At 42.8% G+C, this 144,179-nt stretch overlaps 2 protein-coding genes and 1 pseudogene across 3 annotated transcripts; 2 read left to right on the top strand and 1 right to left on the bottom strand.

The window, feature by feature from the left end:
- The first annotated feature begins 4,294 nt into the window (after positions 1-4,294).
- Positions 4,295-8,593, top strand: LOC308088678 (uncharacterized protein). The gene is made up of 6 exons (XM_080433230.1): positions 4,295-4,397; positions 4,968-5,007; positions 5,937-6,065; positions 6,538-6,620; positions 7,161-7,365; positions 8,511-8,593. Exons 3-5 carry the CDS (start codon positions 5,996-5,998, stop codon positions 7,341-7,343), a joined length of 336 nt encoding a protein of 111 aa, XP_080289356.1. The 5' UTR covers positions 4,295-4,397; positions 4,968-5,007; positions 5,937-5,995; the 3' UTR covers positions 7,344-7,365; positions 8,511-8,593.
- A 47,894-nt stretch (positions 8,594-56,487) lies between these two features.
- LOC308089105 (uncharacterized protein) lies at positions 56,488-100,957 on the top strand (the record flags this gene model as incomplete). The annotated part of the gene is made up of 9 exons (XM_080433675.1): positions 56,488-56,719; positions 63,568-63,660; positions 66,520-66,657; positions 68,736-68,851; positions 84,827-84,959; positions 90,889-90,981; positions 92,487-92,624; positions 93,628-93,816; positions 100,896-100,957. 9 exons carry the CDS (start codon positions 56,488-56,490, stop codon positions 100,955-100,957), a joined length of 1,194 nt encoding a protein of 397 aa, XP_080289801.1.
- Positions 100,958-136,700: 35,743 nt separating this feature from the next.
- Positions 136,701-143,863, bottom strand: LOC308089104 (endosomal/lysosomal proton channel TMEM175-like; annotated as a pseudogene). Its single transcript has 10 exons — positions 143,720-143,863; positions 142,360-142,398; positions 142,159-142,256; positions 141,988-142,039; positions 140,989-141,024; positions 140,518-140,601; positions 139,422-139,587; positions 138,117-138,195; positions 137,609-137,744; positions 136,701-137,382 (listed from the first exon to the last, which is right to left on the bottom strand). The product of its transcript is annotated as an endosomal/lysosomal proton channel TMEM175-like (transcript).
- Between the last annotated feature and the right edge of the window lie 316 nt (positions 143,864-144,179).

Here is a 144,179-nt window from a genome sequence, read left to right as displayed (position 1 = left end):
AAACCTGGTCGGGCGCACATCATGTCCACTCAACGAACGAGGAGAGCACACAGACGCACACAGACAAGAAGCAAACGAGACAGATAGGTATGTGTGGTAGTGAAAAAGTACTTATTTTTTTTACTTGAGTAAAAGTGTCAATAGCCTACTGCAATGTAGAAATACTCTGTTACAAGTAAAAGTCCGGAATTCAAAATTTCCATGAGCAAAAGTACAAAAGTATTGGTATCAAAATGTACTTAAAGTACCAAAAGTAGAAAGTACTCATTATGCAGAATGTCCCATTTCGCAAGTTTTCAAGGGCATAACATGTATAAGACTTGATAGAGTTATTTGATCTCTTATCTTATCTTAATTATCATAATGTGTCTAGGGTCCTTAACCTGGTTAAAATGTCCTATTAATAATGTCATATGGGCCTGTAATACTGTCATGTTAAAAGTACTCAGTACTCTGTACTCTCAGTCTCTCTGTCTGCCAACCAAGGTCAAATCCATGCTACAGGCTTTCTGTGACAATCTTATGTTTTGGGAACACGGTATCTGGGTGTTCTCTTCTCTACAGCTGTCTTCCTTAGTGTCACCAAACCACCACTGACCAGTGACAGGTCAGCCTATGTCAAACGTGTTGACCCAGACATGGGGACGCTGTTGTCCAGAGATAAACTGTCACCACCATCATCATCTACCATCATCTACCATCATCAGACGACGACGTAACCATCGCTCTCATCCAATCCGAGAAGTCCACCTTCGCCCGGAACCTCATCGATGTCACATCCTATGATGTCATATGTTTATGTTACTGGACTCTGTTAAAGCCTCGTGCTTTCTCTGTTACACTTCAGAGAGATGGACGGCCGATGATGCGTTAATACCTGGGATACTGTAACCTTCTATGTCTCTCTGATCTGAATACAAACATGTTTCGTTGCACCCTTGGCTGCCTGTCTGAGTCTGGTTTTTCCTTATTTGCCTCGTTATACAATGTATGTGGTACTTTGTGTGGGTCATAAGGTTAAATCAACTCCATCAAGACTCTTTTGAAAATAGCAGATCTACAAGCTCACAACACGGGGCATGATGACATCGCGACGCATTGTGAGCTTGTAGATCTGCTATTTTCAAATGGCCGAAATGTGAAGTGGGCAATGTATGTTTTGTAATAATAATCCCAATCTACAAAGTAACTAGCAACTAAAGTTGTCAAATAATTGTAGTTGAGTACAATATTTGCCTCTGAGACGTAGTGGAGTAAAAGTATTGAAAATCGGAAATACTCCAGTAAAGTAAAAGTACTTCAAAAGTAAACTTAAGTACAGTACTTGAGAAAATGTACTTAATTTTTGTCCACACATACCCAGTGGTGGAAAGTAACTACGTATTATAGCCTACTGTTCATTTTTTATTATTTGTCAAGCAGGGTGAGGACCTCTTTCTTTCTCTCTCTCTCTCTCTCTCTCTCTCTCCCCCTCTCTCTCTCGTGTAATTTCACATATTAAATTGTATTTTGATCGATCAAAAAATGTCTGACTGACAGGCACGTCTAGACAATCAAGCAAATGCTAAATACTAAATAACAGCAACACATGGTGTGTGTGTGTGTGTGTGTGTGTGTGTGTGTGTGTGTGTGTGTGTGTGTGTGTGTGTGTCTGAGAGAGGTATTAAAAGAGGCAATAACCCATGCAGTTCTAAATAATAATAATAATAATAGTCATTATTATTACAGTAGATTAGTGTTTCTGCCTGTGTTGCTATGCCATCTGTGTCTTGGAGTGAAAAACATGGAGTGAGATGAAAGTAAGAGAGTAAAGGAGCAAATATCATATAACAATTGTAACTTTTGTATGACAGACAGTTGTTCCATATTTATGGCACAACTAGGGAGAGTAGCGCCCAGGCAATTGGCACTGGGTGAATAAATGGGTTGCAAAATCGTGGGATAAAAATGTAAGGAAAAAAAAAGTTACTCATTTATACTAAATTAAGTCTGCTGTTTAACTTGATCCACAGTAACCCCCAAAACATTGACTGATGAAATGAGCCGCCAGATGCAGCCAATGGAAACAGACGTGGGCGGTGTTTGGGTTGCAGAGGCTCTCCCAACCAATGTGCAGCCCCATAGTTGGCTAAAATGAAGGTTACAACGCAGCACTAGCCTATATATTATAACTCTATAATTATAACACTGTGGTCTCGGTGAAAAACCTGTCAAATGGAGTCTGTACGGCTGAAGATAAATGAACACATGACGTCGGTGGGAGAGGAGATATTGTGTGTTTTGGACGAACAGCAGCAGGGCGCAGATGTTTGTTGTGTGAAGCTTGTCAGAGAGCTTGTGTTGGAGCGCCTCAGTGCGGCTGCAGAGTTCATGTGCAACCTCTTCCAGAGAGAGATAGAGACACTAGAAACTCTGCTGGAGAAACAAAACAAACTGCTGGACATTGATTTTGATATGGACATCGATCTACACACTGCGGGTATGTCTTTACACACACACAACACCAAACTACACTCTACAGGTATGACGCAGCGTTTGCATGGTGAGGTGTTGTTGTTAGGTTGTAGATCAATAGACCGGCCAGTAGGCTCTGTTTTGATAAACTCGTCCCACCCCCCTGCTGAAAAAAACAGCACAAACCAGCTTAAGATGGTTGCTGGTTTTAGCTGGCTTTAGCTGGTATTAGCTGGTCTTGGCTGGTCTTAAGCTGGTTTAGATGGCATACCAGGCTGGACAAGCTGGTCAGGCTGGTCGGGCTGGTTTGTCAGTGTAGTTGGTTAGCTGGTCACTAAGCTGGATTCTGCTGGTCTTTGCTGGTCAGCCAGCTGGCTGGCTGGACTGACCAGCAAAGCCAAGCTGGTAGCTGGTCTTTGCTGGTCAAATGGGTGGACTGACCTGCAAATACCAGCTTACCAGCTGGACTTAGCTGGTCAGATGGCTGGACAGACCAGCAAAGACCAGCTGGTCAAGTTGGTTAGATCAGTGGTTCTCAACATGTGGGTCGGGACCCACACGGGGGTCCCCACATGATTTGGGGTGGTCCCCAGATGACAGTGAAGTGACAATTTAAGGACCTTTAAGACCTTTTTAATGCTTATTTGCATGTCATGTAAATGTATATTTTTTGTAAACCCTGAATAATTCCAGTAAAGTATATCTTTAAAAGAAAAGAAAAGAAAAGTGTTGAGAACCACTGGGTTAGATCACTGTTTCCCAAACAGTTGGTCGGGACCCATTTGTCCCAGGAAAGGTCCCTTTTTCTCCGTTTCCTACAAAAATATATTATATTATTCTTTCAAAAGATTTCCCACCCACAAATCTAAAATCTTCATCAATAAAAAAACTAAGATTTAAGATTTCTCAAAATAATTTAATTAATAAATAAAAAAGAAGAAATTCCATCAATTAATAAATAAAAAAAACACACAGTGAAAATAGCAGATCTACAAGCCCGGGACGCGTTGTGAGCTTTCAGATCTGCTATTTTAACTGTTTGGATCCGGGGAGACATCATACCTGCCAACATTAGACTTTGAAGATTTTCTTCAGTTACAATTGCCCCCAACCAATTATATACAGCATATTATTATTATTATTATTATTATTATTATTATTATTATTATTATTATTATTATTGTTTTATTGTCCTTTTCTTGTGATGTGACATAAATAATATATGTAATAATAATAATAATAATAATAATAATAATAATAATAATAATACATTATTATTATTACCCTTATTATTATTATTGTTATTATTATTATTACAATTATTATTATTATTATTATGACAGCATGCATCCAACAACATATTTACTTAATAAGGCAAATGGCAAATAATATGCTAGATTGATTCTAAATAACACTTGGTGACTCAAATGAACAGATCTAAAGATCTACATCTTGTCGCAATTCGATGCATTGTGAGCTTGTAGATCTGTTTGTTTGTTTTTTTTACAAGCAATGCATTCTGGGCCATGAGCAGTGTTGCCATATCTGCTTATTATAAGCGACTTTGGGCTTGTTTTTCTGTAAAGTTGCTTGTAAATATTGGTAGTTGCGGGTTGCTTTTTTGGGGGGGCTTGTTTCTAAAGTGTAGTTATTTGGGCTTGCTTCCATTTAAAAAATGTGTTTAAACCAGTTCTCAAACATTTTTGAGAGCCAATGTGTGGTTTAAAGTGCAGGCTTGTTTTCATAGACCTGGTTCCTTATTTCTCTCACACAATCTGGCAACACTGGCTGAGCGCTCGAGACACTGGCTCGCGACGCAGCGGGAAGGGAAGACTTTGTTTAAAGAAAGTTAGACAAATTGTGTTGCTTTGGATTCATCAAAAGAATTATAAACCGGCTTCAGAGAAGATAAAAGAAAGAAGAAGAAGCGGCGGACATTTTAGGTGAGTGTTGACACACAAATACTATTTATGTAGGCTTTTTAGCCTAAATAAGTGGTAGGCTGCATGTCTGGATGTTTTTGAAGTCAATCTAAAGTCATCATGACCCAACTCTATGGTCACGACACATTGTTTAGTTATTTAATTTGTCTTGATAAAGGTATTAAGACAATAATTTCAAGAAATGATACTGGGATTTACAATATAATTTATAATATAGGCTACTGTCTGTCTGTACTGCTTGCCTATGTGCTGCTCAAAACTAAATTCAGAATCCGACGAGAGAGAGAGAGAGAGAGAGTGAGAGGACACACGCTTTCAGTGATGAAGCTACAGAGTGTTTTAATAGCCTATCCCGTGAACTCTGAACAATAATGATTCGCTTATCTCTCTCTGTGTGTGTGTGTGTGTGTGTGTGTGTGTGTGTGTGTGTGTGTGTGTGTGTGTGTGTGTGTGTGTGTGTGTGTGTGTGTGTGTGTGTGTGTGTGTGTGTGTGTGTGTGTGTGTGTGTGTGTGTGTGTGTGTGTATGTGCGCGCGCGCGTGCGTGTGTGGCCAAAACGAATGGTTTGCAGCCCTACTACCCTCCCACAAAGAGAAGAAAACAGTTTGAAGGTAAAGTGATATTGTTTTGTTAAATATTAAAGTAATCATTGCTTGTTCAGTAACAGGGGTCTCCCAGACTCTCCACCTCTTTAGTAAGCCGAAAATGCATTTCCAGGAATACCAAATTTAACCAATCAGAACTCATACAGGATACAGGATAAATAAGTGCAATTGGAAGTGATGACACAAAGAAGTGGGCATACAAAATTTGAAACTGAATTGTCTACTTATTAAAGAGATGGAGAGACCCCTGCTTTAACCCATTTAGACCAGGAACGCATCTGTGTAATTTTTTTGATTTCTTTGGCTAGACCTTTGGTTTCAAAAATAGCAGATCTACAAGCTCATAGCGCGACACCGAGTGGCGCGCTATGAGCTTGTAGATCTGCTATTTTTGAAAATCTTTGAATATATATTTTTTAAAGTGAACATTTGTACCTCAAATCTTTTTCCTTTTATGTTCAAAAAACTTTTAGGATTTAGAGAACATTTTTAGAATCGGCCCCAGGTCTTAATGGGTTAAAGCTGCACTATGTAACTTTCCTCTTCTACCCCGGATTTGAACCCGGTTTCCTGAGCAAGTGCTGTAACCTTTTACCATTGAGCTAATAGAGCCTGCCTGCTTGCTCAGGTGATACAGTGAATCTTGACCATCAGATCAAAATTCATGTCAGATCCTGTGTCTAGGTGAGACATGACCTTTGACACTATCTAAATGTGTCAATAGAAGAGTAGGGAGACGAAATACAACCACCCCAGTTGTATAAGTTATATAGTATTATTTGTATTAATATACTCTAACATACAGATTGTATAAGTTATATTGTATTAATATACTCTATGATACAGGTTGCATAAAATTACATTTTATTCCACTTTAACTTTCTAACAAAAAACATCTTGTTTTATCCAAAATATATTACTTGCACTACCTTTAGACTCTGACTCGTCTGAATACGGTGGAGATGCTGTTGTTCCCCAAGCTATCCACGACGAAATGTCAAGTACAGTCATACCCAGAAGAAGGCCAAAGAGTTGGAGCTGGACCTACAGCATCTTAAAACTAAGTAAGCAATGACTAATTTTAACGAAACAGTTGCATGAGTTTGCTCTTCTCTTTTTGTATATCGATATGTTGGTTATTTGTTCTCATGTTCTTTTCTACTTAGATCTTGACCACAAATGTTAAAAAACATTATATAGAAAGCATGTTAAATGGAGTGGACAGATGCTAGGCTCATTATTAAACTGGTATCCTACTAAGGCATACATCAATTCAGTTTTTATTTTTTATTTTTCCGTACCCTGTTCATGCTTTAAGATGCAACAAATTAGAGGTTGCAAAACAGAAACTGGAGGAAGGGCCCCAATATAGCTCTGCAGCCAAGCCTGACATCCCTGCTGCAGAGAAGCAAACCAGTGACAGCATAGGTGTGTTTAGACAGTGATACTGTTCTACGGAAAATGGTGACAATGTGTACAATATAAGTACTGTGATACTGCCAAAAGGAGCTTAAATATGATTCTCTACATTTTCAGTTGCAACTTCCTCCGTTTCCTCTTCCCCCGAGTCAGACGATTTGGCATCGACACCTGGGATGTTTGACACCAACGGTGACAAGGTATTGAAGAAACATACTGTGTAGGACAGTGGTTCTTAAAAGTGGGGTTCCACAGTGTCCCCAGCTAAATAAGAAACAGTTATAATTTCAAAAATAGGCAACGTGTCATGATGCATCGTGAGCTTGTAGATCAGCTATGTTTTGCTATTTTTGAACTATTTTTGAACAGTTTTGCCTATGGCATGCACAAAATAGGGATGCCGGGTGGAAAAGGTTAATTTCACTACTATTTTACCAGCTAGAATGTAATCCAATGACAATGTACTGTATAAGAATTACTTTAACTCTCCCCACCTACAGCATAGACAGTTGTAGAATTCTGTACTAAATCTAATCCAACAATTAACATCTTCTCTATTGGAGGTCCATGGCACCAAATCTTTTCTAAATGGGTCCACATTTGGGGGTCCTTGAAAATGTAATTTCTTTACAGTAAATTCTGTTTGAAGTGGGCCTGCTTTTGTCAAAAATGAGTCTGGGAAATGTCATGGTAAAATGTTTTTTAATTTCTAAAACATGTGTTGTTTTCTTCTGTTTCAGGTCCACATTGGCTCTGGTGTGTGGCTCGAAAAGGAGATCTGGAAGATGGTGGCAGCAAACACCAAGGACTCCCTGTTCATGAAGGAGCTTGCTGTTGCCATTTGGGGGACAACAACCCTGAAGACCATGCAGGAGCCTTACAAAGAATGCCCCACTAGCAAGGGGGAGGCCAAACCCCCCTGACCGCAGGGCTCGATCAGAAGAGGTATGTTTACTGAGGGGTGGGGGGGTTCATTATGACTTGATCTCATAATTCAATCTGCTCTGTGCATGACTGTAGTTCTCTTTTCCAGAAGGTGGAATTCCCGTTAGCGTTACCTGTTCAGTTTTTCATACCTTCATTTGGTTGTCTCAGCAGCATACTGTTTCAACCAGAAACACATGGAGATGTTGGGTGTTTCCAATTTATATCTGCTGCCGAGCCAATCAAATGAAGCTATGAAAAACTGAACGGGAAACGGGAATGTCACCTTCTGGAAAAGAGATTATATTAAGCTTATTAATCAATCATAAAATAAAATACTCTATTGTAATAAAATAATCGATTTTATGGCTGAAAGAAATGCCGATCTACAAGCTTGCAACTCGTTGGACGTGTTGTGAGCTTGTAGATCAAAAAAGTAATCAATAGAATAATCGCAAGTAGAATAATTGGTAGTGGCAGCCCTACATGCATGTGTGGCAGGGTTAGCTTTTTTCCCCAAATTGTTGTTGTCCATTGTAGCCATCTGGCTTATTGCCTGCCCACTGTCCACCCACCCTTTTCATTCAAATGCATGTTTTCTAACTGAACTGAAACACAGGGTTAAAAAACCACTTCACCCCATTTTCAACTCATCTTCATATAATTGGTCCTCACTAATACACATTTTAAGCACCATTTATGTCTACTCACTCTGTGTTTCGTTGATAGGTTGTGGACAGTTTAGAAACCTGCCTACCTTTGACATCATCGGTAGGCAGGTTTGGTCATTTAGAACAACTTTATTTGTTCATTATTAATGCAAGAACAATGGCTTCTACTTCTGCATGCAAACTTTCCAGGTAGAGACACACTGTAGTTTCTATTAGCTTGGAATCTCCATTGGTGATGTCACTGGTAGGCAGGTTTCTGAACTGTCCACATTCCACCAATGAGTGGCAGAACGAGTAGACAGAAATGGTGCCATTGTATAATGAACATTAGCGAGGATCAGTTAGTTATATGAAGATAAGGTTGAAAATGGGTGAAGTTTAAGTTAGTTAGTTTAAGTTTTTCTCAAAACATCACAATTCATACAACTCACCCCATGCAGTATAAGCTAATTATATTTGTTTTATTGTTGGGGGTTCTTGTTTGTTTTCTTTCAGACTGTTTCCATTGGTGGCTGCAGGGGCAGAACATTCTCACAAAGAGGAAGGCCATGGACCATGGCCAGGACATCAATAGAAAGGACAAGAAATTGTGTGTCTGTGTAGGGGGGGGGTTGATATGGGGGTAATGCTTTATAGCGCCACCAGCAGGCCGATTTTTGCAAGACACATTTTTGGCTGCAACTTTACAGATGTTTTCCAAACATCACACAAATCGGTATACAGTATCTCCATAGTCATGTAATCAAGACGGATCTGTCCGATTTTTCATATTCTCTCACTCTTTTCCAGTCATTTGAACACTGTGTGTGTGTGTGTGTTAGTGTGTTCCTCAGGTTGAAGTTCATGTATTTATGTGTTTATTTATACATTTATTTGTTATTTAAATGTTGTTTTTGAGGTTTTTTTACAAGTGTTTAATAAATTATTGTTATGTATGAAATTGATACATGATTATTTATGACTGTGGATTTTGCTCACTTTTATATAGGCTACTGTAGGCTACTGTTTTTTAAATATACCACGTGCTGTGGGCACCTGGCTGAAATTCACCATGATCATGCATCCTCTCCAGCAAAGTTGGTCACTGCATATCAGAATACACTTGAATACACATAAATACCAGCAAGACCAGCTTAAGGTGTGTTTTGGACTGTCCAAAACACACCTTAAGGTGGTCAACCACTAAGACCAGCTGGTCCAGCTTAGGCTGGTCTAAGCTGTTTTTTTCAGCAGGGCCTGCAGTGATCATTTCAATCCCCCCTACACACGCATGAATGCGCACGCACGCACGCACACGCACACACACACACACACACACACACACACACACACACACACACACACACACACACACACAGTTAAGGAATCCAATCTCTCCTCCACAGCAAAAGTTTCTGGTGTTGCCTGATAAGCGACCGTTTTAATTTGTTTATTTTCAAACGGCAGTGGTGGAAAGTAACTAAGTACATTTACTTAAGTACTTTAAGTAACATTTTTAGGTATTTGTACTTTACTTGAGTGTTATATCGTCACTGTGAATAACCACACGGGTGTTGTGCAATAATCCTTTTACTCCAAGATAACTTCAGCATGATACAATAACAACATTCCGCTGGTAGCATGCAACTGAACTGAACATCGCATCCGGGTTCTGGTCTACGTCATTCCCCAAGACATCCCCCAGCCCCCAGACAGTGTGTGCATGCCAAGCCCCCAGAGTTGCTGAGAAACATTGAAGCTGCCACCCCAGTGGCCAAAGCTGGAACTGCAGGCGGGGAGAAATACATGCACGCGCAAAACATACTGAGAGATATTTATACATATACATATAAATATGTAAACATATTATACATACATATGCATTTACATATAAATAGGCATCTCGAGTGTATTTAATAAATATCTCGCGTTCAATCCTTGACACACGGGCTGCCGTAGAACGCAAAAAGGACACTAGTGCGCATGCTCATAACTCTATGGGGGTACAAAATCAAACCAATAATTCTACTTCCGGCAGGTTTCCGGGTGCTTCAAAACGCCACTGAGCACATTCATTGAAATTATAGCTGGGGGCGGGGCAATCCGCCCTCTAGTTATATTATACCTCTATGGTGCATGCCCCCTGCTGGACTGACTGCTTTCCCAAGTTAGCAGTATTAATAGTAACTTCACTATATCACATGAGTATTTCCAATTTCCAATACTTTTACTTCTACTCCACTACATCTCAGAGGCAAACTTTAGTTACTAGTTACTTTACAGATATAAATTATTACATTATAAAGTACATTAGCCACTTTTGCCCTATTTTATACCTAGGCTATTTGAAAATAGCCGATTTACAAGCTCACATCGCGACGTTGTGAGCTCATAGATCTGCTTTTTTCAAATATTTTTGTACTTTTACTTTTGGAACTTTAACTATATTTTGATGCCAATACTTTTGTACTTTTACTCAAGTAAATTTTTAATTCTAGACTTTTACTTAGAACAGAGTATTTCTAAATTGCAGTATTGGTACTGTACTTTTACTTAAGTAAAACATTTGAGTACTTTTTCCACCACTGTCTAACGGTAGTACTTTAATATACTTACGCGAGAGGTGACTGTAAGCTCTTGAGACTGTAACTTTAACCCATCGAAAGAACGGAGGATAAGTGAACCGTTTTCTCTTTTCTTTTCTCTCTCTCTCTCCCAATCATTCATTATCACAGGGCCACAGGGGTTAATGGAGTAGTTTACCCAAAAATAAATCTTATTTTTTATCAATTACACACCCCATGAAGCCTTGAATTCATGTTTTTGTTGCTTACCTAAATCAATAATTTGATGTCCATGAATTCAAGATTTCTTGGGGTGTGTAATTGATATAAAATGCATAGTTTTTTGGGTGAACTACTCCTTTTAATGTCTGACTTCAAATCATATTAAAAACACCTGTGCGCTGCCTGCAATGTGTTGCGACTTGCAAGCACTCTCTCTCTTTTCTCTCTCTGAGAGAGTGAGACTCTCTCACCCACCCTCTCCCTATAACGGAGAGCTCTAATTTGACTTACATCGTAGTTGGACAAGCCATCCCCATGCAAAATATGTATTCTCAGAGTTATGTCAACATTGCTTTGAAGCATTATTGTCACCTAACAGTTTTGACTACTACAGATATGTAGGCTACAGGCTCGCTCTCTTGTTGACACCAATGCTCGCTCGACCACGATGACCGTTAGAACACTATCCCAGTAGTTTTCAGACTACAGGGAACATGTTATTCCGCCAGTATTTAACGGAAAAATTACTAGGATTCTTGCCGTAATGAGATAGATTAAAACATTTTTCACTGTACTTCCTGCAATTTGCCTATGTGAAAACGAACTACAAGCTTTTGGTCTGCTATTTTTTCAACTTTTTTATTTGAATTCTGAAAAGTAGCAGTTTTGGACATAAAGTTTCCACCTGACAATATTAATTATATTCATATTCAGTGATGTTGCTAGTTTTTCAATGTAATGGGTCCTGGGACCCAAGGGTGGTCTTTTAGATGGGTCCCAGGGACATTTTATCAGTCCCACAAAAATTCACACCCTACGTGGTGCCCGGTGCTTGGACCCATTCGGTGCCCCCCGGGACGGGTTCAGTGTGGACCCGTTCCTGCTTTTCAAGACCGATACCGATAACCGATAATACAAATATATATACATATATTTAAAAAATAATCACACCCAGTGTGAAGTGGGCGGTGTGGTCACAGTGGTCATCACAGTGATGGAAGTTCACTTAAAGAAAAGTAATATTGTGGACCAACCATTGTACACCCCTAACTTAAAAAAAAACATAAATGTGTTTTTTTTAAGTGCATAGTCCTATTTATAGGGCTATGCACATGTGTCATGTTTCACTAGCCAATCACAGTCCTGAATAGACTGATTGGCCAATCACGGTGCAGGGTTAGGGGGGTACACTGGTGGCCAATCACAGCGCAGGGTTGGGGGGGTGAAATGGGTGTCGATGTCCAAACCTCACATATAGGGGCGGTTTCACCGCCCAAAAATCATAAATATATTTTTTCAAATGTATATGAATCTGTAGTATTAGCACACCTTATGGTAAGAAAGATGGTACTAGTAGTAGGCAACGGTGGATTTAACATAGCTTTGACCAATAGAATACATTTAATCATAGAACCTTTTAATCATTATTATTATTTTATTTTGTATTATTTATGAATGTAGAATGTCTTTTTACTGTTTATTGTGTAGCAATAAAAGACTGAAACCACTGGCTTACAGTGGAATTATTGGCAACTAAAGAAATAGGAATTCAAGAAATAATGAAGACAAATACTGACAATGCCTATGAACATTGGCTTTCAGTTATTGCACATAGCCAAAATGCAATAATATTAGGCTTGTCATTGAGAAAGGAAAATAAAGTTGTCTTATTGAGGAGAAGTGGAACTTTATAAGTCACTTTAAGGGCATGTACACACTGCAGGACCTTAAAGTGGTCGGGGGGTCATCTGATCGTTAAGAATAACACACTGCAGGAGTTTATTTCTTGAAATCGGCTGTCATATATCGTTGTGGTTTACACACTATAGATTGATCCCCGACCAGGGCTGACACACTGTAGGATAGTTCACTAGGATGCTATCTCCAGAGTCAGACCCAATACATACATTTGTGTTTATTCCAATTCATTTTAATCGACGTATCCCGTGATATGCCTCTCTCCCTCTCCCCCCCCCCTCTGGCCCTCTCTCTCTCGCACGTAAGTGCGCTGAAGCAGTCAGTGACAGTGCTGCCATGTCCGCTTATTATAAGCGACTTTGGGATTGTTTTTCTGTAAAGTTGCTTGCAAGTGTAGTTGCTTTTTTGGCCTTGTTTCCTAATGTTGTTTGAACCAGTTGTTCTCAAACATTTTCATGGCAAGGAAATTAATAATAATAATTAATTGTCCGCAGAGGCGCAGACCTCCCCCTTCTGAAAATATGTTGTGCCATAGACCCCCATACAAGATCTGTGTGGATTTGGAAAATATTCCACAATCCCCGCCCCCCCCCCCCCCCCCAAAAAAAAATGTCTTCTTTAAAAATAGCCTATCTACAACGTGAGCTTGTAGATCGTCTATTTTCAAGTATCCAATGTATTTGTATATAGGCTTAAAGTGCTCATTTTCACAAACCTGGTTGCTTATTTCTCTTGCAAAATCTGGCAACACTCACAGACAAGGACACACACACACACACACACGCACACACACACACACACACACACACACACACACACACACACACACACACACACACACACACACACACACACACACACACACACACACACACACACACACACACACACACACACACACACACACATCGCTCGCTCTTTGTGTATTTCTCTCTCTCTCTATGTCTGTGCAATAGTCTCAAATAAACATCCCCCCTTCGAGCACGCTCGCTCACTCTCATTCTGTTTTATAATAATGTTTAACTTAATACAGGACTGGACGGTAACTATGCGAGGGATCTGTTTGTTGTGGTCAGGTCCACCGACCTTCCATAGCCACGGTGGCTGTAATGTGCTCTCATTGGCTGTAGCGTGCATCTCCTGGCAAGGTGGTCGCAGCTCCTTTCATACTGTACGACAGGGGTGTCAAACTCATTTTGGTGTCCGGGCAAGATTGGTCAAATGGTGACTTGAGGTGGGCAGACTGGGCACGCAGACACGGAGACACGCATGCACGCTCATGCACATTCAGTTATACATCATTGTTTTTCAGTCTGTTGTCTCAGTCACTGCTATAACTACAGCATATCACTTTAAAAAATGTTATGAAGATTATATACAAATTAATTATGAATTAATTAATTGCACGTCCCACTGGAAGGAGACCCCGGGGCAGACCAAGGACCAGATGGGGGGATTACATCTCCACACTGGCCTGGGAACGCCCGGATAAGCGTTTGAAGAATCGATGGATGGATTATAAAAAAATGATAAATATTTTCAGTAAATAGCTACAGTACACAACATTAATTTTTTTTTGAGGCCTACTATCAGCAATGCAACTCAGACAATTAACTCAGTTCAGTCGTTTTTATTGAACAATAACGAAAATTCAGAAAATGTCAATGAATCAAAATAATGACACTCAATGCTTTTTTTTCGGTTTTAGAATAGAAAAGAAATAACCCTAACAGTAAAAGCTCAGGTCAAAACAACATCATTTTATTTTTTTTACAAAAAAATGATGTACCTGACATCTCTTTGCTTTAACTGACCTGTCAACATCAGGGACCAGGTTCTGAGCAGTAGCTTTCATAATGTAATAATTACTATAAAATCTCCATGTCTTTTCAGCTCTTTATAAACAAAAAATGCATATTTATTTTTTCTATTCTTTTGTCTTTGTTTTAGCCAAAATGTATCACTTGCACTACATTTTAAGTGACCTTTTTACTTTTGGAAAATAATATTGAAGAAACTGTTAACTGGTTAATGTGTGTACTGTCACTTTAAAAGCGCAATTTATACTTCATCGTACAACAGTGTCACGCACCAAACATGGCCGATCTCCAAGCTCACACCGCGTCGTGAGCTTGCAGATCAGCCATTTTCGGCAACGATAGACTGAGAAGACAGCGCACATTGAATATGTCACACTAGGCGACACTAGTCATTCATTCGCGTTTTTAAGAGTTTCCTAAACAGATTATCATTTGGATTATTAAAATTGTCAACGGAGACAGAGGACGAGTGAAACTTTTGAGCGTTTCACTCGTAACGGCCGTTATTCCACCGCACATGTAAACACAACGACGCAACCACCCGTACAAATGGAACCAAATGGACCTTTACGTTCCCCTTAAAGAAGCGATGTTACGATGTGAGCCAATAAAATTCCTCGTCCTTGTTTCCCTGGGCAGCGCTGGTTAGCAGGGATCTATGCACTTTTAGACTGACATGTTTGTGCCAGCGTGGGTGATTAGATGTATTTCTTGATCTCCTCTTGTCTTGATTGTTTAGACATGACTTGGCCATTGTTCTCACAAAACAAGTTTGGCCACTATTAGACCTTCGCAGTCAGAGGCAAGGGGGGTTGGGGGGGATAACTGCCTGCCGGCTCCGGCGTTTTTTTCTTTCTTTTTTTTCTCTCTCGTTTTTTTTCCATTAGAGCTAGTATGAAAAGGTGTTTTTTCAAATCACTTCGCGGGCCGCAATGGACCTTTCCGCGGGCCGCAAAATGCCCGCGGGCCGCGAGTTTGACAAGCCTGCTGTACGATATTGTCTGCTGTCCTGTCTGGGACACATCTGAATATCTAACATGGTAGTTATCTGAAAACGGTCGGAAAGCCGTCGCAGAGCGGATAATCGCGGCCACATCGTCTCGCGGAACCTTTCACACACAGCGAGCATTAGCTCGCCGATCAAAGGCCGATCTGTGTCAGATCGGGAGGTTTTGTCGGCGAGCGCCAAAAAAGGTCGGCGACAGCAATATCGTACCAAATATCCTGCAGTGTGTACCTGCCTTACGTTTAGCATGAGGGAGAGGGTCTACCCTCTTCAGGGAATTACTTGATATGATATCTCTAGGCTACAGAAAACATTCAGTTGACTATTAAACATACACAAGACACAGACTATAGACAACCGGTTACTTACAGCTGTCATTAATTAGTGCTTTTGATTGCCTTTGTGGTCAAATTAGGGTCAAATGCATAGGCTCAACGAGCCATCGTTAACCTGCTAATGAGTTGTTGGTGACAACTCTAGTGCGTCCCATGGACGCCACAACGGTGTCATGAATGCGTCCTTTCACAATATTGTGCGTCAGAGACGCAGGACGCAGGCCTATGAGCATCTCTGCATATTATATCTACTTGTTTAAAATATGCAATAAAAAATACTGCTTGCTAGATGTTCTTCTTTCATTTTGAGATTAGATTCATAATTGTTAAAACAAACAAAAAACATTCTGGTTAATAATATGAATACATTTAGTCTGGTTCCCTTTTATACAGGAGTGTTAGGCTGTTTATACATTTTAATATGATAAATATTTTATAGTCTATATAGTCTATAGTCTATTCATGTCACATCAAAGTCATTATTATTTAAGTCTTATTCATGTTACACCATGTCCTTATCATTAAAGTGCGTATTGTATTCCTTCATTCCAGATCAGTGTGTGGAGTCCAGTCTGCAGGTGAAGATCAGTTCTCCAGCCAGGACTGTTTCTATTAAGCAGGAACCTGAAGACCACCTTAAACAGGAACCTGAAGACCACCTTAAACAGGAACCTGAAGACCACCTAGATCTTAGTAAGTTTCAAGCACTCTCTTTATTTATTTTATTGGTGAAACTGAGGGTGTAAAGATGAACCGATAGGCATCAGTTATCGATTTAAGCATTAACAATGTAACTACATCAAATGTACGGACCCCTGCATCGATCTAAATGTACAAAGAATCGGACAATGGTTCGGTTGTAAAAGTATTAATGGGTTCACTGAAGCTTTGCAGTTCATTCTACTTCAGTATTAAGACTCACTGATCTAACATTTACAAGTCATTACATAATAGGGACCGCCTCTCATTCGCCTCTCTTTCAGCTTGCCTCGCATTGATCTTTTATGATAGCAATGTGAACTAACAACGGCCTCACTATTTACAGCACAGAGCGCAGTCAGCGCACTGTCATGCTTGCACTGCTATGCAAGGTCTAATATCTGATTGTATACTTGTGTGTTGGTATCAAGCTGCTACAGCGCAGGTACAAGATATCAAGTAGACACTGGACAGCGTTTCACCGTCAGTGTTGTATACAGGCACCCATGTTTTGTTGTTCTGAATGAAGCCAATGCGGAAGTATTGTGAAAACACAGTTCTCTTAATGGCAGGTGGTGCTAATTCCCACAATTTCCCCTCCAGCGGTTGCATAAAATAATTAATTCCATTGAAGTCAATAGGAATAACTCTACTCTTGGTTTTATTACTGGAAAACCTTTTCATGAAGACTTTGTTTTCAATTGCTAGTTTCAAGTCTTCTTTCAAACAACATGATATCCATTTCTGTAAATTATGCTCCCGTTCATTTCGAAATGTATTTTAAAGAAGGGTCGCTCGCTCCCTTTCCCAAGTAATACCATTAGATTCCTGGAACTGGAAATCCAAGATGGTGGATTTGAATTTGCTGAACTACAGGGTCTGTAGAAACCAATGGGTGACGCCATGCTCCCTTTGTCCATATTGTTTTTGTACAGTTTGTGCTTGTATGTCAAGTCAAAGACAATAATAATCCGTCTTTAATGCTGAGTGCAAGTGCAAAAAGCATCATGAAGAAAAGAAGAGGGCCCGCAACTCACTTATAATGCTCCAACTCCTTCTTCCTAGAATGGTTGCTGCCAATAACAAGTGTCTTTGATACATGAGGATTGACTCATGGTTTGGAAATGGATAATTTATTTACAGCTGAAGTTCTTCCAAATACCAAAGACATAAAACAGGAAACAAAGGAAAATAAAGCAATTAAAACAACTGAGCATTCTTTTTTTGAAGTCTGTGTGCAGACTTTATTTTATTTTGTTGAACTTTTGTTTGTCCTGCACTTGGGCACCAAAGACCAGAAGAGGTTGGTGGGTCAACGTGGACATTAATAGCAGTGAAAAGTGATTCGGCGGTTGTGTTTCCTTTATTTATTTTTTACATATTATTGCTGTCGGGCAGAAACCTTCTATCTCGATATGTTAACCTTTTACGTTTTTTTATTTTTATTAATGCCCTAATTCGTCATACTACAGTGTCCCACAAAAGTAGTCAAAATAGCCGTTCTACAAGCTTTTGATCTGCATTTTTGCTACTTTTTGAATTAGAATTCTGAAAAGTGACAGCTTTGGACTTAAGAGGTTTCCAACAACAATAATATTATAACTACTTGTGTTATCTATTTTAGGATCATACATCTGTTATCGAACTGATTGGCTGTTTCAAGTATGCAATTAAAAAATACTGTTTATAAAGTTTAATATGATAAAAAAAAAATTGGTTGTTTTTTTTACCCCCTTTTCTCCCCAATTTAGTCGTTATGCCAATTGATTCCTCCCCCCACACACACATTGTGATGTAACCTACTGACTCACCTGCCAGTGAGGAGCCCCCACCGGGAGGACGTAGAGCCTCCGTCCTACTCCTCCCGCCCAACACTCCCTGCTGACTCCCTGCAGTTGCCACTCCAGTCCTTAACTCATTGGCTGCCAATCACGCATACATGCAATCTAATAAATAGCGCGCTTGGCCGCCAAGATCGCATGAATGCGATCTATGGTCTTTTTTGTGGTTTAAGATATATTGTGGGCTTATGCAACCTGTGTCTTCATATCTTACTGCTACATGAAAAGAAAAGTCACGTGATCAGACCAAAAAAGTACAAAAACAAGTTGTAGTACCAAGTGCTGCCTACAGTGCCTAGAGCATGCAACAAACAAACACAAGACAGAGACAGAGCGATCGAGAGAGAAAGAGAGAGAAAGTGAGTTATTTTGAGTTGAGTTTAGTTATAGTGAATTTAGTTTCTTTATTTTAGTTGTACAAATTGTAAAAAATAGTTGAGGGAGAGGAGAGGTGGTAGACCCGGGGTGTCGGAAGGTTTAGGTGAGGGAGAGGGGGGGAGGAGGTGGTGGTCTGGTGGACCGGAGGACTGCATGTCCTTTACAGCGCCAGCGCCCCAGCGACCACTCCAACTACGGCGAGCACCCTAGTAGGGGGTACTAAGTGAAAAATCGTTACGCGGCGGATAAAAGCATGAAATTTGATACAGATGTCCCTTGGGTCATCCTAAAACATCCTAGAAGGGGTGCCCAAAAAAATCTTAAACAGGAAGTGAGTTATGGACAAAATCCAAAATGGCCACCTAAACTGTTGACCGTTGACTCAAAAGACACCAAAATAATCTCCAAAAAGCATAAAATGTGGCACACATGTCCCTTGGGTCATCCTAAGACATCCTAGAAGGGGTGCCCAAAAAAGTCTTCAACAGGAAGTGAGTTATTGACCTAATTGAAAATGGCCGCCTACAGTGCTGGCGATTGACTCAAAAAGCCTATAGAATCTCCAAAAAGCATACAATTTGGCACATATGTCCCTTGGGTCATCCTAACACATCCTAGAAGGGGTGCCCAAAATAATCTGAAACAGGAAGTGAGTTATTGACTAAATTGAAAATGGCCGCCTACAGTGTTGAAAGATGATGCAAGATACCTAAAGAATCTCATAAAAGCATGAAATGTGGTACAAATGTCCCTTGGGTGATCTGAACGCATCCTACAAGGGGTGCCCAAAAAGGTTTTAAACAGGAAGTGACCGCCTAAAGCAGTTGACACAAAAGAAAACATAAAGGGACGTCATAAAAGTGTATAATTTGGTACGTACATTGAGTGCTTCTTAATATATCCTAGAAGAGGTTATTTATTTGCTTGTTTATTAAACTTTTTAGGAAGGGACCATGTTGAAGAAATTCTAAATGGCTGTTTAAACAGTTGACCATGGAAGTCTGCATATTATGCAGACTCAATACGACAGGTTATGCAGTGCATAACCTGCCGTATTTTGTAGTCTACCTTCTGTTTTCATTTCTACATCACTTATTCATTTTACTTTCTGCATTATTTTTTTATTGTACTCTTTGAATCTTCTTTATTTATCTAACTCTCTGCATATTCTTATTTATTTTACTCTGCATCTTATCTTACTCTGCATATTCTTATTTTACTCTCTGCATCTTATTTATTTTGCACTCTACATCTTCTTGCTTGTTTTACATTCTTCTCATGTATTTTCTTCTTGATCATTACTGTTTTTTTGTGATTAGTAACTACATGTATTCATGTGTGCCATTTCGCAATTACCAGCACATTGGCATAATGCTCTGCAAGGTAACCCAGCATCCCGGCATCTACACTTTCTCGAACAGAAGGGCTCAGCTTTGCAGCCACACTTGAGTTCTCTACAAACTTAAGTAGCCTCTGGCAAGAGTGTCCATAAAGGTGTCCACGAATCAGCGACTTTAATCCATCCATATTTGTCAGGAGATGGTAGAGATTACATAGCTTTCAGGCTTCTGGACCAAATGCCAGATTGGCTGCTCGATTTGAATATTGTAGCAGTGCAGCCCGTGTGGGAGGAGTGTTTTCCATTGAGAGACTATTAAAACTTTTTTTGGCACCCCTTAGGATGCATTCAGATCACCCAAGGGACATTTGTACCAAATTTCATGCTTTTATATGAGATTATTTTTTATGAGTGTCTTTTGCATCATCTGTCAACACTGTACACGGGCACGGCCATTTTCAATTTAGTCAATAACTCACTTCCTGTTTCAGATAATTTCAGGCACCCCTTCTAGGATGTCTTAGGATGACCCAAGGGACATGTATGCCAAATTGTATGCTTTTATGAGATTCTTTAGTTGTCTTTTGAGTCAATCGACAACACTGTATACGGTCATTTTCAATTTTGTCAATGACTCACTTCCTGTTTAAGATTTTTCTGGGCATCCCTTCTGGGATGTCTTGGGATGACCCAAGGGACATGTATGCCAAATTGTATGCTTTTATGAGATTCTTTAGTTGTCTTTTGAGTCAATGGATAACACTGTAGGCGGCCATTTTCAATTTTGTCAATAACTCAGTTCCTGCTTAAGATTTTTTTGGGCACCCCTTCTAGGATGTCTTAGGATGACCAAAAGGACATGTGTGCCAAATTGTATGCTTTTATGAGATTCTTTAGTTGTCTTTTGAGTCAATCGACAATACTAGGCGGCCATTTTCAATTTAGTCCATAACTCACTTCCTGTTTCAGATTCCTTTGGGCACCCCTTCTAGGATGTCTTAGGATGACCCAAGGGACATATGTGCCAAATGTTATGCTTTTTGGAGATTCTTTTGGTGTCTTTTGAGTCAACGGTCAACAGTTTAGGTGTCCATTTTGAATTTTGTCCATAACTCACTTCCTGTTTAAGATTTTTTTGGGCACCCCTTCTAGGATGTTTTAGGATGACCCAAGGGACATCTGTATAAAATGTTATGCTTTTATCCGCCGCGTAACGATTTGGCCATTTTTTGTGCTTAGTACCCCCTACTACCCCTGCCATTACCCCCGGGACCTAAGCTCGTACCGGAGGACTTGAAGGTACAGCGGTCATCATCACCCGCAGCCCCGCCATTAGAGCCGCGACCTAAGCTCGTACCGGAGGACTTGAAGGTACAGCGGTCATCATCACCCGCAGCCCCGCCATTAGAGCCGCGACCTAAGCTTGTACCGGAGGACTTGAAGGTACAGCGGTCATCATCACCCGCAGCCCCGACATTAGAGCCGCGACCTGAAGCTCCTCCGCATATATCGGAGTACTTGAAGGTACCAGAGGACTTGAAAAAAAAGGTACTGGACATACCGGAGGATGTACCCGTACCACCGGTACCGGAGGATGTACCACCAGTACCCGAGATCGATACCCCGGCCGGGGTGCGACGGAGCGGGAGACCGAAGGCAGCGTGGGTTCGCCCAGCCGAGACCTCCGATGGGGAAGAGAGAAGTTTTAGCGACGACGATGTCGGGTCTCTTGGCTGGCAGCCAATCCCAACGAAGCGTCGGATATCGTTTACCAGTGGTAAGACTTTGTTTTTATCATCACAACAGTTTTTATATTGATATGGCACTATTTCATATTTTGATGAAGTGAATATAGCCGATCTACAAGCTCACAATGCATGGCGATGTGTGTGTGTAAAAAAAAAGACAAGTCTTTTTTTATATGATGTTTTACTTATGTAGAAAGTATTTTATGAATGAATATTACGTATTCTGAATCTATGCATGTGATATATTTTATTATGATGAAGCTTATGAATTTACTATGGGGCAGTAGACTTGTAGATCTGGCTCATTTAACAACAAATCCTTTGTTTTGGGTCATCATAAGGGTATGTCAACAATGATTTTCAAGTCCCTTTGATGTTATTTTCAAATGAGTGAAGAATATATATTTGTAGATCTAGTTTCCATGTGGACACTGTGTGTGTGTGTGTGTGTGTGTGTGTGTGTGTGTGTGTGTGTGTGTGTGTGTGTGTGTGTGTGTGTGTGTGTGTCACAGACACAGACTGTCTCTCACACACACACACACACACACACACACACACACACACACACACACACACACACACACACACACACACACACACACACACACACACACACACACACACACACACACACACACAGTGTAGGTGGTATTGCACTCTTATCAGCCAATGATAATTATGAATGAATGAATATTATGTATTTTGTAATGGGTCTATGCATGTGCTATATTTGATTATGATGAAGCTTATGAATTTACTATGGGGCAGTAGACATGTAGATCTGGCAAAAAAAATTGGGGGGGGGGTGTGGGAGCATACTTCAAAGGGAAGAGAGGCTAGGTCGTGTAAATAACAACAAATCATTTGATGGGGTCATCATGAGGCTATGTCAACAATGATTTTCAAGTCCCTTTGATGTTATATTCAAATTACTGAAGATTATATACTTTTAGATCTGGTTTTGGGGTGGCCAGGTGCACTAGAACACAATTTGTCTCCATACATCCAGTCTGCACTGTAATGATGTATAGACATGCTTCCATATCTAGGAGACTGTGTGCGTGTGTCCTTTTGTGTGTGACCTTTTAGTGTTTGGGACGTATATTTACCACATGATTTTATGTTTTACTGTGATCTCAGACAGTAGGGGGGAGGAGGAGGAGGAGGAAGCATCGTATGCAACCGCACAAATGAAAAAATATGTATTTTATGATAATTATATATTTCTATAATTTACAGGTGGTGGTGGGAGGCCCCCAGCTGCAGCCACTGTGTGGCAGGACTCCAACTGGCAACCTCCGGTGGACATTCCCTTCACTGCCGTTCCCGGTCCTCGCCACGCTGCAGCTGAGATTCTCTTGTGCCACTCTCTCTCTGTGATGTTTCTGTTTCACCATGGAGGTTTCCATCTCATCCTTGTGGATGGTTGTGATCATTCGGACGATTCGCTTGTCCCTCCATGTCAGTAAAATGACTTTGCCATTGTGACGCATCATTCTGTCTCCGATCTTCAGGCTGGAATTCGTCACCTCTCTCAGCACTAGTGGTTCGCCTCTTTTTTTCCTCCAGGTACCACAGGCAAGAGTTTTCAGGCCAAGAAGAAGTTCGAACAGCTTGACAGAATTGTAAAAAAATTCCATATACAATCTAAAACCAAAACCTTTCAAGTCAGAGATGAGGAAAACAACAGTGTATTCTAGGGAGTCGCCTAGTCTACAATATGGCTTCATGTTATAACAGTACCCTGATTCCGAATCACATAAAATATAGGACTTGATGCCATATTTGATTGGCTTCTGTGGGTTGTACACCTTGAAGGATAAGCGCCCTCGCCACAGAAGCATCCCTTCATCGATGCTGATGTTTTGACTGGGGCAATACAGCTCTTGGAATCTGGCGAGTAGGTACTCCAACAGTGAGCGCACTTTGTAGATCTTGTCATCAGCATCAATACAGTTATTGTCACTGAAGTGCAGAAACCTCCATATTATTTGGTACCTGTTTCGAGACATGGTCTTACTGAAGTATGGAGTAGCTAGTGGCTCCTCAGTGGACCAATAAAGTTCGATCTCAGGTTTATGCAGAAGGCCAGTGAGGAACAACAGGCCGAGGACGTTTTTTAGTTCTCCCACATTGACAGGTTTCCATGCCTGTGTTCTGCCATGTGGATACTCCCTCAGTTCATCTCTGATGTACTGCTCTGCGTAGAGATTTGTTTGCACGCATATACTCTCTAGCATTTCGTCAGTGAGGATAAGAGCCAGGAAGTCAGAAATGTGTGAATACATGGAAAGTGAACTGGTGACTGGTGTCATCACTAGGACAATGTTATAGCGTAATACATTTCTGTGTAAAAACAATGCACTTTGCATCTATTTTATAGATGTCTGATGTACAGATGTGTCACTGAAGGCTAAAATAAACGGGTCGAATCACTTTAGTGCTTGAGAGTCTGTTTTTTGTGAAATTTCTATATATGACATTTTGAAGTTGCACTTTGAACTTTGATTTATTATTTATTGTTATTTGATGTATATAACTTGAGTTTGAATGAGCTGAAATAATCTTGCACTTTGGAGTGAAATGGTAAAGGGCATAGGTATAAACAGCACCATAAAAGGTAATTCAAACGCATATACTGTATATTTTTTTAAACTACTACTTTTGAGATGACTGATGCACTGAAGGTGCAAATACATTTCAGATCACTTTTGAAATGATTTTTCTGCCTGCATGTGTCCATTTCACTAAAATGGCCATAATCTCTTTCTAGAGAAAAAGAGCAGTTTTTGGTGAAAACGAGCTGTATTCAACTACCTCTAGCTAAAAAACGGAACATGCTATCAACTTTCTTTCTTTTCATGATTAAAGCAGAGATTCTATTCTTCGATTTGAGATATTCCATGTGTTCATAGTCCTAGCACAAAATCTTCTGTTCTTCTGCGAAGATTGGTCAGAATGCTCAAAATAGCTTGCAAGGGCAGCTATGAACGAGGTTTTAACTCTGGCAGTCAATGAGTTAATCACCCTCCCTGCCCGTCTTCCCTCCCCGGAACACGGGCCGATTGTGTTCGTAAAGACGCTCGACATAGCCGGATGCACCGCGGTGGATTCGAACTCACAACCTACGCGGTGGTGGGCAGGCTCGTAACCACTGTACCAACCGAGCGCCTTAAAATGTTATAATGTAGCTCATCGATATTGCAAGACAAAAAAAATAACCTCATGCATTCTTTTGTTGAACCTTTGTTTGTCCTGCACCTGGGCATTGATGTGGATGAAGCTTTTCATTTAACAGAGGGAACAGTGCATGAAATAATGTTAATAATGTCAAACCTTTTATAGAGTCTCATTGTATCTTTTTCCTAGACATCTTACACACCCCTGTGTGTAAAGAGGAGGTTTCCCCTGAAGAGGAGCGGACTTCCAGTCTGGTCCAGGAGGAATCAAAGTCTCCAAAACATGAGGGGTGGAGCCCCAGTCTGGTCCAGGAGGATCCACAACCTCAACAGATTAAAGAGGAACAGGAGGAGCTACTCCAAAGACCAGAAGAGGCTGGTCTGTCAACGTTGACATTACTAGCAGTGAAAAGTGAAGATGATGATGAAAACAGAGAGACAGGGCCTGTAGCCAGCACCTCAACTGAACACATAAACACACACGCTGATGTAGGGGACTGTGGAACATCACAACCAACTAGTGATGACCAGCTCCTCTCTTCACACTGTTCTGAATCAGACACTGAAGACAGTGCTGACTGGGAGACTAGGGGAGATCAGACAGCTTTTAACACACTGAAATCACACAAGACACAAAATGTGGGAGGACAGCACAAACGCATGAGGACTGATACAGGCGAAAAGCCCTTTTCTTGCACAGTTTGTGGCAGCAGCTTTTCTAAGAAATGGACTCTAAAAACACACATGATGACTCATACAGATGAAAAGCCCTTTGCTTGCACAGTATGTGGTAAAGGCTGTGCTCAAAAGAGTGCTCTAAAAAGACACATGAGGACTCATGCAGGCGAAAAGCCCTTTTCTTGTAAAAGATGTGGTAAAAGCTGTGCTCAAAAGAGTGATCTAAAAAGACACATGATGACTCATACAGGCGAAAAGCCCTTTTCTTGTAAAGTATGTGGTAAAGACTGTGCTCAAAAGAGTAATCTAGAAACACACATGACGACACATACAGGCGAAAAGCCCTTTTCTTGTAAAGTATGTGGTAAAGGCTGTGCTCAAAAGAGGGATCTAAAAAGACACATGATGACTCATACAGATACAGCCGAAAAGCCCTTTGTTTGTCCAGTTTGTGGTAAAGGCTGTGCTCAAAAGGTTCATCTAAAATCACACATGATGACTCATACAGGCGAAAAGCCCTTTTCTTGTGAAGTATGTGGTAAAGGCTGTGCTTTCAAGAGTAATCTAGAAACACACATGAGGACTCATACAGGCGAAAAGCCCTTTTCTTGTAAAGAATGTGGTAAAGGCTGTGTTAGCACAAGTCATCTAAAAACACACATGAGGACTCATACAGGTGAAAAGCCCTTTTCTTGTAAAGTATGTGGTAAAGGCTGTGTTAGCACAAGTCATCTAAAAACACACATGAGGACTCATACAGGCGAAAAGCCCTTTTCTTGTAAAGTATGTGGTAAAGGCTATGTTACCACAAGTCATCTAAAAATACACATGATGACTCATACAGGCGAAAAGCCCTTTGCTTGCACAATTTGTGGTAAAGGCTGTGCTCAAACGATTGATCTAAAAACACACATGAGGACTCATACAGGCGAAAAGCCCTTTTCTTGTGAAGTTTGTGGTAAAGGCTGTGCTCAAATGGGTACTCTAAAAAGACACATGAGGACTCATACAGATAAAAAAAAGAGGGTGGAGCCCGGAGTCAGCAAAACCATCTAACTCCACCCACCTTTGGTAGAGTTAGCTGGTTTAGCAGAAAGTTTGAGGATCCAATGGAGTTAGCTGGTTTAGCAGAAAGTTTGAGGATCCAATGGAGTTAGCTGGTTTTGTCAGAAGCACTTTTTAATACTTTTCATTGGTTCAATATTTTTTGTATCAACACACAGACGTAAAGGATGTTCAATAGCACTGAATTATGGAAACAATGCAAAAGCGGAAAAAATGGAGTTAGCTGGTTTCTGCCGGACAGCAACGAATATATATGATGACTGAATGATATATAATCATTCAGTCTAATCCAGGATGACAATGACAAGGATACTAAAGGTGAGGAATCACACAATCTGACTATATCACATACCTGCCAACCTCAGACCATTAGATAAAAGGAGATTCATCTTCTGGGGAGGGGGGGGGGGTGGTCCTACTGACCACGCCCCCAAGCGGGTGGTCTAAAGCATTAAAAAGCGCTTCTGACAAAACCAGCTAACTCCATTGGATCCTCAAACTTTCTGCTAAACCAGCTAACTCCGGTGGAGATTTGCTGAATCCAGGCTCCACCCCCTTTTGACCTCCCAACCTCGTTGTGAGCATGGAGGTCCATTCAGCAACTCCACTTTTTTTCCTGTGTTGTTCATTTCCTGAAAAATGAACATTTTGGAGTGGCTACATATCAGTGGGGTGTGTGAGGGGAGGTCTTATATGGCCCTTTGACACATGGGTTGCCACGCAAAAAGGGTGAAATCCCCCAAAACAGGAGAAAAAAAATGAAATGGTGGAAAAGGAGTTGTCTCCTGTAGAATCCAGGAGGGCTGGCAGGTAACATGACTGAATAAAATAAACATTATAGTTTCTTCTGTTTGGATTTTTTTTTGTAATCTTGTGCATGGATGGATCTTATTTTTGATTCAACATGATGGAATTTCAAAAGTTTTTATTTTATTATCTTTTATTATCAGGTCATATTGGTTAAAAAATATGAGCATCAGTGTCTGTCCACATTTGTCATGATTTAAAAAAGTAATAATATTCATTATTTGCATGCAATCATTATTATTTTCATTGATATGCATGCAATAATGGTGCAGTAAAGTGCTGACAAGCTGCTGGGTTTGTGTAGCTGTTCACTGTGTGTTGACATTTTGTGTTTTTTGGATTGTTAAATTATCATAGTACATATTTGGTAGATGCCAGAGTCAGCTGACATCATCACTTTTATTTGATTTTGATGTACTTGTTTAAATGCTGCATTCGTTTTGTGTCTTTAGGTGTTTTGTAAACTCAAAGAACCCCGTTTATACCTGGGGGGGGGGGAATATTGATAATGTTTGCGTTTTTTTTGTTTAATAAAAGGGATACGTGTACGTTACTTAATACGTTTCCAAAGTATTTCACCTCATTTCCAGGCCTATAGAAATGATATAGAGCAATAATAAGAATCTTAAACCATTATGTTATGAATGCACCAAGACTCGAGTGAAGGTGTCAAAAATAACAGATCATCTACAAGCTAACAACATATCACGGTGCAACATTGTTAACTTGCAAATCATTATTTTCGTCAGGTGACGTCCTGTATATATATTAGACCGCTCTCACACAGCTTGTGAATTTGACCCATATTTCACCTCATGTTAGACAAAAACAATGTATGTCCAAAACCTTTCCAAAACATTTGATTAATTCCAAACCTTTTCAGGCCTGGAAAAAAGTTTTTTCCTATTTCAAAATATTTCCAGGAATTTCATGACTGTGGGAACCAGTAGCGGCTGGTAGTGATTTTGGGTGGGGGGGCTATAAGACATCCATTATACTATATGATACCCATACACCCTGCAGCAACAGCATCACATTCCAGATAGCAAGTTATAGCAATGACACTAGGTTATCTATACTTTGTTACAGAAAATGCTCCACAACAACACAAGTACCCACAACAAAACAGGTTCCAGTGCTCCAGTGAACGTTGTTTGTATGTGCAGATAGATATATCATGATTATTGGTGGTGGTGGCAATACTAATAATTTCAGCCTGGAATGATCAAATCCTGTGTTGAGGGTCACACAAGAATAGCATGCACTTTATAAACAATATTACACCAGAACCAGACAATTAATTAAAATGTTAGATTATTTAAGTCTGCTTAAAACAAAGTATGTATGTACAAGTAAGACGTACAAACGCTGGAAGCGAACGCAGATTGACTGTGGCTGCTATATTTCAACCACACTGTAGTAGTGCACTCTGGAGGCTGTATACAGGCAGTGCAGCTGCTGGCATTTCAGCACAGAGTTTCGAGTCACATGGGGGCGCGAGCCAATGAGAGCTAAACACAGACGAACAGAGACACACACACACAACCCAAGCACGGTGACATAGTAAGCTCCACTTGGTCGGAGGCGCCTCCTTCCGCGTTCACAATAAACTGAAACTCATCTCCTCCTACAGTAGACCTCTTCCCATGTTCCTTATCACTGCTTTTAAGGCTACACACAGCCTCTGTCTGTCTGTCTGTCTGTCTGTCTGTCTGTCTTTTCCTCAACTTAAAGGTAGGGTAGTGATATTTTTTGGATTTTGTTTTTTGTTTTGTTAAAAAGGTTCAAGTACTATATTCTGATAGTAATCATTGCTAGCGTTTGTTCAGTCACAGGGGTCTCTCCAGCTCTTTAGTAAACAGAATATAAATACATTTTCAGGTAGGTGACAAGATTTAAGTCAACAGTTTAATAAAGAGCTGGAGAAACATGGAGACTCCTTTTACTGAACAAACACTCTATAGCAGCAATGAGTACTATCAGACAATGGAGCTATTTAACACTTATTTTAACCAAAGTAAATCACTTAGCCTACCTTTAAAGGTATAGTATGCATTTTCTTTTGTTCAAATAAGTGTTATATTAATTAGCTCCATATTCCCATAGTAAGCATTGCCATAACAGGGGTCTCCCCTTCTCTCCAGCTCTTTGGTAAACAGAAAATACATTATACAAATGTCAACCAATCAGCAGAGAGAACTCATACAGGACTACCGGATAGACAATTGAAATTGGAAGTGTTGAAACAAATAAATTAGCATACAACATGTTGGACTCGTTTCTCAGTCCAAAATGTAACCCATTTGGTTACATTTGTACGCTCGAGTTAAAATTGCTGTGGATGTTACTGTGAATGAGAGTGAGACGGAGCCTGGCTCGCCTGCAGCACACACCACCAGTGTTGCCAGATTCTGTGAGAGAAACAAGCAACCAGGTCTAGGAAAACCAGCCCAAAAAGAAGCGACTATGGGCCACATGAGCACTTTAACATATACATCAGCTATTTGGAAATAGCAGATCTACAAGCTCACAACGCGTCGCGATGCGACGCGTTGTGAGCTTGTAGATCGGCTATTTTCAAATACAATCTTGCGGGGAAATTATAATAAGCAGATCTGGCAACCCTGCACACCACCACCACCACCTGCCCTCTCAATCTGTCCCTCTTCCTTCTTTCCCTCTGTGTCCCTGGCTACTGTGTGAAGCCCTGAAGAGAACCAGGTGTGGAGCTACAGTAGGAGCTGAGGTTCTTTCCGGTAGATAAAGGCAGACGCCTCCTCCGGGTTCTGACATAGATATAGAAACCTAGATACCTCATTGGCCTCTGCAGTTCGTTGGAGCGACCTGTTTCGTATGGTGGCCGCCATACGCGCTGTGATTGGCCAGTGCCCGGCACTGGCCAATCACGGCGCGTCTTTTCCAGGACTTGTCAGAATCTAGTTGTCCCGCCTCTCATTGGCCTACTGAACGCCCCCTTCTGTGACGCACGCGGAAATTTCCAGCTGCCCCCCAAGGAAGCTTGGGAAGCGGAAGCACGCCCGCCATACAGACGCTTCAAAGCCAGAGGAGGCGTCTACCTTTATATGTCTATGGGTTCTGAGGCGTCCGTATCTCGGGCGCCATTTTTGGAGAAGGCAAGCTTCCCGATTACTGGCCAATCACAGCGCGTCTTTTCCGGGGACTTGGCAGAATCTAGTTGTATGAAAATATAACGGTATATTTTTAGACCACTAGATTCTGACACAATGCCGCAACATTGTACTTAAGTACAGTACTTGAGTACACGTACTTAGTTACTTTCCACCACTGATAGTTAGGCCTAGAGTGCTCAGTGTGAATGGCCCTTGGCCTTTACTCTCCTCAACTGGAATGCAGCATTTTACGTCGAAAGAATTGCCCTCTGTACGGCATGGATTTCGACAGACTGTAGAAATCCATGCTGTCTTCCTATTCTGCATCTGCAGTAAAGTGCGCGCACAGAATTGTAGCCAATTTACACGCTCACAATGTATTATACTGGAAACCTGGCCGGGCGCACATCATGTCCACTCAACGAACGAGGAGAGCACACAGACGCACACAGACAAGAAGCAAACGAGACAGATAGGTATGTGTAGTGGTGAAAAAGTACTTATTTTTTTTACTTGAGTAAAAGTGTCAATAGCCTACTGCAATGTAGAAATACTCTGTTACAAGTATAAGTCCGGATTTCAAAATTTCCTTGAGCAAAATTACAAAAGTATTGGTATCAAAATGCACTTAAAGCACCAAAAGTAGGGCCGCCCGCTGGCCTAGCTGTCCAGGCGCATACCACATATGCTGGTGATCCAGCTTGACAGCGTGTCGCGGGTTCGACTCCCGATCCCGACAACCTTTGCTGTATGTCACCCCCCCCATCTTTCTCCCCATTTCTTGTCAGCCTACTATCCTATCAATAAAGGCAGAAAAAAATATCTTAAAAAAAAGAAAGTAGAAAGTACTCATTATGCAGAATGTCCCATTTCGCAAGTTTTCAAGGGCATAAAATGTATAAGACTTTTTTGAAAATAGCAGATCTACAAGCTCACAACACGGGGCATGATGACATCGCGACGCATTGTGAGCTTGTAGATCTGCTATTTTCAAATGGCCGAAATGTGAAGTGGGCAATGTATGTTTTGTAATAATAATCCCAATCTACAAAGTAACAAGCAACTAAAGTTGTCAAATAATTGTAGTTGAGCACAATATTTGCCTCTGAGATGTAGTGGAGTAAAAGTATTGAAAATCGGAAATACTCCAGTAAAGTAAAAGTACTTTGAAAGTAAACTTAAAGGGATATTTCACTTTCAAAAAAAAATTTGGTCATTTTATCGTCTACTCAGGCTTTTGTGAACCCCCCAGACCGTTTTTAAGTTGCTTGATTTAGTATTTCGATACTTGATCATCATTTTATCAGACACGCCCCCTTCCTATACAAACCCATTATAACTTCAAACTCCATTTTTAACCTGTTAGATTCATCAAAAACACCCGTCCTTGGTTCTGCTGACTCACCCTGCCCTCCTAATGCGTGAGGGGGCCGTATGTTTTCGATTACTTTTTTAATTTATTTTATTATTATTTTTTATTGTATTTAATTCTTTTCATTTTCCAAAAATAATATAAAAAATAAATGAAAAAAGTTATCGAAAAAACACGACCCCCTCGCGTATTAGGAGGGCAGGGTGAGTCAGCAGAACCAAGGACGGGTGTTTTTGATGAATCTAACATGTTAAAAATGGAGTTTGAAGTTATAATGGATTTGTATAGGAAGGGGGCGTGTCTGATAAAATGAATATCAAATATCTATATACTGAATCAAGCAACTTAAAAACGGTCTGGGGGCTCTCAAAAGCCTGAGTAGACGATAAAATTACCAAACGTTTTTTTGAAAGTGAATTATCCCTTTAAGTACAGTACTTGAGAAAATGTACTTAGTTTTTGCCAGACCCAAGGGGTCGGGCTTACATGAGGCTTTGTATCTGTTTTGTCCATACATGGGCAGGGGCCATTTGTCCTCCGGCCCCAGCCAAAAAAGTCTGTCCCCCTTTCGTCCCCTTTCGTCACGAACTATTCATGACATCATGAACTTCAGTTATAAAGTGGTTTGTAGGTGTGTTACATACTAGGACTTCATTCTGGGTCTGGCAGAACCAGGTCTCCTGGTCTTTTGTCCACACATACCCAGTGGTGGGTCTCTCTCTCTCTTTTTCTCTCTCTCTCCCCCTCCCTCTCTCTCTCTCTCTCTCTCTCTCTCTCTCTCCCTCTCTCTCTCTCTCGTGTAATTTCACATATTAAATTGCATTTTGATCGATCACATAATGTCTGACTGACAGGCACGTCTAGACAATCAAGCAAATGCTAAATACTAAATAACAGCAACTCTTGTGTGTGTGTGTGTGTGTGTGTGTGTGTGTGTGTGTGTGTGTGTGTGTGTGTGTGTGTGTGTGTGTGTGTGTGTATGAGGTATTAAAAGAGGCAATAACCCATGCAGTTCTTAATAATAATAATAATAATAATAATAATAGTCATTATTATTACAGTAGCTTAGTGTTTCTGCCTGTGTTGCTATGCCATATGTGTCTTGGAGTGTAAAACAGGGAGTGAGATGAAAGTAAGAGAGAAAAGGAGCAAATATCAGTCCAGTGTTATAACAATTGTAACTTTTGTATGAATAATTATTATTCAGTTTGTGGAGTTCTTTTCCCCAGTATAATCCTAGATTCCTAGTATTATTTTAAAATGAGATATTCCTCTAAATCTGGGTAGAAATGTAAAAAATATTTCTCATTTTGGTATTCAAGCCCTCTGCATGTACCAACTGCAGACCAACTTTCAAACACATAAATGCTACTGTTTTCGTGGCCGGTGGACTTTACGCCAGTATTGATTATACCAGACAGTTGTGCCATATTTATGGCACAACAAGGGAGACTAGGGAGAGTAGCGCCCAGGCAATTGGCACTGGGTGAATAAATCGGTTGCAAAATCGTGGGATAAAAATGTAAGGAAAAAAAAAAGTTACTCATTACTAGCTGTGTTCCGTGAGCAGAAATAACGGAGCAGAAATAAGACTTCCGGTCGACAATCTCTTCAGAATAAGAGTACCCTCTAGAGTAAAAAGAGGTCATTGAGAAACGATTCATTTGCACATTAAAACTATAAATTAAGCATTTAAACGAAGCTAGACAACACAGAATATGTTTATTTGTAATAAAAACAGTTTTTAACGGTTTTAATAACATTAAAAATGTATCTAAATGGATAAATGCTGTTCACTGGAGTGCATAGACTTCACAAATTGGCCGTCCAGTGAGGTCAGGGGTCAGAAAAGGGCCATTTTCAGTGCATAGACTCCACAAATTGGGCGCTGGACACGAGACAGCTATTTGCCGGGGCACGTGTGACATACGCACGCGTTCAGGGAGACCCCTTCTACAACGCCACACTCTCCGCTAAGCTAGACAGGTGTATTTGGAAAAGTGGCGGGCCGTCCAGTGAGGTCAGGGGTCAGAAAACAGCTATTTTCAGTGCATAGACTCCACAAATTGGACGCTGGACACGAGACAGCTATTTGCCGGGGCACGTGTGACATACGCACACGTTCAGGCCAGGGAGACCCCCTCTACAACGCCACACTCTCCGCTAAGCCAGACAGGTGTATTTGGAAAAGTGGCGGGCCGTCCAGTGAGGTCAGGGGTCAGAAAAAAGCCATTTTCAGACCCCCTCTAAAACATTTTTGAAATAGTGAAAATAGACGATTTGCATGCAGATATACGTCAGAATCACTTTTCAGTGCACATTGTGCAAATAAGTGTCAAATGGTCACCTGGTAGTACCAGGTGACACTTTGCCGACTGGGACTGTACGTGTGGGACTGGGACTATTTTAAAATAGTTAAAATAGGCGATATACAAGCTCACAATGCGATTTACAATTTAGGCATTCAGGCATTTAGCAGACGCTCTTAACTCTTTGACTGCGGACGACGCGATAACGCGTCAAGTGCTACTTTGTCCAGTTGGCCGTCGACGCGTTCGACGCGTTCGACGCGCTGGACGCGCTTTCATTGTTTAATCTCTGATTGCGCTATGCTGCTTAATATTCAATGTTATTTTCGAGTTCCACTTACTTCAACCACATCTGCATCCGGTTTCATGACCTGGATTCCGTTTCCGGTTTTAGATTTTTTTTCCCGGTCATTTTCGTCCAAAATAGGTAAACAAACGTTTTTTCACAGGGTATAACAGACAAACGGACAGGTTCTCTTCTATAATCTATGGTCTGGGTGACGATCAGTCATCGCCGTCGTGTATCACATCGTAATTTTGGCCGATCAGGCAGTCTGGGACTACGTCACATCCGTTTTCATGTTTTTCCCTGTCTAATCTCCCAAGAAGGGTGACAGTGACCCAACGACCTGATCAAGCTGTCATGTGCTGCTCTTTAGTGGCGGATTTGTGCAGTGCCTTTAAATTATGTGTCTTTAAATTATTTTCATGAAAAAAAATCAAAATATAAAAATAAAAAAACACGAAAATTGCTGGCACTGGGGGAGTACTTTATGAAAATACTCTGGCAGTCAAAGAGTTAATCCAGAGCGATTTACAGTACGCAAGGTAATACATCAAATGCATAGAAATAGTAATCTAGGATCATATGTAAACCAAGAATCATCAGTCTAACAACCCCCTATCCCCCCAAAAAATCTATAATCTGTACATTGACAAGCACATTAACACAAAATAATAGTGTAGAAGAGAGTTGCAGATTTTCATGGAACTTGGTAGAAATGATCTCTAGGCTGCCCTATAAAAATGGCTCAAGGTCACAATCATGGTCACAGTCAATGTTACATCAGTCATATCTAAGGAACGGAGAGAGACACAGAACGAGATGTTGGTGTTTGCCTTTATTAATGGTATTGACTGATGTCAAACTGGGAAACTGAAATAGAAGCAAGGCTTGTCCATAGCCATGTCTGTTTTGTGGGAGTATCCACACATATCTATCAATAACTGGTCAACGCAACATTACTGTATACACAGAAGATGCTTTAAAACTTCCTGATGAGATTCTGTGGCACTTCCTGGGACTTGAGTCCTCTTCCAAAAAGCCAATGAGTAGGTTTGATTTATTATGGAGTCATTAGGAGGTGACATCAATAGGACTTTTTAAAAGGTATTTTATTTAATTTGATACGTGAAGTCACAGCAGTAGATTGGCTAATTTCAGCATGCAACCAAGTGTAAAATGTAGCATTACGACGCCATCAAGGCCCGCCAAAATACATTTTTGACGACAAAATCAACTGTAGGTTTAGTCGACTAAAATCGTATTATATTTAGTCGACTAAAACTACACTAAAACAAACATTTCAGGTGAATAAAATATGACTAAAACTAAATTAAATGTTATTCAAAAGACTATGACTAAAACTAAATAAAGATTTGCTGTCAAAATTAACACTGCGTCACAGTGACATGACAACAACAGGTAACCTCAGTCTGTGATATTAATCTACAATTTTTTGTGTTAAATTGTGACTGTAGCCTGAATGCATCAGCGGTCAATTGTAAGCAAGAACAGATCGTTATAATTGTAAGTAAGTAATAGTAAGTGCCACGGCAAATAGCTGTCTTGTGTCCAGTGTCCAATTTGTGGAGTCTATGCACTGAAAATGGCCCTTTTCTGACCCCTGACCTCACAGGACGGCCCGCCGCTTTTCCAAATACACCTGTCTGGCTTAGCGGAGAGTGTGGTGTTGTAGAGGGGGTCTCCCTGAACGCGTGCGTATGTCACACGTGCCCCGGCAAATAGCTGTCTCGTGTCCAGCGTCCAATTTGTGAAGTCTATGCACTGAAAATGGCCCTTTTCTGACCCCTGACCTCACTGGAAGGCCCATCACTTTTCCAAATACACCTGTCTGGCTTAGCGGAGAGTGTGGCGTTGTAGAGAGGGTCTCCCTGAACGCGTGTGTATGTCACACGTGCCCCGGAAAATAGCTGTCTCGTGTCCAGCGTCCAATTTGTGAAGTCTATGCACTCCAGTGAACAGCATTTATCCATTTAGATTTTTTTTTTCTTAAAACAGTTAAAAACGTTTTTTATTACAAATAATAAACTTCATCTGTGTTGTCTAGCTTCGTTTAAATGCATAATTTATAGTTTTAATGTGCAAATGAATCGTTTCTCAATGGCCTCTTTTTACTCTAGAGGGTACTCTTATTCTGAGGAGATCGTCGACCGGAAGTCTTATTTCTGCTAAGTTATTTCTGCTCACGGAACACAGCTGTTATTTCTGCTCACGGAACACAGCTGTTATTTTTGCTCACGGAACACAGCTGTTATTTCTGCTCACGGAACACAGACAGCTGTTATCGTTGCTCACGGAACACAGCCCTCCCAACCAATGTGCAGCCCCAGTTGGCTAAAATGAAGGTTACAACGCAGCACTATATATTATAACTCTATAATTATAACACTGTGGTCGCGGTGAAAAACGTGTCAAATGGAGTCTGTACGGCTGAAGATAAATGAACACATGACGTCGGTGGGAGAGGAGATATTGTGTGTTTTGGACAAACAGCAGCAGGGCGCAGATGTTTGTTGTGTGAAGCTTGTCAGAGTGCTTGTGTTGGAGCGCCTCAGTGCGGCTGCAGAGTTCATGTGCAACCTCTTCCAGAGAGAGATAGAGACACTAGAAACTCTGCTGGAGAAACAAAACAAACTGCTGGACATTGACTTTGATATGGACATCGATCTACTACACACTGCGGGTATGACTTTACACACACAACACCAAACTACACTCTACAGGTATGACGCAGCGTTTGCATGGTGAGGTGTTAGGTTGTAGATCAATAGACCGGCCAGTAGGCTCTGTTTTGATAAACTCGTCCCACCCTGCAGTGATCATTTCAATCCCCCCTACGCACGCACACGCTGTGTGTGTGTGTGTGTGTGTGTGTGTGTGTGTGCGTGTGACACACACACACACACACACACACACACACACACACACACACACACACACACAGTTAAGGAATCCGATCTCTCCTCCACAGCAAAAGTTTCTGGTGTTGCCTGATAAGCGACCGTTTTCATTTGTTTATTTTCTAACGGCAGTGGTAGAAAGTAACTTTTACTTAAGTACTGTACTTTAAGTAACATTTTTAGGTATTTGTACTTTACTTGAGTATTTCCAATTTCCAATACTTTTACTTCTACATCTCAGAGGCAAATATTGTACTTTTACTCCACTACAATTATTGAAAACTTTAGTTACTAGTTACTTTACAGATATAAATTATTAGATTATAAAACACTTAACCACTTTTGCCCTATTTTATACCTAGGCTATTTGAAAATAGCCGATCTACAAGCTCACAACGTGTCGCATCGCGACATTGTGAGCTTATAGATCTGCTATTTTCAAATATTTTTGTACTTTTACTTTTGGAACTTTAAGTATATTTTGATGCCAATACTTTTGTACTTTTACTCAAGTAAATTTTGAATTCTAGACTTTTACTTGGAACAGAGTATTTCTATATTGCAGTATTGGTACTTTTACTTAAGTAAAACATTTGAGTACTTTTTCCACCACTGTCTAGCGGTAGTACTTTAATATACTTACGCGAGAGGTGACTGTAAGCACGTGAGACTGTAACTTTAACCCATCGAAAGAACAGAGGATAAGTGAACCGTTTTCTCTTTTCTTTTCTCTCTCTCTCCTCCAATCATTCATTATCACGGGGCCACAGGGGTTAACAGGTGGAGTTGGCAGATCTGTTTGTAACCTAAAATCTCAAGACATAGTATAGACTATCTTGAATGTCAACTTAATTGATCGTTCTTTTTTTAAACGTACACTTATTAATTAACCAGCTATCAGACCACAAGGGGTGGTAAATGCAAATTTCCCATAGAAAGGAGGTATCATTCACTGCTGACACTTCCCTGTTTCTTAATGGAGTAGTTCACCCCCCAAAAAAATCGTATTTTCTATCAATTACACACCCCATGAATCCTTGAATTCACGTTTTTGTTGCTTACCTAAGTCAATAATTTGATGTCCATGAATTCAAGATTTCTTCGGGTGTGTAATTGATATAAAATGCATAGTTTTTTGGGTGAACTACTCCTTTAATGTCTGACTTCAAATCATATTAAAAACACCTGTGCGCTGCCTGCAATGTGTTGCGACTTGCAAGCACTCTCTCTCTTTTCTCTCTCTGAGAGAGTGAGACTCTCTCACCCACCCTCTCCCTATAACGGAGAGCTCTAATTTTACTTACATCGTAGTTGGACAAGCCATCCCCATGCAAAATATGTATTCTCAGAGTTATATCAACATTGCTTTGAAGCATTATTGTCACCTAACAGTTTTGGCTACTAAAGATATGTAGGCTACAGGCTCGCTCTCTTGTTGACACCAATGCTCGCTCGACCACGATGACCGTTAGAACACTATCCCAGTAGTTTGATTTCTAACGTTTTCACTACAGGGAACATGTTATTCCGCCAGTATATTTAACGGAAACATTACTAGGATTCTTGCCGTAATGAGATAGATTAAAACATTTTTCACTGTACTTTCTGCAATTTGCCTATGTGAAAACGAACTACAAGCTTTTGATTGCTATTTTTACTACTTTTTTATTTGAATTCTGAAAAGTAGCAGTTTTGGACATAAGGTTTCCAACTGACAATATTAATTATATTCATATTATATCTACTTGTTTAAAATATGCAATAAAAATACTTCTTGCTAGATGTTCTTCTTTCATTTTGAGAATAGATTCATAATTGTTAAAACAAACAAAAAACATTCTGGTTAATAATATGAATACATTTAGTCTGGTTCCGTTTTATACAGGAGTGTTAGGCTGTTTATACATTTTAATATGATAAATATTTTATAGTCTATATAGTCTAGTCCTTATTCATGTCACATCAAAGTCATTATTATTTAAGTCTGTATTATTAAAGTTCTTATTCATGTTACACCATGTCCTTATCATTAAAGTGCTTATTGTATTCCTTCATTCCAGATCAGTGTGTGGAGTCCAGTCTGCAGGTGAAGATCAGTTCTCCAGCCAGGACTGTTTCTATTAAGCAGGAACCTGAAGACCACCTTAAACAGGAACCTGAAGACCACCTTAAACAGGAACCTGAAGACCACCGGGATCTTAGTAAGTTTCAAGCACTCTCTCTTTATTTATTTTATTGGTGAAACTGAGGGTGTAAAGATGAACCGATATGAATCAGTTATCGATTTAAGCATTAACAATGTGACTACATCAAATGTATGGACCCCTGCATCGATCTAACTGTACAAATAATCGGACAATGGTTCGGTTGTAAAAGTATTAATGGGTTCACTGAAGCTTTGCAGTTAATTCTACTTCAGTATTAACTAACCTGCTGCAGAAGACTCACTGATCTAACATTTACAAGTCATTACATAATAGGGACCGCCTCTCATTCGCCTCTCTTTCAGCTCACCTCGCATTCATCTTTTAAGATAGCAATGTGAACAAACAACGGCCTCACTATTTACAGCACAGAGCGCAGTCAGCACACTGTCAAATCTAAAGTTTGGAAGATGTGGGGGAAGAGTAATCTGTTGATAATTCTTCCAGCCACAGCTATGCAAGGTCTAATATCTGATTGTATACTTGTGTGTTGGTGTTGTGCATCAAGCTGCTACAGCACAGGTACAAGATATCAAGTAGACACTGGACAGCGTTTCACCGTCAGTGTTGTATACAGGCACCCATGTTTTGTTGTTCTGAATGAAGCCAATGCGGAGGTATTGTGAAAACACAGTTCTCTTAATGGCAGGTGGTGCTAATTCCCGCAATTTCCCCTCCAGCGATTGCATAAAATAATTCATTCCATTGAAGTCAATAGGAATAACTCTACTCTTGGTTTTATTACTGGAAAACCTTTTCATGAAGACTTTGTTTTCAATTGCTAGTTTCAAGTCTTCTTTCAAACAACATGATATCCATTTCTGTAAATTATGCTCCCGTTCATTGTCTCCGCCAGGCCGAAAGGCATGGCGAGAGAGTATGTTTTGCCCCCTGTCCGTCCGTCCGTGTGTCCGTCCTTGTGTCCGTCCGTCATTCTGTCTGTGTACAGCTAATCTCCGGCACCGTTGGCTTGCTCGCAGTGAAACTGTGCACACACACTCCCTGGATGCCACAGCAGAACCTCTGCCCCACATTTTTCCCATGGGCCTTTTATAGCGCCACCAGGAGGCCGATTTGTGCAAAACATATTTTTTTTACAGTACTCCTACAGATTTTGTCCAAAACTCCCACAAATCGGTACACAGTATCTCTATAGTCATTAAACAAAACTGGTCTTTCAGATTTTTCATATTTCATCTTGATTGGCTAAAAATGGCTTCCAAAGTTTGCAGGAGTGCTCCGTTTTGAACAAAATGCCTCAAATCCTGAACACAGCATGCAATTTCCTTGAAATTTTGCACGCATATTTCCACTATGCCGAGGAAGAAATGCTACTTGAAAAATTTCAAATCAGCCCCATGGTGGCGCTATAACAGGCCGATTCATGTTTTTACCTATAACTGCACCGATCTGTGTAAAACTTTGTAAGCGCACTCCCTACAGGTCAAGGAAAAACCTTTGCCCTGCATTTTTCACATCTGACTTTTATAGCGCCACCAAGAGGCCGACTTATGTAAAACACATTTTTTCATATTACTTCTTCCGATTTTATCCAAATTTCACGCAAATCAGTACACATGATCTCTATAGTCATGTGATCAAGACGGATGCGTTTGATTTTTCATATTCCATCATGATTGGCTAAGATTGACATCTAACGTTTGCAGTAGTGGCTTGTTTTGAACAAAATGCCGCAAATCATGAACGCAGCGTCCGATTGCGGTCAAACTTTGCACGCACATTCACACTATGTTGAGGAGCAAATGTCACCCAAAACACATTGGCCTGTTATAGGGCCACCAGGAGGCCACAATAACCTACCTGACCTGGCGGAGACCTGTGCTCCGAGGAGCACTTTTTCTAGTTTCAAAATGTATTTTAAAGAAGGGTCGCTCGCTCCCTTTGGCAAGTAATACCATTAGATTTCTGGAACCGGAAATCCAAGATGGTGGATTTGAATTTGCTGAACTACAGGTTTAAAAACGGGTCTGTAGAAACCAATGGGTGACGCCATGCTCCCTTTGTCCATATTGTTTTTTACAGTTTGTGCTTGTATGTCAAGTCAAAGACAATAATAATGCACATCCTCCGTCTTTAATGCTGAGTGCAAGTGCAAAAAGCAGGATCATGAAGAAAAGAAGAGGGCCCGCAACTCACTTATAATGCTCCAGTTTGGAAATGGATAATTTATTTACAGCTGAAGTTATTCCAAATACCAAAGACATAAAACAGGAAACAAAGGAAAATAGAGCAATTAAAACAACTGAGCTTTCTTTTTTTGATTTTTGATTTATTTTCTTTTGTTTAACTTTTGTTTGTCCTGCTCTTGGGCACTGAAGTGGAGGAGAGGGAACACTGCTTGACATTATGAAGTTCAAACCTTTTCTAGAGTCTCATTGTATCTTTTTCCTAGACTTCCCGCACGTTCCTGTGTGTATAGAGGAGGTTTCACCTGAAGAGGAGTGGAGCTCCAGTCTGGCCCAGGAGGAACCACAACCTCCACAGATTAAAGAGGAACAGAAGGAGCTACTTCAAAGACCAGAAGAGGCTGGTGGGTCAACGTTGACATTAATAGCAGTGAAAAGTGATGATGATGATGATGATGATGATGAAAACAGAGAGACTGAGCCTGACAGAGACGTCAGGGTGACCAGACGTCCTGGTTCGGCCGGGTTTGTCCTGTTTTCATGCTGCGTCCCGACAAATATCTCTAAAACACTAATGTCCCGTTTACTACAAATTTGTCCCGGTTTTCGCCAGAATTCACCAGGGTCGGGTTTGAGGGGCTGAATATATGGTCACCCTAGCCACACCATTCCCATGTGAATCCTCTTTTTTTTTTTTTTTTTTTTTTGCTGTCTGGCAGAAACCTTCTATCTCGATATGTTAACCTTTTACGTTTTTTTTAATTCATGCCCTAATTCGTCATACTACAGTGTCTCACAAAAGTAGCCAAAATAACCAAGCTTTTGATCTGCTACTTTTTTAATTAGAATTCGGAAAAGTGACAGCTTTGGACGGAAGAGGTTTCCAACAACAATAATATTATAACTACTTGTGTTATGTATTTTAGGATCATAAATCTGTTATCGAACTGATTGGCTGTTTCAAGTATGCAATTAAAAAATACTGTTTATAAAGTTTAATACAGTATGATACATACTTTTTTGGTTGTTTTTTACCCCCTTTTCTCCACAAAGCTGGATGCACCGCGGTGGATTCGAACCCACAACCTCCACGGTGGTGGGCAGGCTCTTAACCACTGTGCCACCCCAGCGCCTTAAAATATTATAATATAGCTCATCCATATTGCTCAGCACTAATGAAGAGACATACTGAGGAAAAGGCATCTGGCGTCACTGCCCAGTCTTTGACAAGTAAAAAAATAACCTCATGCATTATTTTGTTGAACTTTTGTTTGTCCTGCACCTGGGCATTGATGTGGATGAAGCTTTTCATTTAACAGAGGGAACAGTGCATGAAATAATGTGAAGTTCAAACCTTTTATAGAGTCTCATTGTATCTTTTTCCTAGACATCTTACACACCCCTGTGTGTAAAGAGGAGGTTTCCCCTGAAGAGGAGTGGAGTTCCAGTCTGGTCCAGGAGGAATCAAAGTCTCCAAAACATGAGGGGTGGAGCCCCAGTCTGGTCCAGGAGGATCCACAACCTCCAAAGATTAAAGAGGAACAGGAGGAGCTACTCCAAAGACCAGAAAAGGCTGGTCGGTCAACGTTGACATTACTAGCAGTGAAAAGTGAAGATGATGATGAAAACAGAGAGACAGAGCCTGTAGCCAGCACCTCAACTGAACACATGAACACACACGCTGATGTAGGGGACTGTGGAACATCACAACCAACTAGTGATGACCAGCTCCTCTCTTCACACTGTTCTGAATCAGACACTGAAGACAGTGCTGACTGGGACACTAGGGGAGATCAGTCAGCTTTTAACACACTGAAATCACACAAGACACAAAATGTGGGAGGACAACGCAAACACATGAGGACTCATACAGGCGAAAAGCCCTTTGCTTGTCCAGTTTGTGGTAAAGGCTGTGCTCAAAAGAGTACTCTAAAAACACACATGACGACTCATACAGGCGAAAAGCCCTTTTCTTGTAAAGTATGTGGTAAAGGCTGTGTTAGCACAAGTCATCTAAAAACACACATGACGACTCATACAGGCGAAAAGCCCTTAGCTTGTCCAGTATGTGGTAAAGACTGTGCTCAAAAGAGTACTCTAAAAACACACATGATGACTCATACAGGCGAAAAGCCCTTTTCTTGTAAAGTATGTGGTAAAGACTGTGCTCAAAAGAGTAATCTAAAAAGACACATGAGGACTCATACAGGCGAAAAGCCCTTTTCTTGTAAAGTATGTGGTAAAGACTGTGCTCAAAAGAGTACTCTAAAAACACACATGATGACTCATACAGGCGAAAAGCCCTTTTCTTGTAAAGTATGTGGTAAAGACTGTGCTCAAAAGAGTAATCTAAAAAGACACATGAGGACTCATACAGGCGAAAAGCCCCTTTCTTGTAAAGTATGTGGTAAAGACTGTGCTCAAAAGAGTACTCTAAAAACACACATGATGACTCATACAGGCGAAAAGCCCTTTTCTTGTAAAGTATGTGGTAAAGGCTTTGCTCTAAAGGGTACTCTAAAATCACACATGAGGACTCATACAGGCGAAAAGCCCTTTGCTTGTCCAGTATGTGGTAAAGACTGTGCTCAAAAGAGTCATCTAAAAACACACATGACGACTCATACAGGCGAAAAGCCCTTTTCTTGTAAAGTATGTGGTAAAGACTGTGCTCAAAAGAGTACTCTAAAAACACACATGATGACTCATACAGGCGAAAAGCCCTTTTCTTGTAAAGTATGTGGTAAAGACTGTGCTCAAAAGAGTAATCTAAAATCACACATGAGGACTCATACAGGCGAAAAGCCCTTTGCTTGTCCAGTATGTGGTAAAGGCTGTGCTCAAAAGAGTAATCTAAAAACACACATGACGACTCATACAGGCGAAAAGCCCTTTTCTTGTAAAGTATGTGGTAAAGACTGTGCTCGAAAGGGTACTCTAAACACACACATGATGACTCATACAGGCGAAAGGCCCTTTTCTTGTACAGTATGTGGTAAAGGCTTTGCTCTAAAGGGTTCTCTAAAAACACACATGAGGACTCATACAGGCGAAAGGCCCTTTTCTTGTACAGTATGTGGTAAAGACTGTGCTCAAAAGAGTGATCTAAAAAAACACATGAGGACTCATACAGGCTAAAAGCCCTATTCTTGTACAATTTGTGGTAGAGGCTTTGCTGAAAAGGCTAATGTAAAAAAACACATGAGGACTCATACAGAAGTAAAGCCTTTAGTTTAAGTTAGTCACACAGACTTTACAGTATATATAATATATATGATGACTGAATGATATATAATCATTCAGTATAATCCAGGATGACAATGACAAGGATACTAAAGGTGAGGAATCACACAATCTGACTATTAGTCCGTGAGCCAGGACCCCAAAAATGGGGTCATCATTACCATCTGGGGTGATTAATTCTCATAGTGATTTTTGGGTAGGTATACACACCTAGAGCTAGGAAAAATGTGATAGCCTTGCATCGGTGGTAGCTATCTGTGTGTTATCACTCCTTTTATAACCACAAGCCAAAACACAGTTTTCAAAATCCGAATGAAGAATTCTACTTCAAACTGATGGTTCTCTCTTATTATTGACCCTCTCTCTCTCTGAAAAATGGTTGGGATAAAGCTCAGACTATATATTGTCCAGAAAGGTTGTTAAAATTTGCATATCTAGAATATTTTTCTATTACAGGCAGTGACAACATAGTGACTATATGTGACATAAGATGTACTTTGGTTTTAATGAAAGATGGAACACAAAGGGTTCCTTTGTAAATTACCTATAGATTTAAAACCATGTTTACATACATAGATTCTAAGGAAATGTATTATGAAATTCAATAAACAGAATATAGTGCAATGGGTAAGAAAATATCCAAAATGGCCACTAAACACACGGCTGGCAATTTTTTACTTTGAATCCGCTTGTCTTAGAATACCTCTGTTTAATACCTCTTTTTTAGGGTTTTCATATGTAGAATCCATTCCTGATGTTATTTTTTTAATATCAGGTCAATCATGTCAAAGGTCAGGTCAAGGTTAAAATTGACCTCTGGGAGAACAACAAATGGAAACAACTTGATGAACATTCATGGTTCACTATTCATGATTTTGTTTTGTGAAAAGTGTCATTAACATGTCACAAGAACTGGTATTCATAATAACATGAATGTAAAATGATATAATCTAATGTCAAATATGTATCTTTTGCAACTACATCTGTATTCTCCAACCCACATCCTGTTCTACCTCATCCTTACAAGTATCCTCCTTATTAACATCACTCCTCATCTGTAGCTTGAACATATCATCAGTAACCATCTTCACCAGAGCAGTTACAGTACATCAGTGATGTACTTGTCACTCTCTGTGCCCTAAATTGATATTGCACCATGTCACATAGCTCTGACGGTGGGGTCACCCTTAGCAATGACAGGAACAAGAATATCCTAGATCTCCTATCCAAATTTTGTGACATCAAACGACTTGTCAGGTGGGGTTTGGTGGTCTGCCACTTTCCACAACATCACTTGTAAATAAACAGGTTGGTCGGTGTTGGAGGAAGGGCCATTGACTTGTGGCACCCACCTCACCCAGCACATCAGGGTAGCCTGGGAAGTTCCCTGCCAGCAAAGTGTAGTGTGCTCTGATCTTGCCTTTGTCATACATATAAGACCCATCTATATATAAGATATATAGACCCATATATAAGTCCCATCCCAATGCTCCATCTATACTTTACACTGTAGGTCCACCTGATACACCCCAATACACAGCATACAACAGGACAAAAACATCAGTGTAATCACTGAGCATGTGTATCACACCCTTTCCAGATGGCTGCATCAGGGATATAGGAACTCATGGTGATGTCTGCCTCATCATGACTAAATGCAGTATCTATCGTCAGCACTGAAGGTGTACAACATGCTCAACGGCTTCTGCTTAATGTTCTTACTCTTCATGATGACATCTCATGTGGGTAAAGGACATTACTATTCACAACAGCATGGGGGCAAATTAGCCAAGGATGGGATTGAAGAGATGATCTTTCTGTGTGTGAGGAATCCTACACCCCAATATTTTATGACCAAGACACACCAGTGCTTCAACTCTCCCTCTGTTTCTGCACATTTTGGGGAAGGCTTCAGTCCACTCCACTCACATGCATCATGACAGCATCTTTCCTGATCGTTATGGCAGTCTGCTCCCCAGACTGGCCAGCAGAGACAGTGATCCAGAATCCATCATGGTGCCGACAGACAAGGTCTAGCTTAGCCTCTATGCTATGGCATGGAGCACATGCATCTTCAGCAGGCACTGGGTTAGATATCAAGCACACTGCACATGGCCAGCATGGAAGAAGTGCTTCAGTCATGTGCTTCATGAGAGAAAAGGTGAAGTTAATGTCAATGTGTCTCCCTGCGCATTCAAACTGGTGGATGTGAAGTGTAGGAAGAAGTTGTCTACCCACTGTCAGCCAGTAGGATGGAGATGTGCAGTGTCCAGGTAGGCTACTGCTGTATCTGTTCAAATGTCTTTGGCCAAGTTGATAGAAACCACTTCAGAGTGCTGCTGATACACTCAGGACTGACCACTGAACTTGCCTGTCATGTTCTGCAACCACATGCATTTCCACTTCCAGTGCTGAACCTTGCATCAGTTTTGCAATGCAGCTGAAGAATGACTGTATAACATGCATCCCACCGGGATGCACAATTACATTATAGAGCTTATATACCTGCAAGGTGTCAACAAACGGCTCCATGTCAATTGTGAGGTGAATAGGGCAAGCTGTACATGTCAACCAGTGACCATATCTGCTGCCTGCTTGGACACCTGGTTGGACGATAAGGTGCGAGAGAGACCTTGACCTGACCTTTAGCACATAGGCCAAAGACTGACCAGCAAGTCAAAATATAACATTAGAAATAGATTCTACACCTATGAATGCCCCCCCCCCCCAGGTCCCCATATGAATCACGTTCACGAAGTTCACAGATTCCCTCACACAACTGCAATATTTTGTTGTTTAACATAATTTAGTACAATGGAACATCACCATGGGATGGACACCATCTTTGATTTGGCAATAAAAAATTAACTGATGGTAATTTCACTGATTCAGCCATATTTCTTGAACCCTAAGTCCTAGTTTTAGACACCAAAACCACCTTTCTAGGTTGAACAGTATCATAAAGCCATTTAAGCTCCTGGCAGTCATATTGGACGCCATCTTGAAAATGATGGCTTTACGAGAAATATAATTTCCTAGATTTTTTTGTATGTTCTTAAGCATGCCTAGACGTACCAGAACCAATTGAAAAACCTTTTGTATATTGTTTTTGGGGGGGGTTAATAGTATGTTTTCATATATTGACCCATGTAATTTTCGCCTAGTGTTATAACATAAAATGCATGATAGCACCCATAAAGCTACCATTGGTGCAAGGCTATCACATATTTTCTAACTCTAGACATGCATACCTTGACAAAAATCACTATGAGCATTAATCACCTCAGATGGTAATGACCAACCCCCCTGGCTCACGGACTATATGTCACATACCTGCCAACCTCAGACCACTAGATAAAAGGAGATTTTTCTTCTGGGGAGGAGGGGGGGGGGGTCCTACTAACCACGCCCCCAAGCGGGTGGAGGTGGAGGACTGGAGTTTATCCAGACATAATATACATAAAGCGACAGCAAAAGAGTAAAATTCCCATTCTCGGCGCCATGTGGCGGCAGTGGCTCAGTGGTAGAGTGGCTGGATTGCAACCGCGAGGTTCCCAGTTCGATCCCGGGCTCCCCCAGAGTTAACGTCGAGGTGTCCTTGCTTAAGACACTGAACCCCTAATTGCCATCGATGTGCAAATGGGTAAAATCAAATACTATAATGGTGATTTGCATATCAAAAACCCAAATAACTACGCAAATGAACATGAATGGCCGTGGCTGCATATCAGTGGGGTGTGTTAGGGGAGGTCTTATATGGCCATTTGACACATGGGATGTCACTCAAAAAGGGTGAAATCCCCCAAAACAGGAGGGAAAAAAATCACACCCAGTGTGAAGTGGGCGGTGTGGTCACAGTGGTCATCACAGTGATGGAAGAAGTGATGGAAGAAGTGATGGAAGAAAGCATAACTTAAAAAAAACAAATGTATGTTTTTTTTAAAGTTATGGTTTCTTATATAGGGCTATGCACATGTGTCATGTGACACTAGCCAATCACAGTCCTGAATAGACTGTGATTGGCCAATCACGGTGCAGGGTTAGGGGGGTACATTTTTGGCCAATCACAGCGCAGGATTTGGTGTGCAAATATCCAAACCTCACGTATAGGGGGGGTTTCACCGCCCAAAAATGAAATGGAGGAAAAGGAGTTGTCTCCAGCAGAATCCAGGAGGGTTGGCAGGTAACCTCACTGAATAAAATAAACAGTTTTAGTTTTAGATTTTAGTTTTATCTTGTGTATGGATCTTATTTTCGATTTAACATGATGGAATTTCAAATGTTTTTTTTAATTATCTTGTATTCCCTCCAGCTCATAGGTTATTGGTTAAAAAATATATGAGCATCAGTGTCGGTCCACATTTGTCATGATTTTAAAAAGTAATAATATTCATTATTTGCATGCAATTATTATTATTTTCATTGATATGCATGCAATAATGGCGCAGTAAAGTGCTGACAAGCTGCTGGGTTTGTGTAGCTGTTCACTGTGTGTTGACATTTGTGTTTTTCGGATTGTTAAATTATCATAGTGCATATTTGATAGATGCCAGAGTCAGTTGACATCATAGTAAATAAAGCAATAGCCAGCACTCCGAAGTCCTTCTGGTACTTTTAATTCATAATCAGCACGGGCAACACAGCACACACGGACGCGTTTCGGCGTCAAGCCTTCTTCAGCGTGTCGAGTCGAGTTGACATCATCACTTTGATTTGATTACTTGTTTAAATTCTACATAGTTTCGTGTCTTTAGGTGTTTTTTAAACTCAAATAACCCTGTTAATATCTGGGGGGGGGGGGGGGGGTATTGATAATGTTTGTGTTTGTGTTTGTTTTGTTTAATAAAGATTTCACCACTACAGATCCTCTATGTGTGCTTTATCATTAAATAAATCATTACATAAATAAAGATCAGAACATTTGTTGTACCCATAACTACTGAGAACATTACCAGAACAATCACTGCTTAATTTTACAGCCTGCATAATTTGTGCTTAAATTATTACTACAGGGTACTACATGATGGAAGTAAGTATTCCTTATATGTATGTATGCATACCGAGTTGTTGTTATTATTATTATTGTCTCCGCCAGGCCAAAGGCGTGGCCGAGACAATGTTTTTGCCCCCCTCCGTCCGTCCGTCCGTGAACAGCTAATCTCCGGCAACGTTGGCGCGAAACTAGAGGCCAGATTAAGAGCAGAACCAGTTGCCCAGTTTTTTCACATCGGCCTGTTATAGCACCACCAGCAGGCCGATTTTTGCAAACCCTTTTTTGTTAATATTACTCCTGAAGATTATGTCCAATCTCTATTAGTCATGTGTTGTGTGTGGCCATGACATCATCACTCATTCAATTGTGGCTGTGACTAACCCCCACTGTCTCTCCTCTCTCATCAGGCTGGCACACCTGCAGCAGATCCTCAATTGCTGCCGCCCCAAGAGAGCGCAACATCACGTGATCAACACGGATCTGTCCGATTTTTCATATTCCATCCCAGTGGCGTACCCACCATAGAAAATAAAGTAAAAGACTGAAAAACAGGCAGTGAAAAAAATTCCAAAGAGAATAGTGGCCGTCGGACCTCCTCGTCCATTCAGGGCAGGCAGCCAATCACTACCGTATCCATTCAGCAGAGCGACGTCGCCTGGTATAGTGATGCAAATGTGTGCCTTTATCTTCATGGGGTGCCAGGAGTGCCAGGTGTGGGGGTCTGGGCCATGCCATACCTGTACTCACTGGGCATCTGAGTCTGAGAGCAGCTTGAGCCATTAAACTACAACATGAACCGCATGAACCGCTGAATAATTGATTGATTTATTATACTTGCATATTGTTTTTATTAACGTTTTTCAGTTTTGTAGTCAGTGTAGTGTTGTTGTTAACTTGTTTCCCCCGACATTTTTCCCCGAGTACCGGGTCGGGGGGCGGGGGGTTAGAGAAAAAAATCTTGCCTGCCCTAAATGTAATTTCTGGGAACGCCACTGTTCCATCCTGATTGGGTGATTTTGTTAAAATCCTTTTTTTTTCTCTCCATAGAATTAAATCTATTAGTTGGATGAACTGTTGCACACTCAATGGTAAATATTGTTGTTTCTGTAGACCATAGTGATGCCCGGGCCGATCCGTTGCCCCGCAGGTCCCTTGGGTTGAACCGCAGGTCCCTTGGGTTGAACCGCAGGTCCCTTGGGTTGAACCGCAGGGCGGCCGATTTCAGACGCAAATCGCAATTATCGGGTCAACACGAAAAAAGAAAGAAAATAAAAAGCGTTCTGGCACCTTCTCTCTCACTCCCTCTCTCCTACTCTCCCGTCTCTCTCCTCCTGGAATCATGAGCTTGAGTTCAATGTGTTGCTTATTTGATCAATAATGCACAGCTGCCTCTAATGATATCCCCGCTGCAACTTTATTTATTTGAATGTCCTTTATGTTGTAGTAGTAGTAGGCCACTCACTATCTATCTACGTTATCGTTTAATGTTCTCTCATATAGCCTACACAATTATTAAGGACAGGAAGATATGAATTCTGATTTCTCTCTCTCTCTCTCTCTCTCTCTCTCTCTCTCTCTCTCTCTCTCACTCTCACTCTCACTCTCTCTCACTCTGTGTGTGTGTGTGGGGGTGTGTGTGTCTGAGAGAGGTATTAAAAGAGGCAATAACCCATGCAGTTCTTAATAATAATCATAATAATAGTCATTATTATTACAGTAGCTTAGTGTTTCTGGCCTGTGTTGCCATCTGTCTCTTGGAGTGTAACACAGGGAGTGAGATGAAAGTAAGAGAGAAAAGGAGCAAATATCAGACCAGTGTTATAACAATTGTAACTTTTGTATGAATAATTATTATTCAGTTTGTGGAGTTCTTTTCCCCAGTATAATCCTAGTGTCGTATATTGGTCCATTGATCAGACAGGAAAAACACTATTCCATAACTATTCCAGTGCAAGAATAAGAAGCATCCAGTTTGAAAGAGGGTTTGTCCATAGAAATGTATTTATTTCCACAGACGTGACACCTGCATTGCCAATCCACAGAGTGTAACTAAATCACCAAAACATTGTACTTTATACAGACAGACATTTGACATAGGACCTCCTCCCAGTCCTCCTTCTTGACCACTTACAAACAGGTTTTTAGAAGCAAATGGCTTCTTGGGGTGGTCCTTCTCAGTCAACACAATGGATCACACAATCTGTCTTGGTTTTAACACAGAACATTTATCTATCAAAGTGCACTTTTACACAAGCTCATATTATGAAATCATTGTTTAACATCTTATTAGTTTCAATATAAGACCACACATATATGTATTCAACCTTGTATGAATGATTTAGACAAAAAGAGATGTTAATACTTTGAACAGGTCAAATCATAGCAACTGGTTCTGATCCCCCCAGAGTCAGCTGTCCCCTGACCCTGGAGGTCAGATAAGAACCCCTTATCTATCTTGAATTCCAAGGAGGTATTTCTAATCTATGATCCCTGCTTCGAGGGGTCCCTCAGGGGGGGCATCTGGTCATACTCTGACTATCTAATTGCCCCACCCTAAGAGGTGTACAACGGTGTGTCCCAACCTGTCTGATTGTAAGCCCGGTACTTTTCCGGCCAACACCTTATTTTACTGAAACAATGTATTTTATATCACATTTCATATTTCTTGTAGCCTTCAGTCTTGAATAGGTTTGCCATCCTGCTGTCTCATCCTCTTGACTCCAAAAGGTCAGAGCCTCACTCATAGTCCTGGATACCATACTAGATTCCTAGTATTATTTTAAAATGAGATATTTCTCTAAATCTGGGTAGAAATATAAAAAATTTACCAACTGCAGACCAACTTTCAAACACTGTTCATAAATGCTACTGTTTTCGTGGCCGGTGGATTTACTCCAGTACTTTACGCCAGTATTGATTATACCAGACACTTGTGCCATATTTATTTAAGGATTAGGTTACTGATTACTTACTTTAATTACTGAGGGGCACAGGTTTGGCGCAGTCGGTAGCGCTGTCGCCTCACAGCTAGAAGGTCCTGGGTTCGATTCCCACTGGCGTGTTCTCTCTTCCGTGTCATCAGTGCCATAGGTGGGTTTGGCGAAAGAGCCTTTCTGTGTGGAGTTTGCATGTTCTCCCCGTGTCCCCTAGGGTAGGTACCCTCACAAAAACATGCAGTAATCCTGGTCTCTATACTGCCTCCCCCTGGTCAGTCGGGGCGCCTGATGGAGGGGAAAGGAACTGGTTGGAATAACGTGTTCCTTCCACGCGCTACGTCCTACCAGGGAAACTCCCCCCTGTCGGGTGATAAGAAGTGGCCTGCTAACTCCTCATGCATTGAAGGAAGCATGAGGTCAGTTCGGGGCTCTCCTCAGCCTGGCAGAGGGAGAGTAGCGCCCAGGATACTTAGGCAATTGGCACTGGGTGAATAAATGGGTTGCAAAACCGTGGGATAAAAATGTAAGGGGAAAAAAAAAGGTTACTCATTACTAAAGTCTGCTGTTTAACTTGATCCACAGTAACCCCCAAGACATTGACTGATGAAATGAGCCGCCAGAATGCAGCCAATGGAAACAGACGTGGTCGGTGTTTGGGTTGCAGAGGCTCTCCCAACCAATGTGCAGCCCCATAGTTGGCTAAAATGAAGGTTACAACGCAGCACTATATATTATAACTCTATAATTATAACACTGTGGTCGCGGTGAAAAACGTGTCAAATGAAGTCTGTACGGCTGAAGATAAATGAACACATGACGTCGGTAGGAGAGGAGATATTGTGTGTTTTGGACAAACAGCAGCAGGGCGCAGATGTTTGTTGTGTGAAGCTTGTCAGAGAGCTTGTGTTGGAGCGCCTCAGTGCGGCTGCAGAGTTCATGTGCAACCTCTTCCAGAGAGAGATAGAGACACTAGAAACTCTGCTGGAGAAACAAAACAAACTGCTGGACATTGACTTTGATATGGACATCGATCTACACACTGCAGGTATGTCTGTTACACACACAACACCAAACTACACTCTACAGGTATGACGCAGCGTTTGCATGGTGATGTGTTGTTAGTAGTGATGAGCGGGTCGACCCGTAACCCGCGGGACCCGCGGGTCAACCCGCGGCGCGGGTAGGTCGAGTCAGGATTTCAGAGAAAATTATGCGGGCTGAGGGTGAGCGGGTCAGCCGCTCTCCACGAAAAAAAAAAAAAAAAACCCTATTTTGACCAACATGCTTGTTTATTCAGCCCATGACAATGTTGTGCTACTGTAGACATTTAAAGGGACTTTGGGTACTTAAAAGAGCGCTATATAATATATATATATATTCCCACCGCGGGTCGCGGGGCGGGTTGAGCCATAGATTTATATGGGTTCGCGGGGCGGGTTGAGGCGGGTCGCATTCCGTCGCGGGTTGGGGCGGGGCGGGTCATGAAAAAACCCGACCCGCACATCACTAGTTGTTAGGTTGTAGATCAATATACCGGCCAGTAGGCTCTGTTTTGATAAACTCGTCCCACACTGCAGTGATCATTTCAATCCCCCCCCCCCCCACACACACACACACACACACACACACACACACACACACACACACACAGTTAAGGAATCCGATTAATGTAAATCTGTCTGCACGATGGAGAAGCTTAATCCATGTGGTCAAATCGATATACACACTGCAGGTATGTCTGTTACACACACAACATCAAAACTACACACTGCAGGTATGTCTGTTACACACACAACATCAAAACTACACACTAGCGTTTGCATGGTGAGGTGTTGTTAGGTTGTAGATCTGTTTTAAGAATCATTGCTTGTAGATCAATAGACCAGCCAGTAGGCTCCGTTTTGATGACTGAAGCTGCGTTTTCACTACAGTGGGCGTAGCAGTATGTTACCTGCAAAATATTTGGTATAACTTACTGGAATGGCAATGGGAGAGACCATTTTCACATGCTCTCCACCACAGCAAATGTTTCTGGTATTGCCTGATAAGCGAACGTTTTAATTTGTTTATTTTCTAACGTCAGTGGTGGAAAGTAACTAAGTACATTTACTTAAAGACGGGGTGCCGTGATTTTCAGTGATTTTTTCCCCCCCCTAAAACATAATCATCAGGTATTATGGTTATACTAGGAGGAGATTTTTTTTCAAAAACGTGTACAGAAAGTGTTAAAATTATGTTTTTATGTGGGCACGCCTCCAGTTCATTAAGTATACCTGGTTCCCACCTTAGCACCACCCACCTGTCCTAGTCCCTCCTCCTCCTCATGCCCACACCTGTTGTGTTATGATAATGAGGGGGAGGGTATATTTTTACTGTGTCAATAAATGGCTGTTTTCTATTGGCACGTTTGACCCTCAAGGTTTCAGCCTCCAGGAAGAAACTCAAAATAGTCAGAGAAGACAGAAAACACCATAAAAACACCACCAGGGGGCTTAATGAAGTTCTATCAACTTCATAGACACATGAAAAACAGAAAAAGTGCAAAACCATGGCACCACCTCTTTAAGTACTGTACTTTAAGTAACATGTTTAGGTATTTGTATCTTACTTGAGTATTTCCATTTTCCAATACTTTTACTTCTACTCCACTACATCTCAGAGGCAAATATTGTACTTTTACTCCACTACAATTATTGAAAACTTTAGTTGTTCTTTCGTTTCTGACCCCTGACCTCACTGGACGGCCCGCCACTTTTCAAATTACACCTCTCCCGCTTAGCGGAGAGTGTGGCGGTGTAGAGGGGGTCTCCCCGAACGCGTGCGTACCTCAGAAGTTCCGGCACTAAGCACCGTCTCCTGTCCAGTGTCCAATTTGTATACACTATTGTCTGAAAACGGCCCTTTTCTGACCCCTGACCTCACTGGACGGCCCACCGCTTTTCAAAATACACCTCTCCCGCTTAGCGGAGAGTGTGGCGGTGTAGAGGGGGTCTCCCCGAACGCGTGCGTACCTCAGAAGTTCCGGCACTAAGCACCGTCTCCTGTCCAGTGTCCAATTTGTATAGGCTATGCACTCCTTTGAACAGCATTTATCCATTTAGATAAATTATTAATGTTTTAAATCCCTTCTTGTTACACAGAAACATAATATGTGTTGTATAGAAACACAATATGTCGTTTAAATGCTTAAGTTATAGTTTTAATGTACAAATTAACCGTTTTTCAATGGCTCCTTTTTGCTCTAGAGGGTACTCTTATTCTGAAGAGATCGTCACGGTGAATGGAATAGAGAAGTGTAGGGAGTCAGACTACATACTCCGGTACAGTAGGTGGCGGTATGCACCTAAAAGCAAACGGTTGCGACCCGCCATAAAACCAAAGAAGAAAGAAGAAGAAGAGATCGTCCACCGGAAGTCTTATCGTTGCTCCGTTATCGTTGCCTACGGAACACAGCTCTCCCAACCAATGTGCAGCCCCATAGTTCAGCACTATATATTACAACTTTATAATTATAACACTGTGGTCGTGGTGAAAAACTTCAAATGGAGTCTGTACGGCTGAAGATAAATGAACACATGACGTCGGTAGGAGAGGAGATATTGTGTGTTTTGGACAAACAGCAGCAGGGCGCAGATGTTTGTTGTGTGAAGCTTGTCAGAGCGCTTGTGTTGGAGCGCCTCAGTGCGGCTGCAGAGTTCATGTGCAACCTCTTCCAGAGAGAGATAGAGACACTAGAAACTCTGCTGGAGAAACAAAACAAACTGCTGGACATTGACTTTGATATGGACATCGATCTACACACTGCAGGTATGTCTGTTACACACACAACACCAAACTACACTCTACAGGTATGACGCAGCGTTTGCATGGTGATGTGTTGTTAGGTTGTAGATCAATAGACCGGCCAGTAGGCTCTGTTTTGATAAACAAAAAATACGCACACACACACACACACACACACACACACACACACACACACACACACACACACACACACACACACACACACACACACACACACACACACACACACACATGCTCCCCTCCACAGCAAAAGTTCTGGTGTTGCCTGATAAGCGACCGTTTTAATTTGTTTATTTTCTAACGGCAGTGGTGGAAAGCAACTAAGTACACTTACTTAAGTACTGTTCTTTAAGTAACATTTTTAGGTGTTTGTATTTTACTTGAGTATTTACAATTTCCAATACTTTTACTTCTACTCCACTACATCTCAGAGGCAAATATTGTACTTTTACTCCACTACAATTATTGAAAACTAGGGGTTAGTTATTATAGCGTATCTTCATAATATGCTTACTTATGGGACACATAAACGCCCCCTGGGGAGCCCCAGTCTGCAACCCTACCCATCCGCTCGCCCAAGGTCCCAGGTCTCGCCCCAGGCAAGACCATGGCCCTCAGGCGCCCTTGACCCCTTGGGTCAGGACGCGGAAAGGATCAAAAGTTAAGGCCCTGACAGACCAACCGGTCTGACTCGTACAACTAGAAAGGTCAGACCCCAGTTTACCCACTAGTAACAAGAGAACCAGGGCCTCCTCTTCCCCGGACCTAGCCTAGCCGGTCCAGGGGAGGCCTAAGAGGTAGCACAAGCAGGAAGAGAGGCATGCCCCACAGGCATGCACAGTACTCCCCTGACTTGAGCTAGTCCATACAACCAAGGCCGTGCGTGACATTCCCAACGTCAACACGGCCAGGCTGAATACCAAAAAGGTCAAGTTAATGACCTTTTTGGAAAGAACAAGCAGGAAGAAAAGCACGCCCCTAGGCTCGCTCATTACTCTCCTGGCTTGAACCTGCCGCCACACCCAAGACTGTGTGAGACATTTCAGATGCCGCCACGTCAAGGCTATAAAAGGCCGCAAAGGTTGCAGAGCATATCTCCTGCATCGACACCCCTCTGTAAAGGGCCCAAGATGCAGCAACACCCCGAGTAGAGTGGGCCCTCAGTCCCAACGGGACTACAGACCCACTACTCTCATAGGCCAACCGAATCGCTTCCACGATCCATTTGGACAGAGTCGGTCTAGCCACCGCCTTCCTCTGACCCCGGCCAAAGGAGACGAAAAGCTGAGACGACCCACGGCCGACCGCTGTCTTCTGACAGTAAAGCCTCAAGGCTCTCACTGGACAGAGACAGTGTAGTCGCTTATCCTCCGCCGACGTGAACGGCGGTGGATGGAAAGCCCCCAATACCACCGGGGCCCTAGCTACCATGCCGGTCTTAGACACAAACGCCAAGTTAGGTTTCAGCAAAACCCTCTTGCCGTCGTCTGAGAACCACATGCAGTCCTGGCTCACCGAGAGCGCATGCATGTCACCGACACGTTTAGCTGTACACAGGGCCACCAGGAGCACCGTCTTGAGACTCACGATCCTCAGATCCACGGTTTCAAGAGGTTCAAAAGGGGGGCGGCACAGTGCCTCCAGCACCACTGCCAGGTCCCATGTCGGGAACAAAGGTCTGTTAACTGGCCTAGCCCGCTTAGCACCGGCCATAAACCGTTGCACCAGCGGGTGATGACCCACCGACTTGCCCTCGAACCCCTCGTGGCAAGCGGAAATGGCCGCCAGGTACACCTTGATGGTAGAGAAAGCCAAATCCTGGTTCAACCTGTCTTGTGGGAAAACCAGGATGCTTCCCACAGGAGCCTGGAAAGCCACCACCGATGGTGACCGTTCTAGGCACCAGGACTCAAACATATTCCACCTGACGTCATACTGAAGCCTGGTGAAATCTGCCCTGGCCCCCTGTATGGTGGCTACCACGGCAGGGGGCAGCCCTTGCGAGCTCAGACTCGTCCTTTCACGGGGTATACCCACAGGTCTAGCTCCCGGGGGGTCCTGGGGGAGGGAACACCTCGTTCCCTCCCTGTCTCAGAAGGTTTCTGAACAGCGAGAGAGGCCACGGCTCGTAGTAGAGGAGAGGAGTGATCTCCGACCTCCACACACCCCATGCTGGTACCACCAGCAGAACTGTCCCGCCCTGGGTTCTGATTTTCTCCAACGTCGGAGGGATCAGCTCCAGGGGCGGGAAAGGATATAGTAGTATGCTCGGCCACCTGTGTGCCAGCGCGTCTACCCCCATGGAGAGGCCCTTGTCCCTCACCGAGAAGAACCGTGAGCATTTCGCGTTCTCTGTGGATGCAAACAAGTCGACCTGAGCCCGGCCGAACCGGGCCCAGATCAGGTTCGCAGCTTTCGGGCAAAGCGACCATTCCCCGTAACGAAGCCCGCCTCTGGACAGCAGGTCCGCCCCGCTGTTCAGGAGGCCCGGCACATGGTTGGCGCGTAGCGAAGCCAGGCGCTGCATGCTCCAGAACGTCAGCTCGCATGCTAGTTTGTCCAACACAAGGGAACCCAAGCCTCCTTGTTTGTTGACATAACACATCGTTGTGGTGTTGTCCGTTCTGACCTGGACATGACACCCTACAATGCGGCTCTCGAAGTGCTTGAGAGCGAGGAAGACCGCCAGCAGCTCCAGGTAGTTGATGTGAGCCTCCCTCAGTGCGGAGTCCCACATCCCCCTGGCTGAATAGCCTTCGTGGACAGCCCTCCAACCTGAGGGGCTGACGTCCGTGGTAATCACCTTCCACGACACTACTGCGCCTATCTTGACCCCTTCGGACAAGAAGGTTGCTTGTGTCCATGGTTGCAGTCATGAAAGACTGTTGAGGACAGGGCTTCCCATTCGATTCGGGTAGCGATCTGCCTCGTTCTTTGACATGGGAAAAAATTAGCATTTGTGTATTTGGCAATACCTTTAATCCACACACATGAAGCGCATTTGGTACACACATTGGGGCAAGATGAGCGCCAGTTCTTTTCCCCAAGTGGGGAGCTGACCCCGCATGATGCCGGCCAAGTGGCCGTGACGGGGTAATCAGCTGAGGGCCCGGTGAAACCGGGAAAGGACTGTCACCTACCCTTCCCCCTTCAGCTAGACCCGCTATCCTTGCGTTGGGGCTTGGGCGAAGGGGGGGGTGGAGGAGCGCGCTTCTCGTCTTTGCGCCTCCTACTCCAAGAGAACCTTCTGGACGCTCCCAGGAGCTGGTTCTGGTGGAGGAGGATCTGGACGCACCTCGTTTACGTCCAGTGGTACGTGTCCCACCCGTGGCTCCCTGCTGACGCGGCCTAGCCACAGCAGGAATGGTGGGGGAGAGGAGGTCTGCGGCTGTCTCCTGCATCTGTTTCTCCGCCGCCTTGGTCTTGTTGATCAGGTCGGCGGCGGTGTCGAACAGATTGTCCGCTCTGAGTGGAAGGCCCAACAGACCCGTAGTCAGGATAGCCTTACATCCAGTAGCGAGGTCGAGCCATTTGACCCTCTCCAGGTCCGCGGTGAGGGCCATGGCCCGTTGCAGGTACAGAGGATGGCGAGTTGGACCAGCCTCGCGAGCTCCTTCGCATCCCTGACCCACTCGGTGTGGACGTCCACCGCAGGCTTGCCTTCCTCCAGGGGCTTTTCCACCAGCTCTCCAAGTCTTACGGCGGCAGAGCCATGGAGAAGCGACACTATATTCAACGCCTTTGTAGCCGAGCCCGAGGCCTTGTACAGAGTGTTCAGTGTCGCAGTGTTGGCCCTCTTGCCGTGATCAGCGAAAACAGGCTTCTACCCCCTAATCTATTTTCACTGAGCCCGGCTTCGCCTTCTCGATGGCGCTGGCCAGGGTCGAGTCCATGGGTGGGAGGCCGACGACCCCCAGGTCCGCCCCGGTAAGAATGTCCGCTACGAAGCCTAGCTTCTCCGGCTCTCTTCTCCCCGCCTCCCACGAGAACTGCACGGCTCCTCTGACACCACCGGCCTCGGGGAGCAGCTTGGACTCGACCTGTCGGGGGGGGGAGGGGTGCCAGACCTTGGAACCCCTGGATGGGGACCCCGATGGACACTTTGGCCGGCTCCATGGGCTGCGCCAGGCCGCATCTGGCGATAGCCCTCTTTAGCACGGCCGAGACGGGCTCGTCGGTCTCCTTCGCCTTGCTAGGAGCCTCCGTCGCTTCATCCGTCTCCGCTGCAGGCCCAGGAGGACCTGGACTGGTCATCGTTACCTCCTGGGACTGTTGGTAGGAGGTGAGCTCGTCCTCCTCGTCCTCTTCTCCCCCAACGTGCAGTACGCTGTCTCCCTCGTAGTCCTCGCCGTCCGAACCAACGCTACCGTCCGGTGTAGGTGTGTCGCCCCAGGCGAGGAGGGAGGATAAAGATGAGTTGGTAACACGGGAGCGTAACTAATAATCGAAACTTTTACACGAAAGCGCCCATAGAGTGGCACTGGGTGCCCTCGCTTTGGGTTTTGTTGGAATTTGCTGGTTTCTCCGTTGTTTGCTGTTGCAGGCTCTAGCTCGTGCTCGTTCGCATAAGCAGAGTGAAGGGAGAGGGAGTGCCCAAGTGACGCGAGGGTATTTATACCCCTTCCGGTTTACCGGTTTCGCGTAACATGGCCCTATCCAATAGGATATTGTAACCGGGAGCCCATGTGCTGTGCTCTGTGCATCGCTAGGGGGCGATGATATCCCATAAGTACGCATATTATGAAGATACGCTATAATAACGTTAGTTACTAGTTACTTTACAGATATAAATGATGACATTATAAAACACACATTAACCACTGTAGGAGCCAAGTGTGCACTAAAAGTGGGTTATTGGTATGTGATTGATGAAGGCACCGCATTGGCACCTAGGTGGTGGGAGTGTCGCTGTGGGTGGCCTCAGTGTCTACAAAGTAGTGGCTCTCACCTGCTCACTCTAAGGCTGTTTTGACCATTGAGGTGGGGTGAGCTGGGAGAGCTATATTTTTGTTGACCGCATTTTTTGTATTATTGTTAATTGCTCACTGTTTAAGTTATTTGGTGCACATATTTATTACAGATGTATTTATTGTAAATTGTAATAATTTGGTGACACTGCACAGTAAACACTTTTAAAACTTGAGCATTTGTTTGGTACTGAGTTTTTACATTTTTAATGCGCGTCATACAGTTTTTAAATCTCCCAGGCTTAGCCTGCCGGCTGATTTGTCATTGGGACTATTATCAGCCGCAACAACCACTTTTGCCCTATTTTATACCTAGGCTATTTGAAAATAGCCGATCTACAAGCTCACAACGTGTCGCATCGCGACGTTGTGAGCTTGTAGATCTGCTACTTTTGGAACTTTAAGTATATTTTGATGCCAATACTTTTGTACTTTTACTCAAGTAAATTTTGAATTCTAGACTTTCTATATTGCAGTATTGGTAGGCTACTTTTACTTAAGTAAAACATCCAAGTACTTTTTCCACCACTGTCTAACGGTAGTACTTTAATATACTTACGCGAGAGGTGACTGTATAAGCACTTGAGACTGTAACTTTAACCCATCGAAAGAACAAAGGATAAGTGAACCGTTTTCTCTTTTCTTTTCTTTTCTTTTCTCTCTCTCTCCTCCAATCATTCATTATCACGGGGCAACAGGGGTTAACAGGTGGAGTTGGCAGATCTGTTTGTAGCCTCTAAATCTCAAGACATCGTATAGGCTATCTTGAATGTCAACTTAATTGATCGTTCTTTTTTTAAACGTACACTTAATAATTAACCAGCTATCAGGAGACTACAAGGGTGGTAAATGCAAATTTCCCATAGAAAGGAGGTATCATTCACTGCTGACACTTCCCTGTTTCTTAATGGAGTAGTTCACCCAAAAAAAATCGTATTTTCTATCAAGGCTACAGGCTCGCTCTCTTGTTGACACCAATGCTCGCTCGACCACGATGACCATTAGAACACTATCCCAGTAGTTTGATTTCTAACGTTTTCACTACAGGGAATATGTCATTCCGCCAGTATTTAACGGAAAAATTACTAGGATTCTTGCCGTAATGAGATAGATTAAAACATTTTTCACTGTACTTCCTGCAATTTGCCTATGTGAAAACGAACTACAAGCTTTTGATCTGCTATTTTTACTACCTTTTTATTTGAATTCTGAAAAGTAACAGTTTTGGACATAAGGTTTCCACCTGACAATATTAATTATATTCATATTATATCTACTTGTTTAAAATATGCAATAAAAAATACTGCTTGCTAGATGTTGTTCTTTCATTTTGAGATTAGATTCATAATTGTTAAAACAAACAAAAAACATTCTGGTTAATAATATGAATACATTTAGTCTGTTCCCTTTTATACATTTTGTATTCATAAATATTCTATATATATATATATTATATATTATATATAGTCTATATAGTCTAGTCCTTATTCATGTTAACCTCACTCCGTCAAATGGAAGAAGCTTGCGACACACATTTTGTTTCACAGCGTACTTGCATCTGAGACTCCGGGCGCAGAATCGATGACAGACGGAGTTTCATTTTTTCAAGCTACTAGGCAGGTGATTGGATGATCCCGCCCCTAGCAGCCGCTGATTGGTTCGTATGCGCAGCGGTTCGGGCAGCTTTACTCTGTGAGCAATCCCAGACCCTCCTTCCTGAAACCAAATGCAATGCAATGCATGAGATTTCCGGAGGGAGGGGGTGTTTACCAGGCTATATTCATGTCACATCAAAGTCATTATTATTTAAGTTCTTATTAAGTTCTTATTCATGTTACACCATGTCCTTATCATTAAAGTGCGTATTGTATTCCTTCATTCCAGATCAGTGTGTGGAGTCCAGTCTGCAGGTGAAGATCAGTTCTCCAGCCAGGACTGTTTCTATTAAACAGGAACCTGAAGACCACCTGGATCTTAGTAAGTTTCAAGCACTCTCTCTATTTATTTTATTGGTGAAACTGAGGGTGTAAAGATGAACCGATATGAATCAGTTATCGATTTAAGCATTAACAATGTGACTACATCAAATGTACGGACCCCTGCATCGATCTAAATGTACAAAGAGTCGGACAATGGTTCGGTTGTAAAAGTATTAATGGGTTCACTGAAGCTTTGCAGTTAATTAGTGTGGTTGCCCTAACAGGGCAACCAGACTATAGTAATCCTCCGGCTTTATTATTTTCCTAGATAAACAATACTTTGAACCGCATCTCCTCCCACAGTTTTTCATCCCCCAATGTCGTGCCATATGTCAAAATGACCGTCTTGAGCGGGAATCGTGTGCTTGTATTTTGCTAAGAGATTGGTTAAATAGTTTAATTGATATTGATTTATAAGTGCATTAAATTTCCCCATCCGCTTTAATGGAAAAGTGAAAAAACTCAAATTCAAGTAATTTAGCAAGTAAGAGCTAGAGTTACCATATTTGTAAGGGAAGTTCATAATTTAGTCCGAAATTATTACAAAAATTATTACACCATTCGGCCACATGGTGGCGCTATAACAGCCCCCTTTACGTTTTGGCCTATAACTCTTGAACCGTAGGTCGTAAAATCAAAATTTCTTTTCACCTGGATTCCTTGGGTCACGACGCATCTCCCCATATAGGCCACGCCCATTTGCGTCAGGATAGATTTTCCGCCATTTTGAATTTTCTTCAAAACACACTTTTAGCTCCTCCTCCCACATATTTTGTCCAAATTTCACGAAAATCGGTACACATGATCTCTGGACCCATGCAATAATCTGGACCGAAACAGAATTTTGATAGTCCATACCGTTCGTCCGTAAATGGCTTCCAAAGTTAGCGGGAGGGGCCCGTTTTACAAAAAAGCCCACAAATCACGAACAAAACGTCCAGTCAATCCCAAATTTGAATCACATGTCAAGTGTGGTATACTCAACAAATCCCCAAAATAATTTCCACTTTGATCCATAGGGGGCGCCACAAATGCTCAAAATGTAACCGTTTGATGCAAAAACCTTATTTTGGGGGGATCAATCCTCTCAAAATGAAACGCAAGTGATCTCAGGAGTTACGTGACAATGTAATTGGCACAGCCTCCGACGGTATTCCTCCCAGCGTAATCCTCGAGTCCCGGCGGCAGCGACCCGCGACTAGCGTCGGTGCAACCACACTCTGCAATTGCCCTGAATTGCGACGCGTCTAGTTCTACTTCAGTATTAACTAACCTGCTGCAGAAGACTCACTGATCTAACATTTACAAGTCATTACATAATAGGGACCGCCTCTCATTCGCCTCTCTTTCAGCTCGCCTCGCATTCATCTTTTATGACAGCAATGTGAACAAACAACGGCCTCACTATTTACAGCACAGAGCGCAGTCAGCGCACTGTCAAATCTAAAGTTTGGAAGATGTGGGGGAAGAGTAATCTGTTGATAATTCTTCCAGCCACAGCTATGCAAGGTCTAATATCTGATAGTATACTTGTGTGTTGGTGTTGTGCATCAAGCTGCTACAGCACAGGTACAAGATATCAAGTAGACACTGGACAGCGTTTCACCGTCAGTGTTGTATACAGGCACCCATGTTTTGTTGTTCTGAATGAAGCCAATGCGGAAGTAATGTGAAAACACTGCAGTTCTCTTAATGGCAGGTGGTGCTAATTCCCGCAATTTCCCCTCCAGCGGTTGCATAAAATAATTCATTCCATTGAAGTCAAGAATATACTGTAACTCTACTCTTGGATTTATTACTGGAAAACCTTTGTTTTCAATTGCTAGTTTCAAGTCTTCTTTCAAACAACATGATATCCATTTCTGTAAATTATGCTCCCATTCAGTTCGAAATTTATTTTAAAGTTATCATGACATTCATTTTCCCTTTTTTTATCATCACCCAAAAAATCTGAACTTTGAACATTCAGTGGATTTTCTGTGGTCTGGGGTTTTCTGAATAATTAGGCTGAAAAGTAATCTGAGCTTGGCCCTTCGACAGTGAGGTCACAGCCGATTAATCCCGCCCACTCTCCTCCTCGCCCCTCCCCTCCCCTATCCTTTCCTTTGGGGGGGGCGGAGCAGAGGCGATGATTGACAGGCAAAATCCCTCACCAGCGACACCCGCAGGCAAAGATTTCTTTTGACATTGCAGTTGAAAAGGCTTTAGAAATGTGAGACAAAAACACCTACAGTGGATCACTGGAATGGAATTTTCACTTAAAACATTTTGTACACTTTTGAAGGACCAGGACAAAGACTTTGAATGTGGTGTAAAAGTTAATGTCATTAAACCTTTAAAGAAGGGTCGCTCGCTCCCTTTCCCAAGTAATACCATTAGATTCCTGGAACCGGAAATCCAAGATGGTGGATTTGAATTTGCTGAAGTACAGGCTTCAAAACGGGTCTGTAGAAACCAATGGGTGACGCCATGCTCCCTTTGTCCATATTGTTTTTTACAGTTTGTGCTTGTATGTCAAGTCAAAGACAATAATAATGCACATCCTCCGTCTTTAATGCTGAGTGCAAGTGCAAAAAGCAGGATCATGAAGAAAAGAAGAGGGCCCGCAACTCACTTATAATGCTCCAGCTTCATTCACTGCAGCAAACAAAAGAACAACGTTCTGACTTTGTGGTCTTCTAGAATGGTTGCTGCCAATAACAAGTGTCTTTGATACATGAGGATTGACTCATGGTTTGGAAATGGATAATTTATTTACAGCTGAAGTTCTTCCAAATACCAAAGACATAAAACAGGAAACTAAAGCAATTAAAACAACTGAGCGTTATTATAGAGTCTCATTGTATCTTTTTCCTAGACTTCCCGCACGTTCCTGTGTGTATAGAGGAGGTTTCACCTGAAGAGGAGTGGAGTTCCAGTCTGGCCCAGGAGGAACCACAACCTCCACAGATTAAAGAGGAACAGAAGGAGCTACTTCAAAGACCAGAAGAGGCTGGTGGGTCAACGTTGACATTAATAGCAGTGAAAAGTGATGATGATGATGATGATGATGATGATGATGAAAACAGAGAGTCATAATAATAAGGATAATGGGAATCGAGCTCCCAGCGCTCCAGGAACTGTACAAAAAGCGGTGCGTGGTCAAAGCCAAGCGCATCATCAAGGACAAGCACCACCCAAGTCATAGACTGTTCAACCCCCTACAACGACCGCGACCGGGCAAGGGGCTCTACCGCAGTATCAAGAGTTCCACCACCAGATTTTGGTGTAGTTTCAATCCAGCCGCTGTCAGAATGCTGAATGGGGCATAAGCCTGGATGAGTTCAGCAGCCTGACAGCAGGCGGCGCAGACTTTTCTGGCTCTTCCTGAACACACCTGTGGATTATACCAGGGACAATGACTTGGACTTTAGCCCCCCCCTCGGACACACCTGTGGACTACACCAGGTACAAATGACTTTTTGTTGCACTCCCTCATGGAGCTACATGCGGATTATACTAGGGTCAGTCCACTCTAGGTGGACACGCACTGACCTTTTGCACCTTAATCCCTTGTATAACGCACTGACTTTTTTTGGGTCTTTTTATTGTGCTCCTTAAGCACCTTAACGTCCTTGTCTATCATGCACAGTATAAGTATAACATGCACAGTACAATACATTGCTGCTATGCTCAGGCACCTTAGTTTAGTTTTTTTAGTTTTATTTATTATCTCAGGTAATTTGTAAATATGTAGATAACTTGTCTGGCCTTCTGTTGCTCTCTTGTTTTTGATCTCCTTCCCACCTGCCCCCCACCCTCTTCTTCTCCCCCCCCCCTCTTCTTTCTATGGAAACTAACGTTGCGATGGGAACGATGTACAAAAAAGAATTTCACCCACTTTTTTACCTTGTAAACCTGTGATGTGACAATAAAACTGATTCTGATTCTGATTCTGAGAGAGACAGAGCCTGACAGAGACGTCAGGCTGACCAGACATCCTAGTTCGGCCGGGATTGTCCTGTTTTCAAGCTGCGTGTCGCAACAAATATCTCTAAAACACTAATGTCCCGGTTTTCAACATTCACTACAAATTCCCGGTTTGAGAGGCTGAATATATGGTCACCCTAACTACACCGTTCCCATGTGAATCCTGAGATCTACATGATTCTCATTCTTAAATTATGGCGGTTGTGTTTCCTTTTTTTTTTTTTTTTTTTACATATTTTTGCTGTTAGGCAGAAACCGTGTATCTTGATATGTTAACCTTTTACGTTTTTTTTTAAATGAATGCCCTAATTCGTCATACTACAGTGTCCCACAAAAGTAGCCAAAATAGCCTTTTGATGCTATTTTTGCTACTTTTTTAATTAGAATTCTGAAAAGTGACAGCTTTGGACGTAAGAGGTTTCCAACAGCAACAATATTATAACTACTTGTGTATTTTAGGATCATAAATCTGTTATCGAACTGATTAGCTGTTTCAAGTATGCAATTAAAAAAAACTGTTTTTAAAGTTTAATATGATAAAAATAATTTGGTTGTTTCTTACCCCCTTTTCTCCCCAATTTATTCGTTATGCCAATTGATTCCTCCCCACACACACTCACCTGCCTCCGTCCTACTCCTCCCGCCCAACACTCCCTGCTGACTCCCTGCAGTTGCCACCCCAGTCCTTAATGACAATTATCACCGTCCCTGCCTGGCTTCCCTCCCCCGAACACGGGCCAATTGTGTTCGTAAAGATGCTCGACATAGACGGATGCACCGCGGTGGATTCGAACCCACAACCTCCGCGGTGGTGGGCAGGCTCTTAACCACTGTGCCACCCGAGCGCCTTAAAATATTATAATGTAGCTCATCCATATTGCTCAGCACTAATGAAGTGACATACTGAGGAAAAGGCATCTGGCGTCACTGCCCAGTCTTTGACAAGACAAAAAAAATAACCTCATGCATTCTTTTGTTGAACTTTTGTTTGTCCTGCACCTGGGCATTGAAGTGGATGAAGCTTTTCATTTAACAGAGGGAACAGCGCATGAAATAATGTGAAGTTCAAACCTTTTATAGAGTCTCATTGTATCTTTTTCCTAGACATCTTACACACCCCTGTGTGTAAAGAGGAGGTTTCCCCTGGAGAGGAGCGGAGTTCCAGTCTGGTCCAGGAGGAATCAAAGTCTCCAAAACATGAGGGGTGGAGCCCCAGTCTGGTCCAGGAGGATCCACCACCTCAACAGATTAAAGAGGAACAGGAGGAGCTACTCCAAAGACCAGAAGAGGCTGGTCGGTCAACGTTGACATTACTAGCAGTGAAAAGTGAAGATGATGATGAAAACAGAGAGATAGAGCCTGTAGCCAGCACCTCAACTGAACACATGAACACACACGCGGATGTAGGGGACTGTGGAACATCACAACCAACTAGTGATGACCAGCTCCTCTCTTCACACGGTTCTGAATCAGACACTGAAGACAGTGCTGACTGGGAGACTAGGGGAGATCAGTCAGCTTTTAACACACTGAAATCACACAAGACACAAAATGTGGGAGGACAGCGCAAACACATGAGGACTCATACAGGCGAAAAGTCATTTTCTTGCACAGTTTGTGGCAGCAGCTTTTCTAAGAAATGGACTCTAAAAACACACATGATGACTCATACAGGCGAAAAGCCCTTTTCTTGTACAGTATGTGGTAAAGACTGTGCTCAAAAGAGTGATCTAAAAACACACATGATGACTCATACAGGCGAAAGGCCCTTTTCTTGTACAGTATGTGGTAAAGGCTGTGTTAGCACAAGTCATCTAAAAACACACATGATGACTCATACAGGCGAAAAGCCCTTTTCTTGTACAGTATGTGGTAAAGGCTGTGTTAGCACAAGTCATATAAAAACACACATGAGGACTCATACAGGCGAAAAGCCCTTTTCTTGTAAAGTATGTGGTAAAGGCTTTGCTCAAAAGATTACTCTAAAAACACACATGAGGACTCATACAGGCGAAAAGTCCTTTTCTTGTAAAGTATGTGGTAAAGGCTTTGCTCAAAAGAGTACTCTAAAAACACACATGATGACTCATACAGGCAAAAGGCCCTTTTCTTGTACAGTATGTGGTAAAGACTGTGCTCAAAAGAGTACTCTAAAAACACACATGATGACCCATACAGGCGAAAGGCCCTTTTCTTGTACAGTATGTGGTAAAGGCTGTGTTAGCACAAGTCATATAAAAACACACATGATGACTCATACAGGCGAAAGGCCCTTTTCTTGTAAAGTATGTGGTAAAGGCTGTGCTCGAACGGATACTCTAAAAACACACATGATGACCCATACAGGCGAAAAGCCCTTTTCTTGTAAAGTATGTGGTAAAGACTGTGCTCTAAAGAGTACTCTAAAAACACACATGATGACACATACAGGCGAAAAGCCCTTTTCTTGTAAAGTATGTGGTAAAGGCTTTGCTCAAAAGAGTACTCTAAACACACACATGATGACTCATACAGGCGAAAAGCCCTTTTCTTGTACAGTATGTGGTAAAGGCTGTGTTAGCACAAGTAATCTAAAAACACACATGATGACTCATACAGGCGAAAGGCCCTTTTCTTGTACAGTATGTGGTAAAGGCTGTGTTAGCACAAGTCATCTAAAAACACACATGAGGACTCATACAGGCTAAAAGCCCTATTCTTGCGCAATTTGTGGTAGAGGCTTTGCTGAAAAGGCTAATGTAAAAAAAACACATGAGGACTCATACAGAAGTAAAGCCTTTAGTTTAAGTTAGTCACACAGACTATACAGTACATATAATATATATGATGACTGAATGATATATAATCATTCAGTCTAATCCAGGATGACAATGACAAGGATACTATAAAGGAGAGGAATCACACAATCTGACTATATCACATACCTGCCAACCTCAGACCATTAGATAAAAGGAGATTTTTCTACTGGGGAGGGGGGGGGGGGGGGGGTCCTACTAACCACGCCCCCAAGCGGGTGGAGGTGGAGGACTGGAGTTTATCCAGACATAATATACATAAAGCGACAGCAAAAGAGTAAAATTCCCATTCTCGGCGCCATGTGGCGGCAGTGGCTCAGGGGTAGAGTGGCTGGATTGCAACCGTGAGGTTCCCAGTTCGATCCCGGGCTCCCCCAGAGTTAACGTCGAGGTGTCCTTGCTTAAGACACTGAACCCTTAATTGCCATCGGTGTGCAAATGGGTAAAATCAAATACTATAATGGTGATTTGCATATCAAAAACCCAAATAACTACGCAAATGAACATGAATGGCCGTGGCTGCATATCAGTGGGGTGTGTGAGGGGAGGTCTTATATGGCCATTTGACACATGGGTTGTCACTCAAAAAGGGTGAAATCCCCCAAAACAGGAGAAAAAAATGTAATGGAGGAAAAGGAGTTGTCTCCTGCAGAATCCAGGAGGGTTGGCAGGTAACCTGACTGAATAAAATAAACATTAGTATTGGATTTTAGTTTTATCTTGTGTATGGATCTTATTTTCGATTCAACATGATGGAATTTCAAATATTTTTCTTTTATTATCTTGTATTCCCTCCAGCTCATAGGTTATTGGTCAAAAAATATATGAGCATCAGTGTCGCTCCACATTTGTCATGAATCATGATTTTAAAAAGTAATAATATTCATTATTTGCATGCAATTATTATTATTTTCATTGATATGCATGCAATAATGGCGCAGTAAAGTGCTGACAAGCTGCTGGGTTTGTGTAGCTGTTCACTGTGTGTTGACATTTGTGTTTTTTGGATTGTTAAATTATCATAGTACATATTTGATAGATGCCAGAGTCAGTTGACATCATAGTAAATAAAGCAATAGCCAGCACTCCGAAGTCCTTCTGGTACTTTTAATTCATAATCAGCACGGGCAACACAGCACACACGGACGCGTTTCGGCGTCAAGCCTTCTTCAGCGTGTCGAGTCGAGTTGACATCATCACTTTGATTTGATTTGATTACTTGTTTAAATTCTACATAGTTTCGTGTCTTTAGGTGTTTTGTAAACTCAAATAACCCTGTTAATACCTGGGGGGGGGGTATTGATAATGTTTGTGTTTGTTTTGTTTAATAAAGATTTCACCACTACAGATCCTCTATGTGTGCTTTATCATTAAATAAATCATTACATAAATAAAGATCAGAACATTTGTTGTACCCATAACTACTGAGAACATTACCAGAACAATCACAGATCCTCAATTGCTGCCGCCCCAAGAAAGCGCAACATCACGTGATCAACACGGATCTGTCCGATTTTTCATATTCCATCCCAGTGGCGTAGACCACCATAGAGGCAGGGCAGGCGGCCGTACATACCTGTACTCACTGGGCATCTGAGTCTGAGAGCAGCTTGAGCCATTAAACTACAACATGAACCGCATGAACCGCTGAATAATTGATTGATTTATTATACTTGCATATTGTTTTTATTAACGTTTTTCAGTTTTGTAGTCAGTGTAGTGTTGTTGTTAACTTGTTTCCCCCGACATTTTTCCCCGAGTACCGGGGGGGGGGGGGGGGCGTGGGGGTTGGTTAGAGAAAAAAATCTCGCCTGCCCTAAATGTAATTTCTGGGAACGCCACTGTTCCATCCTGATTGGGTGATTTTGTTAAAATCCTTTTTTTTTTCTCCATAGAATTAAATCTATTAGTTGGATGAACTGTTGCACACTCAATGGTAAATATTGTTGTTTCTGTAGACCATAGTGATGCCCGGGCCGATCCGTTGCCCCGCAGGTCCCTTGGGTTGAACCGCAGGGCGGCCGGTTTCAGACGCAAATCGCAATTATCGGGTCAACACGAAAAAAGAAAGAAAATAAAAAGCGTTCTGGCACCTTCTCTCTCTCCTGTTTTGTCTCTCTCACTCCCTCTCTCCTACTCTCCCGTCTCTCTCCTCCTGGAATCATGAGCTTGAGTTCAATGTGTTGCTTATTTGATCAATAATGCATAGCTGCCTCTAATGATATCCCCGCTGCAACTTTATTTATTTGAATGTCCTTTATGTTGTAGTAGTAAGCCACTCACTATCTATCTACGTTATCGTTTAATGTTCTCTCATACAGCCTACACAATTATTAAGGACAGGAAAATATGAATTCTGATTACTCTCTCTCTCTCTCTCTCTCTCTCTCTCTCTCTCTCTCTCTCTCTCTCTCTCTCTCTCTCTATGCAAATAAATAGCATTTTGATCGATCACAAAATGTCTGACTGACAGGCACGTCTAGAGCAAAGCAAATGCAAAGCAAATGCTAAATACTAAATAACAGCAACTCTTGTGTGTGTGTGTGTGTGTGTGTGTGTGTGTGTGTGTGTGTGTGTGTGTGTGTGTGTGTGTGTGTGTGTGTGTGTGTGTGTGTGTGTGTGTGTGTGTGTGTGTGTGTGAGAGAGAGGTATTAAAAGAGGCAGTAACCCATGCAGTTCTTAATAACAATAATAATAATAATAATAATAGTCATTATTATTACAGTAGCTTAGTGTTTCTGCCTGTGTTGCTATGCCAACTGTCTCTTGGAGTGTAAAACAGGGAGTGAGATGAAAGTAAGAGAGAAAATGAGCAAATATCAGACCAGTGTTATAACAATTGTAACTTGTGTAAGAATAATTATTATTCAGTTTGTGGAGTTCTTTTCCCCAGTATAATCCTAGTGTCGTATATTGGTCCATTGATCAGACAGGAAAAACACTATTCCATAACTATTCCCTAAGTGCAAGAATAAGAAGCATCCAGTTTGAAAGAGGGTTTGTCCATAGAAATGTATTTATTTCCACAGACGTGACACCTGCATTGCCAATCCACAGAGTGTAACTAAATCACCAAAACATTGTACTTTATACAGACAGACATTTGACATAGGACCTCCTCCCAGTCCTCCTTCTTGACCACTTACAAACAGGTTTTTAGAAGCAAATGGCTTCTTGGGGTGGTCCTTCTCAGTCAACACAATGGATCACACAATCTGTCTTGGTTTTAACACAGAACATTTATCTATCAAAGTGCACTTTTACACAAGCTCATATTATGAAATCATTGTTTAACATCTTATTAGTTTCAATATAAGACCACACATATATGTATTCAACCTTGTATGAATGATTTAGACAAAAAGAGATGTTAATACTTTGAACAGGTCAAATCATAGCAACTGGTTCTGATCCCCCCAGAGTCAGCTGTCCCCTGACCCTGGAGGTCAGATAAGAACCCCTTATCTATCTTGAATTCCAAGGAGGTATTTCTAATCTATGATCCCTGCTTCGAGGGGTCCCTCAGGGGGGGCATCTGGTCATACTCTGACTATCTAATTGCCCCACCCTAAGAGGTGTACAACGGTGTGTCCCAACCTGTCTGATTGTAAGCCCGGTACTTTTCCGGCCAACACCTTATTTTACTGAAACAATGTATTTTATATCACATTTCATATTTCTTGTAGCCTTCAGTCTTGAATAGGTTTGCCATCCTGCTGTCTCATCCTCTTGACTCCAAAAGGTCAGAGCCTCACTCATAGTCCTGGATACCATACTAGATTCCTAGTATTATTTTAAAATGAGATATTTCTCTAAATCTGGGTAGAAATATAAAAAATTTACCAACTGCAGACCAACTTTCAAACACTGTTCATAAATGCTACTGTTTTCGTGGCCGGTGGATTTACTCCAGTACTTTACGCCAGTATTGATTATACCAGACACTTGTGCCATATTTATTTAAGGATTAGGTTACTGATTACTTACTTTAATTACTGAGGGGCACAGGTTTGGCGCAGTCGGTAGCGCTGTCGCCTCACAGCTAGAAGGTCCTGGGTTCGATTCCCACTGGCGTGTTCTCTCTTCCGTGTCATCAGTGCCATAAGTGGGTTTGGCGAAAGAGCCTTTCTGTGTGGAGTTTGCATGTTCTCCCCGTGTCCCCTAGGGTAGGTACCCTCACAAAAACATGCAGTAATCCTGGTCTCTATACTGCCTCCCCCTGGTCAGTCGGGGCGCCTGATGGAGGGGAAAGGAACTGGTTGGAATAACGTGTTCCTTCCACGCGCTACGTCCTACCAGGGAAACTCCCCCCTGTCGGGTGATAAGAAGTGGCCTGCTAACTCCTCATGCATTGAAGGAAGCATGAGGTCAGTTCGGGGCTCTCCTCAGCCTGGCAGAGGGAGAGTAGCGCCCAGGATACTTAGGCAATTGGCACTGGGTGAATAAATGGGTTGCAAAACCGTGGGATAAAAATGTAAGGGAAAAAAAAAAGGTTACTCATTACTAAAGTCTGCTGTTTAACTTGATCCACAGTAACCCCCAAGACATTGACTGATGAAATGAGCCGCCAGAATGCAGCCAATGGTGTTTGGGTTGCAGAGAATCTCCCAACCAATGTGCAGCCCCATAGTTGGCTAAAATGAAGGTTACAACGCAGCACTATATATTATAACTCTATAATTATAACACTGTGGTCGCGGTGAAAAACGTGTCAAATGAAGTCTGTACGGCTGAAGATAAATGAACACATGACGTCGGTAGGAGAGGAGATATTGTGTGTTTTGGACAAACAGCAGCAGGGTGCAGATGTTTGTTGTGTGAAGCTTGTCAGAGAGCTTGTGTTGGAGCGCCTCAGTGCGGCTGCAGAGTTCATGTGCAACCTCTTCCAGAGAGAGATAGAGACACTAGAAACTCTGCTGGAGAAACAAAACAAACTGCTGGACATTGACTTTGATATGGACATCGATCTACACACTGCAGGTATGTGGGTCATTCCAGAATTGGAGGACATTTGGGCTTTCAAATTTTTGAAAAATTAACCTTCTATTTGACACATTTCTGTTATATATTCATCAATAATAGGTACTAAACTATCAAAAGCTTGATTGGCTCAGCTCAGGCATCAAAGATATTTTTTTTATTACATGTTTTATTTATTGTTTGCTATACCTGGCGCAACCCTGTTACCAACACTCAGGAACCTGCAAAAAGTGCATTAATGTATTTTTTAAATATAATTCCTTTACCGTTACGTTAAAGAAGTAACATTCTCTCCGAATAAACATTTGATTTCAGATATGAATTTATTTCAATTAGTTTAAGCAACTTTTGAAATCTATCTTGCACAACTTTTCAATTGTGGCATGTTTCACTTTACTAATTTAAGTATTAATTTTCAAATATTTGCTCTAACCCATTATGCATATAATTACTTAAACTCTTTAAAGGACAATAGGTCAAACCCTTATGCGTTGAGAAAGACATTTATGTTAATATTTGATTAAAATGTTAATGGTAACAGGGTTGAAATTACAGTAACAGGGTTGAATAGCTACATTAATTCTGATTAGATTATTTTCAACATGACAAATAAATGCTCAAGACCACATAATTAGTCTTTTAATAACTTTTAATAACAGAAAATGAAATATTATTTGAATAACTTTTAATATGTTTCACATGAGGATGGTTGGTAGGTAGTGTGGAAATGGAAAATGGACCAGGATGCAGCAGAGCTGTTCCAGAAAATCAGGGTTTTATTTTGCAAACAGGAGACCTTTTATACCTGATCACCAGCTAACTTGAGGGAAGACTCTAACTAAGTAGTTCCACTTAGACACAGGTGGCATTGATCACACCTCAATTAGACCTAACCTGTCAAGCCTATTAAGTTAAAGGACATATACATTTACCATAACCATGTGTACAATGCAGACAATAACACATACTGTGTTAATGTTAATAAATTAACAAAGTATTTCCTTCTGTGAAATTAATAATACAACCAGAAAATCAATATAACCAGGAAATCACATGACAACTTAAGGGGGATGAACACTCCTTCTTAAATGGTTATGTCCAGGAATTTAAGTCTGTAGACAAAGAATAGTGAAAGTGAATAGTGAAAACATGAGCAAGAGGAATCCGAACCTTCCCCTTGCAAACATTACACAATCAATGACCTCATACCTGAATATGAATGTGATTACATGTTTGAAATTTTGGGACTGGAGAAATGAGCCTCCATGATATTTTTCACCCCTTCTCCCTTTGGCTCACACATAACCTTGAAAAATAATAAGGTTTTTCTTACCAAAAAAATGCTTAATAGTGAACTGGTATGGTTGGAGGGCTATAGACTATGCCTGGAGGATGCAGGCATTCTGATGTTGCATCGAGCTAGTGCATCCACCTTAGGGCTCAGTGGTCAGTCAGCAGCTTGAACTCCCTCCCCAGCAAGTAGTAGCGTAGTAGTAGTAGTAGTAGAATGATGACCTCTCCAATCTCGTCCTTGGTACGACTGCTTGGACGCATCCATCACTTGTACAGCCCCTTCAGTCAGATCTCTCTGACAGTCTCCTCTGCTGGAACAATGGTGCTGCAGAACCTCTGTCGATAAGTCTCTTCAGTAGCATTGTATTTGTTTGGTACTGCTGTTTTGATAGCTTCATATGACTCTGACTGTTGTTGTTCATCCATGCCAGCATATGCTTCAAGGGCCCGTCTGGTCAATAAAGTGACAACCGGGGCAACCCATTTTCCCTGCCTCCACCCCCATGCACTCAAACCGCACAGAGAAGCTCTCAGCATCCTCACCTTCTCTGATGTCTGGGATTCTCAGTTCTGAAACATGAGAGGCTGGAGTTCGGTTAGGTGGATTATCAGGTCTCTGATCCATTGGCATGGGCTGTCGTGATGTCTCTGTGTCCATTGCACCAGAAGCTGTTTGGACTTGGTTACGGCCAGAATAAGATTTATTCAGTCACATAAAGTTCCTCATCTCTTCCATGAAGCTAGTATCAACAGGTGGTGCCATTGGAGTACTCACTGTAGCCTCTTTTGGTCGCACCACTGGTCCTTAATCACTTGGTTTGGCGGCTACCAGAGAACAGTCAGATGGATCGGGAACAGAGATGACAACCCCTTTAACTGGAGGCCCCAACTCCATGCTCCCCTCACGCCAAACACTTTCTTGACTCCCCAGTTCAACTGGGTTCAGCCTGGTAGCTCAGCCTCTTCCACGACCACCTGGCATCATGGTCTACTTCACAGTTGTCAAATTCATAAAGGCATACCATCCCACCACTGCCACCAAACAACTACAACTCATTTTGACTACATGGTTAAAATAAAATGAAGCAATATAGTCTGTAAAATTCAATAATGTTTAAAATACGTAGATTAACCTAAATTATAGTTTAGATTATGTAATGTTTTTAATTTAACCATAAATAATAGTGTTTTAATTCTATTAATGCAACCCTGTTAATGTTGTACAACCCTGTTACTCTAATCACAGTAACAGGGCTGCAAGTAACAGGATTGCAAATCTATGCTAATGTTAGCTTTTTCTCAGGAATAGAAGCTAGCTGTTTAGATAGCTGTTAGGATTTACCAAGAGGACAAACTCACATAAGTAAATAAGTACAGATTTTTTTGTCAAGTATTTATCTTATTCTGGAAATATGCATAACAGGGTTGCGTGAGGTAGGTTGAGACATTCAAGCAAGGCTGACAATGTTATAAAAATATGAATAATAGAAGAGAGGAGATACCTTTGCTCTACCCATGCTGTTAGGAAAGTGTTTGATGATGTCACTTCTAGTGTGTCATGTGACTCACACTTTTCTTCTTCTTTTACCATGCTAAAAAGGTTAAGGTAACAGGGTTGCATGCAAGTTGTGGGACACAGTTTCCTTGCATAATAATACTTATTTAAAATATTATGTTAATTAAAAAATATGTTTGCACATCTACAAGAGACATCTATGAACAAAATAATGCAAAAGAAAGTAGATTTAGATGTCATTTTAACAGTTTTATCTGAGATTCAATTTGGTCACCAAGGGGGTGGGACAAGAGAAAAGTAGCATTTTAGGGGTACTACAGACTTATTTGGTATTTTTTTTAAATATGTTCAAACATTTTTTTCTCCATGTTGATTTAGATTTGGTCTCAGGACAAGTCAAAGTTACACGACAACTGCATTATTTAGTATTTTGTAAATGGATTATTTGACATTTCTTGGGTGGGACGTAAAATGTCCTCCAATTCTGGAATGACCCTTGTCTGTTACACACACAACACCAAACTACACTCTACAGGTATGACGCAGCGTTTGCATGGTGATGTGTTGTTAGGTTGTAGATCAATATACCGGCCAGTAGGCTCTGTTTTGATAAACTCGTCCCACACTGCAGTGATCATTTCAATCCCCCCCCCCCACACACACACACACACACACACACACACACACACACACACACACACACACACACACACACACACACACACACACACACAGTTAAGGAATCCGATTAATGTAAATCTGTCTGCACGATGGAGAAGCTTAATCCATGTGGTCAAATCGATATACACACTGCAGGTATGTCTGTTACACACACAACATCAAAACTACACACTGCAGGTATGTCTGTTACACACACAACATCAAAACTACACACTAGCGTTTGCATGGTGAGGTGTTGTTAGGTTGTAGATCTGTTTTAAGAATCATTGCTTGTAGATCAATAGACCAGCCAGTAGGCTCCGTTTTGATGACTGAAGCTGCGTTTTCACTACAGTGGGCGTAGCAGTATGTTACCTGCAAAATATTTGGTATAACTTACTGGAATGGCAATGGGAGAGACCATTTTCACATGCTCTCCACCACAGCAAATGTTTCTGGTATTGCCTGATAAGCGAACGTTTTAATTTGTTTATTTTCTAACGTCAGTGGTGGAAAGTAACTAAGTACATTTACTTAAAGACGGGGTGCCGTGATTTTCAGTGATTTTTTTCCCCCCCTAAAACATAATCATCAGGTATTATGGTTATACTAGGAGGAGAATTTTTTTCAAAAACGTGTACAGAAAGTGTTAAAATTATGTTTTTATGTGGGCACGCCTCCAGTTCATTAAGTATACCTGGTTCCCACCTTAGCACCACCCACCTGTCCTAGTCCCTCCTCCTCCTCATGCCCACACCTGTTGTGTTATGATAATGAGGGGGAGGGTATATTTTTACTGTGTCAATAAATGGCTGTTTTCTATTGGCACGTTTGACCCTCAAGGTTTCAGCCTCCAGGAAGAAACTCAAAATAGTCAGAGAAGACAGAAAACACCATAAAAACACCACCAGGGGGCTTAATGAAGTTCTATCAACTTCATAGACACATGAAAAACAGAAAAAGTGCTAAACCATGGCACCACCTCTTTAAGTACTGTACTTTAAGTAACATGTTTAGGTATTTGTATCTTACTTGAGTATTTCCATTTTCCAATACTTTTACTTCTACTCCACTACATCTCAGAGGCAAATATTGTACTTTTACTCCACTACAATTATTGAAAACTTTAGTTGTTCTTTCGTTTCTGACCCCTGACCTCACTGGACGGCCCGCCACTTTTCAAAATACACCTCTCCCGCTTAGCGGAGAGTGTGGCGGTGTAGAGGGGGTCTCGCCGAACGCGTGCGTACCTCAGAAGTGCTGGCACTAAGCACCGTCTCCTGTCCAGTGTCCAATTTGTATACACTATTGTTTGAAAACGGCCCTTTTCTGACCCCTGACCTCACTGGACGGCCCGCCACTTTTCAAAATACACCTCTCCCGCTTAGCGGAGAGTGTGGCGGTGTAGAGGGGGTCTCGCCGAACACGTGCGTACCTCAGAAGTGCTGGCACTAAGCACCGTCTCCTGTCCAGTGTCCAATTTGTATACACTATTGTTTGAAAACGGCCCTTTTCTGACCCCTGACCTCACTGGACGGCCCGCCACTTTTCAAAATACACCTCTCCCGCTTAGCGGAGAGTTTGGCGGTGTAGAGGGGGTCTCCCCGAATGCGTGCGTACCTCAGAAGTTCCGGCACTAAGCACCGTCTCCTGTCCAGTGTCCAATTTGTATAGGCATATGCACTCCTTTGAACAGCATTTATCCATTTAGATAAATTATTAATGTTTTAAATCCCTTATTGTTACACAGAAACATAATATGTGTTGTATAGAAACACAATATGTCGTTTAAATGCTTAATTTATAGTTTTAATGTACAAATTAACCGTTTTTCAATGGCTCCTTTTTGCTCTAGAGGGTACTCTGATTCTGAAGAGATCGTCACGGTGAATGGAATAGAGAAGTGTAGGGAGTCAGACTACATACTCCGGTACAGTAGGTGGCGGTATGCACCTAAAAGCAAACGGTTGCGACCCGCCATAAAACCAAAGAAGAAAGAAGAAGAAGAAGAGATCGTCCACCGGAAGTCTTATCGTTGCTCCGTTATCGTTAGCTCCGTTCCGGTAGCAAATATAACACATCCGGTTTTTCAGCTAGCAAATATAAGGTTTCCGGTTGCCTTCAAAGTAAGAGCATCACATTTAATGTTTTATGAAAGACATACATGCATTTCGAAAAAGACATTTATACAGTGGTGGAAAGTAACTAAGTACATGTAATCAATTACTGTACTATGCATTTTGAAAAATACACGTATACAGTGGTGGAAAGTAACTAAGTACTACTCCACTACATTTCAGAGGCAGATATTATACTAGTTACTTGTTACTTTGTATATTTTTGATTATAATTACAAGACCACTTCAGCCCTATTTAAACTTTGGAAATTTGAAAATAGCCGATCTACAAGCAAAAGATTTTTATATTTATACAAGACCACTTCAGCCCTATTTAAACTTTGGCAATTTGAAAATAGCCGATCTACAAGCAGTATTTTCAGAGTATTTCTACATTGCAGTATTGATACTTTTACTTAAGTAAAACATTTTAGTACTTTTTCCACCACTGCATTGATGGATGTATTTATAAGAATTAGCCTACGCCCTAACAGGTCGTTATTGAAATTGGCCTTTGATCCACATTCAATGGGCACTTAGCACATTTTCCATACACCCATGTTTAACCACTGTGATTAGACTGTAAACAGGTTTCAGATTTAAATTGGAATGCCAAAGATGGTAATCCCCTTTCTATAAATAATAATAGTAGCTTGTACAGGTGTAACATGTGGGGGGTTTATAACATATTTAACAATACAATACAGTGTGTGTGTGTGTGTGTGTGTGTGTGTGTGTGTGTGTGTGTGTGTGTGTGTGTGTGTGTGTGTGTGTGTGTGTGTGTGTGTGTGTGTGTGGGGGTGGGTGGGTGGGGACATACGCACGCGTGCGGGGACACCTCCCCTACAACGCCACACTCTCGGATAAGCCCGAGAGGTGTAAAAAAAAGTTTGGCGGACCGTCCAGTGAGGTCAGAGGTCAGAAAAGTGCCGTTTTCAGACAACAGTGGACACTGGACAGGCGCCGGCGGACACTGCCGACACTTCTGACATACGCACGCGTGCGGGGACACCTCCCCTACAACGCCACACCCTCGGATAAGCCCGAGAGTTGTAAAAAAAAGTTTGGCGGACCGTCCAGTGAGGTCAGAGGTCAGAAAAGTGCCAATTCCACCAATTGCGTGATCATCTGGGAGGACACTGATGTCATCACATCAAAAACTCTGTAACTGTTGGCTTACAAAAGTGCTGGGACAATATGTGCATTTTTTTCAACACTCGAAAGGAAGAGCTCATGGTACTCATTGTTCATCTTATCACTCAGCCACCCGTTATTCTCCACAGCTGGCTTTGGAATGGATCTCACTTTTGTATCCCTTGTCTGCTTGTGTTGTTTGCATCTGTCTGTGCATTTATGTTTTTGTTCGACCTGCTGAAGGTTGATTAGTTTCACACTATTAGTTTTCTCGTATGACACGACAGAGAAACTAGCTGTGGTCAGTATTTTTAGCATCAGCTCAAAGGTATAGCCTGCTGTGTCATTGGATGCATTTGTCATGATATGCCATTGCTGGTCTTTACAGGTGTACAATGACACATATGGTGACTTGTCAAAAAATGCACAAATGCTGCACAGCATAATCATTTTGGTGGTACAGACAGGAGAGAGTGAACGTTTTGAGCAGAACATTTTTGCAACTGTGTCCAAGATGCCTTTTTGTGACACTTCAAGTGGCTGCACTATGAGTTGTGACATGTTCTTTCTAGATGGTACGGCCTGGTCACCACATTGAGTACAAATTTGGTACATTTTTGGAAAGCAGATGTCTGTTTTAGAAATGTTAGTATTGGTAATGGTATGGCTTCACACATATTGTGATTTGGTCTTTCATTGCAAAAAAACACATCCACATCATGGCCAATATCTTCCAAATTGTCCTCTATTGTGATGCCAGCATTAAGTGGTGCATCATTACATTTCACATAGAAATAAATGTACCCATGTGGTTTCGCCACTTGCAATGCATTTGCTGGTTGGAGTACCACACGCCAAGCACCGTCTCCTGTCCAGTGTCCAATTTGTATACACTATTGTCTGAAAAGGGACCTTTTCTGACCCCTGACCTCACTGGACGGCCCGCCACTTTTCCAAATACAGCTCTCCCGCTTAGCGGAGAGTGTGGCGGTGTAGAGGGGCTCTCCCCGAACGCGTGCGTACCTCCGAAGTTCCGGCGCCAAGCACCGTCTCCTGTCCAGTGTCCAATTTGTATACACTATTGTCTGAAAACGGACCTTTTCTGACCCCTGACCTCACTGGACGGCCCGCCACTTTTCCAAATACAGCTCTCCCGCTTAGCGGAGAGTGTGGCTGTGTAGAGGGGGTTTCCCCGAACGCGTGCGTACCTCCGAAGTTCCGGCGCCAAGCACCGTCTCCTGTCCAGTGTCCAATTTGTATACACTATTGTCTGAAAAGGGACCTTTTCTGACCCCTGACCTCACTGGACGGCCCGCCACTTTTCCAAATACAGCTCTCCCGCTTAGCGGAGAGTGTGGCGGTGTAGAGGGGCTCTCCCCGAACGCGTGCGTACCTCCGAAGTTCCGGCGCCAAGCACCGTCTCCTGTCCAGTGTCCAATTTGTATACACTATTGTCTGAAAACTGACCTTTTCTGACCCCTGACCTCACTGGACGGCCCGCCACTTTTCGAAATACAGCTCTCCCGCTTAGCGGAGAGTGTGGCGGTGTAGAGGGGCTCTCCCCGAACGCGTGCGTACCTCCGAAGTTCCGGCGCCAAGCACCGTCTCCTGTCCAGTGTCCAATTTGTATACACTATTGTCTGAAAAAGGACCTTTTCTGACCCCTGACCTCACTGGACGGCCCGCCACTTTTCCAAATACAGCTCTCCCGCTTAGCGGAGAGTGTGGCGGTGTAGAGGGGCTCTCCCCGAACGCGTGCGTACCTCCGAAGTTCCGGCGCCAAGCACCGTCTCCTGTCCAGTGTCCAATTTGTATACACTATTGTCTGAAAACGGACCTTTTCTGACCCCTGACCTCACTGGACGGCCCGCCACTTTTCCAAATACAGCTCTCCCGCTTAGCGGAGAGTGTGGCGGTGTAGAGGGGCTCTCCCCGAACGCGTGCGTACCTCCGAAGTTCCGGCGCCAAGCACCGTCTCCTGTCCAGTGTCCAATTTGTATACACTATTGTCTGAAAAGGGACCTTTTCTGACCCCTGACCTCACTGGACGGCCCGCCACTTTTCCAAATACAGCTCTCCCGCTTAGCGGAGAGTGTGGCAGTGTAGAGGGGCTCTCCCCGAACGCGTGCGTACCTCCGAAGTTCCGGCGCCAAGCACCGTCTCCTGTCCAGTGTCCAATTTGTAGACACTATTGTCTGAAAACGGCCCTTTTCTGACCATTTATCCATTTAGATAAATTATTAATGTTTAAAAAAACGTTTTTGTTACACAGAAACATAATATGTGTTGTGTAGAAACATAATATGTCGTTTAAATGCTTAATTTATAGTTTTAATGTGCAAATTAACCGTTTTTCAATGGCTCCTTTTTGCTCTAGAGTGTACTCTTATTCTGAAGAGATCGTCCACCGGAAGTCTTATATTTGCTCCGTTATATTTGCTGACGGAACACTGCTGTTATCGTTGCTGACGGAACACAGCTCTCCCAACCAATGTGCAGCCCCATAGTTCAGCACTATATATTACAACTCTATAATTATAACACTGTGGTCGCGGTGAAAAACTTCAAATGGAGTCTGTACGGCTGAAGATAAATGAACACATGACGTCGGTGGGAGAGGAGATATTGTGTGTTTTGGACAAACAGCAGCAGGGCGCAGATGTTTGTTGTGTGAAGCTTGTCAGAGCGCTTGTGTTGCAGCGCCTCAGTGCGGCTGCAGAGTTCATGTGCAACCTCTTCCAGAGAGAGATAGAGACACTAGAAACTCTGCTGGAGAAACAAAACAAACTGCTGGACATTGACTTTGATATGGACATCGATCTACACACTGCAGGTATGTCTGTTACACACACAACACCAAACTACACTCTACAGGTATGACGCAGCGTTTGCATGGTGATGTGTTGTTAGGTTGTAGATCAATAGACCGGCCAGTAGGCTCTGTTTTGATAAACTAAAAATACGCACACACACACACACACACACACACAAACACACACACACACACACACACACACACACACACACACACACACACACACACACACACACACACACACACACACACACACACACACACATGCTCCCCTCCACAGCAAAAGTTCTGGTGTTGCCTGATAAGCGACCGTTTTAATTTGTTTATTTTCTAACGGCAGTGGTGGAAAGTAACTAAGTACACTTACTTAAGTACTGTTCTTTAAGTAACATTTTTAGGTATTTATACTTTACTTGAGTATTTACAATTTCCAATACCTTTACTTCTACTCCACTACATCTCAGAGGCAAATATTGTACTTTTACTCCACTACAATTATTGAAAACTAGGGGTTACGTATGTAACCCCTAGTTATTATAGCGTATCTTCATAATATGCTTACTTATGGGACACATAAACGCCCCCTGGGGAGCCCCAGTCTGCAACCCTACCCATCCGCTCGCCCAAGGTCCCAGGTCTCGCCCCAGGCAAGACCATGGCCCTCAGGCGCCCTTGACCCCTTGGGTCAGGACGCGGAAAGGATCAAAAGTTAAGGCCCTGACAGACCAACCGGTCTGACTCGTACAACTAGAAAGGTCAGACCCCAGTCTACCCACTAGTAACAAGAGAACCAGGGCCTCCTCTTCCCCGGACCTAGCCTAGCCGGTCCAGGGGAGGCCTAAGAGGTAGCACAAGCAGGAAGAGAGGCATGCCCCCCAGGCATGCACAGTACTCCCCTGACTTGAGCTAGTCCATACAACCAAGGCCGTGCGTGACATTCCCAACGTCAACACGGCCAGGCTGAAGACCAAAAAGGTCAAGTTAATGACCTTTTTGGAAAGAACAAGCAGGAAGAAAAGCACGCCCCTAGGCTCGCTCATTACTCTCCTGGCTTGAACCTGCCGCCACACCCAAGACTGTGTGAGCCATTTCAGATGCCGCCACGTCAAGGCTATAAAAGGCTGCAAAGGTCGAAGGAGACGACCAGTTCGCCGCAGAGCATATCTCCTGCATCGACACCCCTCTGTAAAGGGCCCAAGATGCAGCAACACCCCGAGTAGAGTGGGCCCTCAGTCCCAACGGGACTACAGACCCACTACTCTCATAGGCCAACCGAATCGCTTCCACGATCCATTTGGACAGAGTCGGTCTAGCCACCGCCTTCCTCTGACCCCGGCCAAAGGAGACGAAAAGCTGAGACGACCCACGGCCGACCGCTGTCTTCTGACAGTAAAGCCTCAAGGCTCTCACTGGACAGAGACAGTGTAGTCGCTTATCCTCCGCCGACGTGAACGGCGGTGGATGGAAAGCCCCCAATACCACCGGGGCCCTAGCTACCATGCCGGTCTTAGACACAAACGCCAACACAAACTTGCCGTCGTCTGAGAACCACATGCAGTCCTGGCTCACTGAGAGCGCATGCATGTCACCGACACGTTTAGCTGTACACAGGGCCACCAGGAGCACCGTCTTGAGACTCACGATCCTCAGATCCACGGTTTCAAGAGGTTCAAAAGGGGGGCGGCACAGTGCCTCCAGCACCACTGCCAGGTCCCATGTCGGGAACAAAGGTCTGTTAACTGGCCTAGCCCGCTTAGCACCGGCCATAAACCGTTGCACCAGCGGGTGATGACCCACCGACTTGCCCTCGAACCCCTCGAAGCCCGCCTCTGGACAGCAGGTCCGCCCCGCTGTTCAGGAGGCCCGGCACATGGTTGGCGCGTAGCGAAGCCAGGCGCTGCATGCTCCAGAACGTCAGCTCGCATGCTAGTTTGTCCAACACAAGGGAACCCAAGCCTCCTTGTTTGTTGACATAACACATCGTTGTGGTGTTGTCCGTTCTGACCTGGACATGACACCCTACAATGCGGCTCTCGAAGTGCTTGAGAGCGAGGAAGACCGCCAGCAGCTCCAGGTAGTTGATGTGAGCCTCCCTCAGTGCGGAGTCCCACATCCCCCTGGCTGAATAGCCTTCGTGGACAGCCCTCCAACCTGAGGGGCTGACGTCCGTGGTAATCACCTTCCACGACACTACTGCGCCTATCTTGACCCCTTCGGACAAGAAGGTTGCTTGTGTCCATGGTTGCAGTCATGAAAGACTGTTGAGGACAGGGCTTCCCATTCGATTCGGGTAGCGATCTGCCTCGTTCTTTGACATGGGAAAAAATTAGCATTTGTGTATTTGGCAATACTTTTAATCCACACACATGAAGCGCATTTGGTACACACATTGGGGCAAGATGAGCGCCAGTTCTTTTCCCCAAGTGGGGAGCTGACCCCGCATGATGCCGGCCAAGTGGCCGTGACGGGGTAATCAGCTGAGGGCCCGGTGAAACCGGGAAAGGACTGTCACCTACCCTTCCCCCTTCAGCTAGACCCGCTATCCTTGCGTTGGGGCTTGGGCGAAGGGGGGGGTGGAGGAGCGCGCTTCTCGTCTTTGCGCCTGATGTCTCCTACTCCAAGAGAACCTTCTGGACGCTCCCAGGAGCTGGTTCTGGTGGAGGAGGATCTGGACGCACCTCGTTTACGTCCAGTGGTACGTGTCCCACCCGTGGCTCCCTGCTGACGCGGCCTAGCCACAGCAGGAACGGTGGGGGAGAGGAGGTCTGCGGCTGTCTCCTGCATCTGTTTCTCCGCCGCCTTGGTCTTGTTGATCAGGTCGGCGGCGGTGTCGAACAGATTGTCCGCTCTGAGTGGAAGGCCCAACAGACCCGTAGTCAGGATAGCCTTACATCCAGTAGCGAGGTCAAGCCATTTGACCCTCTCCAGGTCCGCGGTGAGGGCCATGGCCCGTCCACATCAGGCCCGTTGCAGGTACAGAGGATGGCGAGTTGGACCAGCCTCGCGAGCTCCTTCGCATCCCTGACCCACTCGGTGTGGACGTCCACCGCAGGCTTGCCTTCCTCCAGGGGCTTTTCCACCAGCTCTCCAAGTCTTACGGCGGCAGAGCCCTGGAGAAGCGACACTATATTCAACGCCTTTGTAGCCGAGCCCGAGGCCTTGTACAGAGTGTTCAGTGTCGCAGTGTTGGCCCTCTTGCCGTGATCAGCGAAAACAGGCTTCTCCCCCGCATCTATTTTCACTGAGCCCGGCTTCGCCTTCTCGATGGCGCTGGCCAGGGTCGAGTCCATGGGTGGGAGGCCGACGACCCCCAGGTCCGCCCCGGTAAGAATGTCCGCTACGAAGCCTAGCTTCTCCGGCTCTCTTCTCCCCGCCTCCCACGAGAACTGCACGGCTCCTCTGACACCACCGGCCTCGGGGAGCAGCTTGGACTCGACCTGTCGGGGGGGGAGGGGTGCCAGACCTTGGAACCCCTGGATGGGGACCCCGATGGACACTTTGGCCGGCTCCATGGGCTGCGCCAGGCCGCATCTGGCGATAGCCCTCTTTAGCACGGCCGAGACGGGCTCGTCGGTCTCCTTCGCCTTGCTAGGAGCCTCCGTCGCTTCATCCGTCTCCGCTGCAGGCCCAGGAGGACCTGGACTGGTCATCGTTACCTCCTGGGACTGTTGGTAGGAGGTGAGCTCCCCCTCCTCGTCCTCTTCTCCCCCAACGTGCAGTACGCTGTCTCCCTTGTAGTCCTCGCCGTCCGAACCAACGCTACCGTCCGGTGTAGGTGTGTCGCCCCAGGCGAGGAGGGAGGATAAAGATGAGTTGGTAACACGGGAGCGTAACTAATAATCGAAACTTTTACACGAAAGCGCCCATAGAGTGGCACCTCGCTTTGGGTTTTGTTGGAATTTGCTGGTTTCTCCGTTGTTTGCTGTTGCAGGCTCTAGCTCGTGCGCGTTCGCGTAAGCAGAGTGAAGGGAGAGGGAGTGCTCAAGTGACGCGAGGGTATTTATACCCCTTCCGGTTTACCGGTTTCGCGTAACATGGCCCTATCCAATAGGATATTGTAACCGGGAGCCCATGTGCTGTGCTCTGTGCATCGCTAGGGGGTGATGATATCCCATAAGTACGCATATTATGAAGATACGCTATAATAACGTTAGTTACTTTACAGATATAAATGATGACATTATAAAACACACATTAACCACTGTAGGAGCCAAGTGTGCACTAAAAGTGGGTTATTGGTATGTGATTGATGAAGGCACCGCATTGGCACCTAGGTGGTGGGAGTGTCGCTGTGGGTGGCCTCAGTGTCTACAAAGTAGTGGCTCTCACCTGCTCACTCTAAGGCTGTTTTGACCATTGAGGTGGGGTGAGCTGGGAGAGCTATATTTTTGTTGACCGCATTTTTTGTATTATTGTTAATTGCTCACTGTTTAAGTTATTTGGTGCACATATTTATTACAGATGTATTTATTGTAAATTGTAATAATTTGGTGACACTGCACAGTAAACACTTTTAAAACTTGAGCATTTGTTTGGTACTGAGTTTTTACATTTTTAATGCGCGTCATACAGTTTTTAAATCTCCCAGGCTTAGCCTGCCGGCTGATTTGTCATTGGGACTATTATCAGCCGCAACAACCACTTTTGCCCTATTTTATACCTAGGCTATTTGAAAATAGCCGATCTACAAGCTCACAACGTGTCGCATCGCGACGTTGTGAGCTTGTAGATCTGCTACTTTTGGAACTTTAAGTATATTTTGATGCCAATACTTTTGTACTTTTACTCAAGTAAATTTTGAATTCTAGACTTTCTATATTGCAGTATTGGTAGGCTACTTTTACTTAAGTAAAACATCCAAGTACTTTTTCCACCACTGTCTAACGGTAGTACTTTAATATACTTACGCGAGAGGTGACTGTATAAGCACTTGAGACTGTAACTTTAACCCATCGAAAGAACAAAGGATAAGTGAACCGTTTTCTCTTTTCTTTTCTTTTCTTTTCTCTCTCTCTCCTCCAATCATTCATTATCACGGGGCAACAGGGGTTAACAGGTGGAGTTGGCAGATCTGTTTGTAGCCTCTAAATCTCAAGACATAGTATAGGCTATCTTGAATGTCAACTTAATTGATCGTTCTTTTTTTAAACGTACACTTAATAATTAACCAGCTATCAGGAGACTACAAGGGTGGTAAATGCAAATTTCCCATAGAAAGGAGGTATCATTCACTGCTGACACTTCCCTGTTTCTTAATGGAGTAGTTCACCCAAAAAAAATCGTATTTTCTATCAAGGCTACAGGCTCGCTCTCTTGTTGACACCAATGCTCGCTCGACCACGATGACCATTAGAACACTATCCCAGTAGTTTGATTTCTAACGTTTTCACTACAGGGAATATGTCATTCCGCCAGTATTTAACGGAAAAATTACTAGGATTCTTGCCGTAATGAGATAGATTAAAACATTTTTCACTGTACTTCCTGCAATTTGCCTATGTGAAAACGAACTACAAGCTTTTGATCTGCTATTTTTACTACCTTTTTATTTGAATTCTGAAAAGTAACAGTTTTGGACATAAGGTTTCCACCTGACAATATTAATTATATTCATATTATATCTACTTGTTTAAAATATGCAATAAAAAATACTGCTTGCTAGATGTTGTTCTTTCATTTTGAGATTAGATTCATAATTGTTAAAACAAACTTTCTGGTTAAAATTCTGGTTAATAATATGAATACATTTAGTCTGTTCCCTTTTATACATTTTGTATTCATAAATATTCTATATATATATATATATTATATATTCTATATAGTCTATATAGTCTAGTCCTTATTCATGTCACATCAAAGTCATTATTATTTAAGTTCTTATTAAGTTCTTATTCATGTTACACCATGTCCTTATCATTAAAGTGCGTATTGTATTCCTTCATTCCAGATCAGTGTGTGGAGTCCAGTCTGCAGGTGAAGATCAGTTCTCCAGCCAGGACTGTTTCTATTAAACAGGAACCTGAAGACCACCTGGATCTTAGTAAGTTTCAAGCACTCTCTCTATTTATTTTATTGGTGAAACTGAGGGTGTAAAGATGAACCGATATGAATCAGTTATCGATTTAAGCATTAACAATGTGACTACATCAAATGTACGGACCCCTGCATCGATCTAAATGTACAAAGAGTCGGACAATGGTTCGGTTGTAAAAGTATTAATGGGTTCACTGAAGCTTTGCAGTTAATTCTACTTCAGTATTAACTAACCTGCTGCAGAAGACTCACTGATCTAACATTTACAAGTCATTACATAATAGGGACCGCCTCTCATTCGCCTCTCTTTCAGCTCGCCTCGCATTCATCTTTTATGACAGCAATGTGAACAAACAACGGCCTCACTATTTACAGCACAGAGCGCAGTCAGCGCACTGTCAAATCTAAAGTTTGGAAGATGTGGGGGAAGAGTAATCTGTTGATAATTCTTCCAGCCACAGCTATGCAAGGTCTAATATCTGATAGTATACTTGTGTGTTGGTGTTGTGCATCAAGCTGCTACAGCACAGGTACAAGATATCAAGTAGACACTGGACAGCGTTTCACCGTCAGTGTTGTATACAGGCACCCATGTTTTGTTGTTCTGAATGAAGCCAATGCGGAAGTAATGTGAAAACACTGCAGTTCTCTTAATGGCAGGTGGTGCTAATTCCCGCAATTTCCCCTCCAGCGGTTGCATAAAATAATTCATTCCATTGAAGTCAAGAATATACTGTAACTCTACTCTTGGATTTATTACTGGAAAACCTTTGTTTTCAATTGCTAGTTTCAAGTCTTCTTTCAAACAACATGATATCCATTTCTGTAAAGTATGCTCCCATTCAGTTCGAAATTTATTTTAAAGAAGGGTCGCTCGCTCCCTTTCCCAAGTAATACCATTAGATTCCTGGAACCGGAAATCCAAGATGGTGGATTTGAATTTGCTGAACTACAGGCTTCAAAACGGGTCTGTAGAAACCAATGGGTGACGCCATGCTCCCTTTGTCCATATTGTTTTTTACAGTTTGTGCTTGTATGTCAAGTCAAAGACAATAATAATGCACATCCTCCGTCTTTAATGCTGAGCCAAAGTGCAAGCAGGTTCATGAAGAAAAGAAGAGGGCCCGCAACTCACTTATAATGCTCCAGCTTCATTCACTGCAGCAAACAAAAGAACAACGTTCTGACTTTGTGGTCTTCTTCTTCCTAGAATGGTTGCTGCCAATAACACGTGTCTTTGATACATGAGGATTGACTCATGGTTTGGAAATGGATAATTTATTTACAGCTGAAGTTCTTCCAAATACCAAAGACATAAAACAGGAAACAAAGGAAAATAGAGCAATTCAAACAACTGAGCTTTCTTTTTTTGAAGTCTGTGTGCAGACTTTATTTTCTTTTGTTTAACTTTTGTTTGTCCTGCACTTGGGCACTGAAGTGGAGGAGAGGGAACACTGCTTGACATCATGAAGTTCAAACCTTTTCTAGAGTCTCATTGTATCTTTTTCCTAGACTTCCCGCACGTTCCTGTGTGTATAGAGGAGGTTTCACCTGAAGAGGAGTGGAGCTCCAGTCTGGCCCAGGAGGATCCACAACCTCCACAGATTAAAGAGGAAGAGAAGGAGCTACTTCAAAGACCAGAAGAGGCTGGTGGGTCAACGTTGACATTAATAGCAGTGAAAAGTGATGATGATGATGATGATGATGATTATGAAAACAGAGAGACAGAGCCTGACAGAGACGTCAGGGTGACCAGACGTCCTGGTTCGGCCGGGTTTGTCCTGTTTTCATGCTGCGTCCCGACAAATATCTCTAAAACACTAATGTCCCGTTTACTACAAATTTGTCCCGGTTTTCGCCAGAATCACCAGGGTCGGGTTTGAGGGGCTGAATATATGGTCACCCTAGCCACACCATTCCCATGTGAATCCTGAGATCTACATGATTCTCACTCTTTTATTATGGCGGTTGTGTTTCCTTTTTTTTTTTTTTTTTACATTTTTATCTCTATGTTAACCTTTTTTTTTATGAATGCCCTAATTCGTCATACTACAGTGTCTCACAAAAGTAGCCAATATAGCCAAGCTTTTGATCTGCTACTTTTTTAATTAGAATTCGGAAAAGTGACAGCTTTGGACGTAAGAGGTTTCCAACAGCAACAATATTATAACTACTTGTGGTATGTATTTTAGGATCATAAATCTGTTATCGAACTGATTGGCTGTTTCAAGTATGCAATTAAAAAATACTGTTTATAAAGTTTAATACAGTATGATACATACTTTTTTGGTTGTTTTTTACCCCCTTTTCTCCACAAAGCTGGATGCACCGCGGTGGATTCGAACCAACAACCTCCGCGGTGGTGGGCAGGCTCTTAACCACTGTGCCACCCCAGCGCCTTAAAATATTATAATGTAGCTCATCCATATTGCTCAGCACTAATGAAGTGACATACTGAGGAAAAGGCATCTGGCGTCACTGCCCAGTCTTTGACAAGAAAAAAAATTACCTCATGCATTCTTTTGTTGAACTTTTGTTTGTCCTGCACCTGGGCATTGATGTGGATGAAGCTTTTCATTTAACAGAGGGAACAGTGCATGAAATAATGTGAAGTTCAAACCTTTTATAGAGTCTCATTGTATCTTTTTCCTAGACATCTTACACACCCCTGTGTGTAAAGAGGAGGTTTCCCCTGAAGAGGAGTGGAGTTCCAGTCTGGTCCAGGAGGAATCAAAGTCTCCAAAACATGAGGGGTGGAGCCCCAGTCTGGTCCAGGAAGATCCACAACCTCCAAAGATTAAAGAGGAACAGGAGGAGCTACTCCAAAGACCAGAAAAGGCTGGTCGGTCAACGTTGACATTACTAGCAGTGAAAAGTGAAGATGATGATGAAAACAGAGAGACAGAGCCTGTAGCCAGCACCTCAACTGAACACATGAACACACACGCTGATGTAGGGGACTGTGGAACATCACAACCAACTAGTGATGACCAGCTCCTCTCTTCACACTGTTCTGAATCAGACACTGAAGACAGTGCTGACTGGGACACTAGGGGAGATCAGTCAGCTTTTAACACACTGAAATCACACAAGACACAAAATGTGGGAGGACAACGCAAACACATGAGGACTCATACAGGCGAAAAGCCCTTTGCTTGTCCAGTTTGTGGTAAAGGCTGTGCTCAAAAGAGTACTCTAAAAACACACATGACGACTCATACAGGCGAAAAGCCCTTTTCTTGTAAAGTATGTGGTAAAGGCTGTGTTAGCACAAGTCATCTAAAAACACACATGACGACTCATACAGGCGAAAAGCCCTTAGCTTGTCCAGTATGTGGTAAAGACTGTGCTCAAAAGAGTACTCTAAAAACACACATGATGACTCATACAGGCGAAAAGCCCTTTTCTTGTAAAGTATGTGGTAAAGACTGTGCTCAAAAGAGTAATCTAAAAAGACACATGAGGACTCATACAGGCGAAAAGCCCTTTTCTTGTAAAGTATGTGGTAAAGACTGTGCTCAAAAGAGTACTCTAAAAACACACATGATGACTCATACAGGCGAAAAGCCCTTTTCTTGTAAAGTATGTGGTAAAGACTGTGCTCAAAAGAGTAATCTAAAAAGACACATGAGGACTCATACAGGCGAAAAGCCCTTTTCTTGTAAAGTATGTGGTAAAGACTGTGCTCAAAAGAGTACTCTAAAAACACACATGATGACTCATACAGGCGAAAAGCCCTTTTCTTGTAAAGTATGTGGTAAAGGCTTTGCTCTAAAGGGTACTCTAAAATCACACATGAGGACTCATACAGGCGAAAAGCCCTTTGCTTGTCCAGTATGTGGTAAAGACTGTGCTCAAAAGAGTCATCTAAAAACACACATGACGACTCATACAGGCGAAAAGCCCTTTTCTTGTAAAGTATGTGGTAAAGACTGTGCTCAAAAGAGTACTCTAAAATCACACATGATGACTCATACAGGCGAAAAGCCCTTTTCTTGTAAAGTATGTGGTAAAGACTGTGCTCAAAAGAGTAATCTAAAATCACACATGAGGACTCATACAGGCGAAAAGCCCTTTGCTTGTCCAGTATGTGGTAAAGGCTGTGCTCAAAAGAGTAATCTAAAAACACACATGACGACTCATACAGGCGAAAAGCCCTTTTCTTGTAAAGTATGTGGTAAAGACTGTGCTCGAAAGGGTACTCTAAACACACACATGATGACTCATACAGGCGAAAGGCCCTTTTCTTGTACAGTATGTGGTAAAGGCTTTGCTCTAAAGGGTTCTCTAAAAACACACATGAGGACTCATACAGGCGAAAGGCCCTTTTCTTGTACAGTATGTGGTAAAGACTGTGCTCAAAAGAGTGATCTAAAAAAACACATGAGGACTCATACAGGCTAAAAGCCCTATTCTTGTACAATTTGTGGTAGAGGCTTTGCTGAAAAGGCTAATGTAAAAAAACACATGAGGACTCATACAGAAGTAAAGCCTTTAGTTTAAGTTAGTCACACAGACTTTACAGTATATATAATATATATGATGACTGAATGATATATAATCATTCAGTATAATCCAGGATGACAATGACAAGGATACTAAAGGTGAGGAATCACACAATCTGACTATTAGTCCGTGAGCCAGGACCCCAAAAATGGGGTCATCATTACCATCTGGGGTGATTAATTCTCATAGTGATTTTTGGGTAGGTATACACACCTAGAGCTAGGAAAAATGTGATAGCCTTGCATCGGTGGTAGCTATCTGTGTGTTATCACTCCTTTTATAACCACAAGCCAAAACACAGTTTTCAAAATCCGAATGAAGAATTCTACTTCAAACTGATGGTTCTCTCTTATTATTGACCCTCTCTCTCTCTGAAAAATGGTTGGGATAAAGCTCAGACTATATATTGTCCAGAAAGGTTGTTAAAATTTGCATATCTAGAATATTTTTCTATTACAGGCAGTGACAACATAGTGACTATATGTGACATAAGATGTACTTTGGTTTTAATGAAAGATGGAACACAAAGGGTTCCTTTGTAAATTACCTATAGATTTAAAACCATGTTTACATACATAGATTCTAAGGAAATGTATTATGAAATTCAATAAACAGAATATAGTGCAATGGGTAAGAAAATATCCAAAATGGCCACTAAACACACGGCTGGCAATTTTTTACTTTGAATCCGCTTGTCTTAGAATACCTCTGTTTAATACCTCTTTTTTAGGGTTTTCATATGTAGAATCCATTCCTGATGTTATTTTTTTAATATCAGGTCAATCATGTCAAAGGTCAGGTCAAGGTTAAAATTGACCTCTGGGAGAACAACAAATGGAAACAACTTGATGAACATTCATGGTTCACTATTCATGATTTTGTTTTGTGAAAAGTGTCATTAACATGTCACAAGAACTGGTATTCATAATAACATGAATGTAAAATGATATAATCTAATGTCAAATATGTATCTTTTGCAACTACATCTGTATTCTCCAACCCACATCCTGTTCTACCTCATCCTTACAAGTATCCTCCTTATTAACATCACTCCTCATCTGTAGCTTGAACATATCATCAGTAACCATCTTCACCAGAGCAGTTACAGTACATCAGTGATGTACTTGTCACTCTCTGTGCCCTAAATTGATATTGCACCATGTCACATAGCTCTGACGGTGGGGTCACCCTTAGCAATGACAGGAACAAGAATATCCTAGATCTCCTATCCAAATTTTGTGACATCAAACGACTTGTCAGGTGGGGTTTGGTGGTCTGCCACTTTCCACAACATCACTTGTAAATAAACAGGTTGGTCGGTGTTGGAGGAAGGGCCATTGACTTGTGGCACCCACCTCACCCAGCACATCAGGGTAGCCTGGGAAGTTCCCTGCCAGCAAAGTGTAGTGTGCTCTGATCTTGCCTTTGTCATACATATAAGACCCATCTATATATAAGATATATAGACCCATATATAAGTCCCATCCCAATGCTCCATCTATACTTTACACTGTAGGTCCACCTGATACACCCCAATACACAGCATACAACAGGACAAAAACATCAGTGTAATCACTGAGCATGTGTATCACACCCTTTCCAGATGGCTGCATCAGGGATATAGGAACTCATGGTGATGTCTGCCTCATCATGACTAAATGCAGTATCTATCGTCAGCACTGAAGGTGTACAACATGCTCAACGGCTTCTGCTTAATGTTCTTACTCTTCATGATGACATCTCATGTGGGTAAAGGACATTACTATTCACAACAGCATGGGGGCAAATTAGCCAAGGATGGGATTGAAGAGATGATCTTTCTGTGTGTGAGGAATCCTACACCCCAATATTTTATGACCAAGACACACCAGTGCTTCAACTCTCCCTCTGTTTCTGCACATTTTGGGGAAGGCTTCAGTCCACTCCACTCACATGCATCATGACAGCATCTTTCCTGATCGTTATGGCAGTCTGCTCCCCAGACTGGCCAGCAGAGACAGTGATCCAGAATCCATCATGGTGCCGACAGACAAGGTCTAGCTTAGCCTCTATGCTATGGCATGGAGCACATGCATCTTCAGCAGGCACTGGGTTAGATATCAAGCACACTGCACATGGCCAGCATGGAAGAAGTGCTTCAGTCATGTGCTTCATGAGAGAAAAGGTGAAGTTAATGTCAATGTGTCTCCCTGCGCATTCAAACTGGTGGATGTGAAGTGTAGGAAGAAGTTGTCTACCCACTGTCAGCCAGTAGGATGGAGATGTGCAGTGTCCAGGTAGGCTACTGCTGTATCTGTTCAAATGTCTTTGGCCAAGTTGATAGAAACCACTTCAGAGTGCTGCTGATACACTCAGGACTGACCACTGAACTTGCCTGTCATGTTCTGCAACCACATGCATTTCCACTTCCAGTGCTGAACCTTGCATCAGTTTTGCAATGCAGCTGAAGAATGACTGTATAACATGCATCCCACCGGGATGCACAATTACATTATAGAGCTTATATACCTGCAAGGTGTCAACAAACGGCTCCATGTCAATTGTGAGGTGAATAGGGCCTGCTGTACATGTCAACCAGTGACCATATCTGCTGCCTGCTTGGACACCTGGTTGGACGATAAGGTGCGAGAGAGACCTTGACCTGACCTTTAGCACATAGGCCAAAGACTGACCAGCAAGTCAAAATATAACATTAGAAATAGATTCTACACCTATGAATGCCCCCCCCCCCAGGTCCCCATATGAATCACGTCCACGAAGTTCACAGATTCCCTCACACAACTGCAATATTTTGTTGTTTAACATAATTTAGTACAATGGAACATCACCATGGGATGGACACCATCTTTGATTTGGCAATAAAAAATTAACTGATGGTAATTTCACTGATTCAGCCATATTTCTTGAACCCTAAGTCCTAGTTTTAGACACCAAAACCACCTTTCTAGGTTGAACAGTATCATAAAGCCATTTAAGCTCCTGGCAGTCATATTGGACGCCATCTTGAAAATGATGGCTTTACGAGAAATATAATTTCCTAGATTTTTTTGTATGTTCTTAAGCATGCCTAGACGTACCAGAACCAATTGAAAAACCTTTTGTATATTGTTTTTGGGGGGGGTTAATAGTATGTTTTCATATATTGACCCATGTAATTTTCGCCTAGTGTTATAACATAAAATGCATGATAGCACCCATAAAGCTACCATTGGTGCAAGGCTATCACATATTTTCTAACTCTAGACATGCATACCTTGACAAAAATCACTATGAGCATTAATCACCTCAGATGGTAATGACCAACCCCCCTGGCTCACGGACTATATGTCACATACCTGCCAACCTCAGACCACTAGATAAAAGGAGATTTTTCTTCTGGGGAGGAGGGGGGGGGGGGTCCTACTAACCACGCCCCCAAGCGGGTGGAGGTGGAGGACTGGAGTTTATCCAGACATAATATACATAAAGCGACAGCAAAAGAGTAAAATTCCCATTCTCGGCGCCATGTGGCGGCAGTGGCTCAGTGGTAGAGTGGCTGGATTGCAACCGCGAGGTTCCCAGTTCGATCCCGGGCTCCCCCAGAGTTAACGTCGAGGTGTCCTTGCTTAAGACACTGAACCCCTAATTGCCATCGATGTGCAAATGGGTAAAATCAAATACTATAATGGTGATTTGCATATCAAAAACCCAAATAACTACGCAAATGAACATGAATGGCCGTGGCTGCATATCAGTGGGGTGTGTTAGGGGAGGTCTTATATGGCCATTTGACACATGGGATGTCACTCAAAAAGGGTGAAATCCCCCAAAACAGGAGGGAAAAAAAATCACACCCAGTGTGAAGTGGGCGGTGTGGTCACAGTGGTCATCACAGTGATGGAAGAAGTGATGGAAGAAGTGATGGAAGAAGTGATGGAAGAAAGCATAACTTAAAAAAAACAAATGTATGTTTTTTTTAAAGTTATGGTTTCTTATATAGGGCTATGCACATGTGTCATGTGACACTAGCCAATCACAGTCCTGAATAGACTGTGATTGGCCAATCACGGTGCAGGGTTAGGGGGGTACATTTTTGGCCAATCACAGCGCAGGATTTGGTGTGCAAATATCCAAACCTCACGTATAGGGGGGGTTTCACCGCCCAAAAATGAAATGGAGGAAAAGGAGTTGTCTCCAGCAGAATCCAGGAGGGTTGGCAGGTAACCTCACTGAATAAAATAAACAGTTTTAGTTTTAGATTTTAGTTTTATCTTGTGTATGGATCTTATTTTCGATTTAACATGATGGAATTTCAAATGTTTTTTTTAATTATCTTGTATTCCCTCCAGCTCATAGGTTATTGGTTAAAAAATATATGAGCATCAGTGTCGGTCCACATTTGTCATGATTTTAAAAAGTAATAATATTCATTATTTGCATGCAATTATTATCATTTTCATTGATATGCATGCAATAATGGCGCAGTAAAGTGCTGACAAGCTGCTGGGTTTGTGTAGCTGTTCACTGTGTGTTGACATTTGTGTTTTTCGGATTGTTAAATTATCATAGTGCATATTTGATAGATGCCAGAGTCAGTTGACATCATAGTAAATAAAGCAATAGCCAGCACTCCGAAGTCCTTCTGGTACTTTTAATTCATAATCAGCACGGGCAACACAGCACACACGGACGCGTTTCGGCGTCAAGCCTTCTTCAGCGTGTCGAGTCGAGTTGACATCATCACTTTGATTTGATTACTTGTTTAAATTCTACATAGTTTCGTGTCTTTAGGTGTTTTTTAAACTCAAATAACCCTGTTAATATCTGGGGGGGGGGGGGGGGTATTGATAATGTTTGTGTTTGTGTTTGTTTTGTTTAATAAAGATTTCACCACTACAGATCCTCTATGTGTGCTTTATCATTAAATAAATCATTACATAAATAAAGATCAGAACATTTGTTGTACCCATAACTACTGAGAACATTACCAGAACAATCACTGCTTAATTTTACAGCCTGCATAATTTGTGCTTAAATTATTACTACAGGGTACTACATGATGGAAGTAAGTATTCCTTATATGTATGTATGCATACCGAGTTGTTGTTATTATTATTATTGTCTCCGCCAGGCCAAAGGCGTGGCCGAGACAATGTTTTTGCCCCCCTCCGTCCGTCCGTCCGTGAACAGCTAATCTCCGGCAACGTTGGCGCGAAACTAGAGGCCAGATTAAGAGCAGAACCAGTTGCCCAGTTTTTTCACATCGGCCTGTTATAGCACCACCAGCAGGCCGATTTTTGCAAACCCTTTTTTGTTAATATTACTCCTGAAGATTATGTCCAATCTCTATTAGTCATGTGTTGTGTGTGGCCATGACATCATCACTCATTCAATTGTGGCTGTGACTAACCCCCACTGTCTCTCCTCTCTCATCAGGCTGGCACACCTGCAGCAGATCCTCAATTGCTGCCGCCCCAAGAGAGCGCAACATCACGTGATCAACACGGATCTGTCCGATTTTTCATATTCCATCCCAGTGGCGTACCCACCATAGAAAATAAAGTAAAAGACTGAAAAACAGGCAGTGAAAAAAATTCCAAAGAGAATAGTGGCCGTCGGACCTCCTCGTCCATTCAGGGCAGGCAGCCAATCACTACCGTATCCATTAAGCAGAGCGACGTCGCCTGGTATAGTGATGCAAATGTGTGCCTTTATCTTCATGGGGTGCCAGGAGTGCCAGGTGTGGGGGTCTGGGCCATGCCATACCTGTACTCACTGGGCATCTGAGTCTGAGAGCAGCTTGAGCCATTAAACTACAACATGAACCGCATGAACCGCTGAATAATTGATTGATTTATTATACTTGCATATTGTTTTTATTAACGTTTTTCAGTTTTGTAGTCAGTGTAGTGTTGTTGTTAACTTGTTTCCCCCGACATTTTTCCCCGAGTACCGGGTCGGGGGGCGGGGGGTTAGAGAAAAAAATCTTGCCTGCCCTAAATGTAATTTCTGGGAACGCCACTGTTCCATCCTGATTGGGTGATTTTGTTAAAATCCTTTTTTTTTCTCTCCATAGAATTAAATCTATTAGTTGGATGAACTGTTGCACACTCAATGGTAAATATTGTTGTTTCTGTAGACCATAGTGATGCCCGGGCCGATCCGTTGCCCCGCAGGTCCCTTGGGTTGAACCGCAGGTCCCTTGGGTTGAACCGCAGGGCGGCCGATTTCAGACGCAAATCGCAATTATCGGGTCAACACGAAAAAAGAAAGAAAATAAAAAGCGTTCTGGCACCTTCTCTCTCACTCCCTCTCTCCTACTCTCCCGTCTCTCTCCTCCTGGAATCATGAGCTTGAGTTCAATGTGTTGCTTATTTGATCAATAATGCACAGCTGCCTCTAATGATATCCCCGCTGCAACTTTATTTATTTGAATGTCCTTTATGTTGTAGTAGTAGTAGGCCACTCACTATCTATCTACGTTATCGTTTAATGTTCTCTCATATAGCCTACACAATTATTAAGGACAGGAAGATATGAATTCTGATTTCTCTCTCTCTCTCTCTCTCTCTCTCTCTCTCACTCTCACTCTCACTCTCACTCTCACTCTCTCTCACTCTGTGTGTGTGTGGGGGTGTGTGTGTCTGAGAGAGGTATTAAAAGAGGCAATAACCCATGCAGTTCTTAATAATAATCATAATAATAGTCATTATTATTACAGTAGCTTAGTGTTTCTGGCCTGTGTTGCCATCTGTCTCTTGGAGTGTAACACAGGGAGTGAGATGAAAGTAAGAGAGAAAAGGAGCAAATATCAGACCAGTGTTATAACAATTGTAACTTTTGTATGAATAATTATTATTCAGTTTGTGGAGTTCTTTTCCCCAGTTTAATCCTAGTGTCGTATATTGGTCCATTGATCAGACAGGAAAAACACTATTCCATAACTATTCCAGTGCAAGAATAAGAAGCATCCAGTTTGAAAGAGGGTTTGTCCATAGAAATGTATTTATTTCCACAGACGTGACACCTGCATTGCCAATCCACAGAGTGTAACTAAATCACCAAAACATTGTACTTTATACAGACATACATTTGACATAGGACCTCCTCCCAGTCCTCCTTCTTGACCACTTACAAACAGGTTTTTAGAAGCAAATGGCTTCTTGGGGTGGTCCTTCTCAGTCAACACAATGGATCACACAATCTGTCTTGGTTTTAACACAGAACATTTATCTATCAAAGTGCACTTTTACACAAGCTCATATTATGAAATCATTGTTTAACATCTTATTAGTTTCAATATAAGACCACACATATATGTATTCAACCTTGTATGAATGATTTAGACAAAAAGAGATGTTAATACTTTGAACAGGTCAAATCATAGCAACTGGTTCTGATCCCCCCAGAGTCAGCTGTCCCCTGACCCTGGAGGTCAGATAAGAACCCCTTATCTATCTTGAATTCCAAGGAGGTATTTCTAATCTATGATCCCTGCTTCGAGGGGTCCCTCAGGGGGGGCATCTGGTCATACTCTGACTATCTAATTGCCCCACCCTAAGAGGTGTACAACGGTGTGTCCCAACCTGTCTGATTGTAAGCCCGGTACTTTTCCGGCCAACACCTTATTTTACTGAAACAATGTATTTTATATCACATTTCATATTTCTTGTAGCCTTTAGTCTTGAATAGGTTTGCCATCCTGCTGTCTCATCCTCTTGACTCCAAAAGGTCAGAGCCTCACAAATTCCCACACTGTTATTAACCCTTAATAAATGATATAGTCCTGGATACCATACTAGATTCCGAGTATTATTTTAAAATTAGATATTCCTCTAAATCTGGGTAGAAATTTAAAAAATGTACCAACTGCAGACCAACTTTCAAACACTGTTCATAAATGCTACTGTTTTCGTGGCCGGTGGATTTACTCCAGTACTTTACGCCAGTATTGATTATACCAGACAGTTGTGCCATATTTATTTAAGGATTAGGTTACTGATTACTTACTTTAATTACTGGGGGGCACAGGTTTGGCGCAGTCGGTAGCGCTGTCGCCTCACAGCTAGAAGGTCCTGGGTTCGATTCCCACTGGCGTGTTCTCTCTTCCGTGTCATCAGTGCCATAGGTGGGTTTGGCGAAAGAGCCTTTCTGTGTGGAGTTTGCATGTTCTCCCCGTGTCCCCTAGGGTAGGCACCCTCACAAAAAACATGCAGTAATCCTGGTCTCTATACTGCCTCCCCCTGGTCAGCCGGGGCGCCTGATGGAGGGGAAAGGAACTGGTTGGAATAACGTGTTCCTTCCACGCGCTACGTCCTACCAGGGAAACTCCCCCCTGTCGGGTGATAAGAAGTGGCCTGCTAACTCCTCATGCATTGAAGGAAGCATGAGGTCAGTTCGGGGCTCTCCTCAGCCTGGCAGAGGGAGAGTAGCGCCCAGGATTACTTAGGCAATTGGCACTGGGTGAATAAATGGGTTGCAAAACCGTGGGATAAAAATGTAAGGGGAAAAAAAAAGGTTACTCATTACTAAAGTCTGCTGTTTAACTTGATCCACAGTAACCCCCAAGACATTGACTGATGAAATGAGCCGCCAGAATCCAGCCAATGGAAACAGACGTGGTCGGTGTTTGGGTTGCAGAGGCTCTCCCAACCAATGTGCAGCCCCATAGTTGGCTAAAATGAAGGTTACAACGCAGCACTATATATTATAACTCTATAATTATAACACTGTGGTCGCGGTGAAAAACGTGTCAAATGAAGTCTGTACGGCTGAAGATAAATGAACACATGACGTCGGTAGGAGAGGAGATATTGTGTGTTTTGGACAAACAGCAGCAGGGTGCAGATGTTTGTTGTGTGAAGCTTGTCAGAGAGCTTGTGTTGGAGCGCCTCAGTGCGGCTGCAGAGTTCATGTGCAACCTCTTCCAGAGAGAGATAGAGACACTAGAAACTCTGCTGGAGAAACAAAACAAACTGCTGGACATTGACTTTGATATGGACATCGATCTACACACTGCAGGTATGTCTGTTACACACACAACACCAAACTACACTCTACAGGTATGACGCAGCGTTTGCATGGTGATGTGTTCTGGGAGAACACATGGTGATGTGTTCTGCATGGTGATTTGGGAGCGCCATGGAGAACGGCTGCTTTCGTACGCGCTCTGTAACATCGCAACGCTTTTCAGTCTTTTTAGTATTTTTTAGCCTTCTCTTTTTTTCCTACACCGTCGGGTGTCTGAGGAGTTATGACAGACAAGCACTTATGGACATCAGCACAGCGATTACACACAGATTTCCGGACTTTTTTGCGGAAAACCCTCCACCCGGCTGGGTGGGGGGAGAGCTCCCCTTTGTCCCGGCCGGGACAATGGCACGGAAACGGCGAAGAAGACGACCAGGTCGACGAGGGAAAAGAGCGGGTCTCCTCGTAAGAACAACAAAACGTGGATATAAACCTGCACTGCCTTCAATCCTGCTAGCGAACGTTAGATCTCTGTGTGAATCAAGAACAGTGACCACTATGGACGACTTACTGGCGCGCGTTAAATACAACGCCGAGACGAGGAGCACTTCCATTGTTGTGCTAACAGAGACGTGGCTAACGGAGTTAGCATCTGATTCTTCCATCACTCCCCCTGGTTTCACCGTGTATAGAAAAGACAGAGACACTGTACTAAGCGGTAAGCAACGTGGGGGGGGAGTTTGTGCCTTGATCAACAACAACTGGTGCAAAGATGTTAAAATCCTAGATAGTCACTGCTCACCAGACCTTGAACTTTTAATCATAGCCTGCCGTCCTTTCTACCTACCACGCGACTTCAGCATTGTGATTGTAGCCGTTGTTTACATTCATCCTGGAGCTAATAAGGACACAGCTATGAGGGAATTACACCAGGCGATCAGTGCACAAGAAAATCGCCACCCGGACTGCGCAGTCATCTGCCTAGGCGACTTCAACCGGACAGACTTAAAAAAGGTCTTTCCCAAATTCCACCAGCATGTCGCCTGCAGCACCCGTGGTGACAATATTCTTGACCACTGCTACACGCCCTTCAAGGATGGATACAAAGCTCTCCGCCGCCCACCGCTAGGAAGCTCTGACCACTACGCCATCCAGCTGCTACCTGCCTACAATAGGCCGTGTGGTGACCCACCAAAAAGTGCCTAGAAAATGAATTTCGTTCCCACGACTTGGATCTACTTTTTCAATGCATTTTTGCATAGACAATACCCTTGTGGACTTTGGGTTAAAATTTCTCCGCACAAAATCCTGCAGTATTTTTTCACAAGCCAGAAATGTGTATAAAAGTGAATAACCAAAAAACTAAAATCTTGTGCTGCTGTTTTTGCTTGTAAAATGTGTTATTGTTTTTGGCAACACAAAATCTTTCTCAAATGTCATAAATACATGTACCTAACACCTGAAACAAGTGTTGGTGCCTTAGTGTACTCATATTTGAATTTTTATCATGAAATGTAGAAAGAAAACGCTTCTACTGAAGTGATCGGCGCCCAGCACAATGAAACATACACATAGTACATTTAGATAAAAGCTTATATTTCATACATAGACAATGTCACAACCTACTGTGTACTGAAAGGTAGGGGGGAAAAGCACCACTCCTTGGCCCAAAATGGCTGAAAATCAGCCCCTTAGATTGGAATAATGCCAAAAATGGACTAGACTAAAATAAATACACTAAAGCTCCAAATTATTACAACATATGGTATAAAATATTTATTAAAATACCAAAGTGTGTCACAGCATGTGTCATTTGTACATCAACCCTCCCACCCACCCACAAGATCAGGCCTTCTGTGTCACTCACAGGTATGAACAGAGAAATGTTGGTTGACAGTGCAACGGCAGCAAAATAGTATACAAATATGACAAAATATGAAAGTGCAGACTGCATCTCCTCTGGATGACCACTGATCACACCATTAATGGATTTGGGGCACCAACTTGACTCAATGCGTATGTCTTGCAGCATCACCAAACCTTTTTCCTAAAATACCTAGGAAGGACATGTATGTATGTTCAGAGATGTTGCACTTGGTAGGGCAGTTAAAAACCAGCTGGGGGAAATCAGGGGTCAACCTCCGCTTCAATTTATCCTGCCTGCAACATAAAATGTTAGGGAAAGATGAGCACAAGTGTGTAAATAAAGATGTATTCACGATGATAGCCAATTTAGTTTAAATATACTCTTTTGTGAGGGAATACATCTATAATATACTTTTCAGCATAAAGGTTTTTGTTTTGTTTCCCAGAACTGTCAAAGACACACATGGTATTTGAGTTACCTGTAGTTTGAAGCATCAAGGTCCTCATGGTTCTTCACTGTGTTTACGAACATCCTTCGTAGCTGGTTTATTTTCAGCACCTCTTGGTCAACTATAAGCCATGGCGGATGACTCTCACAGAAGATCTTGTAGCGGTCAGCGAAGGGTGGTTCATTTCCACACACACACACACACACACACACACACACACACATTTTAACCATTTATTTATGTCCACATAAAGGAGAAACATACAGGGACACAAATATTATAGGTGCAGTAAGGTTACATTCACATAATCCTGGAATATGTTTTCATTATACAATAGGCATGTCACTCAGTACTCTATGGGTATAAGTAACACCGTCTCCGCCATGTATGGCGGCTGCCAATTACAACAGAGACAGCACAATACTTTGCCAACCTTTTTGCCTCCTTTTTGGGCATCCCAAGTTGTTGAAACCCTCTAACAGCCAGTATGTGGGTATGTCCTATAGGCTGCCAAATATAAAAACAAATAGTCTGCACCTAATAGCCCAGCTCTGAGATGGTATGTAGGAGTGGTTGGTATTTAATGATCTTGGTCATAAAGGCTTCCTCTAGGCTAAAGTCAAAGGTGCAGGCTATCTAATACAGACACTTCCCTGGACTCTTTATCAATCACAACATCTGGTGTATTAGCTGTTAACGATGTAAAGATGTCCGAGTTATCACAGAGATGGAACATGGATGAAATGACACGGGAATGTTTAAAATACAGTAATAGCACCCATACAATCATAAAATGACAAATCAATATTTGACAGTCCAATATTGACACGCATGTTTTGTTTACAATCTCTTACTTGGCCATATTGCCAATTAGCTTATGGGCTTTATGAGCACTGGTGAGATGCAGTGGTGGACAGCAAGAAAGGACAATTACTTGAGTACTGTAGGTTTTTTTAGTACCTGTACTTTCAGTGGTGTAAAGTAACTAAGTACATTTACTAAAGTAGGCTACTGTACTCAAAGTAGAATTTTGAGTTAGTTTTACTTTCACAACGTGATGTGTTTTGAGCTTATAGATATGCTATTTTCAATAGATTTTTTTCATGTGATAACATAAAAAATGATTTCAGTCTCATGTTAAAATGTGTCTCCCCCCAAATAAATCAATTGAAAATAGCAGATCTACAAGCTCGAGTGGTGTAAAGTAACTAAGTACATTTACTAAAGTAGGCTACTGTACTCAAAGTAGAATTTTGAGTTAGTTTTACTTTCACAACGTGATGTGTTGTGAGCTTGTAGATCTGCTATTTTCAATAGATGTTTTTATCTGATAACACAATAAATTATTTCAGTCTCTCATGTTAAAATGCGAGTACCCCCCCCCCCCCCCCCCCCCTGTGTGTGGCTCACCTGCTGACGTTTCTGTTGATCCTTCTGCCGTTTTCCTCTCACATTAATCACATTAATGTCTTTTTGTCAATAACACGCTGGTAGAATGTTGCGTGAAACCCAGCGTCCTCAGGAGGCTTGTAAGAACCCATATCCACACAATGTTGACGTTTATAAGTAACGTTGACACACATTCTGTAGTAGCCCTGAAACATTCAACCATGTGTTTGCACTTTCTCCATTAACGGCCCGTACATCTACATAAACGTTCATATTTCAGATTTAAAATGCTTACCCATGGCCATGGATGTTACAATTATGTACGGGCCCAGAGAAGTACCTGTATCTTCCGTATTGTTCAATAAAAAGCATTATAATCCGATCGGTGGCCATTTTCACCATATCCTTTCAACCACGCGACCCTATCGGATGGGAGGTGTATTGCACTGATACATTATAAATCTATGAGAAAATGGCCACCGATCGGTTAAGAATACTCTTTATTGAACAATACGGAATATACGGGTACTTCTGCGGGACCATACAGAATTGTAACATTAGTGGCCATGCGGTAAGCACTTTATATTTGAAATCTGAACGTTTATGTAGATGTACGGGCCGTAAATGTAAAAGTGCAAACACCTGGTTGAAGTTCGGTCGGGACAGACGACCGTCGTGTATCCATGGCTAGTTGTAGTTATATCCCATCTTGTCCGTGTAAATTCCTGAACCTCTTCTTTCTGGACAGACATAAGATTCATATAGCATCGGTTCGAGTCCTTTTGACGTGCCTTTGAAGGATATTTTCTTTGTTTTGATTTCTTTTCGTCGGACGTTAGCGTTGCCATGGCTGTTGTTGCAGGAAATGGTGAGAGTAACGAGGCGACCCCATTGGCTGTAACGGGAATCACGTGCCAAAAACCGCACCACCCCTTTGAAAGTATTACTGCGCTGCTAAGAAAATAGTACCGACTTTTAAACACTGATTTTAAAAGAAATGCGCCAAAACAGATGGCGAAACCTTTGTTTCTTACTTACTACCAATAGATCTTTTTTAAGAAGCAGAGATTATTTAGATCCACTTGATGGGAACGAAACTGAACGAAAAGAGCCTAGACAATAGGGCCTACAAACAGAGGCTAAAAAGGGAGCCGGTCATTGAGAAGGAAATCCGAATCTGGTCTGAGGACACAGACGCTATGCTACAATCCTGCTTCTACCAGACTGACTGGGGGATGTTTAAGAACACCGCTGGGAATAACATCAACGAACTCTCAGACTCAGTCACTGGCTTTATCAGTAAGTGCATAGATGACATAGTCCCAAAAAAGACAGTTCGGATCTATCCCAATCAGAAACCATGGATGGACAGCGGAGTACGTGCACATCTGCATGAACGGGATGCTGGTTTCAAATCTGGCGACGTGGAAACGCGCAACACGACGCGCGCGGCCCTAAACAGCGCCATCAGGAAGGCGAAAAAGGCCTACACAAAAAAGCTGCAAGACAAACTCAGCAATGGCGACATCAGGAGCACATGGCAGGCGGTACACACCTTGACAGACTGCAAAACAAGAACCAGAAGCGAGGTGAACCCGCCTGCCTCCCTCCCCAACGAACTGAACACTTTCTACGGCCGGTTTGAGATCAGCCCCAACCGCGGCAGCCAAGCGGGGCCATCAGCAGCACCAGCAGAGGAGAACCCTCTAACCATCTCGGAGAGAGAAGTGCGTACAGCCTTCGCACGGGTCAACATCCACAAGGCAGCCGGACCTGATTGGATTCCAGGCCGGGTCCTTAAGGCATGTGCAGACCAGCTGGCGGGTGTCTTCGCTGACATCTTTAACCTCTCCCTCTCCCAGGCTGTGGTCCCTGCAGGGTTCAAAATGTCAACCATTGTGCCCATTCCCAAAAAGGCCAAAGTGACATGCCTGAACGACTGGAGACCTGTCGCTCTCACCCCGATCGTCAGCAAGTGCTTCGAGAAACTGGTGAGGGAATACATCAGCTCCACGCTACCTGCCTCGCTGGATCTGTGGCAGTATGCATACCACAAAAACAGATCCACCGACGACGCTATTGCCATGGCTCTCCACACCGTCCTCTCGCACATGGACAACAAGCTGCTGAAGGACAAATATGTACGTATGCTGTTCGTGGACTACAGCTCAGCATTCAACACCATTGTCCCAGCAATACTTGACAAAAAGCTCAGAGACCTAGGGCTACACCCAAGCATGTGCGACTGGATACAGGACTTCTTGTCCAACCGACATCAGGTGGTGAGAATGGGCAGCATCACATCCGACCCCCTGACCCTCAACACCGGAGCACCCCAGGGATGCGTGCTGAGCCCTCTCCTCTACTCCCTGTACACGTATGACTGCACAGCCACACATGTCTCCAACACCATCATAAAGTACGCGGACGACACGACAGTGATAGGCCGAATCGTCAACAACGACGAGTCTGACTATAGAGAGGAGATCAACTCACTGGCACGCTGGTGCAGGGAGAACAACCTCTCTCTTAACGTCGACAAGACCAAAGAACTGATCGTGGACTTCAGGAGGCCGCGGAGAGACCATGCGCCCATCCTCATCGACGGTGCTGCAGTGGAAAGGGTCAGCGAGTTCAAGTTCCTCGGAGTACACATCGAGGAGGACTTCAAGAGACGCACACCACACGTGAGGAAAAAGGCTCAGCAGCGACTGTACTGGCTCCGCCGCCTGAAGAAGCTCGGAGTAGGACGTCGCATCCTCAGGCTGTATTACAACAGTTCGGTTGAAGGCATCCTAACAGGCTGTGTCACGGCCTGGTACGGGAACTGCACTGCCCGAGAAAAGATCAGCCTACAGCGAGTAGTGCGATCGGCAGAGCGGATAATGGGAATCGAGCTCCCAGCGCTCCAGGAACTGTACAAAAAGCGGTGCGTGGTCAAAGCCAAGCGCATCATCAAGGACAAGCACCACCCAAGTCACAGACTGTTCAAACCCCTACAACGACCGCGACCGGGCAAGGGGCTCTACCGCAGTATCAAGAGTTCCACCACCAGGTACTGGTGTAGTTTTAATCCGGCTGCTGTCAGGATGCTGAATGAGGCATAAGCCTTGCTCAGCAGCCTGACAGCAGGCGGTGCAAAACCTTTCTGGCTCTTCCTGAACACACCTGTGGATTATACCAGGGACAATGACATGGACTTAGCTCCCCCTCGGACACACCTGTGGACTACACCAGGTACAAATGACTTTTTTGCTGCACTCCCTCATGGAGCTACTTGCGGATTATACTAGGGTCAGTCCACCCTAGGTGGACACGCACTGACCTTTTGCACCTTAATCCCATGTATAACGCACTGACTTTTTTGTCTTTTTTATTGTGCTTTTTTTTTTCTCTAAGCACCTTAACGTCCATATGTATATCATGCACAGTATAAGTATAACATGCACAGTATACATACATTGCTGCTATGCTCAGGCACCTTAGTTTTTTATTATCTCAGGTACTTTGTAAATATGTAGATAACTTGTCTGGCCTTCTGTTGCTCTCTTGTTTTGATCTAGCTCCTTCCCACTTGCCCCCCACCCCTCTTCTTCTCCCCCCCCCCCCCCCTCTTCTTTCTATGGAAATTAACGTTGCGATGGGAACGATGTACAAAAACGAATTTCACCCACTTCTTTACCTTGTAAACCTGTGATGTGACAATAAAACTGATTCTGATTCTGATTCTGATTCTGTTGTTAGGTTGTAGATCAATATACCGGCCAGTAGGCTCTGTTTTGATAAACTCGTCCCACACTACAGTGATCATTTCAATCCCCCCTACACACACACACACACACACACACACACACACACACACACACACACACACACACACACACACACACACACAGTTAAGGAATCCGATTAATGTAAATCTGTCTGCACGATGGAGAAGCTTAATCCATGTGGTCAAATCGATATACACACTGCAGGTATGTCTGTTACACACACAACATCAAAACTACACACTGCAGGTATGTCTGTTACACACACAACATCAAAACTACACACTAGCGTTTGCATGGTGAGGTGTTGTTAGGTTGTAGATCTGTTTTAAGAATCATTGCTTGTAGATCAATAGACCAGCCAGTAGGCTCCGTTTTGATGACTGAAGCTGCGTTTTCACTACAGTGGGCGTAGCAGTATGTTACCTGCAAAATATTTGGTATAACTTACTGGAATGGCAATGGGAGAGACCATTTTCACATGCTCTCCTCCACAGCAAAAGTTTCTGGTATTGCCTGATAAGCGAACGTTTTAATTTGTTTATTTTCTAACGTCAGTGGTGGAAAGTAACTAAGTACATTTACTTAAAGACGGGGTGCCGTGATTTTCAGTGATTCCCCCCCCCCCTAAAACATAATCATCAGGTATTATGGTTATACTAGGAGGAGAATTTTTTTCAAAAACGTGTACAGAAAGTGTTAAAATTATGTTTTTATGTGTGCACGCCTCCAGTTCATTAAGTATACCTGGTTCCCACCTTAGCACCACCCACCTGTCCTAGTCCCTCCTCCTCCTCATGCCCACACCTGTTGTGTTATGATAATGAGGGGGAGGGTATATTTTTACTGTGTCAATAAATGGCTGTTTTCTATTGGCACGTTTGACCCTCAAGGTTTCAGCCTCCAGGAAGAAACTCAAAATAGTCAGAGAAGACAGAAAACACCATAAAAACACCACCAGGGGGCTTAATGAAGTTCTATCAACTTCATAGACACATGAAAAACAGAAAAAGTGCAAAACCATGGCACCACCTCTTTAAGTACTGTACTTTAAGTAACATGTTTAGGTATTTGTATCTTACTTGAGTATTTCCATTTTCCAATACTTTTACTTCTACTCCACTACATCTCAGAGGCAAATATTGTACTTTTACTCCACTACAATTATTGAAAACTTTAGTTGTTCTTTCGTTTCTGACCCCTGACCTCACTGGACGGCCCGCCACTTTTCAAAATACACCTCTCCCGCTTAGCGGAGAGTGTGGCGGTGTAGAGGGGGTCTCGCCGAACGCGTGCGTACCTCAGAAGTGCTGGCACTAAGCACCGTCTCCTGTCCAGTGTCCAATTTGTATACACTATTGTTTGAAAACGGCCCTTTTCTGACCCCTGACCTCACTGGACGGCCCGCCACTTTTCAAAATACACCTCTCCCGCTTAGCGGAGAGTGTGGCGGTGTAGAGGGGGTCTCGCCGAACGCGTGCGTACCTCAGAAGTGCTGGCACTAAGCACCGTCTCCTGTCCAGTGTCCAATTTGTATACACTATTGTTTGAAAACGGCCCTTTTCTGACCCCTGACCTCACTGGACGGCCCGCCACTTTTCAAAATACACCTCTCCCGCTTAGCGGAGAGTTTGGCGGTGTAGAGGGGGTCTCCCCGAACGCGTGCGTACCTCAGAAGTTCCGGCACTAAGCACCGTCTCCTGTCCAGTGTCCAATTTGTATAGGCTATGCACTCCTTTGAACAGCATTTATCCATTTAGATAAATTATTAATGTTTTAAATCCCTTCTTGTTACACAGAAACATAATATGTGTTGTATAGAAACACAATCTGTCGTTTAAATGCTTAATTTATAGTTTTAATGTACAAATTAACCGTTTTTCAATGGCTCCTTTTTGCTCTAGAGGGTACTCTTATTCTGAAGAGATCGTCACGGTGAATGGAATAGAGAAGTGGAGTCAGACTACATACTCCGGTACAGTAGGTGGCGGAAAAGCAAACGGTTGCGACCCGCCATAAAACCAAAGAAGAAAGAAGAAGAAGAAGAGATCGTCCACCGGAAGTCTTATCGTTGCTCCGTTATCGTTAGCTCCGTTCCGGTAGCAAATATAACACATCCGGTTTCTGAGCTAGCAAATATAAGGTTTCCGGTTGCCTTCAAAGTAAGAGCATAGCATTTAATGTTTTATGAAAGACATACATGCATTTCGAAAAAGACATTTATACAGTGGTGGAAAGTAACTAAGTACATGTAATCAATTACTGTACTATGCATTTTGAAAAATACACGTATACAGTGGTGGAAAGTAACTAAGTACTACTCCACTACATTTCAGAGGCAGATATTATACTAGTTACTTTGTATATTTTTGATTATAATTACAAGACCACTTCAGCCCTATTTAAACTTTGGAAATTTGAAAATAGCCGATCTACAAGCAAAAGATTTTTATATTTATACAAGACCACTTCAGCCCTATTTAAACTTTGGCAATTTGAAAATAGCCGATCTACAAGCAAATATTTGTATATTTAATTACATTTTGATACCAGTACTTTTACTTAATTACATTTAGAATTCAGGACTTTTACTTTTGCAGAGTATTTCTACATTGCAGTATTGATACTTTTACTTAAGTAAAAACATTTTAGTACTTTTTCCACAACTGCATTGATGGATGTAAATATAAGAATTAGCCTATACGCCCTAACAGGTCGTTATTGAAATTGGCCTTTGATCCACATTCAATGGGCACTTAGCACATTTTCCATACACCCATGTTTAACCACTGTGATTAGACTGTAAACAGGTTTCAGATTTATGTGTGTGTGTGTGTGTGTGTGTGTGTGTGTGTGTGTGTGTGTGTGTAAAAAATGTATACAGCAAATACGCCCACTATACAAGCAGTCAGCCATAGATTTCATTGACAAAGTAGGCTACAGGATATCACAGGCATCACAGCGTCCACAACCACCACCTGTAGAAGAGTGGAACAAAAAGAGAACTCTGCCGCCACAGCTGAGACGCTCTTATCAACGTAAGCCACAAGCAAATTCAAAGATTTTCTTACAAAATGACAGCTCAGCAAGTGTGCCAGACAAAACAAAGGCACAAAACAGAGGCACAAATGAGGAAATATGCAATAGTATATGCAGGTTTGCAAATAACGAGAGTAATTGTTGGCTAAATGCAACCCTACAATCGATACTGCATCTGCAAGTAGTACAAGATAAATTGAAACAGTTGACACCTACTTATATGGTTGAGATTTCATCTATGCCAGGGAATTTAGCAGCTCTCATCCAAGCGTTTTTTCAAAATCCAGGGCACACATTTGATGCTAAAACAATCCAAGACGTCACTCAAGAATTAGTCAAGAGCATCCCAGCGTTGATTTGATACACCAATTATTAATCTGGTTGCATGATTCTAGTGTCCAAACAACTGCTATGGCAAAACATACAGACATCTGTAAAAAATGTGCATCGAAAGTTGAAAGCATTTCATGCGCACCTACTGTTTTTGCATTACCGCTGACACAGAAATGTGAGTCCCTCAATTCTCTTTTCGAACACACAATCATGGAAGGTGAAGGTCAACAGAGATGTACAGCATGTGGTTCAGCAATGAAGAGACAAATATGTTGGATTGATGCTCCTGATGTCATTACTCTTTCTGTGTCCCGTGTTGATAATGATGGGAGGGTCCTCCACACGCCTGTAGTCCCATCTGATATAATCAAAATTCCCATTCGTGACAGCAGTAAAATTAAGTATAAGTTGGGCTCAATCATTTGTCATGCAGGCTCTGTGGCCAAAGCCGGACACTTCTGGGCACATTTGCTTTATGACAATGTTGTAATTAGAGCAGATGATACAAGAATAGACATCCTCCAACCAGCAAATGCATTGCAATTGGCAAAACCACATGGGTACATTTATTTCTATGTGAAATGTAATGATGCATCACTTAATGCTGTTATCACAATAGAGGACAATTTGGAAGATATTGGCCATGGTGTGGATGTGTTTTTTTGCAATGAAAGACCAAATCACGATATGTGTGAAGCCATACCATTACCAATACTAACATTTCTAAAACAGACATCTGCTTTCCAAAAATGTCACACACGGCTTGCAGCAGCAGCAGCAGCAGCGCAGTCCCCAGCATTGTTTAAAAGAGCGCTTGAGAAACTTGCCAACACTCAGGTGGTGTCATTAGTGTCTCGGCAATTTTCTATGACAGACGTGTACCACATATTAAACAGCTTTGTGAATGACACACTTGGGGCTCCTTTCCTTGGAAATGACCTGCTTTGCCTTAAAAGTCTTGGTCGCTATATTTGTACTCAATGTGGTGACCAGGCCGTACCATCTAGAAAGAACATGTCAGAACTCATAGTGCAGCCACTTGAAGTGTCACAAAAAGGCATCTTGGACACAGTTGCAAAAATATGTTCTGCTCAACTTGACCAATGTGAAACATGTAAGCAGGACTTAAGCTTATCAACCTATCAAGTAATTCACAGCCCACAGACTTTACTTCTCCTGCTAAGATCTGGTGCAGAAATTCCCAAAACGTTCACTCTCTCCTGTCTGTACCACCAAAATGATTATGCTGTGTCCAGCATTTGTGCATTTTTTGACAAGTCACCATATGTGTCATTGTACACGTGTAAAGACCAGCAATGGCATATCATGTCAAAAGCATCCAATGACACAGCAGGCTATACCTTTGAGCTGATGCTAAAAATACTGACCACAGCTAGTTGCTTTGTCGTGTCATACGAGAAAACTAATAGTGTGAAACTAATCAACTTTCAGCAGGTCGAACAAAAACATAAATGCACAGACAGATGCAAACAACACAAGACAAGGGCTAGAAAAAGGAGATCCATTCCAAAGGCAGCTGTGGAGAATAACGAGTGGCTGAGTGATAAGATGATCGATGAGTACCATAAGCTCTTGCTTTCGAGTGTTGAAAGAAAAAAAAAAGCATTTATTTGTCCCAGCACTTTTGTAAGCCAACAGTTACAGAGTTTTTGGTGTGATGACATCAGTGTCCTCCCAGATGTACCACGAGCATCACGCAATTGGTGGAACTATGAGTTGGTGATATTGCCTGTCAACGCAAATAAGTCCCATTGGGGAGCCATCGCGGTAGATTTCACCAAAAAGACAGTGAATGGTGATGTTATAGTATTAGATGTTGTGATAATGGATTCACTACGTGTGCATGAGCAAGACCTGGTTAAGGCATTTTTTCCACTGCAAAGGTACTTAGCATTACAGTACTTTGCATTGTATGGTAGATACTTAGATATGAGTGTTATCACAGTTGTCCCAATTTCATAGAACAAACTGACGGCAGCAGCTGTGGTATTTTCACTTGTTTGTTTTCCAAAGCTGTTCTGTTTGATGTGAGCCTCAACACTTTCAAAAGCCACAGTGAAAAGCGAGATTGTGTTATGCATGAGTTGTCAGGCAAAAATATATTTATCTGAGTACAAAGTTAAAGCATGTACTGTGATTTACTGTATCTTGGACAAACTACCTAAAAGGCTCTGTTGTGTCTGTTGTAGGAGAACGTCACAAATGGAGGATGCGAGGGACCAGAACTGACATGTTCCCAAGACACCAGGAGGGAACGTCATTTTGGTCTTCCTTTTTTTCCTTTAGGTTTTGATTTAATCAAATGTTTTCTTCTTTTTTTCTTTTGTCTTTGTGCTTACTGTGATCATCTAAAAACAAACATTAGAGCACAGGACTATGCAATGTTTGGACTGAGCTGGTTTTGCTTTATATACGTACATCTATCTATTGATCAATTTGTGTGTGTGTGTGTGTGTACAATGTTTGCACTTTAAGTTTGCTGTGTTGCACTTTTGAGTGATGTTTGCACTTCAGTATATTGCATGTTATACTTTTTTATACATTTGAGTGATGTTTGCACGTTGGTACATTGCATGTTGTACCCGTTTATTATACATTTGAGTGATCTTTGCACTTAGGTACGTTGCACGCAGTACCATTTTATACTTTTGAGTGTGGTTTGCACTTCCTAGAACTTCCACATTTTTACAGTTTTGCATGATGATTGTGTTTGAATAATGTTTGCTGTTATTAACACACACATATAGTAAATTGATCAAATCTGTGACTACTAAACTACTAAAGTAGCCTCTCAGTCCACCTTAAGACAATTGGCAATGTTTAAAAACAAATATTGGAAAATGTATTTATATATATTCTGTTTTTGATAATTTGTACACTGTTTTATTAGTAAAGAGTAATTAAAAGGTCTTTTTTTAAACTTTCAAAGCCTGTCTGTATTCTTTTATGGTGTGGGGTTGTGTGGCCACTTGTATACACTATTGGGTTAGGGTATGGCCACTTGTATACACTATTGTCTGAAAAGGGCCCTTTTCTGACCCTTGACCTCACTGGACGGTCACTTTTTTCTACACCTTAGTGCCGCTTAGCGGAGAGTGTGGCTGTGTAGAGGGGGTTTCCCCGAACGCGTGCGTACCTCAGAAGTTCCGGCACTAAGCACCGTCTCCTGTCCAGTGTCCAATTTGTATAGGCTATGCACTGAAAACGGCGCTTTTCTGACCCCTGACCTCACTGGACGGCCCGCCACTTTTTTCTACACCTTAGTGCCGCTTAGCGGAGAGTGTGGCTGTGTAGAGGGGGTCTCCCCGAACGCGTGCGTACCTCAGAAGTTCCGGCACTAAGCACCGTCTCCTGTCCAGTGTCCAATTTGTATAGGCTATGCACTGAAAACGGCCCTTTTCTGACCCCTGACCTCACTGGACGGCCCGCCACTTTTTTCTACACCTTAGTGCCGCTTAGCGGAGAGTGTGGCTGTGTAGAGGGGGTCTCCCCGAACGCGTGCGTACCTCAGAAGTTCCGGCACTAAGCACCGTCTCCTGTCCAGTGTCCAATTTGTATAGGCTATGCACTGAAAAGGGCCCTTTTCTGACCCTTGACCTCACTGGACGGCCCGCCACTTTTTTCTACACCTTAGTGCCGCTTAGCGGAGAGTGTGGCTGTGTAGAGGGGGTTTCCCCGAACGCGTGCGTACCTCAGAAGTTCCGGCACTAAGCACCGTCTCCTGTCCAGTGTCCAATTTGTATAGGCTATGCACTGAAAACGGCCCTTTTCTGACCCTTGACCTCACTGGACGGCCCGCCACTTTTTTCTACACCTTAGTGCCGCTTAGCGGAGAGTGTGGCTGTGTAGAGGGGGTCTCCCCGAACGTGTGCGTACCTCAGAAGTTCCGGCACTAAGCACCGTCTCCTGTCCAGCTTGCTCTCCTGTCCAGTGTCCAATTTGTATAGGCTATGCACTGAAAACGGCCCTTTTCTGACCCTTGACCTCACTGGACGGCCCGCCACTTTTTTCTACACCTTAGTGCCGCTTAGCGGAGAGTGTGGCGGTGTAGAGGGGGTCTCCCCGAACGCGTGCGTACCTCAGAAGTTCCGGCACTAAGCACCGTCTCCTGTCCAGTGTCCAATTTGTATAGGCTATGCACTGAAAACGGCCCTTTTCTGACCCTTGACCTCACTGGACGGCCCGCCACTTTTTTCTACACCTTAGTGCCGCTTAGCGGAGAGTGTGGCTGTGTAGAGGGGGTCTCCCCGAACGTGTGCGTACCTCAGAAGTTCCGGCACTAAGCACCGTCTCCTGTCCAGCTTGCTCTCCTGTCCAGTGTCCAATTTGTATAGGCTATGCACTGAAAACGGCCCTTTTCTGACCCTTGACCTCACTGGACGGCCCGCCACTTTTTTCTACACCTTAGTGCCGCTTAGCGGAGAGTGTGGCTGTGTAGAGGGGGTCTCCCCGAACGCGTGCGTACCTCAGAAGTTCCGGCACTAAGCACCGTCTCCTGTCCAGTGTCCAATTTGTATAGGCTATGCACTCCTTTGAACAGCATCTATCAATTTAGATAAATAATTAATGTTTTAAATCCGTTTTTGTTACACAGAAACATAATATGTGTTATATAGCTTCGTTTAAATGCTTAATTTATAGTTTTAATGTGCAAATGAACCGTTTTTCAATGGTTTTCAATGGTTTCTTTTTACGCTAGAGGGTACTCTTATTCTGAAGAGATCGTCCACCGGAAGTCTTATATTTGCTCCGTTATATTTGCTGACGGAACACTGCTGTTATCGTTGCTTACGGAACACAGCTCTCCCAACCAATGTGCAGCCCCATAGTTCAGCACTATATATTACAACTTTATAATTATAACACTGTGGTCGCGGTGAAAAACTTCAAATGGAGTCTGTACGGCTGAAGATAAATGAACACATGACGTCGGTAGGAGAGGAGATATTGTGTGTTTTGGACAAACAGCAGCAGGGCGCAGATGTTTGTTGTGTGAAGCTTGTCAGAGCGCTTGTGTTGGAGCGCCTCAGTGCGGCTGCAGAGTTCATGTGCAACCTCTTCCAGAGAGAGATAGAGACACTAGAAACTCTGCTGGAGAAACAAAACAAACTGCTGGACATTGACTTTGACATGGACATCGATCTACACACTGCAGGTATGTCTGTTACACACACAACACCAAACTACACTCTACAGGTATGACGCAGCGTTTGCATGGTGATGTGTTGTTAGGTTGTAGATCAATAGACCGGCCAGTAGGCTCTGTTTTGATAAACTAAAAATACACACACACACACACACACACACACACACACACACACACACACACACACACACACACACACACACACACACACACACACACACACACACACAGACACACACACACACACACACATGCTCCCCTCCACAGCAAAAGTTCTGGTGTTGCCTGATAAGCGACCGTTTTAATTTGTTTATTTTCTAACGGCAGTGGTGGAAAGCAACTAAGTACACTTACTTAAGTACTGTTCTTTAAGTAACATTTTTAGGTATTTGTACTTTACTTGAGTATTTACAATTTCCAATACTTTTACTTCTACTCCACTACATCTCAGAGGCAAATATTGTACTTTTACTCCACTACAATTATTGAAAACTAGGGGTTACGTATGTAACCCCTAGTTATTATAGCGTATCTTCATAATATGCTTACTTATGGGACACATAAACGCCCCCTGGGGAGCCCCAGTCTGCAACCCTACCCATCCGCTCGCCCAAGGTCCCAGGTCTCGCCCCAGGCAAGACCATGGCCCTCAGGCGCCCTTGACCCCTTGGGTCAGGACGCGGAAAGGATCAAAAGTTAAGGCCCTGACAGACCAACCGGTCTGACTCGTACAACTAGAAAGGTCAGACCCCAGTCTACCCACTAGTAACAAGAGAACCAGGGCCTCCTCTTCCCCGGACCTAGCCTAACCGGTCCAGGGGAGGCCTAAGAGGTAGCACAAGCAGGAAGAGAGGCATGCCCCCCAGGCATGCACAGTACTCCCCTGACTTGAGCTAGTCCATACAACCAAGGCTGTGCGTGACATTCCCAACGTTAACACGGCCAGGCTGAATACCAAAAAGGTCAAGTTAATGACCTTTTTGGAAAGAACAAGCAGGAAGAAAAGCACGCCCCTAGGCTCGCTCATTACTCTCCTGGCTTGAACCTGCCGCCACACCCAAGACTGTGTGAGCCATTTCAGATGCCGCCACGTCAAGGCTATAAAAGGCCGCAAAGGTCGCAGAGCATATCTCCTGCATCGACACCCCTCTGTAAAGGGCCCAAGATGCAGCAACACCCCGAGTAGAGTGGGCCCTCAGTCCCAACGGGACTACAGACCCACTACTCTCATAGGCCAACCGAATCGCTTCCACGATCCATTTGGACAGAGTCGGTCTAGCCACCGCCTTCCTCTGACCCCGGCCAAAGGAGACGAAAAGCTGAGACGACCCACGGCCGACCGCTGTCTTCTGACAGTAAAGCCTCAAGGCTCTCACTGGACAGAGACAGTGTAGTCGCTTATCCTCTGCCGACGTGAACGGCGGTGGATGGAAAGCCCCCAATACCACCGGGGCCCTAGCTACCATGCCGGTCTTAGACACAAACGCCAAGTTAGGTTTCAGCAAAACCCTCTTGCCGTCGTCTGAGAACCACATGCAGTCCTGGCTCACCGAGAGCGCATGCATGTCACCGACACGTTTAGCTCTACACAGGGCCACCAGGAGCACCGTCTTGAGACTCACGATCCTCAGATCCACGGTTTCAAGAGGTTCAAAAGGGGGGCGGCACAGTGCCTCCAGCACCACTGCCAGGTCCCATGTCGGGAACAAAGGTCTGTTAACTGGCCTAGCCCGCTTAGCACCGGCCATAAACCGTTGCACCAGCGGGTGATGACCCACCGACTTGCCCTCGAACCCCTCGTGGCAAGCGGTAATGGCCGCCAGGTACACCTTGATGGTAGAGAAAGCCAAATCCTGGTTCAACCTGTCTTGTAGGAAAACCAGGATGCTTCCCACAGGAGCCTGGAAAGCCACCACCGATGGTGACCGTTCTAGGCACCAGGACTCAAACATATTCCACCTGACGTCATACTGAAGACTGGTGAAATCTGCCCTGGCCCCCTGTATGGTGGCTACCACGTCAGGGGGCAGCCCTTGCAAGCTCAGACTCGTCCTTTCACGGGGTATACCCACAGGTCTAGCTCCCGGGGGGTCCTGGGGGAGGGAATACCTCGTTCCCTCCCTGTCTCAGAAGGTTTCTGAACAGAGGGAGAGGCCACGGCTCGTAGTAGAGGAGAGGAGTGATCTCCGACCTCCACACACCCCATGCTGGTACCACCAGCAGAACTGTCCCGCCCTGGGTTCTGATTTTCTCCAACGTCGGAGGGATCAGCTCCAGGGGCGGGAAAGGATATAGTAGTATGCTCGGCCACCTGTGTGCCAGCGCGTCTACCCCCATGGAGAGGCCCTTGTCCCTCACCGAGAAGAACCGTGAGCATTTCGCGTTCTCTGTGGATGCAAACAAGTCGACCTGAGCCCGGCCGAACCGGGCCCAGATCAGGTTCGCAGCTTTCGGGCAAAGCGACCATTCCCCGTAACGAAGCCCGCCTCTGGACAGCAGGTCCGCCCCGCTGTTCAGGAGGCCCGGCACATGGTTGGCGCGTAGCGAAGCCAGGCGCTGCATGCTCCAGAACGTCAGCTCGCATGCTAGTTTGTCCAACACAAGGGAACCCAAGCCTCCTTGTTTGTTGACATAACACATCGTTGTGGTGTTGTCCGTTCTGACCTGGACATGACACCCTACAATGCGGCTCTCGAAGTGCTTGAGAGCAAGGAAGACCGCCAGCAGCTCCAGGTAGTTGATGTGAGCCTCCCTCAGTGCGGAGTCCCACATCCCCCTGGCTGAATAGCCTTCGTGGACAGCCCTCCAACCTGAGGGGCTGACGTCCGTGGTAATCACCTTCCACGACACTACTGCGCCTATCTTGACCCCTTCGGACAAGAAGGTTGCTTGTGTCCATGGTTGCAGTCGACTGTTGAGGACAGGGCTTCCCATTCGATTCGGGTAGCGATCTGCCTCGTTCTTTGACATGGGAAAAAATGAGCATTTGTGTATTTGGCAATACCTTTAATCCACACACATGAAGCGCATTTGGTACACACATTGGGGCAAGATGAGCGCCAGTTCTTTTCCCCAAGTGGGGAGCTGACCCCGCATGATGCCGGCCAAGTGGCCGTGACGGGGTAATCAGCTGAGGGCCCGGTGAAACCGGGAAAGGACTGTCACCTACCCTTCCCCCTTCAGCTAGACCCGCTATCCTTGCGTTGGGGCTTGGGCGAAGGGGGGGGTGGAGGAGCGCGCTTCTCGTCTTTGCGCCTCCTACTCCAAGAGAACCTTCTGGACGCTCCCAGGAGCTGGTTCTGGTGGAGGAGGATCTGGACGCACCTCGTTTACGTCCAGTGGTACGTGTCCCACCCGTGGCTCCCTGCTGACGCGGCCTAGCCACAGCAGGAACGGTGGGGGAGAGGAGGTCTGCGGCTGTCTCCTGCATCTGTTTCTCCGCCGCCTTGGTCTTGTTGATCAGGTCGGCGGCGGTGTCGAACAGATTGTCCGCTCTGAGTGGAAGGCCCAACAGACCCGTAGTCAGGATAGCCTTACATCCAGTAGCGAGGTCGAGCCATTTGACCCTCTCCAGGTCCGCGGTGAGGGCCATGGCCCGTCCACATCAGCCCGTTGCAGGTACAGAGGATGGCGAGTTGGACCAGCCTCGCGAGCTCCTTCGCATCCCTGACCCACTCGGTGTGGACGTCCACCGCAGGCTTGCCTTCCTCCAGGGGCTTTTCCACCAGCTCTCCAAGTCTTACGGCGGCAGAGCCCTGGAGAAGCGACACTATATTCAACGCCTTTGTAGCCGAGCCCGAGGCCTTGTACAGAGTGTTCAGTGTCGCAGTGTTGGCCCTCTTGCCGTGATCAGCGAAAACAGGCTTCTCCCCCGTATCTATTTTCACTGAGCCCGGCTTCGCCTTCTCGATGGCGCTGGCCAGGGTCGAGTCCATGGGTGGGAGGCCGACGACCCCCAGGTCCGCCCCGGTAAGAATGTCCGCTACGAAGCCTAGCTTCTCCGGCTCTCTTCTCCCCGCCTCCCACGAGAACTGCACGGCTCCTCTGACACCACCGGCCTCGGGGAGCAGCTTGGACTCGACCTGTCGGGGGGGGAGGGGTGCCAGACCTTGGAACCCCTGGATGGGGACCCCGATGGACACTTTGGCCGGCTCCATGGGCTGCGCCAGGCCGCATCTGGCGATAGCCCTCTTTAGCACGGCCGAGACGGGCTCGTCGGTCTCCTTCGCCTTGCTAGGAGCCTCCGTCGCTTCATCCGTCTCCGCTGCAGGCCCAGGAGGACCTGGACTGGTCATCGTTACCTCCTGGGACTGTTGGTAGGAGGTGAGCTCGTCCTCCTCGTCCTCTTCTCCCCCAACGTGCAGTACGCTGTCTCCCTCGTAGTCCTCGCCGTCCGAACCAACGCTACCGTCCGGTGTAGGTGTGTCGCCCCCAGGCGAGGAGGGAGGATAAAGATGAGTTGGTAACACGGGAGCGTAACTAATAATCGAAACTTTTACACGAAAGCGCCCATAGAGTGGCACTGGGTGCCCTCGCTTTGGGTTTTGTTGGAATTTGCTGGTTTCTCCGTTGTTTGCTGTTGCAGGCTCTAGCTCGTGCTCGTTCGCATAAGCAGAGTGAAGGGAGAGGGAGTGCCCAAGTGACGCGAGGGTATTTATACCCCTTCCGGTTTACCGGTTTCGCGTAACATGGCCCTATCCAATAGGATATTGTAACCGGGAGCCCATGTGCTGTGCTCTGTGCATCGCTAGGGGGCGATGATATCCCATGAGTACGCATATTATGAAGATACGCTATAATAACGTTAGTTACTTTACAGATATAAATGATGACATTATAAAACACACATTAACCACTGTAGGAGCCAAGTGTGCACTAAAAGTGGGTTATTGGTATGTGATTGATGAAGGCACCGCATTGGCACCTAGGTGGTGGGAGTGTCGCTGTGGGTGGCCTCAGTGTCTACAAAGTAGTGGCTCTCACCTGCTCACTCTAAGGCTGTTTTGACCATTGAGGTGGGGTGAGCTGGGAGAGCTATATTTTTGTTGACCGCATTTTTTGTATTATTGTTAATTGCTCACTGTTTAAGTTATTTGGTGCACATATTTATTACAGATGCCTGCCGGCTGATTTGTCATTGGGACTATTATCAGCCGCAACAACCACTTTTGCCCTATTTTATACCTAGGCTATTTGAAAATAGCCGATCTACAAGCTCACAACGTGTCGCATCGCGACGTTGTGAGCTTGTAGATCTGCTACTTTTGGAACTTTAAGTATATTTTGATGCCAATACTTTTGTACTTTTACTCAAGTAAATTTTGAATTCTAGACTTTCTATATTGCAGTATTGGTAGGCTACTTTTACTTAAGTAAAACATCCAAGTACTTTTTCCACCACTGTCTAACGGTAGTACTTTAATATACTTACGCGAGAGGTGACTGTATAAGCACTTGAGACTGTAACTTTAACCCATCGAAAGAACAAAGGATAAGTGAACCGTTTTCTCTTTTCTTTTCTTTTCTTTTCTCTCTCTCTCCTCCAATCATTCATTATCACGGGGCAACAGGGGTTAACAGGTGGAGTTGGCAGATCTGTTTGTAGCCTCTAAATCTCAAGACATAGTATAGGCTATCTTGAATGTCAACTTAATTGATCGTTCTTTTTTTAAACGTACACTTAATAATTAACCAGCTATCAGGAGACTACAAGGGTGGTAAATGCAAATTTCCCATAGAAAGGAGGTATCATTCACTGCTGACACTTCCCTGTTTCTTAATGGAGTAGTTCACCCAAAAAACGTATTTTCTATCAAGGCTACAGGCTCGCTCTCTTGTTGACACCAATGCTCGCTCGACCACGATGACCATTAGAACACTATCCCAGTAGTTTGATTTCTAACGTTTTCACTACAGGGAATATGTCATTCCGCCAGTATTTAACGGAAAAATTACTAGGATTCTTGCCGTAATGAGATAGATTAAAACATTTTTCACTGTACTTCCTGCAATTTGCCTATGTGAAAACGAACTACAAGCTTTTGATCTGCTATTTTTACTACCTTTTTATTTGAATTCTGAAAAGTAACAGTTTTGGACATAAGGTTTCCACCTGACAATATTAATTATATTCATATTATATCTACTTGTTTAAAATATGCAATAAAAAATACTGCTTGCTAGATGTTGTTCTTTCATTTTGAGATTAGATTCATAATTGTTAAAACAAACATTCTGGTTAATAATATGAATACATTTAGTCTGTTCCCTTTTATACATTTTGTATTCATAAATATTTTATAGTCTATATAGTCTAGTCCTTATTCATGTCACATCAAAGTCATTATTATTTAAGTTCATATTAAGTTCTTATTCATGTTACACCATGTCCTTATCATTAAAGTGCGTATTGTATTCCTTCATTCCAGATCAGTGTGTGGAGTCCAGTCTGCAGGTGAAGATCAGTTCTCCAGCCAGGACTGTTTCTATTAAACAGGAACCTGAAGACCACCTGGATCTTAGTAAGTTTCAAGCACTCTCTCTATTTATTTTATTGGTGAAACTGAGGGTGTAAAGATGAACCGATATGAATCAGTTATCGATTTAAGCATTAACAATGTGACTACATCAAATGTACGGACCGCTGCATCGATCTAAATGTACAAAGAGTCGGACAATGGTTCGGTTGTAAAAGTATTAATGGGTTCACTGAAGCTTTGCAGTTAATTCTACTTCAGTATTAACTAACCTGCTGCAGAAGACTCACTGATCTAACATTTACAAGTCATAATAGGGACCGCCTCTCATTCGCCTCTCTTTCAGCTCGTCTCGCATTCATCTTTTATGACAGCAATGTGAACAAACAACGGCCTCACTATTTACAGCACAGAGCGCAGTCAGCGCACTGTCAAATCTAAAGTTTGGAAGATGTGGGGGAAGAGTAATCTGTTGATAATTCTTCCAGCCACAGCTATGCAAGGTCTAATATCTGATTGTATACTTGTGTGTTGGTGTTGTGCATCAAGCTGCTACAGCACAGGTACAAGATATCAAGTAGACACTGGACAGCGTTTCACCATCAGTGTTGTATACAGGCACCCATGTTTTGTTGTTCTGAATGAAGCCAATGCGGAAGTAATGTGAAAACACTGCAGTTCTCTTAATGGCAGGTGGTGCTAATTCCCGCAATTTCCCCTCCAGCGGTTGCATACAATAATTAATTCCATTGAAGTCAAGAATATTCTGTAACTCTACTCTTGGATTTATTACTGGAAAACCTTTGTTTTCAATTGCTAGTTTCAAGTCTTCTTTCAAACAACATGATATCCATTTCTGTAAATTATGCTCCAATTCAGTTCGAAATGTATTTTAAAGAAGGGTCGCTCGCTCCCTTTCCCAAATAATACCATTAGATTCCTGGAACCGGAAATCCAAGATGGTGGATTTGAATTTGCTGAAGTACAGGCTTCAAAACGGGTCTGTAGAAATGGGTGACGACATGCTCCCTTTGTCCATATTGTTTTTTACAGTTTGTGCTTGTATGTCAAGTCAAAGACAATAATAATGCACATCCTCCGTCTTTAATGCTGAGCCAAAGTGCAAGCAGGATCATGAAGAAAAGAAGAGGGCCCGCAACTCACTTATAATGCTCCAGCTTCATTCACTGCAGCAAACAAAAGAACAACGTTCTGACTTTGTGGTCTTCTTCTTCCTAGAATGGTTGCTGCCAATAACAAGTGTCTTTGATACATGAGGATTGACTCATGGTTTGGAAATGGATAATTTATTTACAGCTGAAGTTCTTCCAAAGACATAAAACAGGAAACTAAAGCAATTAAAACAACTGAGCGTTATTATAGAGTCTCATTGTATCTTTTTCCTAGACTTCCCGCACGTTCCTGTGTGTATAGAGGAGGTTTCACCTGAAGAGGAGTGGAGTTCCAGTCTGGCCCAGGAGGAACCACAACCTCCACAGATTAAAGAGGAACAGAAGGAGCTACTTCAAAGACCAGAAGAGGCTGGTGGGTCAACGTTGACATTAATAGCAGTGAAAAGTGATGATGCTGATGATGAAAACAGAGAGACAGAGCCTGACAGAGACGTCAGGCTGACCAGACATCCTAGTTCGGCCGGGATTGTCCTGTTTTCAAGCTGCGTGTCGCAACAAATATCTCTAAAACACTAATGTCCCGGTTTTCAACATTCACTACAAATTCCCGGTTTGAGAGGCTGAATATATGGTCACCCTAACTACACCGTTCCCATGTGAATCCTGAGATCTACATGATTCTCATTCTTAAATTATGGCGGTTGTGTTTCCTTTTTTTTTACATATTTTTGCTGTTAGGCAGAAACCGTGTATCTTGATATGTTAACCTTTTACGTTTTTTTTTAAATGAATGCCCTAATTCGTCATACTACAGTGTCCCACAAAAGTAGCCAAAATAGCCTTTTGATGCTATTTTTTCCACTTTTTGAATTAGAATTCTGAAAAGTGACAGCTTTGGACGTAAGAGGTTTCCAACAGCAACAATATTATAACTACTTGTGTTATGTATTTTAGGATCATAAATCTGTTATCGAACTGATTAGCTGTTTCACGTATGCAATTAAAAAATACTGTTTATAAAGTTTAATATGATAAAAATAATTTGGTTGTTTCTTACCCCCTTTTCTCCCCAATTTAGTCGTTATGCCAATTGATTCCTCCCCACACACACTCACCTGCCTCCGTCCTACTCCTCCCGCCCAACACTCCCTGCTGACTCCCTGCAGTTGCCACCCCAGTCCTTAATGACAATTATCACCGTCCCTGCCTGGCTTCCCTCCCCCGAACACGGGCCAATTGTGTTCGTAAAGATGCTCGACATAGACGGATGCACCGCGGTGGATTCGAACCCACAACCTCCACAGTGGTGGGCAGGCTCTTAACCACTGTGCCACCCGAGCGCCTTAAAATATTATAATGTAGCTCATCCATATTGCTCAGCACTAAGGAAGTGACATACTGAGGAAAAGGCATCTGGCGTCACTGCCCAGTCTTTGACAAGACAAAAAAAATAACCTCATGCATTCTTTTGTTGAACTTTTGTTTGTCCTGCACCTGGGCATTGAAGTGGATGAAGCTTTTCATTTAACAGAGGGAACAGTGCATGAAATAATGTGTGAAGTTCAAACCTTTTATAGAGTCTCATTGTATCTTTTTCCTAGACATCTTACACACCCCTGTGTGTAAAGAGGAGGTTTCCCCTGGAGAGGAGCGGAGTTCCAGTCTGGTCCAGGAGGAATCAAAGTCTCCAAAACATGAGGGGTGGAGCCCCAGTCTGGTCCAGGAGGATCCACAACCTCAACAGATTAAAGAGGAACAGGAGGAGCTACTCCAAAGACCAGAAGAGGCTGGTCGGTCAACGTTGACATTACTAGCAGTGAAAAGTGAAGATGATGATGAAAACGGAGAGACAGAGCCTGTAGCCAGCACCTCAACTGAACACATGAACACACACGCTGATGTAGGGGACTGTGGAACATCACAACCAACTAGTGATGACCAGCTCCTCTCTTCACACTGTTCTGAATCAGACACTGAAGACAGTGCTGACTGGGACACTAGGGGAGATCAGACAGCTTTTAACACACTGAAATCACACAAGACACAAAATGTGGGAGGACAGCGCAAACACATGAGGACTCATACAGGCGAAAAGTCATTTTCTTGCACAGTTTGTGGCAGCAGCTTTTCTAAGAAATGGACTCTAAAAACACACATGATGACTCATACAGGCGAAAAGCCCTTTGCTTGTAAAGTATGTGGTAAAGGCTGTGCTCAAAAGGGTGATCTAAAAACACACATGAGGACTCATACAGGCGAAAAGCCCTTTGCTTGTAAAGTATGTGGTAAAGGCTGTGCTCAAAAGGGTTCTCTAAAAACACACATGAGGACTCATACAGGTGAAAAGCCCTTTTGTTGTGAAGTATGTGGTAAAGGCTGTGTTAGCACAAGTCATCTAAAAACACACATGATGACTCATACAGGTGAAAAGCCCTTTTCTTGTAAAGTATGTGGTAAAGGCTGTGTTAGAACAAGTCATCTAAAAACACACATGAGGACTCATACAGGCGAAAAGCCCTTTTCTTGTAAAGTATGTGGTCAAGGCTATGTTACCACAAGTCATCTAAAAATACACATGAGGACTCATACAGGCGAAAAGCCCTTTGCTTGCACAATTTGTGGTAAAGGCTGTGCTCAAACGAATGATCTAAAAACACACATGAGGACTCATACAGGCGAAAAGCCCTTTTCTTGTGAAGTTTGTGGTAAAGGCTGTGCTCAAATGGGTACTCTAAAAAGACACATGAGGACTCATACAGATAAAAAAAAGAGGGTGGAGCCCGGAGTCAGCAAAACCATCTAACTCCACCCACCTTTGGTAGAGTTAGCTGGTTTAGCAGAAAGTTTGAGGATCCAATGGAGTTAGCTGGTTTTGTCAGAAGCACTTTTTAATACTTTGCATTGGTTCAATATTTTTTGTATCAACACACAGACGTAAAGGATGTTCAATAGCACTGAATTATGGAAACAATGCAAAAGCGGAAAAAATGGAGTTGATAGAGATGATATATAATCATTCAGTCTAATCCAGGATGACAATGACAAGGATACTAAAGGTGAGGAATCACACAATCTGACTATATCACATACCTGCCAACCTCAGACCATTATATAAAAGGAGATTCATCTTCTGGGGAGGGGGAGGGGGGGTCCTACTGACCACGCCCCCAAGCGGGTGGTCTAAAGCATTAAAAAGCGCTTCTGACAAAACCAGCTAACTCCATTGGATCCTCAAACTTTCTGCTAAACCAGCTAACTGTTTAGCTGACTCCACCCCTTTTGACCTCCCAACCTCATTGAGAGCATGGAGGTCCATTCAGCTGTTCTTATCAATGATGAACAAAACCTCCTAACTCCTCTTTTTTTTCCATTTCCTGAAAAATGAACATTTTGGAGTGGCTACATATCAGTGGGGTGTGTGAGGGGAGGTCTTATATGGCCATTTGACACATGGGTTGCCACGCAAAAAGGGTGAAATCCCCCAAAATAGGAGAAGAAAATAGAAATGGAGGAAAAGGAGTTGTCTCCTGCAGAATCCAGGAGGGTTGGCAGGTAACATGACTGAATAAAATAAACATTATAGTTTCTTGTGTTTGGATTTTTTTTTTTTTAATATTGTGTATGGATCTTATTTTTCATTCAACATGATGGAATTTCAAATGTTTTTCTTTTATCTTTTATTATCAGCTCATATTGGTTAAAAAAATATATGAGCATCAGTGTCTGTCCACATTTGTCATGATTTAAAAAGGTAATAATATTCATTATTTGCATGCAATCATTATTATTTTCATTGATATGCATGCAATAATGGTGCAGTAAAGTGCTGACAAGCTGCTGGGTTTGTGTAGCTGTTCACTGTGTGTTGACATTTTGTGTTTTTTGGATTGTTAAATTATCTTAGTACATATTTGGTAGATGGCAGAGTCAGTTGACATCATCACTTTGATTTGATGTTGATTTATTTGTTTAAATGCTACATAGTTTTGTGTCTTTAGGTGTTTTGTAAACTCAAAGAACCCCGTTTATACCTGGGGGGAAAAATATAGATAATGTTTGCGTTTGTTATGTTTAATAAAAGGGATACGTGTACGTTACTTAATACGTTTCCAAAGTATTTCACCTAATTTCCAGGCCTATAGAAATGATATAGAGCAATAATAAGAATCTTGTTATGTTCTATGTTATGAATGCACCAAGACTCGAGTGAAGGTGTCAAAAATAACAGATCATCTACAAGCTAACAACATATCACGGTGCAAAAATGTTAGCTTGCAGATCTATTATTTTCGTCAGGTGACGTTCTGTATATATATTAGACCGCTCTCACACAGCTTGTGCATTTGACCCATATTTCACCTCATGTTAGACAAAAACAATGTATGTCCAAAACTTTTCCAAAACATTTGATTAATTCCAAACCTTTTCAGGCCTGGAAAACAGTTTTTTCCAATTTATATAATATAATAATAATATTTCCAGGAATTTCATGACCGTGGGTACCCTGTTCTTTGTATGGAGAAGTATGGGCATTAAACAGAGAATTCCAGTTTCTATTTAAGGAAGTGACCAAGACTGTCAGAATCGATTAAATATGTTTTGGTCCAAGGCTATGTCTGAGCAGTTACCCTGCTTTTTGTTTTGCTTCCTAGGCCGAAACAATCGATAAGACTAGAGTGGAAGTATTTCAGAAGAAAAATCTTTTAGAAAAAGGGAATGACTTTGTTAGATATGTAAGAACTATTCACTCAAATTTGTTTTTTGCAAGGAAATGCACTGTTCTCGTGTCAGTCTTTTTGTTCTAGATTTTATCTCCTACAATCAGGCAATACAATCACGGAGCACAAAACGAGCTATTATTCAGATTGAGCTGCCTTTCACCATTTCAAAAGACACTTTTAATGATCGAGATGCAAGGGCTCCATGGGATTGTATCCTAGCAACTAAGAGCCCTCCATGTCGGTATGCGTGTGAGGAACAGGCAGCTCAACAATAGACTAATTCACCTTACGGGAAACCTCAAATTACTGTGTTTCAAAAGTAGCTTTTAGGAGTGATAGACTGGCCTCAAGTGCTCTGACAACAGGTACAATGGGTATAACCTAAGGGGCACGTGTTCCGAATGGGCATCGCACTAGTAATAATAATAATATCTACGATTTATATAGCGCTTTTCTACTCAAAGTACTCAAAAGTCGCTTTACATGGGGGAAGATTTTGAGCTGTAGAAATTGTACTGAGGAACACTACTGTTAAGATTAAGATAATGTCTCTAAAGTGTGTCCGATTTTTTTAAACTTGTTTAATGCTTCAAGTGATAACCAGAGGGGTATGGGGTATCTTACACATTACACCTGTTATACATTCAACACAATACAAGCAAAAATGTACAAATACAAATACTTCACGTATGCTTTGCATGAAAGCAGTAAGTTCCAATGTATTCACAAAGTGCACTACTTGGTCAGAATTTTGGTCAGAATTTATTGAGAGGATAGCCCCTTGAGATGCAGCATCTCATTTTAGAGGGGGTCCTATTCACATACGTACAACATTACATACAGTACAAATACACAATACACAATACACACATGTACAGATACAGTTAGCTTGCTCACCCTCTACCACCCACGCAACCCATTCATACTTGACAGTTAAGTGATCAAACATAGGAAAGATTTTGCACAGTGTTAAAGGAGAATTTTGGACTAAGTTTTTCTTACCTTTTCTATGATGTTGTGATATCTTAGGATGAATGGTACAGTAGAAAAATGTCATAACTCCATCCCGGGTCCGCCACAGCTTAAAACGTGCACGGATAGGCCTTGCGCTAGATCGCATTTTTTTTTAGATCTGACGTTCATAGTGACAGAACACTATGCAACCAAAAAATAAATAAAAGAAAAAAATCTAAGTCTCGCTAGACGAGATTGAAATCTGTTTTGGACAGTGTTCTGTCACTATGAACGTCAGATCTCACCAAAAAAAAATCTAAATCTAAAAAAAGCTATTAAAATATGTGATCTAGCGCAAGGCCTATCCGCGCACGTTTTAAGCTGTGGCGGACCCAGGATGGAGTTATGAAAATGTTCTACTGTACCATTCATCCTAAGATATAACATCATAGAAAAGGTAAGAAAAACTTAGTCCAAAATTCTCCTTTAAGAGGCACATGTATCATCTACAGTTACCTCAACGCGTCAATACAATACAGAAGCATTCACAATTTAAAGTGCATCTCAGAGTTGATTACTGATGTGAACATCAAACATCAAACCTGTTATGTACTGTAGCCTACTGTATGTTATGCAATGTACATGTCAGACAGCTGCAATGAAAAAGACTTTAGCCAGATCCCAATGCTCAAATGTCTGCATCGCCTACATCCTCCAGCATGGTGGCGTTATGGTGAAATTGGTGATCTGCTAAAATATGTGACCATCTTGTGAACACAAACCACTGCCGTTTGTTTATTAACAGAGTTAAACCTAGTATACTCTGTTGATAAACAAAGTCAACAAGATGGTCACATATTTCAGCAGGTCACCAATCTAACACTAACACAGCCATGCTGGAGGATGGAGGAGGCAGCAAGTTGAGCAATGGGATCTGGCTTTTGACCGGACCCTCACAGCGCCATCTACTGGACCATGTACGTACGTTACATATGCCATAGTAGGCCTACTTTCTACATACAAAAATAGTGATCATTCAAAGGAAATCACATAGATTTCAGTTCAAAATGAAACAATTTCCAAGTTTAATATCCCAAGTCTCTTTCAAAACTGAGTAGATATACAAATATTAAAGGAACATTACAGTCATTTAGCAGAACTACATACAAACAACCTACCTACAAAAATAAATAAAGCTTTAAAAGGGGTGGCATTACACACAAACATTTTTGAATCACACACTGACTCCAATATTTAAATTGCTTTCTAAAAGAAAAGGCGCAACGAACACAACACATTGATTAGATATGGCCTGCACATCTGACATTTGAACCTGTAACTAAACAAAGTTCACTCTTCTATCATCATGTCATAATCAAACATAACAGTAACTGGACGGAGTGTCTATGCATCTTCAGTTTGTGTTCGATATCAAAGTTATTCCTCCAAATCACACACATTTTAAGAGATTCTCATTCATCGTTCTACAGACAAATCTATACAACACCCCACTGAGGAGAGTCCTCAATGCTTCATTGTCCTTCTAGCCCATCACTCACCCAGTTTACTACATAACCACAGGTTCAAATACCCTAAATCTACAGCAGGGGTTCCCAAAGTTGGGGTCAAGACCCCACTTGGGGTTGCGGGACACTGACGGTGGGGTCGCGAAATTATTTTGGGTCATTAAAAAATAAATTGAAAAAATTGAAAATTGAAATTCAACAGAATGGATGAAATACAATCCTAAAATGATTACACATGGTACATTTTACCATTTTAATACATTACAAATGCGCACCGAACGTGCGAGTCAATGGCCTCATTATTTTGGGGTCGCGGCCTGAAAAGTTTGGGAACCCATGATCTACAGTACACTCAATTCCACCTCCTGCTCCTACAAAGTCATTGCACTTTCCCCACTGTTCTAACCCTCAATGTCCAGTGGGGGGGTTGACTCTACATCAGACTGTGGCCAGGGGTTGATCACTCCCTGCTATGTCAAAGCCAAAAATGGAAGAATCCATCTCCAACTGCATTATCATTTTTCTACTGTTGAACTTTACCCTTCTACATCCAATTGGCACTTTAAAATATTATGGCCATCCACAAGCAGCAACTAATGGGGTCCAAGCACAGAATAGAAGATGGTAAAGAGGAAGGTGATGAATTAGATAAAGATGAAGTTTCCAACACCTGTATTAAAGACAGCTTCCAACTATTACAATTGTACAGACATTAATTTAAGGCCAAATATTCCAACAGCTTCATTAAAAATACCTGGTTGGGTGATGTTTGGACAAACTGACATTGATTTCAAGCCAAATGTTCACAGAGCCCATGGTCCATGTATTTGGAACCGAAATTGCTATTGTGTGATTTCAAAGTAATTTTACACAGGGTATGTTTCAGGTACTTACATTTTTGTGATGATTGGCCCAATTTATGTACTGATCCACGCCCTCAAAACTAAAGATATCAACACGTCGTATGTCAGTTTTTATAAGCTTGATCCAATAATACTGTTTAGGAGGAGTCTGTCTCTCTCCTTTCGCCTCACCTCAGTGTTACCTATTGTACACACCTGTCTCCACTCCCTCATCAGTCCTGCAGTATCTACTCACCTGCTGTCACTTCCCTCGTTTGTTTGCCCCAACGGTACAAGACGGGACTCCTTCGGCTCATTCTCTACAAGTTCTTAAAGCATGTCACAATGTTTCAGTTTTGCCTCCCTTGCCATTTCTTTTTTTGTGTGCTTTTCCTTAAACGGCACAGTACTTAAGATTTTAAATTGAAACTTATCGTGTTCGATTATTTTGTAATGGGTCCTCACATCAGATTTAAGGTACCACTCACCTGAATCTAAATAAATAGGATCAATCTAACCCCACATTCCCCCTTAAGGCCATGCATATTTGCAATGCCCATTTCCAGTAACAAACATTTCACTTTCCAATGGCCACTTCCTTCAAAGCTAAGTGACTAGTGCATTAAAGGGCAATCTAGGGTCTTCCTCCTCCTCCTCCTCCTCCTCTAAAACAGACTGAACATCTGGTCTATCAGGACAGAACATTAACCGCAAAAGCGCCAAGGCAACACGTACCAACAACCTTAACACCAGAAAGGCAAATGGCACCGTGATCTCCATCAGGTGAAAGATAGATGTGCTAAATCTACTCAAAATACACGTTAGAAAAAACGTCCCGAACGCTATACTCGGATACAACGCTAGCTTCGCTAGCATAAAGGCATGCTCTGATCCACCGTATCTCACTTTTGGGTGCAGAGTGTTCCGTTCATCAAACAGTGCGACGATCCAAATGGCTAGCTGGAATATGCCCGCAAAGAAGATGATGACACAGCTGATCTGAATGGCCTCCAGCTCGTTGCGGGAGTTGCGCGGGAACTCGTGGGTTAGCTGGTAGGCTAGAGGCAAGCCTCCGACGAAGGCGAGGGAGAAGGTGTTGAGAAGGCCCATGAAACGCGTGGCTCTGGTGACGTGGAGGAAGAGGGAGTGGTGGACGAACCAGAGGAGACCGACGGTGGCGAAGGAGCCGAAGTAAGCCAGGAATTCCGGGCCGTAGGCCTGCAGAGCTGCGACCAGACTGCCGCCGTACTGCTTCTGTACCGTGTCTGCATCGGGAATGTTGTCCTCGCTGAAGGCCCCACAGGACATGGAAACGGTGATTAGTTCAGATTTTCTTTGACACATCGATATAAAACACAAAAGAACCGCTGAAGTCGACGGACTTGATGATCCCTTGGCACATGTGGCCTGCTGTACTGAAATATTTCAGTGAAAATAATTTATTTAAAAAAAAGGTATTTACCTTCCATTAATCCTACTGTATTATGACAACAAAATAAAGGGATTCAACAAACCAAATGTCCAGGATGAGGAGTGTGGCTACGATGGCGTAAACTCCGTCACTGAAAGCCTCCACGCGCTCTTTGCTGAGGGGTTCATTGGGGTGGTATAGAAACATCTGCATGGACTCTGGAGTCTCCTCCCTTTGACCTGAAACAAACATACATTCATATTCTGTAACAAAAAAAAATATCTAAGCAGAAAACCAAACTGGAGCCTATGTTCTAATGGACCCAATGTAGTTATTATTTAGTTATAAGCCCTTTAATACTTTTCATTGGTTAAATATGTATAAATCCACAGATGGACCACTTAACTTTAACTTTCAAAATATTTCAAAAAGAATAGCTGAGCTAGAAGAACATGCACAGGAGCTCTTAACCAGAGTGGAGTTTCATGCTCCAGCTTTAGGTGACCACCTACCCACCTTCACGGTGGTCACTTATCCAGCTAAAGATCCTTATTGATAAGATACCAACTGGCTCTACTGCCCAACACTGCTTAAGATGAATCATTCCTTACCGATGGCTTTGCTGCGACACCACTTTAACGACTGGGTGATGTATGGCAAGAAGATCACAATGGCTAAGAGCACGTAGGCCTGCGAGACAAAATGAAAACAAAGTTAATAATAATAACTTTATTTATATAGCGCCTTTCAAAAACAAGTTACAAAGTGCTTTACAATAACAACAGTTAAAAAGTACAAATCAGACATTAAATTTCATATATAGTACAACAATTCATAATCTAAGAAAAAGCTGTGCGAGTTACTAGTAGACACAACCGTGCTCACTGGATGCAGGAATATTAATATGTTTATGACAAGATTTTAAGAGGATATTTAATACTTCTGCCCTTATGTTATATGTAGGGCTGGCCCTACAATCCAAAAGCTGCAATTCATTATAGATCCAGTGGGGGGCAACATTGCAGAGCCTAGCAGTGGATAAAAGTGTTTGAGTTTCATATGTCCATATAAAACAGCAACATTTTAAATGAAAAGTAAGCCTAGTAGCTTGGAAAATGTTAAATCCACAAATTTGCAAATGAACTCTTCAGGTTGTGTGCCAAGAAGTCTAATCTGTCCACATTGTCAGGTAGAAGGGAATTCCTTCTCTTTATTGACAATATAATATCCAGCCTTCGGAAATATGCGTTCCAATGGAAGTTGCAGGGATGCAAAGACAGTGTTTCACTGCTACTGGTAGTTACGAGTACCGTACTGTTTGCCTTCCACCACGCAAGCTGGCTGAACTACTAACTACCTTGCTTAGTAGTATTAAAAAGCCAGTCCAATTTAGGTAAGATACTGTATGCTTGACAATTGAAATTGATTTCACAATTGATTTCTTTGTGCTATTCAAAAACGGCAGATCTACAAGCTCATATGAGCTTGTAGATCTGCTATTTTTTGAAAAATCAAAATGTTTTGCAAATCTTTGAATATATACGTTTTAAAGCGAACATTTACTCCGATCTGTTCTTCTGGGGGTCCCTAGAACAACATATTTTGAGATGGGGGTCCGCGGCCAAATACATATCATTTTGGGGGTCCTTGACATGGAAAAGTTGGAGCACCACTGATATAGCAACATAAACGTGTTTTTATATAGCCAAAGAAATCTTAAAATGACACAGATGCATTCCCGGTCTTAAAGGGTTAATAAAATATATAATGGGTCAACTTGACTTCTCTTAAACAAAAGCCAGTCAGACTGTTCTCTCAACTCGATCTATGACGAGCACGCCAGAGAACCCAGCTTGACCCGTTTCTTGTTGCAAATGAATAGACAGAAAGAGAGAAGATTTTAAAGCACCACCGACCACTTGGAAGAATATGAACGCGAAGATACTGGCGAAGAAGCACATGATGGGAACCCTCATGATGACCTTGAGGATGTGGTGCTTGTAGAAGGTCTGGTTTCTCTGAGATCTGGATCTGCTCGTTCAGAAGGAACGGACGGCTGAACGCATAGACCACAATCACAGCCTGGAGACACATGAGAGAGAGAGAGGATAAAGCTGCACTACGTAAGATTTATGTCCTTCCCGCGATTTGAACATGCAGGTCTCCAGCACGGAAAACACAATTTCTGTCACACAGAATGCCTGCTTGGGAAGGGGGTGGGGTGTTGCGCTTCATGCTTCAGGCAATACTACTTTTCAACTAGTAGTGGTCCTCTGCGACCATAGGGTTTAAATTTCCTTGCGTCTAAATCTCCAACCTCCTCATCATGTACCTGATGAAGACCTGATGGGCGAAACTTAGTACCTCCAATACAATTTGCTCTGAGGGAGCATTTAGAGTGGTGTGTGGGTAATTATTTATTTTCTTCATCCTTAGTATTCTTCATCCTGCACCCGTGTTTGTTTTGGATGTGCGTACATTGCTCTGGAGTGGATCTGTTAGTACTTGAGCTCAAGTAGAAGAGGCAGGGTGAGCTCAAGTGTTCCTTTATTTTGATTAGAAATAAAGGAGAATCATGGCAAACAAATGGAATGGAAATCTTGTATGTCCAAAAATGTTACTTTTCAGGAAATGGAATAAAGAACCCGTGTTCCAATGAATCCTTTACTTAGCATTGGTTAAATAATTATAAAACCCACAGACAGACTTAACCACTTTCACAAATCCCTGAGCAAGACACTTAAAACAGACCCCCCCCCCCCCCCCCAAACCCCCATACGCTCATGAAAGTCACCTGAGCAGCTATCTGCTGGGTGAAATTGTAAAAGCAATTTGTCCTCGCCGCAGGCCCCAGAAAATACTCCCCTTTCCCTATTTAATCAGAGGAACAATAGGAACTAGGGGAAATAGGCAAAACAACTGCAATACAAGTATTAAAACTAAATAAAAATCACAGGCATTTCCTCGTGGTTTTGATTGCTCTCTGTTCATTTTGCACAGCAGGCTCCTTACCTGAATTAAACCTATCACCATGACACACGCACAGAACAACAGAATCCCCAAGATGTTGTTAGGGAAGGTTGCCATGAGGCTGAACTGCAGAGGAAAGAAAAATACAACCTTGTTACGAGTGTGGAAAAACAACACCAGAGTCACCACGCTTTCTGTTCTGTTGTGAACAAGAGAATCAACTGGCTTGGTATGTTTCATTCTGAACCCTGTTTAAACAATATGAGCCAGATGAGGAAACTGTGTAAAAAGCTAGTGTGAAGGAGGCATGGTCATGGACATTCAATGTTTAGTCACATGCAACTACAACTACTAAAGCTATTTAACCAAACAGTTTGACTGAGTGAGAACACACTCTTGCAGCAGTGTATAATGATGTAAATGAACAGAGACTCATACCCCTTTCACAGACCCACAGCTGCCTAACATTATTACAATGCCTGTGAGCAGCACTCCCAGTCCACTTATACTCACTGTGTAAGGTAGAAACGTTATCAACATCATGCAGGCCTGAAACAGAACCGAGAGCAGAACTTAAAATTAGAACAGAGGGAACCTTTTCACCAGAGAAAAACAGACATTACTATTTTATCCACCCTCTACTACCATTCAAGGCATGACATAACTCTAACGTACATTTGGCCCATATTAGTTACTAGAGGTTCGGCCCTCATACCTACGTCGCACCGCCGATCCGACCCATATGTCTGAGTCATATGCGGGGAGTTTGTCAGAGTACCCATTGTAACCGCCTGTCTGTGTCCCTTTTATACCCATATGGAGATATGCCCATACCCTGTATATTGACATGCCCATATATGGGCGTATTGGTTGGATCGGTGGTTCTGGACAACTGGATATTCATATATGCCCAATTGCCCATATATGGACATATCGGTCGGATCGGCGGTTCTGGACAACCGCATATCCGGTAGGCACCACACTATCTCCAGTCCTTGCAGATGTGCGAGCCGAGTTTAAATTGGTCGGTCCCATATGTGCACATGACCATATTGTGTGCATAGCAGTCGGATCTGTGGCTCTGGACAACTGGATCTCCATATATGTCTATATATGGGCATATCGGGTTTGTTTATGGTCATGTCTCAGTCAGAGTGATGTGGCTGTGGTCCGTAATCAGGATAGAGAACTTATACTGGATACAAGATGAACAAGTGAAATTGGAAGTGATTACACAAAGACATTAGCAGACAAAATTGGAACTGGAACACTAAAGTGAAGCTGATAAATGGGAACGCTCTCTTGATTGGATGATATTGGCAAACCACCTGAACATTAACTTTCTGTTTATTGAAGAGCTGGAGAGACCCCAGTTACTGAACAAACACACTATATAGCAATGCTTACTATCAAAAATATAATTATAGCTTCAAATTTATAATGAAAACAAATTTGTTTCAACCAAAACATATCACTAACACCACCTTAAAGTCACGGCTGTTTGATACTTACGAGGTTCAGAAGTGCAAGACTATCGTCAATTCGTTCAATGACTTGAAACAATCTGTGAAAACATAAAACAGGAATGAATGAATGAATGACAAACATGTTAGAAACAAAAACACTGTTACATAAAAGATCATGTGAAACAAAACTGAAAAACTATAAAGTTATAGCATATACCTAACATGAGCAGCCCATGCCATAGTGACAATCATGAATGTCATCAAGTATACAGCGATCTTTGTTGACAGCATCAGTTGAATGCTTTCCCTTAATTCCTAACAGACAAACACACGTGGATTTAGTATGTCATAGAACCTTATTATTTACAGCAATTTGTTTGTTCTGCATCAAGAGTTTGTTATACTAGCTCATTATTACCTCGTTATCTGCAATCTTGGTATGTGCAACAGGTAATATCTATAAATAAAAGGAAAAAAAGCAGTTAGGTAAGTGTAACAGGTGGAAAACGTGTGTTGTTAAACTGGGGGGAGGGGTTCAGGATGCATCATCCAAATGCATATCATTATATTATAACTTTAATTAGCAATTTGTGTTTTTCTTTTTTGTTTTAATTATTTTTATCCCTCGATTTTTGTAACCCATTTTTCCCCCAGTGCCAATGCCTAAGTTGTTATCCTGGCCGCTACTCTCCCTCTGCCAGTCAGGGGAGAGCCACGAACTGAGCTCATGCTTCCTTCACTGCATAAGGAGTGAGCAGGCCGCTTCTTATCACCTCGCCTCGGAAACCCATGCCTTTTTTACTTATCACCTGACAGGGGGGAGTTTCCCCGGTAGGACGTAGCGCGTGGAAGGAACACGTTATTCCAACCAGTTCCTTTCCCCTCCATCAGGCGCCCCGGCTGACCAGGGGGAGGCAGTACAGAGACCAGGATTACTGCATGTTTTTGTGAGGGTACCTAACCTAGGGGACACGGGGAGAACATGCAAAACTCCACACAGAAAGGCCCTTTCGCCAACCCCACCTGTATTATAAATCAGTGTTTATGTCCTTAACTCCTTATTGTCCTGACATAATAAATGTAAACGTTTGTAATGTCTTCCTTACCATGACAGTAGCTATAATAGTAATGTGGTGTTGTAATGCAGTCCTACCATGACAGTAGCTATAATAGATCATAATAATGAGTTGTAATGCAGTCCTACCATGACAGTAGCTATAATAGATCATAATAATGTGTTGTAATGCAGTCCTACCATGACAGTAGCTATAATAGATCATAATATTGTGTTGTAATGCAGTCCTACCATGACAGTAGCTATAATAGATTATAATAATGAGTTGTAATGCAGTCCTACCATGACAGTAGCTATAATAGATTATAATAATAGATTATAAAAATGAGTTGTAATGCAGTCCTACCATGACAGTAGCTATAATAGATCATAATAATGTGTTGTAATGCAGTCCTACCAAGACAGTAGCTATAATAGATAATAATAATGAGATGTAATGCAGTCCTACCATGACAGTAGCTATAACAGATCATAATAATGAGATGTAATGCAGTCCTACCATGACAGTAACTACAATAGATCATATTAATGTGTTGTAATGCAGTCCTACCATGACAGTAGCTATAATAGATCATAATAATGTGTTGTAATGCAGTCCTACCATGACAGTAACTACAATAGATCATATTAATGTGTTGTAATGCAGTCCTACCATGACAGTAGCTATAATAGATCATAATAATGTGTTGTAATGCAGTCCTACCATGACAGTAGCTATAATAGAGATGAGTGCGTCGCTGTAGGCCAGCAGTCTGTGAGAGGACTGTGTGCTGCTGTGTCCAGCAGGCGCTGCATGATGATGATGATGGTCCATCATCATGATGATGTTCCTCCTCTGCTTCTCCATGTCCTCCTCCTCCTGGTAGGCCTGTCAGTTATTACATCATTTGCATAATCGCAATTATTGTTTACAAAGCCCTAAAAGGCAAACAGAAATGTATTAAAAAAATTCTTATTAATAAATTAATAAACAATTAAATCGTTATAATCTCCAATTATTTGCATGGCAATTAATCTATTATGATCAAGACTATAATAGATGTATTTTATCGAGTCTGTCTTTTACTTTCGTGTCTAGTCTTGGCCTGCACCCCCCAGCCAGTGCGTCCTGCACTTTCACCAGTAAAGCCGTACTTTTCCGTACTACATGTACAAAACTAATA

This window comes from Gymnoscopelus braueri, assembly GCF_963280865.1.
Source record: "Gymnoscopelus braueri genome assembly, chromosome: 7".
NCBI lineage: Eukaryota > Metazoa > Chordata > Actinopteri > Myctophiformes > Myctophidae > Gymnoscopelus > Gymnoscopelus braueri.
Note: the sequence above shows the minus strand (reverse complement) of the source record. Positions and strands in the feature narration are given on the sequence as shown.

Coding starts and splice junctions, on each gene's coding strand:
- LOC308088678 (XM_080433230.1), top strand. CDS start 5,996: ATGTCAAGTACAGTCATACCCAGAAGAAGGCCAAAGAGTTGGAGCTGG. Junction 6,066..6,537: donor CTACAGCATCTTAAAACTAA/GTAAGCAATGAC, acceptor CTACATTTTCAG/TTGCAACTTCCTCCGTTTCC. Junction 6,621..7,160: donor TTGACACCAACGGTGACAAG/GTATTGAAGAAA, acceptor CTTCTGTTTCAG/GTCCACATTGGCTCTGGTGT.